Below are 144179 nucleotides of genomic sequence, written 5' to 3'. Positions count from 1 at the left end.
GACTGTGTGCTTATCATGATGATGATCACAGCACATCACATATGTTAGGGCTCTGGGTCGTGTCACATGGCTGTTGGGTGCTGACGTTGTTAACTTATGGCTGTATTACAGTACAGCCATAATTAAGTCAGTGCCCAACAGCCATGTGACACGACCCAGAGCCCGAACGTATGTGATGTGCTGTGATCATCATAATAAGCATGACATGCTAGTTTACACTTGTGTTTGGGGGGAAGCGGGGCAGTAAGTACTTGCAGTTGAGCCATGTTTTTATCCTCTCCCTTCCCCCTGTGGACTTGTGTCCATAGACACCTGCCTACCTCTAGGTCTGTGCAGGTCTAGAAAATAAAAGGGCGGTGCGGGAGCAGTGTATACACCGCTCCTCTACCACCCTTGCCCATTGGAATGCATTAGCAGCACTGCCAATATAAAATTATCAGGCAATTTTTTTTTTTAAAAGATCATTTGTCTGATAATCGCAGGCTAGTCAGGTGGGCACAGTTAAGGATGGGGTCGAGGGCGAGGGTGAGGTTGGGGGGCCCCGTTAGGTAGGCTGTACGGGGCCCCATGATTTCTAACAGCGGCCCTGGCTGCAGGAACTTATACGTCGACAGAATGGCACGGCTGGGCAAATGGGCGTATATATATGTCCCCTTTAATTTGCCACCGCGTGGTCGCGAGCTCCATGACCGTACATTGCTGGTCCTTGTTGGACATATATTTTAATGTTCTTTTATTTCATGCAGCCTGTGGGCTGAAATAGAAAAAGAACAGAACAGATTCCTCCATTCACATCAATCAATGTGGATGAAGAAATCTCTACCAGAAAAATTATGTGGTATGCCCACCATTAGAATTAGCAAATTATAAAAAAAAATCATTCAGCCCATGCGTTTGATGTGGATGAAGAAATCTCTGCCAAGAAAAGTGAAAAAAATATATAATATGCCAAAGCATAGGGGCAATCCGCCCTCTGACCACCCCAGCCCCATGCTTTGGCATATATGCTCTTTTTTTTATCTGCAGTGGTGAAATCACCTCCTACAGCGCTGTAGTCACACTATACTAATGACACTGTGACAGGGCAGTGAAAGGGTTAACTGGGGAGGCTATCAGGGGATTAAAACTTTATTAGGGAATATATAGCGGGTACCCTGATGCTGTCTTGGACTGACACTAACTCAGTAGCGTAGCATGGGTTGTCAAAGCCCGGGGCAGGGCAAGACATTTGCGCCCCCTAACCTGTGAATTTTTTAGCCCTCCCTTCCACTAGTAGAGTAGTACTGACCAACCTAATTCCTACACCGACCTACCTGATCACTATACTAACCTACCTGATTCCTACACTGACCACTAAACTGACCTATCTGATTGCTATACTGACCACTACACTGACCTACCTGATTCCTATACTAACCTGCCCTCCTCCTTCCGCACGGTCACAATCCCTGGGATCATCATGGATGGTCTTCAGTGTACATTTACTCACTGTTGTGTCAGTGTCACCGCTGGAGCCTAAGCCGGGACTGCACTGCAACTTAATTCTCATAGCGAAGCGGAAGAGCTCACAGTCTCCTAGACTGCACAGCGCAACAGAAGCACTGCAGGTAACCTGCCGCCTGCCGCCCCTCTAAGTTTGGCCCCCGGGGCAACCACCCCGGGGGCTCTCACCTAAATCCTTCCTTCCTGTACCTTGACCAGGCCATAGAGCTCTGTGTCACTAGTCTGTTTTCCGATTGCCATGGGAAACTAATTCCTAGGGCAGGAGCCAGAACACTGACCCCCTCACTACCGGAGACCGTACGAGAATTTTCGTTCATCGGCCTCTGATCAGCTCTATGGTCAGCTTGTAAAAGCAGTCTAAAGGCTAATTAGCCGCTAGGATTTTTTTTACACGAAAGCCGACCGATGGCTGAAAAGAATGTTGCCAAGATGATATCCTCATTCGATCCAGCGCCGTGCATGCTGGCTGCTCTTCTCTCCCCTCAATTCTCGCTGGCTTTGCTGTGCCCTTGGCTTCCAGTGCTGTCAATCTATACCCGTGACGAGGGAGCGATGGGCAGACTCTGATGCAAGCACGTACGAGTGCCCCCATGGGAAGCGGCTTCTTATGGGGGCACTGGACAGAGAGGAGGGGCCAGGAGCGCTGACAGGGACCCAAAAAGAGGAGGTTCACCAGCGCTTTGTGCAATTCCGTTGCACAGAGCAGGTAAGTATAGAGATGTTTGTTATTAAATAATAATAAATAAACATTTACAATTACTTTAATGCCGCGTACACACCATCACTTTATGTGATGAAAAAAAACGACACTTTCTGTGAAGTAAAAAACGACGTTTTTGAAACTTCAATTTTCAAAGACGAAGTTGCCTACACACCATCGTTTTCTCACAATGATCTTGCAAAGTGAGGTTACGTTCACCACGTTTTACCATTGAAGCTTGCTTCTGGGCATGCGTGGATGAAAAAACGTCTTAGAAAACGACGTTTTTTGCTACACACGGTCAATTTCTGTGAAGTAAAAAGTGCACTTTTGAAAAACGACACATAAAATTGAAGCATGCTTCAATTTTTTTTGGTCGTTTTTTACAAGACATAAAACGACGTTTTCCCCCACACACAGTCAATTAAAGTGACGTTTTTAAAAACGTCATTTTTTTTCATCACATAAAGTGATGGTGTGTACGCGGCATTAGACTTTAGAACCACTTTAAGGAAAAGCTTAGTTCAGAACCCCATTTAGTCACACCACAGATGCTAGCCAGGATGGAGAAGTCCCTTCCAGCGGCGGCTGGTGCTCAAAATTTTTGGGGGGGGCGCAAACGAAAAAAAAAAAAATTGTCTGCCCACCTGAATAGACCAGCGGCAGCTGGCAACAATAACATATATTCATGCAATGCATGAATGTATGTTATTTTCAGTGGCGGTGTGGAGCCAGAGGGGGTGGCGCTCCAGCGCCCTCTATGGACGGACCGCCGCTGGTCCCTTCTAATAAAGAACGGTGATCTGGGAAAGTCAAGCCTAACAGAAATATTTCTGATGCTTCTGTGTGAAAGCAGTAAATGCTCAGCCCTGGCAAATAGAAAACATATTTCTGGCTGTAATGCTTGGCTCCTCTCTGGTAAAAGAGTTTTTTTTTTTAAAAGAAAGTACATTAAGGTAAAAACCTTTTAAAAGTGCCCAGCCCTCCCTTAATACTCAACTGAGCCCGATTTAGATCCAGCGATATGCACATCTGAAGCTAATCACAGGCTTGAATTAGAGCATTAGAGCATTAGAGCATTAGAGCAGGGCCTAGTCCCACTGTCATTCTGTCATTGTCAATTAAGCTTTTCATATCCATGTAACAATTTAAAAGAGACAGCGCACCCAACCGGCTATAGTGACATTTCTTTGGGTGTTAATGTAACACACGCACATATATGTCGACACAATGGCACGGGAAGGCAAATGGGCGTACCTGTACGTCCCTTTAAATTTGCCACCCAGCGTGCCTCGTGAGTGTGCTTGCAGGTCCCGGGAACTCAATGTTCTCGGGCGGCCTGCGATTGCGGCCGGGTTCGCACCTATGCAAATTGGTTGCGGCTTAACCGCATCCAATTCGCATAACATTAAAAAATACATTGATTTCAATAAGGCTGGTTCACATATGTGCGATGCATTCGCACTGCGCATTGCCGAAAAAACGTGTATGTTTTCTAGGCATTACGGTGCGGCTCAGGTGGGAATTCAGGCCCATTATCTTCTATGGGCACACATCTGATTCACAGATGTGTTCATTTCTCTTCAGGATTTTTCTCATTCACCTCAATACACTTCTCCCCTCCCCCTCCCCTCTTCCCAGGTCTCCAAATTCGCAGCTAAAACGGAGATGATCTGCTGAACAGTTCTCTTATCTCTCTGCAGAGATAAGAGAGCTGAATTTCGCTAGTGTGAATCCGGCCTAAACAAGACATTCCCCTGTTCTGCCTAGTGACATGTCACTGATCTACTGTTCCCTGTGATCGGGAACAGTGATGTGTCACTGGTAGCTCCTCCCGCCTAACAGTGAGAATCACTCCCTAGGACACACTTAACCGCTTCAGTGCCACCTAGTGGTTAACCCCTTCACTGCCACGACACTTGCACAACAGTTCACACTGCCATATGCAAACTGCTGGGGAGTGTCATTAAATGTTAACGACACCCCCATTTCAGCTTGCGTATCGCACTGCAAAATGACTGTTCGGACATGATTCGGATCACATATGTGTGAACACCCATGTGACCCGATTCTGGCCTGAACAGAAAAAAGGGTCCTGTGCGCGTTTGGACCAAATGCGGTGCGATATCAGCCATACTATCTGTATGGCTGAAATTGCATCACACAGACATCGCATGTAATGTGAACAGCAGTGCGCTGCGAATCACATGCGATGTCTGGCATCGCACAAGTGTGAACCGGGCCTCACGGTCACTTTTTAAAATTGAGAATTTTACAATTATTTTGGAGACTAGAGAAAGGCTTATGCCCTGTACACACGGGGGTAGATTCAGATACAATGGCGCATCTTTACGCTGGCGTAGCGCATCTTTTTTCCGCTACGCCGGACCAGCGCGGACAGGCATGTACTGTATTCAGAAAGATATTACTCACCAAGATGCACCAGCGGGTCGTATTTTAGATGGCGTAAGGCGGCGTAACTGTAAGTGGGTGTCACCCCATGCAAATGATGCTCCGACCGTGTCGCAGAGAGATACGTCGGGCGTATCTTAAACGGCGCATGCGCAGTGACGTCGCCGGGCTGTCTGCCCCCATCTGCGCATGCGCACAACTGCGCCCGGCATAACCCCTAAGATACGCCGGCCCACTGCCTACGCCCAGTGCATAAATACGCCCAGACATGCGCCCGACAAGTGCAAAAGTACCCAAGCATTTTTTGTTCCTTTTGCATCTTGATTTTTGGGTGAAGTATGGCTGCAGCAGAGTCTTCAGGTGACCAGAGGATGATAAATTTCAGCCCAGAGGAGAAGGCTGTTATTATAGATGGGCTCTCCCAACATGGTGCCCGCCTCTATGGGCCACAGAGTGGCCATCTTCTTTCTGGTGTGTAGCATGTGTGGGGGGGGGGGGGGGGAACATGTGACAAGTGTGTGGGTCCACCAACATGTGAATGTTTTGTGTCATCCACAGATGTGCAGGTTGGAGCTGGGCCGTCATCGGCTGCAGGGCGACCCACCCCATCCATGGTGGAGAGTGCCCCTACCTCAGTGCTTGAGGAAGTGGAGGAGGAGCACGTCGGGGTAGAGGAGGATGCAGTGTATCTGTTGGAGGAGACCCTCATTCCTGGCCCCTCCCAAACCTCCCCCCTCATGAGAGTTACCCCCTCACGGGTCTCAATCCCTATCAGGGATAGCCCCTCACGGGACACCATCCCCTCCAGGGATAGCCCCTCACGGGACACCATCCCCTCCAGGGATAGCCCCTCACGGGACACCATCCCCTCCAGGGATAGCCCCTCACGGGACACCATCCCCTCCAGGGATTCCCCATCAAGGGACACCATCCCCTCCAGGGATTCCCCATCAAGGGACACCATCCCCTCCAGGGATACCCCCTCACGGGACACCATCCCATCCAGCCGGCCTCAAGCCTCTCCGGCCCCTAGGAAGGCTACCAAAAAAACGCGTGGAGTGCCTGAGGAGTTTGAGGACCATCTGGCAAGGGACCAGACAAGGCAGACCGCCATATTGGGTATCTTACGGGGGATCTGCATCGGGTCACAGATAGCCTGGCCTCCTCGGCCGAGAGCCAGGCTGCCTGCACTGTGGCAGTGCAGGAGGCCATCACCCAGCAGGCTGGCCAGAGTCGGGACATTAATGAAAGCCTGCAGGACGTGGTTGGGAACGGGGCAGCCCTTCTGGCCTGTCTGGTGGACCTGCAGGACACAACATCTGGCCTGGTCTCAGAGGTCCGGAGCCTGGCAGCTGCTGTCCGAGAGGAGGGGAGGCTGACACAGCGCCAGCAGCGCAGCAATACAAACCGCCGACTGCGGATGCAGGCTGCGACAAATTCCTACCTCCACCGGCTAGCCGTGGCAATGGAGGGTAGCCAGGGAGAGACTGGGGGAGGTTCCACCACCATCCCCCCCAGCCCCCCCACCTGAGGCTCGCCCCAGGCAATTGCGCACCAGGAGCCTTGGGACAAGACGCAGCCAACGACAGGGCCGTTGATTTTTTCTTTTTTTTGATACTCAGATTATGAGTTTATGTTATTTTTATATCCCTGCACACAGTCAATAGTGCAGGCTACAGTGTGAATGGTGTGTGAATGTGGGGGGGGTGACACTCCTGCCATTAAGGTTTGTCACCCTCAGTCGTTGTGGAGAAGTGAGTCCCACGACCCCTGTGAATGGTGTATGAATGTACAGCGACATAATTGGATCCTTGGCGTGGCGTTGCTGCTCCCTAGTACCGTGCGGTGTACTTTGGTCTAATCCAATTTGATGAGGATGTGGGGTGTGTGTGCTAGGGACCACAGTGGTGTGCATGCATGCATTCTCCTTGTGACATGATGAATGTGTGTGTTTAACGTGAAAAGAAGCCTACCACGAGGCATCTCCTGACTGGTTTTCCCTCAGCAGACGGGGTAGCCTCGGGCAGGGGGGGATTGTCTGGTTCGGGGGTCAGGTCATCACGTAGGTCAATCTGCAGGCCCCTTCTCACGGCAAAGTTGTGCAGAATGCAACATGCACCGATGATCTGGCACACAAAGTTTGGGGAATACAACAGGGTCCCCCCGGACTTATCCAGGCATCGGAAACGGGAATTCAGGAGGCCAAAGGTGCGTTCCACCACTCCATGGGTACGTGCGTGTGCTTCATTGTATGTTTGCTCTCCTGGGGTTTGGGGGTTCCGGAATGGAGTCAGGAGATGGGGTCCAAGTGCATATGCCGCGTCACCTGGAAGGGAAAAGACAGGAGGATGTTAGTCGTGCCTGACTCCCATGTCACTCACCAACCAGTCAGCTGTCCCTGTACACGTTCTGTTCAAATTCTGTTGGGATGTTGCTTTGACGGTATATGAAGCTGTCATGGCTGGACCCGGGGTGTTTGGCACGGACGTGCCATATGAGGCATTGGGCATCGGCTATCACCTGTAGGTTGATGGAATGCCAATGCTTCTGATTGCAGTATATGTGCTCTGTGTCACGGGGGGCCGTAGTGCCACATGTGTGCAATCAATGGCCCCCACAGTGCGTGGAAATCTGGCAATTCTGTAGAAATCTGCCATTGCCTTCTGCCGCAGATGCTCCTGGGAGGGTTTGATGAAGTGGTGGGACATGCGTCTGAGGATTGCGGGGATAACCTGGTGCACGCATCTGCTCATGGTGGATTGTGACAAACCAGCCACCACTCCACTTGTTCTTTGAAAAGATCCACTGGAGAGGAAATGCAGTGTTGCCAGGACCTTGACCAGTGGCTTCACTGCATGTACGCGGTGTGTCTTGCTGGTGATGTCATCCTGCAGGGTCTGGCTAATTCCAGGATGGCTTCAGGGCTGAATCTGAAGATGCGATACACCTCCAAATCACCCATGCCAAAGACGTCAATGCGCGTGCGGAATATCCTCTCCCGTGCCCTCCTACGTGCCGTCGACGCAGTAGTGCTATGACCACGACTGCCCCTGGCATGTTGGCATACAGATGTGTTGTCCTGCAAGTGGGGTTGCTGAGGTCGTCTGTAACGGTGCTGCTGTAGCTGCTCTCCAGCTGACCTGTGCAACTCTGGTGCAAAGTTACCCCTGCTTTATGAGGGGTAACTTTGCGCCGGAATTTCCAGTTACGCGCACCGGGCGTAGCCTGCGCCGGCCAAACGTACTTTTCTGAATTGGCGTATCTCCCTCATTTGCATATTTGAATACAAAATCCATGGGCGCGCCAGATCCGTCCAGCGTAAATAGAAAAGTTACGCCGGTAGGAAAAAGTCTATTTTGAGGCGTATCTGGTTCTGTGGGTACGGCGCATAGATACGACGGCGCACATTTACACTTATGCCGCGCATCTCGAGATACGCCCGCGTAAGTGCTATCTGAATCCGGGCCACAATCACTTTTTGTGATGAAAAATTTTTTAATTTTTTATCATGAAAAAAAATGTCATTTTTCCAACTTCATCATTAAAATTGATGTTGCCCACACACCATTGTTTTTGAAAAATTATGAACAAAGCGACGGCACTCTAAAGGGGAAGTCATATTCGCATTGAGGCTGCTTTTAGCTGGTTACTTGTTAGTAAAAGACGATTCGTGCTTTTTTGTCTGTTACAGCGTGATGAATGTGCTTACTCCATTAAGAATGGTAGTTTTACCTCCCATCTAATAACTTGCTTCTGGGCATGTGGGGGTTTAAAACGTTGTTTTTGCCCACACACGATCATTTTTTAGGACATAAAAAATGACATTTTAAAAAATTACATAAAAAATTGAAGCATGTTCTAATTTTTTTTTGGTCGTTTTTCAGAAGACAAAAAACGATGTTTTGCCCACACACGATCATTTTAAATGACATTTTTAAAAATGTCATTTTATTTCATCACAAAAAGTGATCGTGTGTACAGGGCATTAGATTGCCTAAAGTCTAAAGTATAGATTGAGAGGGCAGAAAAACACATTTTCTGAATAGAGCAGATCCTCTAGCCCTGGATAACAGGAAATAATTCCCTATATATTTTGTGAGTGGAATGTGTAGGAATATAAAATTAATAAAAACATAATATAAAATTCCCTGAGAACGTGATATATTTTCCTAGTAAAGGGGAATGTTTCATTACAGGATTTAATTGTATATCCTGTTCTTGGGGTGAAGCTAGAAGACCCCTGATGTCTCCATTGAGAGGACCTTGTCACTACTGTCACATAGGGGGCTTGTCAGTACATACATATATACATGGTTAGGACACATGTTAATTCATAAACACCTATTACACATCCCTATACACACCAGAAGTGGAAGAAGTAGCCATAGAGCCCCTTCCAGCCTTGCAAATGTGGGCCTGTGCATCCAAGTGGTAATGACCCCCGGTCATGAAACGAATAAATAAAAGAGGAAGCAATTCAAATGTAAATATACCAAATTTTTATTGTGTGTTTATGAAATTATAATTATGGACCTATACAGGCACGGACTGGCCATTGGGACTACCGGGAGTTTCCCGGTGGGCCGATGGCTCAGTGGGCTGGTGAGGTGCAGTCCTCGAGCCGCTCCTATCTGACAGTGAGTGATCACGATTTCACTCCTGTCAAGAGAAGCAGCAGCCGTCACTTACTGGAGTGAGTATTAGCCTTTCTGCTTCCTCCTGCCCTATAGGGGGAGATAGACAGCCGGCAGACTTTCCTTCCTCTCTCCCCTTCTCACTTGTCACTTATCACATGATTGGAGAGAGAAACAATGCTGCCTTTCTGGAGAGCTGTGAATGAGTACATGTGGGAGGGGGGAGAGGGGGGCACTCTGATTCAAGGGGGGGACACACTGATGGGGGGACACCCTGGTGCAATGGGGGACACTCTGATACAAGGGGGAAACTCTGATGAGGGACACTCTAATGCAATGGGGGACACTCTGATGCAAGGAGGGCTCTCTGATGCAATGGGGGACACGCTGATGTAAGGGGGGACACTCTAATGCAAAGGGGGCTCTCTGGTACAAGGGGGGACACTCTACTGCAAGGGGGGCACTCTGATGCAAGGGGAGACACTCTAATGCAAAGGGGGCTCTCTGGTACAAGGGGGGACACTGATGCAAGGGAGGACACTCTGATGCAAGGGGGCACTCTGAGGCAAGGGGGGACACTCTGATGCAAGGGGGTGAGACTCTGATGTAAGGGGGACTGTGCATCCAAGTGGTAATGAGCCCCGGTCATGAAAGGAATACATAAAAGAGGAAGCAATTCAAATGTAAATATACCAAATTTTTATTGTGTGTTCATGAAATTATAATTATGGACCTATACAGGCACGGACTGGCCATTGGGACTACCGGGAGTTTCCCAGTGGGCCAATGGCTCAGTGGGCCGGTCAGGTGCAGTCCTTGAGCCGCTCCTCTCTGACAGTGAGTAATCATGATTTCACTCCTGTCAAGAGAAGAAGCAGCCGTCACTTGCTGGAGTGAGTATTAGCCTTTCTGCTCCCTCCTGCCCTATAGGGCGAGATAAACAGCCGGAAGACTTTCCTTCCTCTCTCCCCTTATCACTTGTCACTTATCACATGACTGGAAAGAGGAACAATGCTGTCTTTCTGGAGAGCTGTGAATGAGTACATGTGGGAGGGGGAGGAGAGGGGGGCACTCTGATTCAAGGGGGGGGGGACACACTGATGGGGGACACCCTGGTGCAATGGGGGACACTCTGATGCAAGGGGGAAACTCTGATGAGGGACACTCTAATGCAATGGGGGACACTCTGATGCAAGGGGAGCTCTCTGATGCAATGGGGGACACGGTGATGTAAGGGGGGACACTCTCTTGCAAAGGGGGCTCTCTGGTACAAGGGGGGACACTGATGCAAGGGGGGACACTCTAATGCAAGGGAGGCACTCTGATGCAAGGGGGAACACTCTGATGTAGGGGGGGGAGACTCTAATGCAAAGGAGGCTCTCTGGTACAGGGGGGACACTCTAATGCAAGGGGGGCACTCTGATGCAAGGGGGAACACTCTGATGTAAGGAGGGACACTATAATGGAAAGGGGGCTCTCTGGTACAAGGGGGGACACTGATGCAAGGGGGGACACTCTGATGCAAGGGGGGCACTCTGATGCAAGGGGGAACACTCTGATGTAAGGAGGGACACTCTAATGCAAATGGGGGCTCTCTGGTGCAAGGGGGGATACTCTGATGCAAGGGGGGCACTCTGATGTAAGGGGGACTCTCTGATGCAAGGGGGAACACTGAAGGGGAACACTGATGCAAGGGAGACTCTCTGCAAGGGGGATCTCTGATGCAAGGGGGACTCTGATGGGGGACACTCTGATGCAAGAAAAACTCTGATGGGGGACACTCTGATGCAAGGGAGACTCTGATGGGGGATACTCTGATACAAGGGGGGCTCTGATGCAAGGGGGCTCTGATGGGGGGACACTGATGTAAGGGGGACTCTGATGCAAGGGGGACACTTAAAATTAAAGTGGGCCGGTCTGGATGAAGTCCAGGGACAAATTTCTGTCCCAGTCCAGCCCTGGACCTATACACATTTTTCCTTTTCCAACTATATATACTCTGATTAAACCAAGAGTCCTTTGGTCAAATCAATTGGCCAAAAGTGAAGATCCAGTGATCCTCTCGCCCGTTTGCTGGCACACTGTTGACCAAGAGATTCCAAGCCTGCCCACCACGGCAAGGTAGACTCTTTTAGGGCAGGACCTACACTAACTACACTAAGCTACCCTACTGGATGCTAGTCATCCTTTTTCTAATGTTGGATGTATGTTTGTAGTAGGCCTAATCCTATAATCTGTGTGTGCAATCTACTCTCTCCTAATTTGGTTGTCTGTCTGTGTGCATCTATCTAAAGCATGGAGCGGTCAGTTTATGTAAATCTGGACATCGTCTGTTAGGCCCCATACTCACGAGCAAACATGTCTGCTGAAACTGGCCCGCAGGCCAGTTTCAGCAGACATGTTTGGTCGTGTGTGGGCGCGAGCGGGCCGAATTCCAGCAAACATTTGCCCGCCGGGCCTTTTCCCAGCAGACAAATATTCCTGGACTTGTTTTAAAACAGTCCGCTGGAATTCAGCCCGCTCGGACATGTACGGTCGTCAGTACAGACCTACCGTACATGTCCAGGCGCCCGCCGTCCCTCGCATGCGTCGAATGACTTCGACGCATGCGTGGAAGCATTTTAAAGGCGGGCCGCCCACGTCGCCGCGTCATTGTCGCGGCGACACCGCGTCATCGACGCGGCGACACCGCGGACACGCCCCGCGTATTGTTTACGCGCGGACTTCTGTACGATGGTGTGTACAACCATCGTACAGAAGCCCTCTGGCAGACATGTATGGTGGAAACGGTCCGACGGACCGCTTTCACCATACATGTTTGTCCGTGTGTACCCGGCCTCAGTGTAGGTCAGTGCATGCCAGTCATTGTATGTGTTAGTGTGTTAGTAAATAAATGTTAGTCCTGTTTTTACCTGGTCATGTAGCCCAACTTATCTGCAAGGCACCCCATTTTCTCTGGACCCTCTTGGTGGTAGATGAGGGCATATAGGTGGGGCCAGGGGGTAGTACCATTACGCTGGGCGTGGGGGAGTGTGGACAGATGAAACTTGGGGGTAAGTTTCACTGGCCACACTCACCCTGTACTCAGGGTGGTAGCGTACCCTCTTGGTGGTAGATGAGTGCATATAGGTGAGGGCAGGTGGTATTACCAGTATGCTGGGTGTGGGGGAGTGAGGGCAGATGAAACTTGGGGGGAAGTTCCACTGGCCACACTCACCCTATACTCAGGGTGGTAGCGTCCCCTCTTGGTGGTAGATAAGTGCATATAGGTGGGGTCAGGGGGTAGTACCATTACGCTGGGCGTGGGGGAGTGTGGACAGATGAAACTTGGGGGGAAGTTCCACTGGCCACACTCACCCCATACCCAGGGTGGTAGCGTCCCTTCTTGGTGGTAGATGAGTGGGTGTATTGGGTTGTGAGGCAGTTGATCCAGAGGAAGGCGAAAAACCCCAGCAAAGCATGATCAATGTGCTCCAGCTGGGGAAAAAATTCCTTCCTGATCACCAGAGAGGCAATCGAATATATCCTGGATCAACTTTACCTATAAATGTTAGTACCCAGTTATATTATGTACTGTATGTTTGGAATGGCATTTAAAAAAATGCATGGGGAACACCCCAAACCATGACTCATCTGCTGTCAGTGGGATTCCCATCTGACAGCTGAATATACACAAACCAGTGCTGCCGGCATTTAATTTTTTGGTGGTATGTATTTTAAGGGGAACCACCACACCGATATAATAAAAAAAAGTGTGGGGCACTCAAATCCATACTAGACCCTTATCCGAACATGCAGCCTGGCAGATCATGAAAGGGGGGGGACAAGCGAGCGATCCCCACCCCTCCTGAACCATACCAGGACAGATACCCTTAACATTGGGAAGGTGCCTTGGGGCAGGGGGGCTACCCCAAAGCACCCTGTCCCCATGTTGAGAGCATGTGACCTGGTATGGTTCAGGAGGGGTGAGAGATCACTTGCTTGTCCCCCCCCTTTCTTGACCTGCCAGGCTGCATGTTCAGATAAGGGTCAAGCAGTTTTTAGTTGATCCAGAGGAAGGCAAAAAACCCCAGCAGAGCATGATCCAATTTGCTACAGCAGGGGGAAAAATTCCATCCTGATCCCCCGAGAGGCAATCGGATTTTCCCCGGATCAACTTTACCTTTAAATGTTAGTACCCAGTTATATTATGTACATTGTAATTAAATCCCAATATACAAAATGAATGCCGAAGATACAAAACTAATTTCAGAATTTGTTCCATGTCTTTGGAATTTTTTCTGTACGTTTGAAATGGCATTTAAAAAAAATGCATGGGGATCCCCCCAAACCATGACTCATCTACTGTTAGTGGGATTCCCATCTGACAGCTGAATATAAACAAACCAGTGCTGCCGGCATTTAATTTTTTTTTTAAAACAGCTTGGGGGTGGTATGTATTTTAAGGGGAACCCCACACCAATATAATAAAAAAAAGTGTGGGGCCCCCAAATCCATACCAGACCCTTATCCAAACATGCAGCCTGGCAGATCAAGAAAGGGTGGGGATAAGCGAGCGATCCCCACCCCTCCTGAACCATACCAGGACAGATACCCTTAACATTGGGAAGGTGCCTTGGAGCAGGGGGGCTACTCCAAAGCACCCTGTCCCCATGTTGAGGGCATGTGACCTGGTATGGTTCAGGAGGGGTGAGAGATCGCTTGCTTGTCCCCCCCTTTCTTGACCTGCCAGGCTGCATGTTCAGATACGGGTCAACCAGTTTTTAGTTGATCCAGAGGAAGGCGAAAAACCCCAGCAGAGCATGATCAAATTTGCTACAGCAGGGGGAAATATTCCTTCCTGATCCCCCGAGAGGCAATCGGATTTTCTCTGGATCAACTTTACCTATAAATGTTAGTACCCAGTTATATTATGTACATTGTAATTCAATCCCAATATACAAAATGAATGCCGAAGATACAAAACGACCTTCAGAATTTGTTCCATATCTTTGGCATTTGTTCTGTATGTTTGAAATGGCATTTAAAAAAAATGCATGGGGATCCCCCCAAACCATGACTCATCTACTGTCAGTGGGATTCCCATCTGACAGCTGAATATAAACAAACCAGTGCTGCCGGCATTTACATTTTTTTTAAAACAGCTTGGGGGTGGTATGTATTTTAAGGGGAACCCCGCACCAATATAATAAAAAAAGTGTGGGCCCCTCAAATCCATACCAGACCCTTATCCGAACATGCAGCCTGGCAGATCAAGAAAGGGGGGGGGGAACAAGCGAGCGATCCCCACCCCTCCTGAACCATACAAGGACAGATACCCTTAACATTGGGAAGGTGCCTTGGGGCAGGGGGGGCTACCCCAAAGCACCCTGGCCCCATGTTGAGGGCATGTGACCTGGTATGGTTCAGGAGGGGTGAGAGATCGCTTGCTTGTCCCCCCCTTTCTTGACCTGCCAAGCTGCATGTTCAGATAAGGGTCAAGCAGTTTTAGTTGATCCAGAGGAAGGCGAAAAACCCGAGCAGAGCATGATCCAATTTGCTACAGCAGGGGGAAAAATTCCTTCCTGATCCCCCGAGAGGCAATCGAATTTTTCCCGGATCAACTTTACCTATAAATGTTAGTACCCAGTTATATTATGTACATTGTAATTCAATCCCAATATACAAAATGAATGCCGAAGATACAAAACTAATTTCAGAATTTGTTCCATATCTTTGGCATTTGTTCTGCATGTTTGAAATGGCATTTAAAAAAATGCATGGGGATCCCCCCCAAACCATGACTCATCTACTGTCAGTGGGATTCCCATCTGACAGCTGAATATACACAAACCAGTGCTGCCGGCATTTAATTTTTTTAAAAAACAGCTTGGGGGTGGTATGTATTTTAAGGGGAACCCCACACCAATATAATAAAAAAAGTGTGGGCCCCCCAAATCCATACCAGACCCTTATCCGAACATGCAACCTGGCAGATCATGAAGGGGGGAGGGACAAGCGAGCGATCCCCACCCCTCCTGAACCATACCAGGACAGATACCCTTAACATTGGGAAGGTGCCTTGGGGCAGGGGGGGGCTACCCCAAAGCACCCTATCCCCATGTTGAGAGCATGTGACCTGGTATGGTTCAGGAGGGGTGAGAGATCGCTTGCTTGTCCCCCCCTTTCTTAACCTGCCAGGCTGCATGTTCAGATAAGGGCCAAGCAGTTTGTAATTGATCCAGAGGAAGGCGAAAAACCCCAGCAGAGCATGATCCAATTTGCTACAGCAGGGGGAAAAATTCCTTCCTGATCCCCCGAGAGGCAATCGGATTTTCCCCGGATCAACTTTACCTATAAATGTTAGTACCCAGTTATATTATGTACATTGTAATTCAATCCCAATATACAAAATGAATGCCGAAGATACAAAACTAATTTCAGAATTTGTTCCATATCTTTGGCATTTGTTCTGTATGTTTGGAATGGCATTTAACCACTTACCCCCCGGACCATATTGCTGCCCAAAGACCAGAGTACTTTTTGTGATTCTGGACTGCGTCGCTTTAACTGACAATTGCGCGGTCGTGCGACGTGGCTCCCAAACAAAATTGGTGTCTTTTTTTCCCACAAATTGAGCTTTCTTTTGGTGGTATTTGATCACCTCTGCGGTTTTTATTTTTTGCGCTATAAACAAAAATAGAGCGACAATTTTGAAAAAAAAAAAATTTTTTACTTTTTGCTGTAATAAATATCCCCCAAAAATATATAAAAAAACATTTTTTTTCCTCAGTTTAGGCCGATACGTATTCTTCTACCTATTTTTCGTAAAAAAAATCGCAATAAGCGTTTATTGATTGGTTTGCGCAAAAGTTATAGCGTTTACAAAATAGGGGGTATTTTTATGTAATTTTTCTTAATATATTTTTTTTACTAGTAATGGCGGCGATCAGCGATTTTTTTTCGGTACTGCGACATCATGGCGGACACTTCGGACACTTTTGACACATTTTTGGGGCCATTGGCATAGCGATCAGTGCTATAAAAATGCATTGGATTACTATAAAAATGCCACTGGCAGGGAAGGGGTTAACACTAGGGGGCGGGGAAGGGGTTAAGTATGTTCCCTCTGTGTGTTCTTACTGTGGGGGGGGTGGCCTCACTAGGGGAAACACTGATCCTCGGTTCATACATTGTATGAACGGAAGATCAGCATTTCCCCCGCTGACAGGACCGGGAGCTGTGTGTTTACACACACAGCTCCCGTTCCCTGCTCTGTACCGAGCGATCGCATGTGCCCGGCGGCGATCGCGCCCGCCGGGCACACACACGGGAGTCGGGGGCGAGCGGGGGGCGCGCGCGCGCCTCAGGCGGCGCGCACGCGCCCCCTAGTGGCGGCTAAAAGAGAGGACGTATAGCTACGGGCTCTCGCCTAGGAGAGCCGACCTGCCGCCGTATAATGACGGTGGCTGGTCGGCTAGTAGTTAAAAAAATGCATGGGGAACCATGACTCATCTGCTGTCAGTGGGATTCCCATCTGACAGCTGAATATACACAAACCAGTGCTGCCGGCATTAAATTTTTTTTTTAAAACAGCTTGGGGGTGGTATGTATTTTAAGGGGAACCTCGCACCAATAAAATAAAAAAAGTGTGGGCCCCTCAAATCCATACCGGACCCTTATCCGAACATGCAGCCTGGCAGATCAAGAAAGGGGGGGGACAAGCGAGCGATCCCCACCCCTCCTGAACCATACCAGGACAGATACCCTTAACATTGGGAAGGTGCCTTGGGGCAGGGGGGGCTACCCCAAAGCACCCTGTCCCCATGTTGAGGGCATGTGACCTGGTATGGTTCAGGAGGGGTGAGAGATCGCTTGCTTGTCCCCCCCTTTCTTGACCTGCCAGGCTGCATGTTCAGATAAGGGTCAAGCAGTTTTTTGTTGATCCAGAGGAAGGCGAAAAACCCCAGCAGAGCAAGATCCAATTTGCTACAGCAGGGGGAAAAATTCCTTCCTGATCCCCCGAGAGGCAATCGGATTTTCCCCGGATCAACTTTACCTATAAATGTTAGTACCCAGTTATATTATGTACATTGTAATTCAATCCCAATATACAAAATGAATGCCGAAGATACAAAACTAATTTCAGAATTTGTTCCATATCTTTGGCATTTGTTCTGTATGTTGGGAATGGCATTTTAAAAAATGCATGGGGAACCATGACTCATCTGCTGTCAGTGGGATTCCCATCTGACAGCTGAATATACACAAACCAGTGCTGCCGGCATTTAATTTTTTTTTAAAAACAGCTTGGGGGTGGTATGTATTTTAAGGGGAACCCCGCACCAATATAATAAAAAAAGTGTGGGCCCCCCAAATCCATACCAGACCCTTATCCGAACATGCAACCTGGCAGATCATGAAGGGGAGGGACAAGCGAGCGATCCCCACCCCTCCTGAACCATACCAGGACAGATACCCTTAACATTGGGAAGGTGCCTTGGGGCAGGGGGGCTACCCCAAAGCACCCTGTCCCCATGTTGAGGGCATGTGACCTGTTATGGTTCCGGAGGGGTGAGAGATCGCTTGCTTGTCCCCCCCTTTCTTGACCTGCCAAGCTGCATGTTCAGATAAGGGTCAAGCAGTTTTAGTTGATCCAGAGGAAGGCGAAAAACCCCAGCAGAGCATGATCCAATTTGCTACAGCAGGGGGAAAAATTCCTTCCTGATCCCCCGAGAGGCAATCAAATTTTTCCCGGATCAACTTTACCTATAAATGTTAGTACCCAGTTATATTATGTACATTGTAATTCAATCCCAATATACAAAATGAATGCCGAAGATACAAAACTAATTTCAGAATTTGTTCCATATCTTTGGCATTTGTTCTGCATGTTTGAAATGGCATTTAAAAAAAATGCATGGGGATCCCCCCAAACCATGACTCATCTACTGTCAGTGGGATTCCCATCTGACAGCTGAATATACACAAACCAGTGCTGCCGGCATTTAATTTTTTTTAAAAACAGCTTGGGGGTGGTATATATTTTAAGGGGAACCCCACACCAATATAATAAAAAAGGTGTGGGCCCCCCAAATCCATACCAGACCCTTATCCGAACATGCAACCTGGCAGATCATGAAGGGGGGAGGGACAAGCGAGCGATCCCCACCCCTCCTGAACCATACAAGGACAGATACCCTTAACATTGGGAAGGTGCCTTGGGGCAGGGGGGGGCTACCCCAAAGCACCCTATCCCCATGTTGAGAGCATGTGACCTGGTATGGTTCAGGAGGGGTGAGAGATCGCTTGCTTGTCCCCCCCTTTCTTAACCTGCCAGGCTGCATGTTCAGATAAGGGCCAAGCAGTTTGTAATTGATCCAGAGGAAGGCGAAAAACCCCAGCAGAGCATGATCCAATTTGCTACAGCAGGGGGAAAAATTCCTTCCTGATCCCCCGAGAGGCAATTGGATTTTCCCCGGATCAACTTTACCTATAAATGTTAGTACCCAGTTATATTATGTACATTGTAATTCAATCCCAATATACAAAATGAATGCCGAAGATACAAAACTAATTTCAGAATTTGTTCCATATCTTTGGCATTTGTTCTGTATGTTTGGAATGGCATTTAAAAAAATGCATGGGGAACCATGACTCATCTGCTGTCAGTGGGATTCCCATCTGACAGCTGAATATACACAAACCAGTGCTGCCGGCATTAATTTTTTTTTTAAAAACAGCTTGGGGGTGGTATGTATTTTAAGGGGAACCCCGCACCAATATAATAAAAAAAAGTGTGGGCCCCTCAAATCAATACCAGACCCTTATCCGAACATGCAGCCTGGCAGATCAAGAAAGGGGGGGGGGTGAACAAGCGAGCGATCCCCACCCCTCCTGAACCATACAAGGACAGATACCCTTAACATTGGGAAGGTGCCTTGGGGCAGGGGGGGCTACCCCAAAGCACCCTGTCCCCATGTTGAGGGCATGTGACCTGGTATGGTTCAGGAGGGGTGAGAGATCGCTTGCTTGTCCCCCCCTTTCTTGACCTGCCAGGCTGCATGTTCAGATAAGGGTCAAGCAGTTTTTAGTTGATCCAGAGGAAGGCGAAAAACCCCAGCAGAGCATGATCCAATTTGCTACAGCAGGGGGAAAAATTCCTTCCTGATCGCCCGAGAGGCAATCGGATTTTCCCTGGATCAACTTTACCTATAAATGTTAGTACCCAGTTATATTATGTACATTGTAATTCAATCCCAATATACACAATGAATGCCGAAGATACAAAACTAATTTCAGAATTTGTTCCATATCTTTGGCATTTGTTCTGTATGTTTGGAATGGCATTTTAAAAAATGCATGGGGAACCATGACTCATCTGCTGTCAGTGGGATTCCCATCTGACAGCTGAATATACACAAACCAGTGCTGCCGGCATTTAATTTTTTTTTTAAAACAGCTTGGGGGTGGTATGTATTTTAAGGGGAACCCCGCACCAATATAATAAAAAAAGTGTGGGCCCCCCAAATCCATACCAGACCCTTATCCGAACATGCAACCTGGCAGATCATGAAGGGGGGAGGGACAAGCGAGCGATCCCCACCCCTCCTGAACCATACCAGGACAGATACCCTTAACATTGGGAAGGTGCCTTGGGGCAGGGGGGGCTACCCCAAAGCACCCTGTCCCCATGTTGAGGGCATGTGACCTGGTATGGTTCAGGAGGGGTGAGAGATCGCTTGCTTGTCCCCCCCTTTCTTGACCTGCCAAGCTGCATGTTCAGATAAGGGTCAAGCAGTTTTAGTTGATCCAGAGGAAGGCGGAAAACCCCAGCAGAGCATGATCCAATTTGCTACAGCAGGGGGAAAAATTCCTTCCTGATCCCCCGAGAGGCAATGGGATTTTCCCCGGATCAACTTTACCTATAAATGTTAGTACCCAGTTATATTATGTACATTGTATTTCAATCCCAATATACAAAATGAATGCCGAAGATACAAAACTAATTTCAGAATTTGTTCCATATCTTTGGCATTTGTTCTGCATGTTTGAAATGGCATTTAAAAAAAATGCATGGGGATCCCCCCAAACCATGACTCATCTACTGTCAGTGGGATTCCCATCTGACAGCTGAATATACACAAACCAGTGCTGCCGGCATTTAATTTTTTTTAAAAACAGCTTGGGGGTGGTATGTATTTTAAGGGGAACCCCACACCAATATAATAAAAAAGTGTGGGCCCCCCAAATCCATACCAGACCCTTATCCGAACATGCAACCTGGCAGATCATGAAGGGGGGAGGGACAAGCGAGCGATCCCCACCCCTCCTGAACCATACCAGGACAGATACCCTTAACATTGGGAAGGTGCCTTGGGGCAGGGGGGGCTACCCCAAAGCACCCTATCCCCATTTTGAGAGCATGTGACCTGGTATGGTTCAGGAGGGGTGAGAGATCGCTTGCTTGTCCCCCCCTTTCTTGACCTGCCAAGCTGCATGTTCAGATAAGGGTCAAGCAGTTTTAGTTGATCCAGAGGAAGGCGGAAAACCCCAGCAGAGCATGATCCAATTTGCTACAGCAGGGGGAAAAATTCCTTCCTGATCCCCCGAGAGGCAATGGGATTTTCCCCGGATCAACTTTACCTATAAATGTTAGTACCCAGTTATATTATGTACATTGTAATTCAATCCCAATATACAAAATGAATGCCGAAGATACAAAACTAATTTCAGAATTTGTTCCATATCTTTGGCATTTGTTCTGCATGTTTGAAATGGCATTTAAAAAAAATGCATGGGGATCCCCCCAAACCATGACTCATCTACTGTCAGTGGGATTCCCATCTGACAGCTGAATATACACAAACCAGTGCTGCCGGCATTTACTTTTTTTTTTTTAAAACAGCTTGGGGGTGGTATGTATTTTAAGGGGAACCCCACACCAATATAATAAAAAAAGTGTGGGCCACCCAAATCCATACCAGACCCTTATCCGAACATGCAGCCTGGCAGATCAAGAAAGGGGGGGGATAAGCGAGCGATCCCCACCCCTCCTGAACCATACCAGGACAGATACCCTTAACATTGGGAAGGTGCCTTGGGGCAGGGGGGGGCTACCCCAAAGCACCCTATCCCCATGTTAAGAGCATGTGACCTGGTATGGTTCAGGAGGGGTGAGAGATCGCTTGCTTGTCCCCCCCTTTCTTGACCTGCCAGGCTGCATGTTCAGATACGGGTCAACCAGTTTTTAGTTGATTCAGAGGAAGGCGAAAACCCCAGCAGAGCATGATCCAATTTGCTACAGCAGGGGGAAATATTCCTTCCTGATCCCCCGAGAGGCAATCGGATTTTCTCCGGATCAACTTTACCTATAAATGTTAGTACCCAGTTATATTATGTACATTGTAATTCAATCCCAATATACAAAATGAATGCCGAAGATACAAAACGACCTTCAGAATTTGTTCCATATCTTTGGCATTTGTTCTGTATGTTTGGAATGGCATTTAAAAAAATGCATGGGGAACCATGACTCATCTGCTGTCAGTGGGATTCCCATCTGACAGCTGAATATAAACAAACCAGTGCTGCCGGCATTTACATTTTTTTTTAAAACAGCTTGGGGGTGGTATGTATTTTAAGGGGAACCCCGCACTAATATAATAAAAAAAGTGTGGGCCCCTCAAATCCATACCAGACCCTTATCTGAACATGCAGCCTGGCAAATCAAGAAAGGGGGGGGGACAAGCGAGCGATCCCCACCCCTCCTGAACCATACCAGGACAGATACCCTTAACATTGGGAAGGTGCCTTGGGGCAGGGGGGGCTACCCCAAAGCACCCTGTCCCCATGTTGAGGGCATGTGACCTGGTATGGTTCAGGAGGGGTGAGAGATCGCTTGCTTGTCCCCCCCTTTCTTGACCTGCCAGGCTGCATGTTCAGATAAGGGTCAAGCAGTTTTTAGTTGATCCAGAGGAAGGCGAAAAACCCCAGCAGAGCATGATCCAATTTGCTACAGCAGGGGGAAATATTCCTTCCTGATCCCCCGAGAGGCAATCGGATTTTCCCCGGATCAACTTTACCTATAAATGTTAGTACCTAGTTATGTTATGTACATTGTAATTCAATCCCAATATACAAAATGAATGCCGAAGATACAAAACTAATTTCAGAATTTGTTCCATATCTTTGGCATTTGTTCTGTATGTTTGAAATGGCATTTAAAAAAAATGCATGGGGATCCCCCCAAACCATGACTCATCTACTGTCAGTGGGATTCCCATCTGACAGCTGAATATAAACAAACCAGTGCTGCCGGCATTTACTTTTTTTTTTTAAAACAGCTTGGGGGTGGTATGTATTTTAAGGGGAACCCCACACCAATATAATAAAAAAAGTGTGGGCCCCCCAAATCCATACCAGACCCTTATCCGAACATGCAACCTGGCAGATCATGAAGGGGGGAGGGATAAGCGAGCGATCCCCACCCCTCCTGAACCATACCAGGACAGATACCCTTAACATTGGGAAGGTGCCTTGGGGCAGGGGGGGCTACCCCAAAGCACCCTGTCCCCATGTTGAGGGCATGTGACCTGGTATGGTTCAGGAGGGGTGAGAGATCGCTTGCTTGTCCCCCCCTTTCTTGACCTGCCAGGCTGCATGTTCAGATAAGGGTCAAGCATTTTTTAGTTGATCCAGAGGAAGGCGAAAAACCCCAGCAGAGCATGATCCAATTTGCTACAGCAGGGGGAAAAATTCCTTCCTGATCGCCCGAGAGGCAATCGGATTTTCCCCGGATCAACTTTACCTATAAATGTTAGTACCCAGTTATATTATGTACATTGTAATTCAATCCCAATATACAAAATGAATGCCGAAGATACAAAACTAATTTCAGAATTTGTTCCATATCTTTGGCATTTGTTCTGCATGTTTGAAATGGCATTTAAAAAAATGCATGGGGATCCCCCCAAACTAGGGTTGTCCCGATACCACTTTTTTGAGACCGAGTACAAGTACCGATACTTTTTTTCAAGTACTCGCCGATACCAAATACCGATACTTTTTTTAAATGTCATGTGACAGTGGCAGTATTTTTTTTTTTTTTTTTTTTACAGTGATTTTTTTATTTATTTATTTTTTAGGGGGGGGGGGGTGAATTGTCAGTGTGTTTTTTTTTATTATTTATTTTTTTACATTTTATTTTTATTTATTTTTTAATATTTATTGCAAATGTTTTTTTTTTTAATCAGCCCTGTTGGGGGGCTTTGGTGAGATTTCAGGGGTCTTAACAGACCTCTGGCATCTCCCCTTTAAGACAGAGAAAGGGACTAGGGAAACAGATTCCCCAGTCCCTTTCTCAGCAGCTTCAGCTGAAATGAATGGAGGGAAGCTCCTCCATTCATAAACTGAAGCATCGTAAACACAGGAGGTTACGATGCTCAGTTATATGAATGAACAGAGTCGGTGACCACCGACTCTGTTCATTCGGAAAAAGTAGGAGCCGGGCTTAGCGGCTCCTACCTCCGCTCTCCCCCCTGACAGATTGAGGGGGGAGAGCGGCACTGCAAAACAAACTGCACGGACTGACGGAGAGATGCACGGACGGACGGACGGGGGGGGGGGAAGGAGGAAAGAACTGCACGGACGGACGGGGGGGGGGGGAAGGAGGAAAGAACTGCACGGACGGGGGGGGGGAAGGAGGAAAGAACTGCACGGACGGACGGGGGGGGGGAAGGAGGAAAGAACTGCACGGACGCACAGACGGACGGGGGGGGGGGAAGGAGGAAAGAACTGCACGGACGGACGGACGGGGGGGGCGGAAGGAGGAAAGAACTGCACGGACGGGGGAAGGGAAGGAGAGAGAGCGGCACGGACGGACGGGGGGAGGAGAGAGAACGGCACTAACGGACAGGGGGAGGTAAGAGAGCAGCACGGACAGGGGAAGTCAACAGCAGGGGGGGAGAGAAGATTTGCAACTCCCCTGCCTGCCCGCCCAAGTATCGGGTGAAGCATCGGGAGCATTTCCCCGAGTACAAGTACTCGGGGAAATGCTTGGTATCGGTCCCGATACCGATACTAGTATCGGTATCGGGACATCCCTACCCCAAACCATGACTCATCTACTGTCAGTGGGATTCCCATCTGACAGCTGAATATACACAAACCAGTGCTGCCGGCATTTACTTTTTTTTTTTAAAACAGCTTGGGGGTGGTATGTATTTTAAGGGGAACCCCACACCAATATAATAAAAAAAGTGTGGGCCACCCAAATCCATACCAGACCCTTATCCGAACATGCAGCCTGGCAGATCATGAAGGGGGGGGGGATAAGCGAGCGATCCCCACCCCTCCTGAACCATACCAGGACAGATACCCTTAACATTGGGAAGGTGCCTTGGGGCAGGGGGGGGCTACCCCAAAGCACCCTATCCCCATGTTAAGAGCATGTGACCTGGTATGGTTCAGGAGGGGTGAGAGATCGCTTGCTTGTCCCCCCCTTTCTTGACCTGCCAGGCTGCATGTTCAGATACGGGTCAACCAGTTTTTAGTTGATCCAGAGGAAGGCGAAAACCCCAGCAGAGCATGATCCAATTTGCTACAGCAGGGGGAAATATTCCTTCCTGATCCCCCGAGAGGCAATCGGATTTTCTCCGGATCAACTTTACCTATAAATGTTAGTACCCAGTTATATTATGTACATTGTAATTCAATCCCAATATACAAAATGAATGCCGAAGATACAAAACTAATTTCAGAATTTGTTCCATATCTTTGGCATTTGTTCTGTATGTTTGGAATGGCATTTAAAAAAATGCATGGGGAACCATGACTCATCTGCTGTCAGTGGGATTCCCATCTGACAGCTGAATATACACAAACCAGTGCTGCCGGCAGGCCCGGACTGGCCATAGGGCACACCGGGCATATTTTGTGCCTGATTTTGCAGCTGTTTGAGCCGGCCCTGCTCACCCGCTGCCGGCCTCTCCGTGGCCGGCTCGGCGGGAAGAGCCGCATCCATGTCCTTCTGGCCAGGGGGCCCCATCCCTTATCAAAAGGCTGCGTCATCTGGGCTGCTCCGTGGGTCGGGGGCGGGGCCGCTCAGCCGGCCTCACCGCGGTCAGCTCCGCGGCCGTCCGACCGACTGACTATTCAGCTGAGCTCAGGGGGGGCGGAAGTGAAGAGGTCAGGTGACCATGAAGGGGGAGAAGCTGCCTGGAGGAGTCCCCTTATGCCTGATGTCGGAAATGTGCATCTGGAGCGCTGTGAGTAGAACGAGGAAAACTTTGTGGGAGGAGAGTCTTGCCTTGGAGGGGAGTTGAATGTGGAGCTCTGACTGTACTGGAATCGGGGGAGGAGAGCACCCACCTCACCCTCTGCACCCACCCATCTCACCCTCTGAACCCACCACCCCACCCTCTGCACTCTACACCCATCCCACCCACCTCACCCTCTGCACCCTACACCCATCCCACCCACCTCACCCTCTGCACTCTGCACCCACCTACCTCACCCTCTGCACTCTGCACCCATCCCACCCACGTCACCCTCTGCACTCTGCACCCATCCCACCTACCTCACCCTCTGCACTCTGCACCCATCCCACCCACCTCACCCTCTGCACCTACCCCACCCATCTCACCCTCTGAACCCACCTCACCCTCTGCACCCACCCCACCCACCTCACCCTCTGCACTCTGCACCCATCCCACCTACCTCACCCTCTGCACTCTGCAGCCATCCCACCCACCTCACCCTCTGCACTCTGCACCCATCCCAGATCCCACCCACCTCACCCTCTGCACCCACCCCACCCATCTCACCCTCTGAACCCACCTCACCCTCTGCACCCACCCCACCCACCTCACCCTCTGCACCCACCCTACCCATCTCACCCTCTGAACCCACCTCACCCTCTGCACCCACCCCACCCATCTCACCCTCTGAACCCACCTCACCCTCTGCATTCTGCACCCATCCCACCCACCTCACCCTCTGCACTCTACACCCATCCCACCCACCTCACCCTCTGCACTCTGCACCCATCCCACCTACCTCACCCTCTGCACTCTGCACCCATCCCACCCACCTCACCCTCTGCACCCACCCCACCCATCTCACCCTCTGAACGCACCTCACCCTCTGCACCCACCCCACCCACCTCACCCTCTGCACCCATCCCACCTACCTCACCCTCTGCACTCTGCAGCCATCCCACCCACCTCACCCTCTGCACTCTGCACCCATCCCAGATCCCACCCACCTCACCCTCTGCACCCACCCCACCCATCTCACCCTCTGAACCCACCTCACCCTCTGCACCCACCCCACCCACCTCACACTCTGCACCCACCCTACCCATCTCACCCTCTGAACCCACCTCACCCTCTGCACCCACCCCACCCATCTCACCCTCTGAACCCACCTCACCCTCTGCATTCTGCACCCATCCCACCCACCTCACCCTCTGCACTCTGCACCCATCCCACCCACCTCACCCTCTGCACCCACCCCACCCACCTCACCCTCTGCACCCACCCCACCCATCTCACCCTCTGAACCCACCTCACCCTCTGCACTCTGCACCCATCCCACCCACCTCACCCTCTGCACCCACCCTACCCATCTCACCCTCTGAACCCACCTCACCCTCTGCACCCACCCCACCCATCTCACCCTCTGAACCCACCTCACCCTCTGAACCCACCTCACCCTCTGCACTCTGCACCCATCCCACCCACCCACCTCACCCTCTGCACCCATCCCACCCACCCCACCCACCTGACTCTCTGAACCCACCTCACCCTCTGCACCCACCCCACCCACCTCACCCTCAGCACCCACCCCACCCATCTCACCCTCTGAACCCACCTCACCCTCTGCACTCTGCACCCATCCCACCCACCTCACCCTCTGCACTCTGCACCCATCCCACCTACCTCACCCTCTGCACCCACCCCACCCATCTCACCCTCTGAACCCACCTCACCCTCTGCACCCACCTCACCCTCTGCACCCACCCTACCCATCTCACCCTCTGAACCCACCTCACCCTCTGCACCCACCCCACCCATCTCACCCTCTGAACCCACCTCACCCTCTGCACTCTGCACCCATCCCACCCACCTCACCCTCTGCACTCTGCACCCATCCCAACCACCTCACCCTCTGCACCCACCCCACCCATCTCACCCTCTGAACCCACCTCACACTCTGCACCCATCCCACCCACCTCACCCTCTGCACCCACCCCACCCATCTCACCCTCTGAACCCACCTCACCCTCTGCACCCATCCCACCCACCTCACCCTCTTCACCCACCCCACCCATCTCACCCTCTGAACCCACCTCACACTCTGCACCCACCCCACCCACCTCACCCTCTGCACCCACCCTATCCATCTCACCCTCTGAACCCACCTCACCCTCTGCACCCACCCATCTCACCCTCTGAACCCACCTCACCCTCTGCACCCATCCCACCCACCTCACCCTCTGCACCCACCCCTCCCACCTCACCCTCTGCACCCACCCTACCCATCTCACCCTCTGAACCCACCTCACCCTCTGCACCCACCCCACCCATCTCACCCTCTGAACCCACCTTACCCTCTGCACTCTGCACCCATCCCACCCACCTCACCCTCTGCACCCAAACCAGTGCTGCCGGCATTTAATTTTTTTTTTTAAAACAGCTTGGGGGTGGTATGTATTTTAAGGGGAACCCCACACCAATATAATAAAAAAAGTGTGGGCCCCCCAAATCCATACCAGATCCTTATCCGAACATGCAACCTGGCAGATCATGAAGGGGGGAGGGACAAGCGAGCGATCCCCACCCCTCCTGAACCATACCAGGACAGATACCCTTAACATTGGGAAGGTGCCTTGGGGCAGGGGGGGCTACCCCAAAGCACCCTGTCCCCATGTTGAGGGCATGTGACCTGGTATGGTTCAGGAGGGGTGAGAGATCGCTTGCTTGTCCCCCCCTTTCTTGACCTGCCAGGCTGCATGTTCAGATAAGGGTCAAGCAGTTTTTAGTTGATCCAGAGGAAGGCGAAAAACCCCAGCAGAGCATGATCCAATTTGCTACAGCAGGGGGAAAAATCCCTTCCTGATCGCCCGAGAGGCAATCGGATTTTCCCCGGATCAACTTTACCTATAAATGTTAGTACCCAGTTATATTATGTACATTGTATTTCAATCCCAATATACAAAATGAATGCCGAAGATACAAAACTAATTTCAGAATCTGTTCCATATCTTTGGCATTTGTTCTGTATGTTTGGAATGGCATTTAAAAAAAATGCATGGGGATCCCCCCCAAACCATGACTCATCTGCTGTCACTGGGATTCCCATCTGACAGCTGAATATAAACAAACCAGTGGTGCCAGCATTTAAAAATGTTTTTAAAACAGCTTGGGGGTGGTATGTATTTTAAGGGGAAACCCACACCAATATAATAAAAAAAAGTGTGGGCCCCTCAAATCCATACCAGACCCTTATCCGAACATACAGTCTGGCAGATCAAGAAAGGGGGTGGGGACAAGCGAGCGATCCCCACCACTCCTGAACCATACCAGGACAGATACCCTTAACATTGGGAAGGTGCCTTGGGGCAGGGGGGGGCTACTCCAAAGCACCCTGTCCCCATGTTGAGGGCATGTGACCTGCAATGGTTCAGGAGGGGTGAGGGATCGCTTGCTTGTCCCCCCCTTTCTTGACTTGCCAGGCTGCATGTTCAGATAAGGGTCAAGCTGTTTTTATTTTTTTTTGTAAATGCCAGCACTGGTTTGTTAATATACTACTGTCAGCTGCAAACCCCACTGACAGCAGATGAGTCATGGTTATGTGAAGGATGTCTCCCCCAATTTGCCCTCCTAGTACAAACCCTTCCTGCTTCAGTTTAGTTTCTGAATGGCTTTCCATTTGTCGCTAACAAAAGAAAAGCCTTTGAAGAGCTTCTGTTTTTTGGCTGGAATTGGTGTTCCTCGTTTGATTAACTCTTCCAGTGCCATTGTAGTCCTTGTTATTTTTCTGAGGCTCTGTAAAAGTAAAAACAAAAGAGAACAATTAGATCGATAAATCAATAGAAGAAATCCCTCTATGACCTCTGGGACCATCTTCGCCTCTATGGGCCATCCAAGTCTATAGGACTGTGGAATGTTGGAAACCAGTGACCATTGTGGATAAACAAGAATATGGATCTTCACTATTAGAGGTGTGCAAACTCACTTCTGAAAAGATTATATATTTGTCCCCTTATTTCACTTTACTGACTTCTCCTCAGTCTTCAGATTGAAAGTCAGGGTGAGAGGTCATCTGAGGTCTGCCAGTTAGTGCCCCCCCCCCCAGGCTCTCAAACTGATGAGATTCAAAGTAAGCTAAGGTGGCAAATAACAATGCTGCACGACTTTAATAAGTGAGGAAGGAATGTTCAGATCCTTTCATAAATCTGGTCAAAATTGTATTTACCTTTCGTTGAACAAAAAATGGGGGGCGTGTATATCCCATCTCCAGCTCCTCCCAATTTATTCCTCTTAAAAACGGGTCGTCTCGAATGTTGGTCATGGCCTCTTTTCGTTTTTGCAGATCTTTGCACAGGAACTATCGGGGAAAAAAGAAAATAGACAAACATAAGATGACAGTAACGGCACCAAAATGCTAAGAGACCTATTTATAAAGACTTGCGGCTTAATACTCCACATTCCACGTGTCAGTGGCAATTTACGTCCTATTAATAAATAGCATAGTGCAATGTGGAGTCTGCAGTATGTTCTATACATAATGTTGCAAATAATGTTTGCTCATAGGAGGAGAGTGCTGTCACATGACCTATGTCAAGGTCATGTGACATGTTTCCTTCACCTCCTAGCACATTTTTTTTTTTTACAATTATTAGAATGAATGGCGCTTCACTTAAAACAAGCAAAGTGCAAACCACACTTATAAAGTTCATTGGCTGAGCCTATGTTTCTATTTTCCTAGTTATAGTAACACTACTTACCTTGTCTATAAAGGCCACGAGATCAGGATCCGCATCCTCTGGATAATCCGGCAAATCATTCAATATGGAATTGCTCACATCAGAGTCATTGAATGGGTGATCGAAGAAGGCCATCTCGAATAGTATGATGCCCAACGAGAAATAGTCCACGGTTTTGCCATATGGCATACGCTTAATAACCTGTAGGAAAATCAGAGAAAGAAGGATAAGAATAATAAGTCATCTGGAAAGCAGCATTAACATTTACAATATTGCTTCACCCAAAAGTTTTATTTTTACATTTTTAATTATAATTAATTTAAAAACATCCTACTTTAATATGTAATAGACAATGGGGCTCATTTGCTAAAAATTGGGATGCAGCAGTGTATGGTAACCAATCGGCTTCCAGGTTTCTTTTGTCAAAGCTTAATTGAACAAACTGAAGTTAGGAGCTGATTGGCTACCAGGCACAGCTGCACTAGATTTTGCACTCCCTTGTTTTAGTATATCAACCCCCACTGTGTAAGGGATACAAACTAGCCATTACAAACTGTCCAGACCCCCCTGTGCACCGAGCTGTAAGTGCAACGCTCAACTCCTGCTACGCTCAATAACAAAAGAGAAAAACGAATTGGCAAATTAATTGGCATTAAGAAGACCGATTGTCAGGGATAAATACTACATGAATTTCAAACAATCATCAGCAAATCCAAGGTTGGATGGTAGCTAGATGGGATCCCGGGACTGGATGGGACCCCTAGGACCATATGGCAGCTGGATGAAACCCCCAGTACTGCACGGGACCCCCAGGGCCATATGATAGCTAGACTGGACCCCCAGGACTGGATGGGACTCCCAGGGCCATATGTTAGCTGGATGGGACCCCCAGGGCCATATGGTAACTGGACAGGACCTCCAGAATTGTATGGGACCCTCAGGACCATATAATAGCTGGTCAGGACCCTCCAATTCCACGATACAATAGAATGTAGGATTTCCAGAGTCAAATCAGGGCACAAATAAGATTTGCTCAAATGTCACTCAGATATCAGCTCATTTGTATTATTATACAGGATTTATATAGCGGCAACAGTTTGTGCAGCGCTTTGCAACATGGGGGCAGACAGTACAATTACAATACAATTCAATACAGGTGGAATCTGAGGGCCCTGTCAGTTGGACTTTAAAGAGAACCTGTCACCGTGGCTAATAAACCTGCCATAGGTGAGACTTCCTTTTCTGTTCAACCTTGGTAATGGCGCTAGTTCCAGTGCAGACCACAGCCCTAGGTGAAACCACACCTCCTCCGGGTCATACACATAGGGACCTGCCAACCATAGAACTAGCACTGCTTCTAGGAGTCAGTGGATGCCTTCAGTGCCAGATAGGACCCTTGGCTGTGACTGGTAAAGGCCAGACTGACAGGTTCTCTTTAATCTGGTCAATATTTGCCCAGTGTATACAGGTTCTCTATAATCCAGGCCTAATCTGCTTGATAAATCTCTATATACAGGTTATTTTTAATTCAGGCTTAATTTGGTTCTCTTTAAGGCTTCTTGCACATGAACACCCCTTTAAAGCGGAACTTTACCTATAACAACTTGATAAAAAAGAATGTTCGTAAAGCAAGGAACATACATTCCACTTAACCACTTCCCGCCCAAGGTACGTCTATGGACGTCCTTGACTTTGAGCGGGGATATCTGAATGATGCCTGCAGCTGCAGGCATCATTCAGATATCATCTTTTCTGTGCACCATCAGAATGATCATAGCGGCTGTTCCGCCGCTTGATCGTTCTTACGGGCACCATGAGGGGACGTCCCCCCCTCCCGCCGCCCTCTGGTGCCTCTACCGACTCACGGATGCGATCAGTGAATCGGAGAACAGATCCGCCGGCCCCGGATGCCTACCATAGAGATTTCCGGCTGACCAGATGGTCACCAGAGTCTCTATGATCGGTCAGAGGCCAGGAGCGATGTTATGACGTCACGCCCGGCCTCTGCATTCAAATAACGTCACCGCCTTGGCTGGGAAGCTGAGATGTTTTTTTTTTAAAGTATCCCTGTCCCCGATAGCTCGCACGCAGAAGCAAACGCATACGTAAGTCCCGCCCACATATGAAAACGGTGTTCAGACCACACATCTGAGGTATCGCCGCGAATGTTAGTGCGAGAGCAATGAATCTAGCCCTAGACCTCCTCTGTAACTCAAAACATGTAACCAGTAAAAAAAATTAAAGCGTCGCCCATGAGGATTCTTAAGTACCGAAGTTTGGCGCCATTCCATGAGCGTGTGCAATTTTGAATGGTGACATGTTAGGTATCTATTTACTCGGCGTAACATCATCTTTCACATTATGCAAAAAGATCGGGCTAACTTTACTATTTTTTATTTTAAAGCAAAAAAAACAACGTGATGGAAAAATTGCTGCGCAAATACCATGCAAGGTAAAAAGTTGCAATGACCGCCATTGTATTCTCTAGGTATGTAATTTTCTAGCAAAAAAAATATGATTTTTACATATAGGAGCAAAGTGCCAGAGTTGTCCCGGATGGGAAGTAGTTAATAATTATGCTACCAAAATAAGCGTGCGCTTTAAATTGTCTCCAGCATTGCTCCTGTTTCTTCCTGCTGGAGACTGCCATTTGCTGAAGCCCAGATCCCCTGAGCATCAGTAAATATTCAGGCTGTCAGCAGATCAGCCTCTACATTTTCAGTACAGCGTCGAAATATAGAGAGCAACCGAGCATGTACACAGCAGGGTGAGACAGCGTATTACTGAATTTTAAACAGTTTTACATAGCTATAAATGCAAAAGGGGTCACCCAAGTGATCTAGCAGGAATTTTCAGACTAACTTTTTTTTTTTACTTATGGTAAATGCAGCCTATTGTTTTTAATGGTCCCATACACACAGGAGCATAAACTTGCGCTGCACATAGATCAGTAAAAAAAAATACAAATATCGACATTGCAGGGAAGTATCTTACAGACACATACATGCGTATGACACAACCCAAGAAAAGACAGAAGAATTTCTGAGTGCAAGTATGCATACGTGCAAAAACATGCAAATTACAAGTTAATTTACTACACAGCCCACCCTCACATTTTTACACAAAAATCTTCTACCAGGAATTTGAAGTTTATACACCTGTACCCTGTGCAAGTACCCTCATTCTGCCCAGACCTAATTTGGTATTTTATTGTCCAATGTATACATGTTTTCTTTAATTCTGGACAGACCTAACCTGGTGTATTTTTACCTTGTTTTACCCTATATGCTTTCTTTGATTAAAGCCTAATCTGGTTGATAATTGCCCTGTGTATGGGCATATTGGACCAACAGATAATTGGTCTTTTACTTACGTTCGGTGCCTGGTACAGCTTTGTACCAACATTTTCTGTCGAGGTCTTCGATTCACACATGTCAGTTTCTGCCAATCCAAAGTCGGCATATTTCACATGCCCAGCGCAATCCAGTAGAATATTATCAGGCTTCAGGTCCCTATAGAGAAAAAGAGTGTCAGCTCTGTGGTTCAGACAATTATCCCCCAATATCCCCATATTACTGATCTATAGAGGGATCAGCATTCACAAGGCTCCTTTCCCTAGTGCTACCCCTACATAGAATGATATAAGCCAGAAAAAAATTGTATCTTTCATTAACTGATTGCCCTACATGAGTGTTATGATCAAAAATCCCTTAGAGACCATCAAATGGACCGCAGAACAGCCGTTTATAAAGACTATAGAAATAGCCAACTGTGTACTGAGCTGTCATTGGATGGTTCAGTATGCAGACAATGTACAGGGCTGATCTGAGCCACTCGGTGCCTTGTGATCATTGTGATCCCCAATCATAGCAATTACATGTTTTTTCCCTCCCCCTCCTCCTATAACAAAGGAGAATAATTGTATTGAATGAATTTATAAATAAATGGATGGATCTGCAGCAGCAGCTGATCCATTTATTCACTTGAATTTATTTTTCAATATATTTCTTCATTCCAAAAAAATGTGTAAACCAATCCCCTTGGGGTGTCTACTTTCTAGAAATGTGGCCCATATCAGGGGGATATAAAATTCATTTAGGTACAGTACATGACAGAGTAATTGTCAATCAAAGTATCAAAGCACTTAAAAAATGGCCTAGTAATGAAAGGGTATTTCCTTACACATGTAAAATTGAATTAAAGCGGAGCTCCGCCGTTAAAAACATATTAAAAGCCAGCAGGTACAAATACTGCAGCTGCTGACTTTTAATATATGGACACTTACCTGTCCTGGAGTCCAGCGACGTCTGCAGCAAAAGACGAGCAATTGCTTGTCTACCTGCTGCCCCCACCGCCATCCTCGGTGAGGGAATCAGGAAGTGAAGCGTTCCGGCTTCACTGCCCGATTCCTTACGGCACATGCGCGAGTCACGCAGCGCCGTCCTCACTGGTCCCCGCTGTGTTCTAGGAGCCGTGTGTTTCCCAGAACACAATGGGCGGGGGCGGGAAGTGACGCACTACTCGCAGAATCCCCACAGAGAGGACTCCCGGAAGTGGGTGCAAATACCTGTCTTAGACAGGTATCTGCACCCCCCTCCCCCTGAAAGGTGTCAAATGTGACACCGGAGGGGGGAGGGTTCCGATGAGCGGAAGTTCCATTTTAGGGTGGAGCTCCGCTTTAAATGTGACTAAATTAATGATTTTCAGTAGACACTGGATCCTCTCAACAAATGGGGTTTAGTAACGGTTCAGGCGTTGGGCGGCGGGAGGGGTGGATTGTAATATGATTGACGTTTATATTAAAGCGACGGTTCGCTGATTTTTTTTCTTTTAAAAGTCAGCAGCTACAAATACAGTAGCTGATGACTTTTAAAAGAAGGACGCTTACTTGTCCAGCGCAACCGTGATGTCGGGAACCGAAGCCGAGCTATTGCTCGGCTCTCAGTTGCTGCCGTCACCATCTTCGGTAAGGGAATCAAGAAGTGAAGCCTTGCGGCTTCACTTTTTGGTTCTCTACTGTGCATGCGCGAGTCGCGCTACGCCATCTGAATGGTCCCTGCTGTCTTCTGGTACCTGTGTGTCTCCCAGAAGACAGTGAAGGGGCGCCGGACATGGTGTAGATACCCACAGATAATGCGGCTATCTATGCCCGAAAGTGGGTGCAAATACCTGACACCGAAGGGGGGGGGGGTGGGGGTGGGATCCGGACAGCGTACGTTTTCCACATTTTTGTGTGGACATCTGCTTTAAGCTTACTTACCTATGAGCTACATGTCTAGAATGTAGGAACTGAAGACCGCACAGGAGTTCCGCTGCCAGAAATCTGAGGGAGTCAAGGTCACATGTACCCTCAGCGTTTAACCAATCCCAAAGATCTCCTCCATTTAGAAACTCCATTACGTAGAATAAATGATCCTAGAGAAGGGAAAAGACAGACAGGTTAGAAGGTCCAAATAAAAATAACAAGTTCTAATTCTCTACCAGAAAACGCTGCATGACATCTACCTTTATCTACCTTTCTATTTATCTCCATCCATCCAAACATATATATATCTACAGCTACCTATCTATATCTATATAAATCAATCCATCCATCTATACAAACTACCTATCTATCTATCTATCTATCTATCTATCTATCTATCTATCTATCTGTCTGTCTGTCTGTCTGTCTATCTATCTATCTATCTATCTATCTATCTATCTATCTATCTATCTATCTATCTATCCATCTATCTCTATCCATCCTTGTACAGATATAAGTTCAGGCAGTTGCTGCAAATATGCAAAACATATACTGAACATATAAGTCCATGTTTCCTCTGTCGTGCGTACATCGAATTAATCTAATCCAATGATCTATGAACTCCAGGCAGATATACTGTAAATCATTACATGGTCCCAGTGATATATTCAGTAAATCGATTTCTTAAATACTGCTGGTAAAATTACCCAAAGCTGCTTCTATATTACTGTCCCCTTCCTTGCAACAGGATTCAGTCTAGGAAAGGGATAGACATATAGGTGTGCGCAGCCTATCGCATTAGGGTGCGCACCCCAAAGCCAAACACACACTACCGATCACTCGCAGTGTTCATTCAGAAAGGGAAGGGGCCGGTAAATTACATATTTACTGGCCCCTTCTCCACTCCTAAAACATCCCAGCAGCAATAACCAATAGGAGAGGAGGGATGCTGGCAGCGCTGCAGGAGGAAAGATGGGAGCCAGGGCAGTAGGGGGAATCGGTGCTGCACAGGGTGATTAGGGTGTGCCTGGGCACACCTGGCACACCCAAGCGCCCAGAGGCGATTCAGTTTGCATGTGTTGCGCTATATAAGTTTCTCACTCACTCACTCACTCACTCACACCCTGTTCGCACGCCTATGGACAGATATCAGTGCGAGTCAGTCAGTCTACAGTTACACTGCATTGTAGAACACTGCCTAATGCAGTATGACAGTTTTCATGTGGTCCAGCACCGTCCTATCAGGTGGTTAGGGAAAGGGCAGGTGACCAAGCTCAATTCTTTGACTCCAGCAGAGAAAAAGTGAGGTCACCGACTCAGCATCATCGGTTTGCCTTCACAAGAGTTCACCTTTAAAAGTGAACATGCAAATGCCATAAAGCAATGTTGGGGATGCTATATACAGTAAAACCTTGCTTTGCGAGCAGAAACATGCTTGTAATCCAAAGCACTTGTATATAAAAGCATTTTTTTTTTACAGGGTATAAAAGAGAAGAGAGGCACCTCTAAGGCCGCGTACACACGATAGGATCGCCAGAGGAGAACGGTCTGAAGGACCGTTTTCCTCAGTCCAAACCGATCGTGTGTAGGCCCCATAGGTTATTTATCCTTCGGTCAAAAAAATGAGAACTTGCTTTAAAATTGACCGTTGTCATCGGATGGACTGATCGTGTGTACATGGCCTAAGTGTAGCAATAAGTTGCTAAATGTTGTACCTTCATTAAATGTAACCATATTGCTACACTTAGAGGCTCCTCTCTTTTTTTTATTCTCAGTTATATCAAGACATCGCTTGTATATCAAGGCAAAATTTAATAAAACATTTTGCTTGTGTTGCAAAACGCTCTCAAACCAAGTTACTCTGAAACCAGGGTTTTACTGTATTACATTTTATATATGCCATTCATTTGATATTTCTGTATAACTTTTAAAACACACTTACTTCTGTCTGGAACGTGGCATAGGTGTGGGTGAAGAAACGGTTATTTCCAACTATCTCCATGACTTGACGTTCGGTGAGGATGGAAGGCGAGTATGAAATCACAAAATCCTTTCTGACAATCTTAATTGCCACCAGTATGTTGGTAACACGATGGGTCGCCAGCGCCACCTATAGGAGAGACACAATTAGTACATAATCTTTTCCATGTGCACTAGCTTTAACATCCATACCAGATATTCCCAATGTTCTCAATTATCTTTATTTTCTTCCTTTCTTCTGTCCTGCTGGCTTTGCCATTTATTAATATATAACCGACTACCTGAAGGCAGGCCGTATATTATGCAATTTTTTTTGCCAAAAAAATAGCTTGATTCTCCCCATCAATACAATCCGTGTTGATGGGGAATCCCTCCTGCTGCGCTATTGTGTTCTACTGACAAGTAGACTTCCCCACCGGCAGAACACAATGATTAGTGTTGCCGTTTACAGCCGACTGCACTAATTGTTCAATAAAAACCCAAAAGGCTGGTTGTACTTAAGTCAGTTGATAGATTGACTTATGTACAACCAGCCGGCCCATACATACAGTGGATCAAAATTCAGCCGGTCCCTCCTGAACTGGCTGAATTTTGATCCATCAAAAATGTCAAAAATAGCTACCCTCTGCCTTACTCAACACAGCAGGCACTATAACCGAGAGTGACCAATCAGAGTTCACTTGTACAAGGTGGATTCTGATTGGTTGCTGTACTGGCGGGCACAATCTGACACTGCATTAAAGCTGGACAATGCAGTCCCCCTCCTCAATGCAAGGGTTATCTGCTCATTGTGCCTAGGGGATGATTAATAGGGTAATATACTTACCTTATTCCTTACTACCCATAGGCTTTCTCCACGCTGCATGTCTGCTCATCCTGAGGCCTCTTCCTTTCACTGCCTGACCGGTCATAGCTTTCCAGCATCATACCATATAGTGCAGAATCAGCAGCCCTGCATTGTATGGAAGGATGCAGAGGGTCATTGGACAGCAGAGCAGAGTGCCGGCTGCCTAAGATAGGCTAAGGATATTGCCCAATTCATCATCCCCCAATAGGAACAATTTGTACTTAACCCTTCTATTGTAGTGGGGGACCCACTACAAATGTATAGTTTTCTTATATCCCAGAGTTCAGCTTTAAACTGTGAGTTGTATAAAAAGTGTACAGCCCTACTTGCTATGTACTTCATCCCCCCTTCCTCTAGAAGCTGAGCTGAGTGTACATGTTTATGCTGCACCCGTCACGTAGTCTTCCTTAAAGTGGTTGTAAACCCTTTTTTACGACCTTATGCTACAAGTAAGCCTATATTAAGGCTTACCTATAGCTTACCTGGATATCCCCTAAACCTACACGGTTTAGGAGATACCCCCCTGTGTCTGCATGTGCCAATGCCAGCGGCACATGCGCACTGGGGAAAACTAAAGCAATGGCACCTATGTGCCGTTGCTGAAATCTCTGTGCTGTTACCGGCGGCTCCCACGTGCATGCGGGGGAGGGACGTCATCGCGGAGAGGGAGACGAGGACCGCTGCGGGGGCTTCAATCTGAGGTACGTAATACATAATGAGCTAGTATGCTATGCACATGCGCACTAGGGCAAACTGAAGCAATGGCACCTATGTGCCATTGCTGTAGTCTCCGGGCCGTTACCGGTGGCTCCTGCATGCATGCTATGCATACTAGCTCATTATGCCTTTTTCTTGCAGGGATTTTTTGTTGTTTTTTTAACAAGGGTTTACTTCCTCTTTAAGGATGGTCATATTGTATGTGCCCCCCCCCCCCCCTTGTGTTTATGGGGTCTAAGCACTAATCTTTGGTTACTTACCGTCCCATATCCTCCTTCTCCAACAACTTTATGGAAGATGAAGCTCTCTGGACTCAGGGAACCTGGCGCATGTTCTGTTGAGAAAGATACTGAAAGAGAAAAAGAAAACAATTTTATTACCTCATTTCCATACAAGTCATATTCCTCTACTTATTTCTATTGACACTAAAACCTTTAGAACAGAGAGAACTGCTAAACTGGAGTGCAGTGGACATAACAGGAATGATTCCACCTAGAACTGATCATTTGATTTTGGTTGTATACAGGTAAACTTCAGCTTAATGATGAACTCCAAATTAGAGCAAGTCTCTTGGTCACTCTGTTCTAAAAAAAATGCTGAGAAAAACTCCTTAAAAAGTCTACTGATTTCAGATAGAACAGACTTGACCCATAGACTTGCTCTGAAGCTCACCACACGTTACAATCTGATCGATTAGGTCCATCAACAATAATATAGTTTCAGGGCCTCCCTGATTGGATACAAAATAATTGGATAGATAAGCTAGTTCATTACATTATAGACTTTTGGTAACCCTAAATTGTACAAAGATTGTAGGGCTAGATTGGTGGTGACCCTTGGAGAGCAGTAGTGCAGCTCAGTCATTACAGAGAATTAGTAAGCAGGAAGCAGAGCCTCCGTATGTAATGAGCAAACAGGGCTAACCCCATGTCCTAATATATGTACCAAATAGGGTTGTCCCGATACCACTTTTTTATGACCGAGTACAAGTACCGATACTTTTTTTCATGTACTCGCCGATACCGATTACCAATACTTTTTTTTAATGCCATGTGACAGTTTGACTGATGAGCACTGATAGGTGGCACTGACTGATGGTGACTGATAGATGACACTGATAGATGGCACTGACTGATGGGCACTGATAGGTGGCACCTATGGGCAATGACAGGTGCCTGGCACTGATGGGCAGCACTGATAGGTGGCACTTATGGGCACTGACAGGTGGCTGGCACTGATAGGTGGAAGTTATGGGCACTGATAGCACTGACAGGTGGCTGGCACTGATAGGCGGCAGTTATGGGCACTGATAGGCAGCACTTATGGGCACTGACAGGTGGCTGGCACTGAAATGCAGCAATAAATGACATGAGGAAATGCTATGCTGCAGCGCCCATCTTGGTACACCCTGCACTCGGCATCAGTAAGTATTAGCAGACATCTTGTTACACCCAGCTGCTGGCTTACTGTGGCCAAGTGCAGGGTGTGCCAAGATGACGGTGACCGCTCTGCCCACTGAGGCTGCCCACTCCACCCGATCCGCCTACTGACAAGAGGCCCGCCCTACCCACAAGAGGCCCGCCCACTGAATCTGTTTGCCCGCTCCACCCATTGAGGTGGCCCGATCCGCCCACTGATGCCGCCCACCCTCTCCGTCCAGAGTCCACTCGCCACCGACCAAGTATCGGGTCAGGCATCGGGAGCATTTGTGCGTGTACAAGTACTCGCACGAATGCTCGGTATCGGGACAACCCTAGTACCAAACATACACACAAAGAGGGATTCTCCAACATTGGGACCAACTGATCATATATAGTTCCATGTCAATTAGCCTTTCTCAACATTTTTACCTTAGAGGAACCCCTAAAAAAATCTTCAAATCTTGTGAAAGCCCTACTAAAACCTATTATTTGCAAATTACAATTATGTCCTTTACAGTAATGACATCACTAGATTTCCACCTATGTACTATATGACAATCCACCATATTTTCTTACATGCTTCACTGCTTCCGTTTTCCTCCTCCTCACTTAGAAGCTCTTCCATATTCTCGAAAAGATTCCATGCTTCCTCGTCATCCTCCATAAAATAATGTATATTCTCTGCAAAGCTGTCTGAGAACTCCTCTCTGCTTCTCTTTTTTGAAACCACATCGATCCACTCTTCAGAATTATCTGCTTCCTCTTTGCGTCTCTTACTCAGAACCATGCTTCGTTTTGGAGAGTTAATTTCACTCTCCTCTCTGCTACTCTTCCTCAGAACTGCTCCTCTCTCTGGAGAGATCATTTCATCTTCTTCTCTGCTGCTCTTCCTCAGAACCTCTCGTCTCTCTGATGATGTCTTTGCTTCCTCCACTCTGTGCCTCTTCCTCTGAACCTCTCCTCTCTCTGGAGAGTTAATATCATCCTCCTCTCTTTTTCTCTTCCTCAGAACTGCTCCTCTCTCTGGAGAGTTCATTTCATCTTCTTCTCTGCTGCTCTTCTTCAGAACCTCTCGTCTCTCTGACGATGTCTTTGCTTCCTCCACTCTGCGCCTCTTCCTCTGAACCTCTCCTCTCTCTGGAGAGTTAATATCATCCTCCTCTCTTCTTCTCTTCTTCAGAACTGCTCCTCTCTCTGGAGAGTTCATTTCATCTTCTTCTCTGCTGCTCTTCCTCAGAACCTCTCGTCTCTCTGAAGATGTCTTTGCTTCCTCCACTCTGCGCCTCTTCCTCTGAACCTCTCCTCTCTCTGGAGAGTTAATATCATCCTCCTCTCTTTTTCTCTTCTTCAGAACTGCTCCTCTCTCTGGAGAGTTCATTTCATCTTCTTCTCTGCTGCTCTTCCTCAGAACCTCTTGTCTCTCTGAAGATGTCTTTGCTTCCTCCACTCTGCGCCTCTTCCTCTGAACCTCTCCTCTCTCTGGAGAGTTAATATCATCCTCCTCTCTTCTTCTCTTCCTCAGAACTGCTCCTCTCTCTGGAGAGTTCATTTCATCCTCCTCTCTGCTTCTCTTCCTCTGAACCTCTCCTCGCTTTGGAGAGTTCATTGCTTGCTCCTCTCTGCTTCTCTCCCTCTGAACCTCTCCTCTCTTTGGAGAGTTCATTGCTTCCCCCTCTCTGCTTCCCTTCCTCTGAATCTCTCCTCTTTCTGGAGAGTTAATATCATCCTCCTCTCTGCTTCTCTCCCTCTGAACCTCTCCTCTCTTTGGAGAGTTCATTGCTTCCCCCTCTCTGCTTCCCTTCCTCTGAATCTCTCCTCTTTCTGGAGAGTTAATATCATCCTCCTCTCTGCTTCTCTTCCTCTGAACCTCTCCTCTCTTTGGAGAGTTCATTGCTTGCTCCTCTCTGCTTCTCTTCCTCTGAATCTCTCCTCTCTCTGGAGAGTTCATTTCATCTTCCTCTCTGCTTCTCTTCCTCTGAATCTCTCCTCTCTCTGGAGAGTTAATATCATCCTCCTCTCTGCTTCTCTTCCTCTGAACCTCTCCTCTCTTTGGAGAGTTCATTGCTTGCTCCTCTCTGCTTCTCTTCCTCTGAACCCCTCCTCTCTCTGGAGAGTTCATTTCATCTTCCTCTCTGCGCCTGTTTCGCAGACATTTTCCTCCCCTGTCTGCAACCTTCTCTCTCCTCCAGGTCATTGTATTTATTATAATATATATATATAATACAATGAAAAATAAACTTCAGAATTATTAGTAAAACCTCTTCTCTTCGGAAAAGTTGTTTTCACAATCAGTAATACAATCGTATCCTATAATTTAGTGTAAAAAGGTGGGAGCTCAGAAATATGCGTCTGCACTCTTCACACTTCTGCTGAACACTGACTGACTTCACCCTGCGTTTCTCTTATATTCAAGAAAAAAAAAAAACGGCTGCATTGTGACACGTCACAGTGCAGCAGGAGAGCTTCTGTTGCTATGGAGACAGGAAAGTTCCAGGCGGAGCCTGATCACGTGACTAAGCCTCTGACTGACATCCTGCATCTCCGTACAATCAAACACATCGGTCATTTATTATGACACATAGAAATGAAAATACACGTTGGATAAATAACTTTACAAAAATTGTGTGAAATAAAAAAAGTCACTTTTTTTTTTTCAGGGCATTTTATTTCAGAAACGATATCACGTGTGTGGATTGTAAGTCATTTTAGCAAACAAATGCTGATTTTTTACCGGATCGGGGATAAATTGTTGGATTTGTAACGGATAACGGTCAAGGGCAGTAATTGGTTAATAACAAAGGAAAGAAATCTTCTTCCGGACCTCCTATAACGGCAGCCGCGAGGACGGGGACTTATTCTGGTTACTCCTTAGGAACGGGCACCGGGTTACCCCTAACGAAGATGGCCGGCCGGGCTTCAGCGGCTCCGGGAGACTACCCAGCAGGCCGTGCGTTTCCCGGAAGGTCGTACGGGCTGTGTACAGTATGGCGGAGGCTGGAGCTGAGTGTGCAGGAAGGAGGAAGTGTCATTCATGTTAGGAAAGCCGGGGTGTGTGCGGCCAGCGGGGGTCGGTGAGCGGGTCCCCGGCATCCCGTGTGCTGGAAGGAGGGAGCCGGGGCGCCCAGCAATGTGCTGACTGAATGCCACACGTCCGCCCGGCGCCATGTCCTTCTTCCGCAGGAAAGGTAAGCTGGGAACCCCCCATCCCCGGGGACCGGCACTGTCATGGTTTAACCCTCCTCTATGGAGGAAGAGGACCTGTCCCGTGTCCCCGGTGTACTCCTATAACACCGAGGTGTGAGGTGGGCCCCGCTCCTGTCATCGCATCCTATGCTGGAGAGAGAGAGAGAGGAGCTTTCTATGGGTGGGGGTGGCAGTACAGAACCCCCCATCATTGCTCTCCTACCCCCTCCTCTATCACCATGGCACACTTATTTCTCATTTGTTGTGTTTTCATATATATATATAATGATAAACTGCTGGTCCCATTATGTACAAATATCCCCCAATGGTCACATGACTATAAAATAATCACACTTCTTTATTTTTTATTTGTTTTATTTTATAATTAACTCCAAGTAGCTTCATGTGCATATTCCTCAATAGTCACATGGATATAAAATAAATATTAATCACACTTAGTGTGTGTGTGTGTGTGTATATATATATATATATATATATATATATATATATATATATATATATATATATAATTATGATAAACTCCAGGTACCTTCATGTACAAATATTCCTCAATAGTCAGCATGGATATTAAAAAAAATCACACTTATTTTTTATTATTTTGTTTTATTTTATTGTATTTTTCCCCATTATTTTGTATTTGTTTTATTTTATAATTAACTTCAAGTAGGTTCATGCACACATATTCCTCAATAGTCACATGGATATAAAATAAACATTAATCACACTTTTTTTTATATATATATATATATATATATATATATATATATATATATATATATATATATATATATATTTATATTTATATTTATATTTTATGATAAACTCCAGGTACCTTCATGTACACATATTCCTCAATAGTCAGCATGGATATTGAAAACTATTATAATTATTAAAAATATCACACTTATTTTTTTAATTATATACATTTTTATTCTTTGTTTTTTGATAAACTCAGATACCTTTTATACACAAATATTCCCCAATAGTTACCATGGATATATATCTACTTTGTGTAGAATGCCTGAGCAAACCCAGATATTGCTTTGTTAAAGTAGCATGGACATCTATATAGCCTGCGCTGTGGGCAGCGCCAAGGGAGGGACCCAGCAGACCCCGCCCATTACATAAAAACTACAAGAGGGGGCAGAGATGAGACCAGAGCGCAGCAGTGACCGGTTCTTATTGGAGGAGGCAAAGGGGGAGATTTATTCCAACCAGAGCACTCAGAATCTGGTGCAGCCGTGCATGGTGGCCAATCGGCTTCTAGCTTCAGCTTGTTCCATTAATCTTTGACAATAAGCCCTGGTTCACATTGATGATACTTTGAAATTGCGCTACAAGTGAAAGCGGCAGGGTCGGCGCCATTTCAGGTGCTACTTGATACACCCCTGTGCGGTTTCATACACAGATGTCTATTGAAGTCGCACCTGAAATCGGCAAAAGTAGTGCAGGAACTACTTTTTCAAATCGGTGCTGCACCGCAAAATCGGCGTTGCACCGATTGGAACAGTGCCATTGCTGCCAATAGGCTGCGACTTGTCATGCGATTTGATCTCTCATATCGCATGACGAATCGCTCCAATGTGAACCTAGTCGAAAAACCTGGAAGCTGATTGGTTACTAGGCACAGCTGCACCTGATTTTGCACTCTCCAGTTTTAGTACATAAGCCCCAAAGTTATCACACGGGATGACTGCGCAGATCTGGGAGAAATACACGAAGCACACTGAGATTCAGGAAGATCACACGTGGCGGATGGATTGAGAGAATATTTTTGCTGATCAGAGTTCAGATATCAAGCAGGACTTTTTACTTGGAAAGGAGCTCCAGGCTGCTTCTGAAAAAAATGTAATTCAGCAGCTACAAATCCTGTAGCTGCTGACTTTTTTATTATTAGGACACTTGCCTGTCCAGGGATCCCGCAGTGTTCTCACCTGAGCTGATTTTGTTTAATCAGCTCTTGGGTGCTGCCTCTTCCATCTTGGGTATGGGAAACCGGCAGTGAAGCCTTGCGACTTTACAGCTTTGTGGATGGCCCGCCAGCGGGGAAGGAGGAGGGGCGCCAAACTTCTGGGTGAGTTCACCGAGGTGGGAGCGGGTACCTGTCAAAACTAGATACCCACTCTCTTCCCAGAAAGGTGCCAAATGTGGCAGCGGGGGAGGCAAATAAGCACAGCTACCCCTCTTGGGTGGAACTCTGCTTTAAGGCTCAGTTCACATATACCTGGTGCAGGAAATGCAGCAAATCCTGTACTGCAATGAAATCGCACAGCGTTCATGCTAACCGCAGTGGATGTGGTGCGATTTGACCCATACTAATGAATGCGATGTGCCACAGTGAATATATGCGAACCGCGCCTTAGATAAACCCCACTTATCCTCCTCCGTTTTTCTAGGATACCCATCTGCTAGAATCACCTACAGTGGGGATCGAAAGTTTGGGCACCCCAGGTAAAAATGTGTATTAATGTGCATAACGAAGCCAAGGAAAGATGGAAAAATCTCCAAAAGGCATCAAATTAGATTAGACATTCTTAACCTCATCGGTCCACAGAACTTGTTTTCAAAATGCATCAGGCTTGTCTATATGTTCATTTGCAAATTTCAAACGCTGATTTTTGTGGTGAGGATGTAGAAGAGACAGGTTTCCGCCCCCCCCCCCCTCCGAAAGGTGCCGAATATGGCACCGGAGCGGGTGGAGCAGACAAATCGGCATAAGTTCCACTTTTGGGTGGAACTCCGCTTTTAAATTCCATTTTCAATAACCTCCACCTCATTTACACTTATGCCTGGGGCAGCCGTAAAACTCCACAGTTGAGCCACGTTTTTATCCGCCTTTCAACTGCTCCTTATTTAGCTGGGAAGGCAGTGGTGTGGTCATGGTGCTTTGCTTTGTGTACACAGCAGTAATTATACCCCCGGCACTACTGCCCACTGAACCTGACCCATTCAAGTCAATAGGGCTGCCCTGCACACAATGCATGTGGTTGTGGCAGAGTAGTCTGACATTTAGGGGGTTAACAGGCATAGGGGAGACAGTAGAACCCCTCCTCACCACCTGTCAAATGCTCTCTGAAGAGGAATCTGAACACTGATCGCTCTTCAGAGAGTAAAGCTTGTATAAACTTGGCAATCCCCACCCTGCAGCTGTACATATACACGCTCCTTGTACACGTGTGGGAGTGGGGAATACCCCCTAAGAATGGCGGTGTGCAGTGACCGCTTCCTGGTGGAGTTCTGACTAGAATGTGAATATGCCTGAGCTCATATGTTCTCCCAACTCATCTCTAACCCAAACGCCTGCTTTTTTGTGCTACAATAATCTGTGGGATGCGCCACCCCCCTCCCTGCAGCTCACACAAGGAGGGACACAACCCACAGCTCATTGGAGTCCAGTCCAAGACAACATGGTTCAGGTTAAGGATGAGTTTGGAGGTTACTGGAGATCATCTCTATGTCCTTTTTTTTTTTTTTTGTAATCAAATTAATTTTAATAAAATGCTTTTGGAGTAAAAATCTATCTAAAGATGTTTTTTTTATTTAAGATACATTAATAATTTAGTTTATTCTACATGAAATGGAGCTTAGTTATGTATCATGTATATTCTGAAATATTTACCTTCAATTAATGCATGCTGAGATAACATGCACTTCACAGTACCCATGAGATAAAACAAAGTTCAGGAATATTCCTTTTTTATCCCATTGTTTTGCAAAATTATGTACACTACAAACTGTATGAATAAATCAGTTTTGATATCGCTGTTTTAGTAACGTGACAGCTTATCATTCTAAATGGTAAACCTTCATTTTGTTTGTAAAGATTCTAACTACCAGCGAGATTTAAATTGCATCCACCTTGCTCTCAGGTGAGAGTTGGCAGCATGTTGTCTAGGTAGAGGAGATGGTGTGATTTATTTTTTTTTATTTTTTTTTTCTATAATTAATCATTGTTTAGCATCAATAAAGTGATTTTATAGAAAACATATTGATGACATCTACGATTCATGATTCTGTTGCCAGCTTTTGGTATGGCGTTCCTACTTTTCTTTGGTCAGGTGACCGCCTTTATGTCAGAGAAGGCGAGTGTGATGGCGCGTACACACGATAATTTTTCAGCATGTCCAAAAAACAACGGTTTCCCAACTTCATCATTAAAATGACGTTGCCCACACACCATCGTTTTTAAAAAATAATCTAGCAAAGCGCGGTGACGTACGACGGCACTATAAAGGGGAAGTTCCATGCTGATGACGCCACCCTTGGGCTGCTTTTAGCTGATTTTTTGTTGGTAAAAGACGATTCGCGCTTTTCTGTCTGTTACAGCGTAATGAATGTGCTTACTCCATTATGAACGCTAGTTTTACCAGAACGAGCGCTCCCGTCTCATAACTTGCTACTGAGCATGCGCAGATTTTTAACGTCGTTTTAGCCCACACACGATCATTTTCTACAAGCCGAAAAACGACCGTTTAAAATGACGTAAAAAAATGCAGCATGTTCAAAAAAAAAATTGTTGTTTTTCAGAACCTGAAAAATGTGTAGCCCACACACGATCATTTTAAATGACGTTTTTGAAAAACAACGTTTTTTTCATGCTGAAAAATGATCGTGTGTACGCGGCATGAGTGCTAGGTAGTTCTTGTTACTTCTTGCCCACAGCAGACTGTAGGGTGAAGTGGACACCTCCGATATCTACCCCAAGTGCATTACAAACATGGCTTATAGTATGGAACCCCCAACTATTTATTTGTTTCTTTCTAAATCCATTTTAATAGCTGCACTTTCAAGTGGTATATTTTTATTTTATTTTTTATAATCCTATTTTGCACTCATATTTCTTACTGTTTAAAAAGATATTTGTGCCGCTTTAACAAACTTCTGTTCAGGGAGCAGTGTGCTTATCACACAAAGGTAGCTGTCAGTCTAAGAACTGGTGGGCAGAACGGCACTGCAATTTACAGATGAGGCTAAGGCCCCATTCACACCTCAGCATTTTGAGCCTGAAGCTACAAAACGCTGGAGGTGAAAATCAATCAATTATTCTCTATGGAGATGGTTCAGAAGCCAAACGTCTGAAGCTCAATGTTCTGGAGCTTTTTTTGTAGCTTAATTCGGACAGGTTTGGGCACTTCTCTTCTTTATATATTGGTGACCTTTTGACCTGTACAAAAACGTGCGACTTTCTTCATGAAAACGCTACGCTCATGGGGGGGGGGGGGGGAATGCAGCCTTAATGTGTTTTAGGCCCCTTTCACACTGCCAGTACTTAAAAGCTGTGTGACTTTGCCATGTTTTTTCCACAATTTTAGGGGATCCCTGTGTAATCTTGAGGAGGTCGCACATATTCCATGTTTGTTTAAAGAAAAAGAAAAATCTTTCCTTTTTTTAGAATCATTTTATGTGAATGAACAAATGGCTAAAAAGATCAATGGTTTCAGTGGGAGCCTATCCGAGAGGCACAAATTGTTCATTGCTCAAGGGACCCCTATCGACCTCCGAGGAACCCTACAGTTCCATGGAATCCTGGTTGTGAAACCCTGATCTAAAGAATAACTCAGTGGTAGGTTTTTATTAGAGTGCCACTTTAATCAGAACCGATAATCCGTTCTGCTCTGTCTTCAACTTCCAACCCACCCCACAACTAAGGAAGTCTCCAGATCCTCCTGCTGCATTCTCCATGGGGTGAAATATATGAAAACTTCACTTGACATTTTAGTTTCCGAATCAAACCTGTCTGACTTCTTTGGCAGTTGTTTGTGAATGGAAAAAACACACTTTTCTTCGTAACACCCATTTAAAATCAGAACAATAAGTTGTTTAGTAGCGCAGGTCTTTCCGTGTTTCAGAAATGTGATACTTCAATGCTTTTCTTTCCATGACAATAGAATAGGGTCAGTGTGAGGGTTCTGCAGTGTTCTGCCTGTAAATGGGTGTGTGGGCAGTCACAAGATGACAATGTTACTTCTATTGTCAGAGTTTGTATCTGTCTAATAGTTTATATAGGTAAAACCCATCTAAGCACAAAAATGTTTTCTTCTGTCTTTTTCAAGGCAATATGGAATGTCATTTACCTCCTTTTTTCATATAGTAAATCAGGAAAACTCTGAATTGATAATGCTCCCTGCTAGACAATATTGGAGGGGGGTAGGAGAGATGGGACAGGGCTTTATTTCTTTTTCACATAGAGCAATGGTCTGTGAGCTAAGCATAGATGTTCACAGATAGGACCATCAATGGTGTTCATATCTAATCAGCTACAGCAGCAGCAAGGATGACATCGCTGCAGTGACATTCGGCAGACCATAGAATATGCAACTTTTTTTTCTTCAGCCACGGGTTTCTGCCGCTGGCAAGTTTACTTGGGGAAGCCGCTGTGACTTCTTGCGGCTTCACACTGCACATGCTTGAGCTGTGCGGCGCTTTGTGAATTGTCCCGCAGACACCTGTGATGTGTTCCATAAGGCTGCTGGCAAAGGGGGGGGGAGTACTAGGTTTTCCAAGCAGAAGAGAGGGCAGGTACCTATTAAAGCTCTAGGTACCTGTTCATTCCTGCCCTCCTCCCCCAACAAAACGTGTCCAAAAATAGGATAGGAGGAGAGAAGTGGCGGGAAAACGGATTTCTCCCTATTGGGTGAAGTTCCACTTAAAGTGGAAGATTCTTTAGTTTACAATTTAAGATATGCACTTAAACCTCTGAAACATGTTGGATACTTTTTGAGATGTATCACCCCTGTACTGTTCTTTAGAGCGGAGGGTCAGCTTTATTGTAATAACAACTGATGCGGCCCAGCAGCCTCTCGGCTGTTATTACAAGCAATGGGAGGGGACAAAAAAAACCGCCGCTCACCCGGACTCTCCCAACCCACCGGGAGGCCCGAGCAACCAGCTGATGCAACCGTCGGCTTCGTTCAGGTGTCAGATCTGGTAACCTGGAAGCAATGTCATGACATCACTTCCTGGATTACTGGCATCTTAAAGGCACCAGTTTTAAATCAAATAAGTATTCAAAAATTCCAATCTTGATGTTTTGAATGCATTGAAGTGCAGAGGAGGGGTTTGGGGTCTTGTAGACCCCTGATCTCCACAAAGAGTACCTCTCACATGCCTATTACTGTCACAAGGGATGTTTACATTCCTTGTGACAGCAATAACAGTGATTAAAAAATAATAACAAGACTGTAAAAAATAAAATAATAATGTTTTAAATCTACAAAATATTAGCAGGAGAGGTGGCCGAAATATCGATATCGTATCGGCACCGAAAAAACTATATTGGTCGATTCCTAATGGACCTGTTTCCAGACGACACCATTTCCCCACAAGATTTGGCTTCCAGATGCTGACACTAATAGGCATGTGAGAGTGCATTTGGAAACTGGTATAATAACTGGATAGCTAATCATGATTTTTACAAATGACTCTTGAGAGATTATTGAAGGTTAGGCTGCCATAGCTGAACTCTAAGGCCCCTTTCACACATGCAGACCGTTCGTTTGATCGGTTTAGTCACGTTTTTTTTTTTTTTTTTCAAAGAAAAAACAGATGAAGTTTACACGTCTGACCGCGGCGCCCAAGGGTCCTTAACCACGTGAGTCCTGGAGCAATTTTTTTATGCAAAAACAGACCGTTTGTTCGTTTAACATCCATTTTTTCAACAGAAGAAAAATAGGGGCTTTGACCTGTTCCAAAAATGTGATGTGCCCTGTACGTGTTGTGCCCCATGCCCCGATGTGCTGTGATGGGCCCTGATGTGATGTGCCCTGTACGTGTTGTGCCCCGTGCCCTGATGTGCTTTGCTCTGTACCCCGATGTGCTGTGCTCTTTACCGTGCCCTGATGTGTTGTGCCCTGTGACGGAAATGGATGTAAATGGATAATCGCCCATTTACATCAGTTATTCCCTTGAGATGCATTGATGTCCGATTTTCATCCATCAAAAGGTGGATGAAAAAGACAGTTGTTCCACATGTTTGAAAGGGGTCTGTTTTATATAAAAATAAAATGCCGCAAAAATTCGCACAGCTGTCTTAAATACTCACTATGATGTGTCCCACTGTGTTTGTTATGTATGATCATCCAGCCCATCTACTGTATGCATTCTGTATGTTCCTGAAATATCGCAATCGAGAAAATAATGAACCAAGGCCACTAGATGACGCTGACGATTATAGGTAATCATGTTGTATACATTATGGTAATTATTTGTGATGGCTGTAAAAATGCTTGAGGCATTTGCACCATAAGTAGTTCTGACACTAATTTACAGAATTCTTATTACAGGCCTCTGACTGAAACATTCTGACATTACTGATGCCCAGGCATCTAGCATTTTCAGAGGAAGGCGAGCAATGGAAGCTCCATGTGTTTCTCTCATGACATGTCACTTTAAACAGGCTGTTTGTTTTAAACCAGTTCTTGTTAGATGAGTGTGAACTTCAGACTCCTGATAGAAGATTGTGCATGCCTGCTAGATCACATTTCATTACCTAGTACAATCGCTGGGAACCAGGAAGAGGGTTTCACAAAGCACAGAACTGAATGTTTTTGAAACGAGTCGCACTAATCGATTTATTGTTTCACATTAGCAAATGAAAAAACGATTCGTATGCCCAGTAACTCAGGCTGGACATAGATGGTGCGATTTTCTTTCCTCAACTACGGATTGCAGGAAAGAAAATTGCTTTAAGTTTCCCCCATCAAGACAGCCAGCGTTGTCCCTCCCACAAAGCCATTAAGGCCCCTTTTACACATGCGGACCCTTTGTCAGTTTTTCATCTGTCCGTTGAATGAAAAATAGGCATCGATGCATCTCTATGGAAAAATTAATGTAAACAGATGTAATGTAATCATCCTTTATATATCCGCATCCGTCAACGCCTCCTTTTTTTTTTAAATGGATCGAAGCTATTTAGTAGGGTTGTCCCGATACCGATGCCAGTATCGGTATCGGGACCGATACCGAGTATTAGCGGGAGTACTCGTACTCCCGCTAATACCCCCGATACTAAAATAGAATACTTTCCCCCGCCGCCGCCGAAACCGCTGCCACGTTAATCGCGAGCAAGGGGGAGTGTCTATGCGCGGCGGGAAAAACGGCTGTTCAAACGAACGCTGTCTGTAATGTTCCCCGCGCCGCGGTGATTAACAGTAGGTACGGGGGACATGGCTGTTATACGGGGGACATGGCTGTTATACGGGGGACATGGCTGTTATACGGGGGACATGGCTGTTATACGGGGGACATGGCTGTTATACGGGGGACACATTTAAAAAAAGTATCGGTATTCGGTATCGGCGAGTACATAAAAAAAAAAGTATCGGTACTTGTACTCAGTCCTAAAAAAGTGGTATCGGGACAACCCTACTATTTAGTTCTGTTTAAAAAACAAATTGAACGAAAAACAGATGTAAACGGATAAGCGGTCAATTTTTGCATCTGTTTTTGCAGTGGTAGTGGATGTAAAAAAACTGATGTAAACTTCATCTGGAGGAGGAGCCAGGGGGAGTGCCTTGCCATCCTATGCTATGGGGCTGTGTGTTTATTAACCACTTGCTGACCACCCACCGCGGATATACTGCGGCAAGGTGGCTCAGCTGCGTGAACTAGCCTGTGTGGGCGCACGCGCCGATTGGCCAGTGGGGGAGCCAATCAGTAGGTCCGGTAGACGCGATGGCTCGCGATCATTCCCCGCAGAGACAGAACAGGGATCTGCCAAAGTAAACAAGGCAGATCTTTGTTCTGACAAGCGATGACACCTGCTGTGCAGAAAGACAGATCTCTGTCCCAGTCAGACCATCCCCCATACAGTCAGGGAACACAATCCCTTGATCATCCCTGATGTTACCCCCTTCCCTACCAGTGTCAACTCTACAGTGATCAGTGCAAATTTTTAGCAATGATCACTGGTCCCAAAAAAGTGTCCTATCTGCCCGCCGCAATCCCGCAAAAAATCGCTGATCACTGCCATTACTAGTATTTTGTATGCGCTTTTGCGCAAACCAATAAATGTATACGCTTATTGGGATTTTTATCACAAATATGTAGCAGAATACATATTGCCCTAAACTGATGAAGTTAGATTTTTTTTTTTTTTTAGTTTGCTTTATAGCAGAAAGTAATTTTATTTTTATTTTTTTTTTCCAAAATTGTCTGGCTTTTTTTTTGTTTATATTGCAAAAAATTTAAACCGCAGAGGTGTTCAAATATCATTAAATGAAAGCTCTATTTGTGGGAAATACAAGAGATTGATTTTGGTATGGCGTTGCACGACCGCGCAATTGTCAGTTAAAGTAACGCAGTGCTGTATCGCAAAAAAAGGCCTGGTCATTAAGGGTGCAAATCCTTTCGGTCCTTAAATTATTAAAGCCATTGTAAAGTCTTTTAAAAAAAAATAAAATAAAAAAAAAAATAAAAAATTACAAACATGTTATACCTGCCTCTTCTGTTCAGTTGGTTTTGCACGGAGCAGCCTGGATCCTCCACTTCTCTGGTCCTTCTTTGCTGCTCCTGGCCCCTTTCTCCTATCGAGTGCCCCCACAGTCAGCAGCTTCCTATGGGGGCACCATTTAGACACGGAGCCCCACCCCCTCTCTCCTGATTGGCTGACAGACTTTGTCAGCCACAGGAGTCAATGGTGCCACTGCTGTGGCTCAGCCAATCAGGAGGAGTGTCCCAGGTGGCTTAGACCTTAATGGACATCGCTGGAGAGAGATGGGCGCAGGTAATTAGGGGGGTGCTGGGGTGGCTGCTGCACACAAAAGGTTTCTTATCTTAATGCATAGAATGCCTTTACAACTCCTTTAATTAATGTGCACAGTGTTGGGAGACACAACTGTAGTCTCTGCATGTAAGGGTGGCTACAGAAGGGGCTGCAAGAAAAAGGAGCCACCCTTATACAGGAAACTTGGGGTAATGGTGACGGCACCAGCTTAACCACTTAAGGACCGCCTAACGCCGATATACGTCGGCAGGATGGCATGGCTGGGCACAATCACATACCTGTACGTGATTGTTAAATGCCCATCCGTGGGTTTTGTCCGAAGTGTCCGCCATAATGTCGCAGTCACGATAAAAATCGCTGATCGCCACCATTAGTAGTAAAAAAAAAAAAAATTATAAAAATGCAATAAAACTATCCCCTATTTTGTAAACGCTATAAATTTTGCGCAAACCAATCGATAAACGCTTATTGCAATATTTTTTTTTTTTTTACCAAAAATAGGTAGAATACGTATCGGCCCAAACTGAGGAAAAAAATCGTTTTTTATATATATTTTTGGGGGATATTATTATAGCAAAAAGTAAAAAATATTGCATTTTTTTTCAAAATTGTCACTCTATTTTTGTTTAAAGGCGCAAAAAATAAAAACCGCAGAGGTGATCAAATACCACCAAAAGAAAGCTCTATTTGTGGGAAAAAAGGGACGCCAATTTTGTTTGGGGAGCCACGTCGCACGACCGCGCAATTGTTAGTTAAAGCGACGCAGTGCCGAATCGCAAAAAGGGGCCTGGTCCTTTACCTGCATTTTGGTCCGGGTCCTACCACAGGACTACTGGCTGGGAAGCCAACAGTCTACTGTATTGCACAGTTTAAGCAAAAGACAAACACAATGAAAACAAAGTTTTATAAAAAAAAAATGATTAATCAATCAAGTGGCTGGATAGTAGCAGCAGGCATAAACATCAGGAACAGGATCTTTACCAGTTCAAAAATACAAACCACATTATTTGGTTGTTTTAGAACAAAAACAAAGCTTATCTATAATGAACCAAAAACAAAATCTGTAAAACCTAGAAATGGTTTATATTAATCTTGAAATGTAGTTATAGGCTTAGCAAATGCAAATCAATTCAATGTAGAGTTCTAAGGACGAGAATTGCCTCTGCCAGATCCTCTTTCATAGAGGCTCTTAAGTCCGACTTTATTATTTTTAGGGCTGAAAATAATCTTTCGACACTGACTTGGGTGGGTGGCATTGCAGTAACTATTCTGGCCACATCACTAACGATCTCTGGATAAACAAGGATGGCTTCTTCAACAGTAAGTTTTGATGAGCGATCATACTTTTCAACTTCTTTTAGTGCTTTATAAAACTCCTGTTGGAATTTTTTTTTTAATTCCAATCTAAATTTAGTAGGAGTCGGAGTCGGTGCATTGTTTGCCGACTCCGACTCCAGGTACCCAAAATTTCCCCCGACTCCGACTCCTCGACTCCGACTCCACAGCCCTGGTCGCAACACCATCCCCCTACACTACCAACCACATCAATAGATCTGGACCAGCAGTCAGCTCGTGTTTTTAATTTACCTGATCAGAAAGACCTGTACATGATACAGTTTATTCAGCTAATAATGTGTGACTCTCCAGTACACCCCTGAAGAAAGAGACATCTCTCAGAAACGTCGGGACAGTTCAGAGAACCACACTGTGCAACGCAATGCTATAACTTTGTATTTACGTGTACAAATATCTCATGTCTACCTCCGATCATGTTGATTTTTATTGAAATAATTGTTTTGATTTTTCTAATAAATACTGTATAAAGATATACTTCTTCTTACACACAATTTGTTTACCACAAGTGCCTTAAAAGTCCAGTTAGGGGTTCCAGTTCTCCTTTTTCTTTAAGAGAAACAGGAAGGGAGGCCTCACGGCTTCACAGCCTGTTTTCTACTGCACATGCGCGAGTCATGCTGCGCTTTCTGAATGGTTTTGCGGTCTTCTGGGTCGTGTGTGTGTGTGTGTCCCAGAAGGCATCGGAGGGGAGGAGGGGGCGCAAATGACAGACGTGGGAGTGGATATCTGTTTTTGACAGGTATCAGCTAATTTTTCATGAGCAGTTGAAGCTCTGTTAAGGATTTATATAGCAGCAAGAAGTTTTGTGCAGCACTTTATAAAATAAAGGGAGGCAATACAGTTCAAGACAAGATTAGGAGAGGCTTCTAAATTATACTAAACTGTAAAATCAGTGTAGCGCAAATGGGTAAAACTGAAAAAAAATAAACCATACAGATTAAAATTGTAACCATATATAAAGTGAAAATGAACAGAACTCACTAATCGGACCCCACTTGGCAGGAATAGTTTTCCTCAAACACTTGATAAAATTCAACTTGTATTGTCCAATACACAGTGAGAATCTTCATGCAATAAAACGGTGACAGTCTGATATGCTATAAGTGTGAAACCACTATATGGTGGAATAGTGACAGTTCATAGGTCTTCACAGTGCTTCTGGTGACCCACCACCTTTATGTGAAATGCTCACCTCAAATCCCTGATCAGTACAGACTGTCCGAACTATATGCCTCTGATCAATTCCTCCTAGGGGAGGTGCAGCAAAACACTCCCCTTCCCCTCAGGTATAATAACTGCTAATTCATTATTGTTCCTCAGTCATTAACATAATATAGAACAAAGCGGAAACATCATAGCGTTAGTGTTTTTTTTTTGTTTTTTTTTTTGCATTTATTGAAAAATCAAAAACAATAAATACACTCACAAGGGTATCAGAAAAGACTAGCGTATAATCATCAGCTCACCACGCTAACCAAACATCTATGACGTCAGGGGGCAGCGGCTTTTTCCACCTACCATAGGTGGAAGAAGCCATTGCCCGTGAAATTAGGTGGGAAGGGCCGTTGCCATCCAAAGAAGGCTCTATTTGTGTGAAAAAAATATTTAAAATGTTCATTTTGGGTACAGTGTAGCATGACTGCGCAATTGTCATTCAATGGGTGACAGCGCTAAAAGCTGAAAATTGGTCTCGGCAGCAAGGGGGTTTTAAGTGCCCAGTAAGAAAATGGTTAATTTGCTGATCTGGTCGTCTTTTTTGTTTCAATGTCTTTGAGTTGATTTCAAATTGAACAATGGCAAAGTTTTTAAGATAACTCCACACAAGATTTTTATAGAAATGTTTTAGTTTGGCACCAGCCTATGTGTCCCATCTACAGAACTAGAAGGCCTCTTGCACACTGCAACTTGAAAACGCTCAGTACAGCTTATTTTTTTTATTTTTTTTTACTGAGCTAAAATACAGCCCATTCCTTGTAATGTGCCTATGCACACAGGTGCGTAAACAGGCGGCGTGTATTCTCCAGAAAAAAAATAGAAAGAATAGGATTTTTTTATAACTGCTTACCTGCAAAATAATTTTTTTGAGAGTACATCATGGGACACAGAGCACTATAGTAATTACTATAGGGGTTATATGCCATATAGTAATTACTATAGGGGTTATATGCCGTATAGTAATTACTATAGTGTTCTGTGTCCCGTGATAAAGAAACCCGCTTTTTTGGTCAGTAATTTTATGCCTCATGCACATAAAAGCGCTCGTGTGTATGCGCACATTTGTGTGCAATTATCTATTAACATTAATTGTGAACGCAAGAATAAGTGCGCACATGCATATGTGTGAAAATACGCACAAATACTTACCAAAAGAAGGCTGAAAAAATAGATGTTCAAAGAGGAGTGTCGCGCCTAAGGAGGATACCAGTCTTTTTCCATTAACATTATAGACCGTCCATAGGGGAATGCAGGAAAGGGAAATGTTGGTTTTGTTGTAGATGCAGCATTGGGAAGGACCTGGAGATTGTGGTGTGGATGTGGCTGATCCCTTGAGCCCCCAAGAATTAAAATATCACTATATAGGTTGCTTTACTAAAAACCTTTCAGAACTGAAATATTTGCTATCAATCGCTATTTGGGGTTTCAAGTTGTTTTGTTAAAGTCTCTGAAGTATATACACCGGTCATTTTTTTTTTTCCACAAGAAATATACACAGGTCATTTAAATCTCCATCATCTAATATCAAAATATTATTTTGAATGATGTGGCTGAGACTCCCATACTGTAAGTGGCTCCTCATTCTGTTTCCTGATTTGGGAGAATGATGACATCATAGGTGCGGCGTCTGGTACACTGTCCCCCCAGAGTGTGCCGCTTGTTGGTCCTACATCTTTCCATCCATAATATTTAGCTCAACTGGAGCAATTTGCTGACTGCATTTCATATTATTGTGTGATCTAGATAAAAGGCACAAATCATTCTGAAGTTTTATAATGTAAAACATAAAAAGGACATGTATTAGTCCTGCTGTGTTTTTTATTATCCTCCAGGCATTTGTAGTATTTGGCCATTAATCTTTAGCTTGTGCACATAGAAGCTCACTATTGTTTCTTGTGTGCCATTGAAGAAGGATAGAAGAAAGCTGAAAGATTGGAAAATGTTAGTGGCATGCTGAAACACAGATCCCTTTGTTCATGTGTTCACAATGCTTTATTTCTTAAGAGTTAGTGGGTTAGCCTTACATGAACATGTCCAGACTCTGAGGACTAATGGCACAGAACGCCGAAAAAATGGGGCAGACACGATGGATCACTTGACCTTCTTCTTTTTTTTTTTTTTTTTTTTGCCATCACTGTTTCTTTGAAACTGGATTGTTATTAAATACGATATGTTCAGGTTAACAAAGGCAGTTTAGCTACAATAAAGCACGTATGAAAAGTACTATAGAGGCTGCCATCAGTGACCTCCTCCTAAGCATATTAGTTACCTGGCAGTCCTTCTTTCTTTTTTTTCTTTTTTATGTTCTGAACGAGTGACCTGTAACAAGTGCACAGCAAGTGAAGTGTAATCACCTGACCTGCTCACTTCTTTAGGATGATTTAGAAAGTCACTACGATTACATGACAGCCAAGCAAGAAACATTTTCAGGAGGTATTTCCTTTAAAAAAAAAAAAAAGTTTGTTAAATCTCGCTTGCTGTAAAGTCCAGTAAAAAAAAAAGAAGTCATTTAGTGGCCCATTTCACTTTTTGAGGCCCATCAAGGATGTGGGAAATGGGATCGAAAATATTTTAATGTAAATGGTTTGTCGTCCTTGATGACGGGATCATTTTATTTTGCTGTAACTTTAGATTGTTTGCTTTAAAAGACTTTGTATAAAACCTCATAGGCCTTGTTCACACAGGGGGGGGGGAATAGTATGGTATGCCCGTGCAGGGCCGTGTTTACCTGCAGGTGTTCTTTGCATCCCCCTGCAGGCAGTCCCAATGAGGTCTATTGGACACATCGTCTGCACGGACACTGGGGGCTATTTACAAAAGGCAAATACACTTTGCACTACAATGCAGAGTGCACTTGAAATTGCACTGAAAGTGCACTTGGAAGTGCAGTCGCTGTAAATCTGAGGGGTAGATCTAAAATGAGGGGAAGCTCTGCTGATTTTATCATCCAATCATTGCAAGCTAAAATGCTGTTTTTTTACTTTCCTTGCATGTCCCCCTCGAATCTACAGCGACTGAACTTCCAAGTGCACTTGTAGTGCAAAGTGGATTTGCCTTTCTTAAATAACCCCCACTGTGTCCCAATATGATATCCTTGCGGGTGCGGATCCCTGAACTTACACTTTCTGTGTTGAGGGATTGGGACCTTCACCCACACAGATGTCATATTGGGATAGAGAGGCTGTGTCCGTGCAGACGAGGCGTCCCAATAGACATGAATGGGACTGCTTGCAGGGAGGTGCACAGAACACCTGTACAGGGAAACATGGCCCTGCATGGATGTGCTGTATTGTACTATGTAGTATGAATGAGGCCAAGGAGGTGGCTGAGTGACACAATTTGGAAGCATCTATGTCCATTACCTGGCTGTTGTGTGCCCTGTATCATACTGTAGTAGCGTGTCTTACAATACAGCATGTGGTGCTGTGCTTCACATCAGTATGGACGACTTGCCATCTGTCCCAAAACAAATAGTCGTCCTGATTGCTTTTCAGCCATACAACAGAAGCCTTGTATTTTTTATCAATGAATAAAAGGCTTCCTCTAAACGCCTGAGGTGTAGAGACTGGTGGATGATGTCATAATCTCTACCTCGGCCAATTAGAGTAAGCCTTCTGTTTTATAGATAAAATATACAAGGCTTCTCCTGAATGGCTGAGAAGAATTTGGGCCTACTTGATTTATGTTCTGGTAGTAGACAGGAAGTCATCTATTCTGCTGGGGATCACGGCACTGATTACTGTGTAGCTGATTCCACTACTACAGTATAACATCACACACAGTGACTGAATCACTTCGTAATAGAAACTAAGCTTGGCCAACATCTAAAATGACAGGAGACCTGGCATTCATATTTAATTAAAAGCTGTGCCCTGGGAAGGCATGCAGAGGGAAAGGGCTGGTCACCAGTATTGCCTGTAGGCCTCCTGCAGCGGATCTCTTCCACATTACTGACTTACCAATACTTGCGCTGCTTAGTGACCTTGTGTGGAGGCAGCCATCTTTGTGGTCGGGCAGGACTTTGCTACAGGGTGATTTTGATTTAAATCAAGTCCATTTAAATCATGATTTAAATTCATTAGTAAAAGGCTTGATTTAAATCATTATTTTTTTTTTTTTTAATCCGAAAAGGTATTTATTGAGAAAAGAACCATACAAGATTACAAACATACACATTACATTGTGCAGCATAAAAATTGCCGGGTACAAGCTATATCCTAACGCATTTCTCTTCTCGCACAAAAGGTATTCTGTACCCAAACAAAATTATTGACATTGTCATACATAGTGCTGTACCATACCACAACCAATTCTTTTCTCCCGTCTTTCCTCAACTCAGGGAACCTTATTGAGAAGAGACAAAGTAAACAAAAAAGAAAAAAAAAATACAAAACCGACAGTCGGAACATATAAGAAGTAAAACAAAAGAAAAAAGGAAATAACTGATATCACAGGGAAAAGTTTCACAGCTCCTATACAGGTCACACATCCAGGCAGTCAACACAATCTGCACTGCAAGAGGGGTACGGTGACGGTACTACTAGCACCTATCGCCACATAGAAAACACAAAGACAGGTCTCACTTTCACTGGGGATATTCATTGCATAGGCCCGCCCCACAATAAGTCACGTACACCACAAGAGGGTCACCTTCTCCGCACACCCATTGCTCACATCTCTCACCCACCCTCTACCCCAACAGTCGATCCATCACCAGATCCACCGGGGACAGGCCAGCCAAGGCGCCCACAGTCTGTCGAACTTCCCCGGCCGACCCCTATGCCGATATATACATTTTTCCAAGCGAATGGTTTCACCCATTTGGGTAATCTATTCCCTCACCGTTGGTGGCTCAGTAGCCTTCCAATGCCTCAGAATTAGCTTGCGGGCCTGAAACAGGGCCCTGAAATCATCATTTTTAAAGAGCAATTGTCATCTGTTCCGCAGTGGCTCCTCCTCTGACCTGCTGTTGACTCACCGACAGTCCCATTCACTTTAACGGGACGGCTGGTGATGTGGCAGTGACACAACAAGGTAAGGGACATGGAGGCAGCAGGTGAGTGGATGCCCGCTAACAGGCGCTGCCATGATGGATTTGAAATGACAGGTGCTCCTTTAAATGTAAGGACTTATTCTTGCTGGTAGTTAGAATCTTTAATATTTGAAAACAAAATGAAGGTTTCATATTTAGAATAAGCTGTCATGTTAGTAAAACAGCGATATCAGAACCAATTCAGTCATACAGTTTGTTGTGTACATAGATTTGCAAAACAATGGGATAAAGGAATGCTCCTGAACTTTGTATTATCTCAGGGTTACTGCGAAATTGTATGAATGCATCAATGCAGTGCATGTTATCTCAGCTTGCAAAGCTTGGATTCATTGAATGAGTTTACCTAAAATGTAAATATTGCAGAATATGCAGCCTTATACCACATAACTAAGCTCCATTTCATGCTGAATAAACCAAATTATATTGTATCTTAAATGGAAAACTATCTTTAGATTTCTTACTCTAGAAGCATTTGTTAACAGTAATTTGATAAAAAGAAACAGATTTAAAAAAAAAAAAAAAAAAATTTTTTTATTTCTTGCAGTAGTGACATCGCCAAAACTCACACAGCAGCTATGAGACTCTAGGCATCCTCCCACACCAGGAAGTGCACAGCTATTTTTGGGGAAAGAATTCTAGTCTTTCAGAGAACTGCTTGGGCCAAACTAATATTACTAGATGTTTCCTATGAGCTATATGAGTTCCGAACTGCTTTAACATTTTATATACTAATGCAACAGAATTAATTGTGTAGGCCAAGTTAGAAGAAGCCTTGGTTCAGCGATCTTATTACTGATGTTCCAGAGAGAAGTACCGTAAAAACTTACTTAATGTCTTCTTGGCATCCACCACCTTTAAAGGGGTTGTAAAGGTACAATTTTTTCCCCCCTAAATAGCTTCCTTTACCTTAGTGCAGTCCTTTTAAATGTCCTTGTTTCTTCTGAGAAATCCTCACTTCCTGTTCTTCTGTCTGTAACTCCACACAGTAATGCAAGGCTTTCTCCCTGGTGTGGAGTGTCGTGCTCGCCCCCTTCCTTGGACTACAGGAGAGTCAGGACGCTCTCTACGTTGCAGATAGAGAAAGGAGCCGTGTGTTAGTGGGCGTCCTGACTCTCCTGTAGTCTAAGGGAGGGGGCGAGCACGACACTCCACACCAGGGAGAAAGCCTTGCATTACTGCGTGGAGTTACAGACAGAAGAACAGGAAGTGAGGATTTCTCAGAAGAAATAAGGGCATTTAAAAGCAAAATGGAAGGATGAGGTAAGTGAAGGAGGACTGCACTAAGGTAAAGGAAGCTATTTAGGAAAAAAATTACCTTTTACAACCCCATTAAATATTCGCATTGGGTGGGATTGTCTTCTAAAGTATCTTGTATGAGGATTCTGGCCAAAGCCACCCTACCTTATTCATATTGTTTTTTTTTTTATATACAAATTTCCTAGTAGAAGCATTGTTTTTTTCTTTTTAATATTGTTGTTTTAACTAACAAATGCCTTTTTCTTCTTTTTTTTTCTAGTTAAAGGAAAAGACCAGGGGAAACCTGATGTCAAAGCCGTTAGAGGTTGTATCTTTTTTTTTTATGAATGACCTTTACAGTTTTTGATCTATACAGTTTAAGGCCTCGTTCACACAGGGTGTACTTAAAGCAGTGTCCCGCCCAAAAAATATAAAAAATTTAAAACCAGCAGCTACTCATACTGCAGCTGCTGGCTTTTAATAAATGGATACTTGCCCGTCCTGGAGTCCAGCAATGTCGGCACCCACAGCTGTCGGGTGCTGCCACCGCCATTGTGGTTAAGGGTACCCAGGGGTGTAGCCTTTCGGCTTCACGCTATGAACCGTACTGCGCATGCGCAAGGCCCGCTCCTCTCTCCTACTGGCCTGGCGACTGGGGGGGAGGAGGAGGAAGCCCTACACTGATGTCACGGGCCGCGGCCTGGACACCTGGAAGTGGGAAAGGACACCTGTCCCCAGCACCCCCCCCCCCCCCCCCCCCCCCGAAAGGTGCCCGTAGAAAGGCTGTGTTTACCTGCACAGAGATCCACAGATATTCAGTGCATCCCAGGGCCAACAGTCCTATTGATGTCAATTGGGACACAGCTGCTGACTGCATGGGGATGCATGGAACACCTGTGCGGGTAAACACAGCCCTCCACAGGCTGTATGTCCAATGGGAATGGGGGCCTAAGATTGATAACATTTAATGTAGAAAAATCGATTTTAAGGACAGCACAAAAATTTAGGTTGGAATCCTGATCTCTGGAACCCTCAAGGTTTTATCTCTTTTCAGGGTAAATACCAGTTTGAAAGTGAAAGGCGACTCCCCCACTTTTCTGGTCACAGCAGCTTGTAATGTACATGAAGAGCAGCTTAGGACCTTAATGGACTTCAGCAGGCACCTGCACTATATTTTCTAAAATATAAGGACACCTGCCTTTACACACACGTGAACTTTATTGGCATCCCAGTCTTAGTCCGTAGGGTTCAATATTGAGTTGGCCCACTCTTTGCAGCTATAACAGCTTCAACTCTTCTGGGAAGGCCGTCCACAAGGTTTATTAGCGTGTCTATGAGAATGTTTGACCTTTTTATAATCCCTTTTCCACCAAATGATTTAAAAAATCCCTCAATGACCCCCAGTTTTCAACAGGATATTTGACGCATAGGAAGACATTTGCATTTACTGTTTATGCCTGTGTATAGTAAAGACGGCTAAATATGTTTTTATGTTCCAGTTCCAGCACCTGTACCAGTACATTCCCCATCAAGGAGTCCCAAAAACCATGCTTTACTGGAGGCAGCTGGACCAAGCCATGTGGCTATTAATGCCATATCGGCCAACATGGACTCCTACTCAAGTAGTAGAACGGCTGCACTTAAAAAGCAGCCAATCCACATGGCAGCAGAACACTTTGGAGACCTAGGTAAGAATAATCTGAGTATAACTTTACTAGCCTTTGTTTTGAATTTATCACATTTTTGTTTTGTATTCTTTGTATGGAAGGCAGTTTTGAAGTGGGAGTAGACTTCCATGTATGATTTTTACCTATAGGCAAGTCTATAGAAAGGCTTACCTATAGGTACTCTAAATTTCTCCTAAATGTGCACCATTTAGGAGATATTTATTTTTAGAGGCAGCCGTTGACATCACCGGTATATAAGCTATACCCGTGTCCTTCCTACAGAGCCAAGCTGTAAACAACAAGTCACGTCATCGCAGAAGCCCGTGAACCCGGAAAGCAGGCCGGGTGAAGATGGACGCGCTTGCAGCGGTGACAGTGCGCCGCTGGAGGGCTTCGTTTTTAGGTAACACTGTCATAATGTGCTAGTATGAGATGCATACTAGCACATTATGACTTGTACTGCCTGGGGCCCAATTGTTTTATTTTGTTTTTATTTTTATTGCAGTTTACTACTACTTTAATAAATTCAGGTCTCTTTGTGCTCTATTTTGTTCATTTTGATGTTATTTGGGGCAGTTGGTACCTGTTGGTGCTGTCTGCTCTCTTAAACTTTTATATCAGTCATTCCACCCAAAACGGATATATCGTTTAGATACTTGTAAGCTTAGTTGCAAATATATTATGTGTGTGTAATATAAAAGTGATTCTAAAGGTTGTAGTTTTGAAAAACAAAACTAACAAACATGTTATACTAACCCGCTCTGTGCAGTGTTTATGCACAGAGTAGCCCCAATCCTCTTTTTGGGCCCCCCCTCGGCAGTCCTGGCCCCTCCCCCCTGAAGAGTGCCCCCAATAGCAAGCCTCTTACTATGGGGGCACTTGCGCAGGCTCGCTCCTGAGTTGTGCTCCTGTGAATGGAGATTGTTCATTCACACATGGGGAGCGTGGCTTGGCCCCGTCCCCCACCTGCTCTGCATTTGCTCACTTTTTGTGATTGACAGCAGTAGGAGCCAATGGCTCCTGCTGCTGTGTGAGCCAGTGAGGAGACAGAGACCCCTGAAGAGTTGCCGCTTTCATTCACATTCTTGCATCGAGATGGGGCTTAGCCAAGTATAAGGGCGGGCTGGGGGGGGAGTTGCACCCAGAAGGTTTTTTTTTTTTTTTTTTTTACTTTAATGCATTGAAGTAAAAAAAAAAAAAACTTCTGCCTTTTGAGACCACTTTAATTGGGCTAATGGCTTCAGTCTTTTTTGGGCTTTTTTATTTATTTTTTATAAATCGTACTTTTTTTTTGTAGGTCGATCGTGTCTGAATTATGAATCCCAGGATACAAAGTCTAGCCTTTCAAAGACTCTAGCACAGGTGCTACAAGACAATGTGGCGCTCCCTTATTTTATCCAATTTATGGAACTCCGCAGAATGGAACATTTAGTAAAGTTCTGGCTGGAGTCCAAGAGTTTTAATTCCACAACCTGGTCCCGAATAAGAGCATACAGTTTAAACACAGTCAAGCACAGCTCCCTGGCAGAACCAGTATCTCCGGCTCCTAAACGGCCAGACTTGTCTGCAGTGTCATCACTAGCATCAGCTAAACAGCTGGCTCAAGATTCTTCTAAAGTTCCACAGCACACGTCTAGGTTAAAAGGATTGGATTCTCCTGCAAAGCAACACAGCACTTCAAATCACTTGCAGGCAAAACAGAAGATTGGACGAGTGCCAGCCATCCAGCTAGAACTCTGCACAGATCAAACATTACCCTCGCATGAGCAGTCTTCCATGCTTAATGCATCAAGGAGAGACAGCCCAACAGATGAAGGACTGAAAGACATGTCACAGAAACTGATGAAGAGTAAGTTACCTATTTACAGATTTGTAAATGGTTTCTCTGGGGAAAACCTAAACATTGCACCAGCAGAATTTTCTGAAGCGTTTGTGCCTAGACTAAAGCAGCACATAGATGATTTGTTTTGTTTTTCTTCCACCTTGCGGGGAGACTTATTGGCTGGCAGAACATAATGGTTACTGCTAGAGGCTAAAGCTGTAACAATAATCACATGTAAAATATCTGACAGGCTGGTTGTACCCAAGTCAAACGATGGGTCATCTTGGGTACAACCAGCTTGCCCATAAACAGATTGAATATCAGCCGTGCCCTGCTGCACTGGCTGAATTTCGATCTATGTATGGCCGGCTCTACTTCGGTAGCAGTCTTTGGGGCTAATTTACCAAAGAATTAGGTTCACTTTGCAGATTTAATGTTTGAGCTTTAGTAAAAAGGTGCGGCCATGTTTGTGTTAAATACCCAACCATGCTCAGGGGAAGTTGGAAAACGGTATTTGTTTTTTTGAATATTATTGATTGAAGTGAACACAGCTTCACATTGTTTATTAGGCTCAGTGAACGTTCCCTTTGCGAAGTCAACAGTATTTCCTCTCTTGGCAGATCAACCCCTAAGGCCTCGTACACATGATAGGATAGCCAGAGGACAACGGTCTAAAGGACCGTTTTCATCGGTCAAAACCGATCGTGTGTGGGCCCCATAGGTTATTTAACCTTTGGTTAAAAAAATAGGAACTTGCTTTAAAATTTAACCGATGGATGCCTAACCGATAGGTCAAAAGTACGCACGACCATCGGTTAAAAATCCACGCATGCTCCGAATAAATGAGGGGACGGGAGCACTCGTTCTTGTAAAACTAGCGTTCGTTTTGGAGATAGCACATTCATCACGCTGTAACAGACAGAAAAGCGCGAATCGTCTTTTACTAACACAAAATCGGCTAAAGCGGGGGTGGCGCCATTGGATTTGAACTTCCCCTTTTATAGTGCCGTCGTACGTGGTTTACGTGTCCGCGTTCTGACACGATCGGTTAATTAACCGATGGTGTGTAGGCGCGACGGACCATCAGCCAGCTTCATCGGTTAACCGATGAACGGTCCTTCAGACCGTTCTCATCGGATGGACTGATCGTGTGTACGCGGCCTAAGTCTTCTCTTATCTCTGGTGTGGATTTTGGCATGAAGACCACGATGCTCTTTATAGATAGCCTTGTCTAAGCCATAGACCCCATTTATACCTACATGTTTAGGGGACATGCCAAAAAAAGCGCAACGCTCATTACCTGAAAAGGTGTAGGAGCTTCTTTGTCACACATTGGACAGCCCATTCAAATGAAGAAACAAAGTGGGTGGGAATGTGATTTCCAAGTTATGCTTCATGGGAATGGGGCTTTACTCTAGGGAGTTGAGTCAATAGCCAATGACTGAGAGCGCTGTCCGACGCCTTCTGGCAGGGGGGCCTTCACCCTGTCAGCACACGACCATCGGGGGGAGGGGAGATCGCTGTAGTAACATCGCATGGTTAGTACAGCAGCTCCCCCGGAGCTCTCGGATTATAATTTTTTTTGTTCTGCTCTGCTGGGTTGAACGAAAAAAAAAACAAATGCATGATTTGGTGTTTTGGGATGTTGAGCTGAATTGCTGCAATGCTGCTCCAATCCTAATTCTGACTTTACAACTCGTAGGATGACTTCACACCTGAGCGTAGCGTTTTCAGGCAGAAAAGTCGCAAGATTTTTGTTGCGTTTTTTTACAGGTCAACAAAAGGTCACCAATATAAAAAAAATAAAAACGCCCGAATGGTGCTACAAAAAAGCTCCAGAACTTTTTTGACCTTCAGGCTTTGGCTTCTGGCGTTTTGGAGTGGAGTTGTGAACCATCTCCATAGATAATTATAATAAAAATTTCCCCTGCAGCCTTTTGTAGCTACAAAACACTCAGGTGTGAATGAGGCCTAAATCGGCACCTACACTTTGTAGCTGCTGACTTTTAATAAACCCAAAAATGACTGGAACTTTGCACTAATGTCTGCTGTACACGTTGCATGAAGATGAATTTTATATTTGCCATAATATCCTTTTAATGGTAACCCAGAGAGCTTTACTCCCGGAGGCTTTTTAAGCAACATAATGTGACTTACTAAAGGTATAACGGAGGAGGTCATCTTTTCATTGTCTTCTATGGTGTGAACTAAAAAAGGTCCCCCCCCCCCCGTGTTGATTACAGAAATATTACAATGAAAAGAATCGCTACTAATCATGTAAGATAAAACCGTTTCTGAAGTATAACTAAAGGCAAAACTTTCATGTTTGGATAGAGTGGTGTGGGATTAGACCCCCTGTCCGTTTTTATTGCTGTCTGTGCCCCTGTTAGTGAGATCCTCTCTATTTGTCCTGTTTACCATTATCATTGAAAGCGAACGTAAAAGAAAAACTCACATATTTGGGTTGTCCCCAGAAAAAGTAAGAGGGAAAATCTTCCAATGGGGCATTGGAATTATTTGAATTTGCAGGAATTTCCTCTCACTTCCTGTTTGGTTATAGGACAAAAAGTTTTGCATATAGTTCTACTTGTATATGGTGTGTGTATGTATGTGTTCTACTTTATCATCATTCAGACATCTGAAACTTTTTAGACTCTCAAATTCTAATTTAAATGAGTATTACTTCTTCCCTTGCTCTCTTATTTAGAGTAACCTTAGATTTTGTCTTTGATGTGCAGCCATTGACTTGTGTGTATTGTTAGTGGAGATCTTCCCAGTGTAATGTTTAGGAATACTAGATTTTCTCTTTCGTTCATAGACGGACACAGCCTTCATTGACCTTAGGGTTATGCTTCCTCCTACCAGGAGATTTAGGCAGAATTCTACAGCACTTAAGGTGTTAAAAACTTTCCTTCATGCCGCTCCTCCCAGGGGGCGTGGCTCCCCCAGGCATAACCCCCACTCTGCTCTAGCAGCTTCAGTTTGTTTCTGCCTAACCGTCAGGAGAGTCAGGCTCTCTCTGGAGTCCTGGACTCTGGAGTTTTTTCTTGCAAATTTTTTTGCTTTTTGCGAGTTTTTTTCCTCGCTTTTTTATTTTATTTTTATTTTTGAATCCTGCGATTCTTCTATCAACAGCCGACTGGGTGACAGGCTGGGTCCTCGACCCTTGTAGTCCCCCCAGGTTCGGCCTTCGAGCGTGTGCCGGCCCTCAGCTCCGCTTTGGGACGTCCATGACAGGCCCCATTGCTCCAGGGGCGGCCGGGGAACTTCGGTTCTAGGGCACACATATGACCGGTCTCTATGGCCTTGTCACAGTGTGTCTGGCTGACAACCATGCCGTTCGCGGACGTTGGTTCTGTCTGGGATACCTCCAGCCGGGTAGTCGCAGGACAGGTAAGTAGTGGCCCCTTACTCAGGTAAGTGGTCTGGCTGCAATGTTTTCCCTTGGGAGGTCGACTGAGGGTTTTCCCCTGCTTTCCTCTCTCCCTTATTCCTCTCCCTCCTTCCCCCTTTGGGTGACGGCTGTGCAGGGTTTTTTTTTCTCTGGGGCTCATTTTTTTCACTCGTGGTATGGCTGGGGCTGTTCTGTGTCACTGCAGGGGACTGTGGTGGACATTCTGGGCATTTTTGTGTGTGCTGTGTGCTGTTTTGGTGTACTGTAATTTTTGGGTACACTGTCTTTTTAAAACTGCGCAACGGCGGCCATTTTGCCGGAGCCGCGCTTGTATTATTCGGCGGCCATTTTCTTGTGGCCGGCGCCGTTTTCAGCACTAGTTCGGCCTCTAGTGGCCGTTTCGGCGGGGAAAAAAGACCGCGAATCCTCTGAGGGGACAGACGCAGCGCTGCAGCTTCTCCTCAGCACACACTTGTCCTTCACAGACCGCGCTGTACAGAGGGTGGTGAGTCTCAGGGGGCCCCATACTGTGCTCTAGCGGCCGGGAGGTGACCTGTGGGGGACTTTTTTCCTGCCCTTGGCAGTAGGGGTGAAATGGCAACGGCAATATGGAGCCTGAATCAGGCCCCTCATTCCTTACAATGCCGGAATTAACCCTTAGCGCCCCTTCCCCTGCCACATCTGTTGAGTCGGTGTCGGCTGTCCTGGAGTCTTTCTCACCAGGTTTGAAGCAGCCAGTGCTCGGTTGGGGGGTAAAAAAGCGCCCCCCCCGGAGGCTGTTTCTGGGGATATCTCTGACGCAGAATCTGATGCTTCTGGTTCTGTCATGTCAGAGGATGCGGGCTTAACCCACATGGACAGCGAGGATGACTCTGCTGCGGAGTCTGCTGATAAGGAATTTGTTGGAGCTCTTATTACTGCGGTGCGTGAGACTCTTCATTTAGAGGATGTGGCGGAGACACCAGCGGTGTCAGTCCCTTTTGGATTCCGCAAACCACCGCGTACCGCTAAGGTATTCCCCTGTGTTCCTTATTTAGACAATATGTTGTATAAGGAATGGGATACACCGCAAAAGGCTTTTACGGTCCCTAAAAGCTTTGCTACCGTTACCCCCTGGAGGAGGACTTTTTTAAAAAAGTGGGTCACTCCTCCGTCGGTGGACCCTCCTGTGTCCAGACTGAGTAAGGCTACTACGTTGCCTGTGGAGGGGGCTCCTGCTTTCAAGGACCCCGCTGATAGGAGAGTGGAGGCCGTGGCCCGCTCCCTGTTCTCGGTGGTGGGTTCGGTGGTAAGGCCGGCTCTGGCCGGAGCCCTGGTAGCTCAGACGCTGACTGAAAGGGCGAAGCTCCTGCTGCAGGACCTGGAGGTCCAGGGGGCTTCCGAGTCCTCTAGGGACCTGGCTGAACAGTTGATTCAGGGTCAGAAGTTTCTCTGCGAGGCGGATATGGATTCGATTCCTTTGCTTTCCAGGGCTTCTGTCTACGCAGTGGTTCTGCGCCGCCTTATATGGCTGAAGTGCTGGTCGGCTGACCAGTCCTCAAAAAAGGCCTTGTAGATTTGCCCTTTAAGGGCGGACGGCTTTTGGGGGCATCCCTGGATGACATCATTAAGGATGCCACTGGAGGTAAGAGCACCTTGCTCCCTCAGTCGGGGAAGGGTAGGGAACCTCGCCGCAAGCAAGGTCCTACTTTTACTACCCCCTAAGCGTTTTTTTCGTGCGCCAGCGCGGCTGGAAAAGGTCCAAGGTGCAAAAGCCCTTGCTGCCGGGCGTAAGCGCCCCTGGTTCAAAAAACCGAACAAGCCTGCGGACAAGCCTGCTTCCGCATGAAGGTCTGCCCCCGCCCGGGTCTCGGGTGGGGGGACGGCTTCACGACTTGGGTTTGCGAGGTGGTCGCCTCGGGGTACAAGATAGAGTTCCTTTCTTGTCCCCCAAACAGATTTTTTCCATCCAACCTCCAGCTTCCTCCGGATCGTCGGCTAGCCCTGTCCGGGGCTGTCCAGGATCTTCTGGACAGGGGGGTGGTTGTGCCGGTCCCCTCGCTGGAACGGTTTCGGGGGTTCTACTCCAATCTGTTCGTGGTCCCCAAGAAGGGAGGGGTTCGCCCTATCCTGGACCTAAAGGCCCTCAACTCCTTTGTCAAGGTGCAGCGATTCAGGATGGAGTCGGTCCGTTCTATCATAGCGTCCCTCCACCAGGGGGACTTCATGGCGTCCTTAGACATCATGGACGCATACCTGCATGTTCCCGTTTGCACAAGCCACCAAAGGTATCTGCGCTTTGCGATCGGGGAGGACCACTATCAATTCGTGGCCCTCCCGTTCGGGCTGGCGTCGGCACCACGGGTGTTCACCAAGGTGCTCGCCCCGATCCTGGCCTTGCTACGGCAGCGAGGGATCGCTATCGTGGGATACCTGGACGACCTTCTCCTGAGAGCTTCTTCAGGCTCAGAGTTAGAGGAGGACGTGTCCATCACGTGTCGGACTCTGCAGGAGTTCGGCTGGTTTCTGAATCTCAGAAAATCAGTGTTGGTTCCGTCCCAGAGGCTGGAACACCTGGGGCTGGTTTTGGATTCGGGGGAGACGAAAGTGTTCCTCCCATCGAAAAAACTGCTGACCCTGCAATCTGCAGTGAGACAGTTGTTGACCCAGAAGTGGTCATCTCTTCGCTTCTGCATGCGGGTTCTGGGTCTGATGGTGGCCTCCTTCGAGGCGGTTCCGTATGCCCAATTCCACACAAGGGTACTACAGAAGGAGATTCTGTCACGATGGGACAGGGTCCCATCTTCTCTGGATCGCCAGATTCGGTTGAGCCATCTGGCCAAGTCTTCCCTGGCATGGTGGCTGACGTCTCCGGTGCTTCGGTCTGGGAAGTCTTTTTTCTTCCGTGCCGCTGGACAGTGGTCACGACGGATGCCAGCCTCTTCGGCTGGGGGGGCGTCTGGGGCACCCAGTCAGCCCAGGGGCGCTGGACTCGGGAGGAGTCCCGCCTGCCGATCAATATCCTGGAGCTCCGAGCAATCAAGCTGTGCCTTGTCAGGTGGTCCCTGGAGCTACAGGGTCGTCCTGTCAGGATCCAGTCCGACAACGCCACGGCCGCGGCGTACTTCAATCATCAGGGCGGCACAAGGAGCTCGGCCGCGGCGACGGAGGTCGCTCACATACTTCGGTGGGCCGAAAGGTCCGTTCCGGCCCTGTCGGCGGTATACATTCCGGGAGTTCTGAATTGGCAAGCCGACTTCCTAAGTCGCATGACTCTGGATCAAGGGGAGTGGTCTCTCCACCCGGAGGTGTTTCAGGTCCTGTGCCAAAAATGGGGCACTCCAGACGTGGACCTTCTGGCGTCCCGTCTCAATCGGAAGGTACCACGGTTTGTGGCCAGGTCAAAGGACCCGTGGGCAGATGCGTCAGACGCGTTAGTGGCTCCCTGGGGTCAATATCACCTGATTTACGCCTTCCCTCCTCTAAGGCTCCTACCCCGCCTTCTGCGCAGGGTGGAAGCCGAAGGTATTCCAACGATCCTGATCGCCCCAGATTGGCCGCGTCGCTCTTGGTACGCGGACCTGGTACGTCTGGTGGCAGACGCCCCCTGGCGTCTGCCTCTGAGGGAAGATCTCCTGTCTCAGGGCCCGATCTTCCATCCTGCTTTACGGTCACTGGCTTTAACGGCGTGGCTGTTGAGAACCAGGTACTGAAGGACCGGGGCCTGTCGGGCCCGGTAATCTCTACCATGCTGCGTGCACGGAAGTCCACTTCTCGAAAAATTTACCATCGTACATGGAAAGCATACATCTCTAGGTGTGAGGAGATGAAGTGGCACCCCCGTACTTACGTGGTGTCCCGGATCCTGCTGTTCCTACAGCGGGGAGTGGACCAGGCTCTTGCCTTGAGCATGATCAAGAGTCAGATTTCTGCTCTGGCTGTTTATTTTTAGCGTCCCTTGGCAGCGAATTCTTTGGTTCGCACGTTTGTGCAGGGGGTCCGGCATGTGGCCCCCCCAGTGCGCCCTCCGCTACCTTCTTGGGACTTGAATTTGGTCCTCTCGGCGCTTCAGCGTGCCCCCTTTGAGGACATTCGGGAGATCCCTTTGCTGACCTTGTCGCAGAAGGTGGTCTTTCTGGTAGCTATTACCTCTATCAGACGAGTGTCTGAACTGGCGGCCTTGTCTTGCAAGGCCCCCTACTTGGTCATCCATCAGGATAAGGCGGTGCTGCGCCCGCAGCCCTCTTTTCTTCCGAAGGTCGTTTCGGCCTTTCACATTAACGAGGGCATTGTTGTTCCATCATTATGTCCTCAGCCGAAGAACCCGAAGGAAGCCATTTTACATTCTCTGGATGTGGTTCGGGCCCTTCGAGTTTACTTGTCGGCGACAGCTCCGTTCCGGAAGTCGGACTCGCTGTTCGTGTCTGTGTCCGGTCCCAGTAAGGGCCTGGCAGTCTCGTCGGCCACCATTTCCAGGTGGATCCGACAGGTTGTGCTTCAGGCCTACGCCCTGAAGGGGCGGGCGCCTCCCTTTCGGGTCACGGCGCATTCGACCAGGACGATCGGGGCCTCCTGGGCTTTCCGTCATCAAGCCTCTGTGTTACAGGTGTGTAAGGCTGCGACCTGGTCGTCGGTCCACACTTTTTCAAAGTTTTATAAGGTGGATGTGAGTGCATCTTCTGATGCCTCCTTCGGCCGCAGGGTGTTACAGGCGGCAGTTTACGGTTGGAGTTCCTCCGTTGAGTAACTCCGGTTTTGTTTGGGGTGTAACCTGTTTTTGCTGTGTTATTTTCCCGAAAGAAAATAAAGAGAAAAAAGGATTTTTGTACTCACCGTAAAATCCATTTCTCTGAGTTCATAGACGGACACAGCACCCACCCCTCCTTGGTTTGTACTGCTTGTTACGAACTGAAGCTGCTAGAGCAGAGTGGGGGTTATGCCTGGGGGAGCCACGCCCCCTGGGAGGAGCGGCATGAAGGAAAGTTTTTAACACCTTAAGTGCTGTAGAATTCTGCCTAAATCTCCTGGTAGGAAGAAGCATAACCCTAAGGTCAATGAAGGCTGTGTCCGTCTATGAACTCAGAGAAATGGATTTTACGGTGAGTACAAAAATCCTTTTTTTTTAGTCTCTGTTGGCCTGTATAATAATAAAAGATGAATATTCACAGTACAGATGCCTTTATCCACCCCAAGGTAATTTTTTTTCTCATATGGATTTGTTGAATCTTTATTGTAGCTGTTCAGCATCTGTGCTGTTTCCTATTTATGCTGAGACAGAGAATACTATAATGCCGCATACACATGATCGGTTCGTCTGATGGACCGTTTTTATCAGACAAACCGATCGTGTGTGGGCCCCATCGTTTTTTTTATCCGTCGGTGAAAAAAATAGGAACTTGTTTTAAAATTATCTGATGGTTAAAAAAACGATTAGTTTTTTTCTATCGTCTGTGGGCACGTCCATCGGTTTAAAAATCCATGCATGCTCAGAATCAAGTCGACGCATGCTCGGAAGCATTGAACTTCATTTTTCTCAGCACGTCGTAGTGTTTTACGTCACCGCGTTCTGACACAATCGTTGTTTTAACTGATAGTGTGTAGGCACGACTGATGAAAGTCAGCTTCATCGGATATCTGATGAAAAAATCCATCAGACCGTTTTCATCGGATGAACCGATCGTGTGTACAGGGCATTAGTGCAAGCTGAACCTTCCTCTTGCTCTGGTATTGCAGATTCAGACAGACTGCTTTTGGTAGAATATAAAATAAATATATTTTTTACAATGGGGGTACAGGTTTCTTCTGTCTAGGGCATGTGGAAAAAAGTCACCTTTTGTTTGTGAAGGCAGGTTCCTCTCATGTCTTGCCCAAGGGGATGTTGGTAAAATGTGGGTTCTTCCATTGGGTTATTGTTATCCTGACCCACTGGCTTCATTACTTTGAGTCACTGACCTGGAACAAGGATGCAGATCAGGAAAGTCAGAAAACCTTACATGCATACCTGTTACTAGTCAGCAGTTCAAATATATTGAAACAAAAGGGTCACCAACAGGTAGGCACTAGTCCAAAAAAGTTAGCAGGTACAGTCCCCATTTGGCTTTCATGGCAGGTTTCCTTTGTATAACAAAAAAATTATATATTTTTAAAATGAAACCTTGCCCATTCCACCGCCTATAACAAAAGTCTTGGAACACTGATCTTCAATGGGGCTCCTGAACTGCAGCTGGTCATGAGTCTGACCTCTACTGAAGAGTGAAGGATCAGAAACGTTCAATTCTATTGGTCTCCTGCTGTACAGATCATGTGACCAAATACCATGCCATGGGATCCTGGAGATGTGTGTGTGTGTGTGTGTGTGTGTGTGTGTGTGTGTGTGTGTGTGTGTGTGTGTGTGTGTGTGTGTGTGTGTGTGTGTGTGTGTGTTTGTTTTTTTTTTTTTTTTTCTTCTTCAGTGAAGATGTTGCCTGAGCTAGGTAAAATTTCAGACAGTCTGGGCTGTAATTATGTGTGTAGCATTGAAAAAATCTGGTGACAATAATAGCCAATTTTATTTCATCATCAATGTTTTTTTTTGTAGTAGGTCACTTTTGATTTAATAATTTACTAGCTTGCTAGTTTTTAACTTCTATGTTCTATATTAAAATTTGTTTTCTTGTTAGGTATAGAGCGAGATGCTGTAAATACGTTCACCAAATACATTTCTCCGGATGCTGCTAAACCAATACCGATCAGTGAGGAGATCAGAAGTGATATTGTAGGTATGTGATTCAATACTGCTAGTTCTGTGATAAAGTGATTACTTTATATATTTTTTATATATATATATATATATATATATATATATATATATATTACAGTGTGTATATATATGTGTGTGTGTGTGTGTGTGTGTGTGTATATATTAAATTACACTGTATATTGTGTGTTTCCAACTATCTATATAGACTGCAGAACATCTCCCCCCTATGTTGCAGAGGAGATGGGGGGGGTTGATCGTCTGTAGTTCTGTTCTAGGGTCCTTTTTATAGCTGAAGTAAGGCAAGTGAACAATGTTACCTTAGGACAGGAAATAAGAAAATCAAAACAGCCACCGCATCTAAGGTCCGGTAAGCTGCACTATATTATATTTTTCTTGGGTTTAGGGTCTGTTTAGACTAAACCTCTATGCCAGGGTTTAATATGAACAGGACAGAAATCATTAGGCCCCTTCCACACGGGTCGGACTCTTTTGGAGTCTGCCTGCTCAGCGTGGAATCTGTCCACTGATCCCTGCTGAACAGGCGAATGGCTAGTCTCTGTCCGATCTTGCTAATCCCAGAGCGGACACGCACACTTTCCGTTTTCCTCTGTGGACACTCGGATGTAAACGGACCACCTGTCTGTTTATACCAGACTACCATCTTATTCGATTTGCCAGATGAATGGCGAGCAGATCCCTATCTGCAGGGTCTTATCCGGTCTGCCTGAAAAACTGACAGGTGAACCAGATCAGTCCACTAGTGTGAAAAGGGGCCTTCTATGTACACATTGTAGTAATTTACTTATTTTGCTTGCATCCTGGGAATTGGTGTAGGCTTCACTGCTGATAAGCAATTGTCAATGTCCAATTTCATAATATTATATTCTATCAGACAGGGGGCTTGTCTAGTAGGGCAGAGCCTGCATATGCAATGTACAGATATTGGTACATATATAGAGAAACAATGTTTTTAGCGCTCGGGTGGCTTCCATATTTTTCTGTCCGCTTCTTTTAAAACTTAATACAGGAAAATCCCAGAGTAGTAGTTACTGAACTACCATTCTTGTTTTATGGACCACATTACCTTATCCTTGTTTTTATGTGGGTTCAGTAAAGACCCTTTCAGAGATCTTAAACAAATTTCTTACAAAACCATATTGTGTTTTGTAGTTTCTGGTCAGTAATCTGTTGATCCTTGCTCTATGATTTTCCAGGTTTACACTATAGGGCAGCTAAACTTCATCTTGCATTTTACTGGCAGCTGTCTGAGCATGATGGCAATTATTTCTCGAACTATTGTAATTTTTAACAGAGAAAGTCCATTCATTCCAAAATCAAATGTTAAAAGGAAATTAAATCTTTTACACGACATGCGAATGTTGGAAGACTATTTTGTATGAATTTTCTTAACTTTACCTAAAATGTTGTTATTTCTATCCATCTATAGCCACTTTAGGGCTTCATTGACACCTAGGCATTTTTGAGCATTTTTATGCTCTAAGCCTCGGCTCTAAAAACACCCAACAAGACAAATCCCATTCATTTCAGTGGCCCCATTCACATATGAGCCTTCTGTTGCTTTAAGCGAAGCGCCCGTCGCTCAAAAAAAGTACATGAGCTTTTTTTGGCAGATTACAGGCGTTTTACTGCTTTTACATTGGTGACCTTTTGAACTTCAAAACGCCTGTACAAAAATGCCTGTAAACACCTAGATGTGAACGGAGCCTTGGGTCCTTTTCGCAGGGGCTTGTCCATGTACGGACTCCGCTTTGTTCAGTAGGGATCGATCTGCTGATCCCTGCTGAGCAGGCGGGTGACGGGTTTGTCTCTGCTCACTGTGCGGAGATGGACCTGTTCAAGCCATGCTATCCTCTATAGATCAGATGAAAACGGACTGCCTGTTCGTTTTCATCCAATCCAATTCTCCAGATTGATGGAAAATGGGGGTTCCATCCGTCTGGATTTATTGGATCGGATATAGGCGAATGTCAGCGGACATGTCACTGCTGACATCCACCGCTCCATAGGGCAGAATGGAGTGTCTGATCAGGTCCGCCTGAAAAACTGTCAGGCAGACATTGATTGGAAAGCCTGTGTGAAAGGGGCAAAACTCTGTAGAATGCAACATTTTCTGTAGCTTTTCCCTTCAACGCTGTGTTTACGTGGAGTGTTTGCGGACTAGTAGCATGCGAGATTGTCTGTCTTTTTATGAAAAGCTGTAATAGTGTAATGATGAGTGAAACCCATCTGGTTATGTTTACCCAAATCATCTTGTAGGTAAATATTTAACAGCCAAATATTTGGGAGAAATCCTGACGTGATTCAGTGCAGCTTCTTCATGTGGATGTGTTCATAGATCTTCCCTATTAGCGTGAAGACCACATGACTGTGTAATAGGGTTTCATGCCTCTGTCTTGTGACAAGGGAGAGACCAAGTCTGGCTTTTGTTCATGCTCTCCGCTGGGATGAACAATACAGAAACTTTAATCCAAACATTGCATTTCAAGCATTCACTTTTTTTATAGAGAAACATTCACAACTGGGCTTATGCAAGTACTGCTACCTTTTGAAATTGCTGAACCCAAGATACTCTTTCATCCTTAGTCTGCAAGGGGCGTTGGGGTCCATTCTGAAAGAAAATGGTACCACAATTTAAATCGCATTACCACAATGCAGTAGTGTGGTTGGGCCCTATGTGTGTGTTAATGAAGATGCAGCTGCATTATTTCGTGTTCTACATTTGCCTGGAGTTTGTCTCGGTATAAAAAATGTTGGTTTTCAACATGAGGGAAGACATCACAGTTACAAATCAATTCAATATACTGTATACCAACGCGATCTTTCAGCCCTACTGTAGTTCTTTACCTACATTTCACTGTAAAACATCAGAGCGCTCAAAAACTTTCTTTCTTGTCCAGAAGAAAAGTTTACAGTGATATAGAAACAAAAAAACAATTGCCGTTATTGTGTAAAATACAAGGAAGATTGTAAATAAGGGGCAGTAAGCCTTAGCGCATCAGGGGGGTCAAGGCCCATACACACGATCGGACTTTTTGACAACAACGGTCCGACGGACGTGTTTTATCGGACAATCTGGCCGTCTGTATGCTCCATCGGACAATTGTTTTCAGTTTTTATACGGAAAAATGTTCGCTGTGCATGCTCTCAAATTTTCCAACAACAAATGTCTGATGGAGGATCATCCGATCGTGTGTACACAAGTCCATTGAACAAAAGTCCAAAGTACAAACACGCATGCTCCGAACCAATGCTGAACTTCAGACAACAATAGCAGAAGTTGCCCAAAGGGTGGCGGCAAAGAGCAGAAAAAACACGTGATTTGGTGAATGTTGGAAAAGTTCTGCCGTGTGTATGCATACCAAGTTCACAGCCAACGCCCCTTCGGACAACAATCCACAGAGAAGTCTGATGGAAGTCCGATCGTGTGTATGAGGCTTTAAACATTTTGGTTGATGATAGAAATTGTTTAGCTCAGCTTTAGCCCATTCTTTTCAATTGCACCTATTCAAACTGGTGCGACTTAAAGTGAAAAGATGCCTGCACTACTTTGGTTTGACTTCTGGTCCAGAGAATGTAAAGTCCGATCAAATTTGGTTCCATCTTGCACTCAAAATCGTGTCACTTTAGAGACCCGCTAATGTAAACGGAGCCTAAGTAACGTCTTTGTTCTACTGGATGCATCCTTAATGAAAAAAAATGTGATCTTTACTCTCTCCAGCACCAACTTTTCAACAGTTACACAGAGAACAGGTGTTTGCAGCTCTGCCTGTTGGGAATGATCTGATGGCATGTTTTTTTTGTTTTTTCTTTTATTTGCAGCCAAGATCTGTGGCGAAGATGGACAAGTGGACCCCAACTGCTTTGTTACAGCACAGGCCATAGTCTTTAATGCCATGGAACAAGAGTACGTTTTTACCACTGTATGTATGGTGGCGGGATACTAATCAATAGGGCATGTTTACACTAACACAAAATAATTTTTAAGAATCGGTGCCAACAAATTAATACATATATCAAAAGTTAGACATACTCCATCTTTATGAACATGTTTCATGTTGCACCCAATTTTAGGGTGTGACCTGAAACATGGTTGCATTCCCCAACAACCCACCCTTCCTTACCTGAAGAAATGTTTTATGGGCCTAATGGCTAAAACTAGAGGAAGGTTAAGGCATGGTTCGACAATTCCCGGGTGCCAGGTCGCAATTGCGACTAGAATTAGCGAGCTGGGGTAACCGGCGTCTCTGTGCACCGTGCGGTGTGATCGCGGAGCGATGCTGCGGCCTACCGCAGGCCTATGATTCTTTCTGTAGTCTGGCGCCATCTTGTGGTCGCCGCTGGTATGACAAGAGACAACCAGCAATACTAATGGGGATTTCTGCCTGTATTTACTGCCTGCCCATCTCCTTCCCAAAGTAGAGAAGAGAAGGAAGTGATTGTAGCATCATCTGGCGCCTTTTGCCTAATGGTGAGTGTGGGGGGGAGCTGGTTTAAATGGCTTCATATAGCCTTTTTTTTTTTTTAATGCCTCCATTTTTTAATAAAAAAAAAAAAAATTTTTTTCCTTTTTAAAATGATTTCATTATTTGTCATCTCCCTGCTTGGCCTCTTTCACACGGGCTGTCTGATCAGGTTCGCCTGATCAGTTTTTCAGGCGGACCTGATCAGACCCTTGTGCTCCTTTCACATGGTTGGGACCGTTCAGGTCCGCCTGTCAGTTTTTCTGGCGGACCTGAACGGGCGCTCAATGCTTCTATATAGAGGAGAGCTGCTGCTGCTGCTACTGTCTAGTTGATCAGCGAGCGGGGAACATCCCAGGATTGGACGGGTGATCTGTCTATCAAAGTGCACGGACAAGGGGGTGGGGCTATATATGACGACACGTGGCTGGGAACACACAGCTATTGAAATGAAAGCTGTTATGTTCCCCGCACGCTGAATAACTAGACGGCAGGGGGGCTTTCTTTTCCTACACAGGTAGGCCACTGGGGACCTACACAAGGCTGCATTTGGGGACACTTGGCTGCATTTGGGGACACAAGGCTACACATGGCTGCATTTGGGGACACAGGGCTACACATGGCTGCATTTGGGGACACATGGACACATTTAAAAAAAAAGTATCAGTATCGGCGAGTACATGGAAAAAAAGTATCGGTACTTGTACTCGGTTCTAAAAAAGTGGTATCGGGACAACCCTATATCTTATTATCACTGAACACTCTATTAGTGTCACTTGAGATGTCAGCAGTTAGTTCCGACCCAGTGTCAGATTGTATGCCACACTATCACAGTCCCACTCTAAGTTGCTGATTGCCACCATTACTAATATTAAAAAATAAAATAAAGAAAAACTCCAGTATATATACCATAATCAGCTTTGTCGGTCGTTAAAAAAAAAACCGGCTCCTAACTTTAGCTGGCTCCTAGATTCCAAGCAAATTTGTCAAGCCCTGGGTTAAGGGTTAACAAAAATATACTTCCAAAATCGTACTTTTGTTTTGAAACTTATCTTTTGGATAAAGAATATTGTGCTTTTTGATAAAAATTGGACTGATTAGCTATGTTTGTTTATGATCAATATCCGAGAGTTACTAATTGTTTCCTCCCTGTTGTACAGGCACTTTCCTGAATTTTTGCGCAGTCAGCATTTCTGTAAATATCAGATTGAAGTGTTGACCAGTGGAGTAGTTTACCTGTCAGATATATTGTTCTGCGAATCAGCACTCTTTTACTTTTCAGAGGTAAGAGTACAATTTGTTTCTGGTTTCATCACTCGTTATCATTTATGTTGCTCATTGTCAATTATGTAAAGAAAAACTGTTTTAAAAGAGAAGTATGTTTTTTTTTTTTCCAGTATCCTACTTACCTAGGTGGATGCAGCATCGGTCCCCCTGCGCCTTTACACTGAGCGATCGAACACCGCCAATCGCTTAGTTTGTGACGATTGATGAGTAGAATGCTGCAGACTGTCAGTCACAGCTGCTCTCTGCTCCCTCCTCGCTCACTGGAGCGCTGGGCTGTGGAGGGGGCGGAGTGGCCGGCTCACACACTCAGCGGCTCGCTGGGTGACTGAGCCTCGTGTCAGTCCAGGGACCTGGCAGATCCTGACTTCCATTGTTGTGATGATGTTGCCCCCGGTTTGACTTCTGTGACATCAGCAGAGAGTGGACTTCAGCCCGATCTCTGCTGAAAACTGGTCGCAGACGTGTAAAACGAGTTGTACTCCTGTGATCCACAGGAGAAGTACAGCCAAACAAGCTTTGGCTATACTTCTCCTTTTTTTAATTTTTGGCATGTAATGTTTTCATCTTTTCTTAGTTTGTTAAAAGATGCAGTATGGCAGATCAGATAATTGTAGTGAAAGCAGCCTGTGGGTTTGGTTTGGACACCATAAAACAAACCTGTATGCTCACCAGCCAGTTGAGTATCACTATTACTGGTTTATTACCAGAACATTTTCCAGTTATCAGTGCTTTGATAATTTCAGTTACTCTATCATGCACCTCTGTATTCACATTAATTTATGTTGCTTTCTTAAAGATGGAGTTTTTTGGCAGTATTTAAAAGCCACTGAGTTTTTTTATTTTATATATCTATTGCTATTTCGCGGATGCGATTTTGATGCAATTTAGGGGAGACTTGAGGTCTTTGAATCTGAACTTGTATCAAAGTCTGACCAAAAGTAGTGCAGGGACTACTTTGAAGTCGGCAAGACTTGAAGTCATGCTAATATGAATGGTTGTCATTGGAAATCATGGGGAACGACTTGTCATGCTACTTTGAAGTTCCAAATCGTGGGACAAGTCGTACAAGTATGAAAGGGGCCTAAGGCAAAAATCGCGTGACTTTAAAGTCGCAGTAGTGTGAAAGGGGCCTTAACTGTAGGTAGATCCCAATTTTGTGACTTTATCAATTGCAGAGTAGTTGCTGGGATTTGCTAGAAGCTTGAAATGAGGGTTCTCGTTCGGTATCTTTTAATGAATTAAATCACTTTTCATTAAAGCGTAACTCGACTTTTTTGTTGAAGAAACATTCCCCTCTGGGTAATCTATGTACATTACAAAGGATTATAACAACCTTTGTTGCCAATTCCTACATTTTGTTATTCTGAAGAAATTACTGTTTGTTCTTCTGTGCTAAGTGGGTCTAATGGGTGTGGTTTCATAATTATCAGCTGTGCAGCTGCAGAGCACAAATGAGGAAATCTGCTGGGTCTGCATCCCTTTAGAGGTGTTCCTATTGGAAAGATCTCAACAAAAATGTAATTTTTGTTCCAAGGGATGCCTGAAATCTGACTTGTATCTTAGGCAGACTTCTGGGAAAATTGTTGAGCCAAATCCCACAAGCAAATGTTTCTGGGAGACGTTCTGTACACATTCTGTGTATAAAACAACTCCAGGTAGCCATACTGCATTGTATTTTCTGAAAATTACAGTGGCTCCAGATTGAAAAGGAAAGGTAATTTTTTAATAACATTTCAATTACAATATGACTTGTGAAGCAATTGTATACACTATATTTTTTTCTTTGTTAACCCCCCCCCATGAAAGTGGAGTTACCCTTTTAAATGCAAAGAGTGATTGCACCAAATCAGATATCATCTCTTTACTGACTTGTTGGCATTCTCAAAGCTTATTTTGGTTACTGCACTTTGCACAACATCTCTGCAGTTTTGCATGGTCTGTTTGTGTAAGTTCATATGACTTTAGTTTAGAAATTATGCCACACAAATGACCAGTCATTAATGCATTATAAAGTATTTCACAATAGCTGATTGCTTGGAGAGGTTCCCATACATGAATAAAGAGTTACTTTCTGTATCTCTTGACCTTCTTCCTCAAGTGTTTCTTTGCATTTTTTTATTATCCACTCTAAAAAAGCCATTGGGTTCAGTGAAGTAATAAAGTATTGTTTTTCACAGTACATGGAGAAGGAGGATGCAGTAAACATATTGCAGTTCTGGTTGGCTGCTGACAACTTCCAGTCTCAGCTTGCAGCTAAAAATGGCCAGTATGATGGGCAGGAGGCGCAAAATGATGCCATGATCCTCTATGATAAGTAAGTATTAGTTGTTTAGGATGCAGTTTCAATTTCTTAAAGTCTAGAATGGATGTTATTTTATATTCTAGAATGGATGATATGCTATATCCTATCAGCATGTTCATGAAATGTTTTACAAACTGGAGGTCTGTAAATCTAAGTGATTTGATACTTTTTTTATACTCTTTAGGTATTTTTCTCTGCAAGCAACACACCCTTTAGGTTTTGATGACTCTGTACGTCTGGAAATTGAGTCCAACATCTGCCGAGAGGGTGGCCCACTCCCAAACTGCTTCACCACCCCCTTGCGTCAGGCTTGGACCACTATGGAGAAGGTGAGATCATGACATTCTGACCATAAACTTTTGTTTGCACAGTGAAGCATGTGTCTTTCTGCCAGTATAAAAAGAAGTCTGTTTTAAGTTTTCATACATGTGCTGTCACAAGTAATCTGATTATGTTGTGTTTAGATTGGTTTATTGGGAGGTCAATTGAAAAGCTGTTCTCAAGCTTGTGAGTGCGAATCAATTGGGATTTATCTGAGGGAGGTTTGCTCAGATGAATGTTGGGAGACTCTTTCTGAACCTTCAGGCTAGACACGACAATTCTGAGACATGGGTGGTGGCTTCCTTAGACACAAAGAAGGCTTTTGACTCAGTGGAGTGGCCTTACCTGTTTCGGCTTCTGGACTCCTATGGGTTTGGCCCCGTTTTTATCTCCTGGGTGAAACTATTATACACTGAACCATTGATGAGATTACGGTTAATGGTTAAGGATGAGCTCCGGCATGTTCACACAGTCCACGTGCAGAGCCCACCAGCAAGTCGGCGCTGGGCTAATCACTGCAGCTGCGCATCGGGGCAATGTCTCGCTGTCTGTGATTAGCGCAGCGCTGACTTCCTGGCGGGCTCTCCACGTGGACTGTGCGAACACGCTGGAGCTCATCCTTATTAATGTTATTATGTCTAAGCCTTTTCCTATTTTTCGTGGTACTAGACAGGGTTGCCCATTGTCTCCACTCCTGTTTGCCCTGGCCACAGAGTCCCTAGCGACTAAGTTGAGGTCTAGTGATACCTTCTCTGATCTTCGAGTGGGGTAGTTGGACGAACGCGTGTTATTGTATGCAGATGACATGCCGCTATATTTGCAGGATCCAGGTCCCTCGCTTTCAGCAGACTTTTTGTGCTTATTCAGGAGTTTGGGGACTTCTCTGGCTTCAGGAGTAACTTGGCCAAGTCGTCTCTATTTCCCATTGATGAAAATGTAGTGGTCCCCGCCGATTGTCTGGTTCCTCTGTCTGGATCTTTTAAATATCTCTAGGTTTTTGGAACTAAATTTGGCACAGAGTATAGGTGCCAATAAGTTCGGTGTCTTTTTACAAGAGCGCTGTTGAAAATGTCATAATTGTAGAAGAGATTACAACAGCTCTCTCCAGGTAATTGTATGTGCTTCCCCCCCCCCCCCCATATTGTCTTTCAGGACAGCAACCTTTTGAGAGACCTCGGCTTCTCCCTTCTTAGGAAACGCCGCCCAGCCTAAATTTAAAAGGCATGCTTCCCCGTCAGCTCATTAGTTTCGGGGTTTCCTCCGGCAAGGAGACCTTGTTGGGGGTCGTGGCTAAAGACAGCCAGGAAGGCTGAAGCCTGTATGTCCAGGAAGGGGACAGAGGTCTCTGGGGACTAGTAGCGGTGCGATGTCTTGGAGAGATGTTGCACATTTTATTTTTCTGTCGCCCCAGCTCCCCGAGAGTGTGTCATGGAATGCTTTGGGGGCCCGCTTTCAGGTTCTCAGTGGAGACTCAGGAGGAGGTGCTCTCGCATTTTTGTTTGCGAGTTGCATTGGAGCTCACAGCGGGGGCCGTGTGGCGGGTGACGTCACTTCCGGCAGCAGTTGTGCACCTCTCCTTGATCCACGGCTTCCGGCTCCAGCTGCTGATGCTGGAAGCGGGCGGGGCTTTGGCTGATGGGGAGCCGGAAAGGTCGCACGGGCGGCTGGGGGCTCCAGAGGCCAGACCATCCCTTTTCACGACAGGAGTGTTTCAGTGTCAGGGGCCATCCTGGTGACTCCTGGCGCAGCCGACATTAGCCACCATAAGGTAAGGAGGACCAGGGGATTGCATACCTTGCCTGTCTGTCACTTGTAGCTCCACAGGTGGGGTTCCCTCTTGGTGGTCGGAGGGGAGGAGGCTCATGGGACCCAGGGGTTGGTGGTTCTATGTTCTCTTTTGGGGGGTGGTCCCTACGTGTCTGGCTGGTGGAGGGGGGAAGGTCCCAGGGTTTGGACTGCCTCATAGAAAACAGGGGACGGGTGGTAAAATCCCACAGCCCCAGACTGTACCTCACCAGCGGTAGTAGGGTACTATACCCTTTTCTTCTGGTCACCCCTTCCTGTGGTGGTTTCCATTTTTGGTTGCCCCATTTAGCACGATCGCATAGGCGGCATATTTTACCCTTCCGACAGCATGGCTGGTATGTCTAGGGAAAAGAAAGTAGCCACAGCTCGCAAGGGGGTGGATCTATTGCGCTCCAAGCTGGCCCACAGGAAGCATCCAGCGGTGTCACTTCCGGGGCGTATGATGTCATCAGCGGGCGCCAGACGCTGGTTACGGCGCAAACAGGGAGCATGGATGATGGCTCAGAGGCTAAGGGCTCTGATTGGTCTGCTGGGACCTGGGTTCAAAACCTAATGAGGGAAAGCCATTCGTATCCTAGGTACTGCACAGCACCTGTATGTGGCATCTCTGTGGCCTAGAGGTGAGAACTTGGCATCCCTGCTGGTCTGGTTTTCAAAAGGGAAAGACCCAGCAGCAACTGCAGACCACGAAAGTGGTGGGATGGACTCTTCTGTGACATCTGCACAGGCAGCGGAAGCAGGCACCAGCACCTCACAGGTAAGCCTGTGCTTGTACTTCCATGCACATCCTTTTGAGTGTTTTTTTTTTTTTTTTTTTTTCTCCTTGTAACCAATAGGGACTTTTTTTTTTTTTCTGCACAAGGTGTATGGAGTGGGTACGGCTGTGTGGTAAAACACGAGGCTGGCCGCTGAAAGGCAAGTCATGGCTCACAATCGATGCAGCAATGGGAATCTGCCTAGAGACATAGGATCATGTCCTCGTGTAGGCTACTTCTGACCTTTGACAAGTCCACTTTATGAAGTGACTCAGCGGTTAACACTTCAGCTCTGGGTCATTGATTTGATGGGGCTGAGAGTCGGTTCCCTGAGCGGTCTCCTGGGGACTCTGGCGTGTCTAGCCAGGGGCTAAGGCCAGTGTGGCTGACACTTCTACTTGGCAACACTCGGGTGGCAAGTTCAGATCCCCCAACATTCTAGTACTTGAAGTCAAATATGTCTCATTGATATTAATAAAACATTAACAGCGCTTGAAGAATCAAAATTCATCAGAACTGAATAGTTCTTAATCTGCAGTGATATATGATAGACAAATGAAATTCCAGACACCATTCGTGTGAACCTTGTCAAGTCCTTATCGCCAAGTCCAAGTATGTAACCAACAATTTTAAGATGTCATTTGTCAGCTTTAAAACTTCACTTTTCTGGTGTTGGTACTATAAACTGACTATCCTGCTCTGGTATATACAAAGGTATTCCGTCACTCACGTGCCCCTTCAGATATTCTACTCACCAGACCACAGCAAAAATGCAGCATTGAAAGATTCTCTCATCCAGAGATCACCGGCAGCTTTCCCCCAGGTGTGTGTTGATTCCAGTCAATGGGTGCATGCATGAGTCAAAGCGAACATGGAAGTAAACAGAGAAGCTCCATATAGTGTACAAACCCTTTTATTAAAAATAATCACTCCCTCGCATTCCGCATATGCTTACAAGATAAAAATTGTTTAAAAAGCGCATCACTTAGAGAGACATCTGCTCACTCAGATAGAAGTTCCTCCGAACGATCTAGCAGCTGGGTGAGTCCCGGGTAGAGGTTTCCTCCTGTGAGAACGATACGTTGCGTAGTATTCTAGTACTTGCATCAAGTTGTGGGTTCTCCCTGTGTTTGTGTGAGGTATCTTGCATGCCCCAAACTCAGGCTGGCGTTTTATATACCTGACATATTGGCTGGGTAGAGTGCACTCATGACCAGAGGGGTCAGCTCACACGGTCTGCACTATAGGCACTGCAGTGAAAACTTTGCCTGTGTAGGAACAGCAAACCAGCTTGCCTAAAATTTTCAGGCCGGGATGTTCAGGTTCTCCTGGTCGACTCCCAAACAGTCAAGAAAAAGAGCTTGCATTGAAGGTGTTGCACCTATACTGTGCCTTAAATACTAAGGTCATCAGTTTGAATCCTAACCAAGCTAGCACCCTGCATGTTTCACTAGTGTTTTGATGTTATAGGGTTGCCATCTGGATGGTGCCTGATCGCCACATGACCTGTAAGCACCTATACACATATAGACAACTAAAAATCTCTGGTGACCAGGGCCCGATATCAGGGGGTGGCCCCCTGTATGGCATCACGGAGGGTTAAAGGCCTTCAGGTGACCAGACCCTAGCAAGATGCTCAGGTTTCTAGAACACTTGTTAAGTGGGAGAAGGCCTGTATAGTGAATCCAGTAAACCCCCTCATTACAAAATTTCTCTGGAGGAGGTGGTTGCAGGAGGAAAAGAAAACGCTCCCACTCCACGACCAGGGATAGAGCAATGGAAAAGGGCATCTCAGAATATTGTTGGACACAATTGCAGACACACATTAATGCATGGTCAGTAAGAGGACGGGCAGCCCCCCAAATGGTGTGTGGCGAACGGCTTGTCCAAGACTGTGTGATATCCCTCCCACGGGGGGGGGGGGGGGGGGGGGGACCTGTTCTTTGTCCTGGGAAGCGATTCTTGAATCGCATAGCAGACAAGACCAGAGCTCTTCCTGTGAAATTAAAGGGTGACCCATGTAGGAAGGCTGGGCTATGGCCACAGCACCCTGAATGCACCCGATCTCATCTGATGACGGAAGTTATGACTAAACTCGGTGCAGTCATCTTCTTGCAGTTGGAGGCACTTCCATATTAACCATCTATAGGGGGGTTAACCCTGGAATTTCTAGTTTTCTCAGTAAAGGGTTGGCGCTCTTGGGTAGATGCCGTCACTCAGAGCTGGCATTTTCCCCAGGTGCTATGCCATCTTGCCCACTTAAAGGACTCCGGTTCTCTGTCCTAAAGGTTTTGGGAACCGAGTGGTCTTGCTACCAAGTGGGATCCCTTAAGATTATATTTTATGCTCCACTTACCTGAGATTGGGAGGCATTACGGCAGCTGGACCAGTGTTAGGTCTGCAGTTTCCCAAGTAGGACCAAACTTTACTCATTGTTGGCCCTTGTGGGATCTTCCTTTTTTAACTTTTGGTTCATCTGTCAATAAGGGGTTTCCTTCCTAAAAAAAAAAAGGGGGGTCAAAATCTCTAGCAGTACCTGGGCAAGATGACCTTGGCGAACAATCAGACAAGCCTATATGTAGGGAGATCCGAGAGAAGCTGAGGCTACTCCGTGCCAGATCTGTGCAGCCGCAACGTGATTCAGCTCTCCTACCTTTTACCTGACACTAGAGGCTGATCTTGTCAGCAAAGGGATCAGGCTCTTTGAACACAGAGTTCTGAAAGCCGTAGTCCCACCCTAAGGGTAAGTGCTCGCTTTTGCTCTCATAGGTTGCTGTCCTGAAAGACGATATAGGAAAATTAGAGTTACTTACTGGTAACGTCTTTTCCGGGAGTCTTTTAGGACAGCATTGTGTACCCACCCTTGTTGGTTTTTCCTTTTTGGGTTCCTGACTCGAACCATCAAAAAATTAATTTATGTATGTGTATGATGCGTTCTTGTCTCCCCAGCTGGCTGACGTTGCTCTTGAAGAACTGAGGAGCTGGCGGGGTAGCATGGCTTTTAAATCTAGGCTGGGCGGTGTTTCCTAAGAAGGGAGGAGCCGAGGTCTCTCATAGGTTGCTGTCCTGAAAGACTCCCGGAAAAGACGTTACCAGTAAGTAACTAATTTTTTATGAATATAACTGTAACGGTCACCACCGTTTACGACCTTCCATCCCAGTCACGACAGCTTATCTGACACACAGACAAACCAGCAGGCCTCCCATTTCCCAGAATAACGAGACTTGCTCCGTGTTCTCTGGTTTCAAATGAAGACAATTTTAATGGTTTCTTCTCAGTCTTATATACAGTACAACCATGTGACAGTATTCAAAGGGACAATGAGATTTCCACCCCCCTAATCACACACTAAGGCTAATTACTTAAACATTCTTTAATCAACAACAAAACACCTTCACCCACTCCGTCTCCGCACACAGCTTGACACCTCTGAGCATCAATAGGCTAGGCTCTAGACAGTGTTATCACACGTAAGCAGTATTTAGTATGCATAATTAGAGTTCTGGGAGCAGACCTGGGATTAACACCTGTCCGTTACAACACCTTTACACAAGGACAATGGAATGTCTTCCAAGCCCTGATGCAATTAGCATGTCACTAGAAATGAGTCACTATTGACTGGTTGGGCCCACATCTTGCAATCTCTCAAGATCCTGCAATATGAATTATTATTGATGTCCTATCTCATGTAATACATGAATTATGATTCCCTTGCCACCCCATGCCCAAAAGGCACAGGGTGGACTCAGACCCAAGAGTTATCAGTGACACTGACACAGGAGTATCCCCCATCCTCACAAAGTCTCTGGATGTCCCGGGTCATTCCGTTACAATAACTAACTTTCAGTATTAATATTTTATATTAGTATCATTATTACAAATTAATATAATTTTTTTTTATTTCAGGTCTTCTTGCCTGGTTTTCTCTCCAGCAATCTATATTACAAATACTTGAATGATCTCATCCACTCAGTTCGAGGGGAAGACTACAGTTGGAGTGCAGCAGGCAATGCAGGTCAAGGGAATCAAGGCACACCCAACCATGAGCTGTATTCTGGCTCTTCTGAGAACTCAAGCTCTCAGGTGCTGCTCAACAGTAATATCGTTTTCTGTTTAATGGGATTCTTCTATGTCTTTATACATTTAAAACCAATACGGTTTAGGAGCAGTGAACACAAATTTTTTTTATGCAATTTTTTTTTTTCCTTTACTGATGTGCACTGATACGGCTGCACTGATAATGATCAGTGCTGATGTCCCCTTTCACACTAGCTGGTTATCAGCTCTCTCCTCACACTATGATAGCGTGAGGAAAGGAATGCCGATGACTGGCAAGTGTGTTTACATCATGATCAGCTGTGATTGGACACGTGGTAAAGAACCGCTGTGATTGTCCCTTTTCCCCCGATCTGTGATCAGCTGTGTTCAAAGGAAACAGCGATCACAGAGCATGCCAGATGCATTCCACTGTGGGGGCACAATCACGGTAGGACGTCATATGGCGTCCTCCCAGAAATGGCTAACTGTGCTGTAGCCTTCATTTTGCTATAACGCAGTCGGCTACTGGGTAAAACGGCACTTTTACTTATAGCTTATGTGACTAGTTTTGCTTAAATCTTTATCCAATCTTCTTTTTTTTTTTTTTCCTACATGCTTACTGGCATTTCTACTTTATTTAGATAAAACATAAAGATTTACAGAATATTTCACAGTCTGTGTTTCAGTCTTTTTTAGTGGAGAACAATACATAAGCAGCAAACTTGTAATATTGTAAGTCCTGGTTCACACTGGTGCTACACGACTGTTGTTGTACGACTATCATCCTACTTTGCCGTGAGACTTCGGGCCTACTTCCATCTGACTTGGATGAAGAGGATACGATTTTGCTCCGACTTTAAGATAGTCTGACTTGTCCTTTGACCAATCAAAACAATCCCAGTGTGACATAAATTCATTTTCCTGCTCTTGTGATCACCATGTCAGATGTCACAAGTCGGTTGGTTAGGCGAGGATCCAACTTTGATATTGAATGGGCTGAAAACGGACCAAATTTGGACCAAAGTAGTGCATGAACCTTTTTTTAAAGTCGTACCAACTTGTGTCGGATCAGTTAAGACAGCTCTCATAGGGAACCATTAATCTGTACACGTCATGCGACACATGCTCCTAAAGTCTGAGTGTATGTTGTACCCGTGTGAACTGGGCCTTAATCATGGAATGAGAGACTAAGTAAAAGTGATTGTGTTAAAACTTAGTTTAACCACTTAGGCTGCTGCTGTCATACTGCGGCAGGTCGGATCGTTCCCGGGGACCGTCGTAGCTGTATGTCGGTCCCTTTTAAGAGGGATGGCGCTTGCACTGCACAGTGGGGGTGCCGATGCTCATGACCGGCGGTCGCGAGCGATCGTGGGCAAGAGAGGAAGAACAGGGGCGTGTGCTTTATAAATGCCAATGGTCCCAAAAATTTGTCAAGTGTCCGATATGTCCACCATAATGTCACAGTCCCATTAAAAAATCGCAGATCACCACCATTAGTAATAAAAAAAAGAATTTAAAATGCCATAAGTCTATTCCATATTTTGTAGATGCTATAACTTTTCAATATACGCTTTTTGCGTTTTTGCCAATAAAAAAAAAAAACATGAAGAATACATATCGGCTTAAACTGAGGAAAACAATTGGGGCAATTTATTACAGACAAAAATACAAAATCTATATATATTGTTTTCAAAATTTACGCTTTTTTTTTTCTTTATAGCGCAAAAAAATAAACTGCAGAGGTGATCAAATACCACCAAATGAAAGCTCTATTTGTGGGAAATACAGGGCATCAATTTTATTTGGGTATGGCGTTGCACGTCATTGCGCAGCCAATTCTTACGGGGCTGATGTGGTTAATATGTTTCTTATTCCCTAACAGAAAACTCTATAAATGTATGCTTCACTGCTCTAAGATGGAATCTCTATTCCAGAATTGTTACATATCATACCTGAGCATGTGAATAAGACTACCGTAGGGGGTAATGTATTGCAGGGAGTAGCCGAGACAGCTGCCGTGGGACCCCAGAAGAGGACGATCGGGGCCACTCTGTGCAAAACGAACTGCACAGTGGAGGTAAGTATGACATGTTTAAAAAAAAATAAAAAATACCTGAACCTATAGTGTCACTTTAAGGGGGAAACCTTATTAAAGCGGGATTCCACCCGCAATTTTTTTTTTTTTTAAAGTCAGCAGCTACTAACAGTGTAGCTGCTGACTTTTAATAAGGACACTTACCTGTCCTACTTGCCCGCGCTGATGGCCCCCCGATGCCGATCCCACGATCGATGTAGGTCCCGCGCCGCCATTCACACTAGGGGGAAACAGGCAGTAAAGCCTTACGGCTTCAATGCCCATTTCCTACTGCGCATGCGCTAGTCTCGCGCCGACTTGTGAATGGGCGGCTGCTCTCTGAGAACACACACAGTTCCCAGAAAGCAGCGCACCCCATTCACTAGGAGAAGATGAAGAAGACGGACCGCGGCTACGGAAGAGGCAGATTACGAACTTCCGCATAGCAACAGGTATTTCGGGTAAGTATCATTTTATTTTTATTTTTTTTTATGATTTTTGGGCAAATGTTTTTTTCCTGGGTGGAACTCCACTTTAAGGAGATCTCCAAAATTAAGCAAGCATCAAAAAATGGGAAAATACATTATGCAGGTAGTAAGAACGGCAGAAGAAGCATTTATAATGAATCCATCAGAGATTACTTAGACAGCATGGCAGGAGACGCAGAAAATGTATCGATATTTGTCCTTAAAAGCAGATTTTTTTTTATTATTATTAAAACTGAGATCTTTTGAGGAAGGAGAATAGATGGGTCACTTTTTGGTAACAATAGCTCAAGCTCAGCAGGACCCTACTATTCTGCAATTCGAAATTCTGAGGGTGAAATTGTATATGACACGCCTTCTATAGTGCAAATGTTTGAGAATTATTAAATCTTATTATATAGATGTAAAGGGACTGCGATATCAAACTTATCTACTCATTTTTTAGCGACACTTAAGTTCCCAAAATTAAAACCTACTGATGGACTAATGTTGGGTGCCCGTCTGTCTTTGGAAGAGTTCGACTTGGCAGTCTCACAAATACATAATAGAGTGCTTTGACTGCTCTGTTATACAGGTGGATCGAGGGGCTACTTCAGTATAGCTATGCTTGCAAATCTTTCAACTGCTCAGGAGCTTAAGTTTGAGGGCCCCTTCAGGCCTTTAGTCCAATAAAAGTCACGTCACTTTTTTTTTTAGGCAGAGCATGCTTTGTACATTGTGGTGTGCTTCAGCATGCATGGGTGTGGATGCCATTTTAAATGAGTGGTAGTGCAATGTGGTATGCAAGGGGCACTAAGGGTATTTCTACACCTATACATATGCAGCAATGTGCATTTTAGGTTAATGTTGCCTTGTGGTAAAGTGTTTGGTTTTTTTTTATTAATGCTTTATGCAAATTGAGCATTAACCATTCAAAATAGAGATTTTCCCTATATTTTTTACTTTTCTAAAATATAACTTTTTTTTTGTACAATTATTTTTTTTTTTTTTTTTTTTTTCAACTGACCAGCTTATTTTATGTGAAAATGCACAAGAAGGTAGCTATACCCCTTCATGTGATCTAGCCTTAAAGTAATGAATAGGATTTCTGAAAAAGCATCTTCATGGAGTAAACCGTGCAGGAAAGCAGAAGTGTGAATGGGCCTCTGTTATCTACATCTAAACAAATGTGCAAGAACTGTATTTTTAGTCGGTTCAGCACTTTTTATGGATGATGCTAACCTATTTGTTGTTCCAGGTTAATGTCAAAAAAAGCAATGTAAAGATTTTGAAAAATTTTGATGAAGCAATAACTGTTGATGCTGCAAGCCTGGATCCCGAGTCACTTTATCAACGAGCGTATGCAGGGTAAGAATGCCTGAACACCAGTATTGGAAGAAGAAAATTATTTCTTCCTGGTAAACTGAATACATTGCAAATAGATTGGTAAACAAGACAGTTTTTTTTATTTAATTTATATTTTCCATGTATCTTTTTAATTGCAGAAAAATGACTTTTGGCACAGTTAGTGACCTGGGTCAGTTCATCCGAGAGTCTGAACCTGAGCCTGATGTGAAAAAATCCAAAGGTGAATGTCTGCCACTTTCTTAAATCTTGTCTTTGTAATTCCTATGAAATGCAAGAAGTTGGCAAGTGGCTCAACCTACCATTGAAATATCACTTTTTGGGTCCACTGGTCCTTTAAAATTGTGTACAAATAAAGGATGCCCTTACTGGAGGCTGCCATTCTTCTAGTTATGCTAGTTTCTGTCACCATTGAGTCCAGTATGTTTGTTACTGACCTTGAACAAGCGTGCACGTCAGAACATGCTAAATTGAAATGACCGAGTCAATGTAACAGCCAAGAACATAGCATTTTAGATGATGATAATGGTAACGTTGCGTCTCTTTTCTAGGTTCAATGTTCTCACAAGCTATGAAGAAATGGGTACAGGGAAGTACAGATGAGGTGAATATTCCCATGCATTGAATACAAGCTTGATACTTGATTTGTATTTCAGTGCAGGTTTCTGTGGAAATTGTTGAACCATCAGCTTTCTACATTGAATTTATTTTGGTCTCCTCGAAGCAGCCGGAGTATTTTGGGAATGGGGGTGGGGGGACCTGCCTGTCACGTTTAGTCACTATTCATTCTTTCTATCTTGTTTTTACATACTGCATTTGTGTAATCGTTTCCCACATACAGTGAGGGAAAAAAATATTTGTTCCCCTGCTGATTTTGTACATTTGCCCATTTACAAATGATCAGCTTGTAATTTTAATAGTAGGTTTAACTTAAAGCGGTGGTTCCCCTAAAAATAAAATGTTGACATCGCATTTAGCAAATAAATTACAGTTAGAATCGGCTTGTTTTATTTAAAAAATACCTCCGTACGTATCGTTTCCATTATTCGGTCCCACCGCCACTTCCGGGTACGATGCAGGCGGTGGGCGTTCCTAATTGATTGACAGGCATCCGAACGACGCATCCATCGCGTCACGAGATGCCGAAAAAAGCCGAACGTCGGTGCGGCTCTATACGGCGCATGCGCACCGACGTTCGGCTTTTTTCGGCATCTCGTGACGCGATGGATGCGTCGTTCGGATGCCTGTCAATCAATTAGGAACGCCCACCGCCTGCATCGTACCCGGAAGTGGCGGTGGGACCGAATAATGGAAACGATACGTACGGAGGTATTTTTTAAATAAAACAAGCCGATTCTAACTGTAATTTATTTGCTAAATGCGATGTCAACATTTTATTTTTAGGGGAACCACCGCTTTAACGGTGAGAAACCGAATAACAAAAATCCAGAAAATGCATTTCAAAAATGTTATAAATTGATTTGCAATTTAATGGGTAAAATAAGTATTTGATACCTTTTTGTGAAACTTCACAAGGTGCGATCTTGCATTGAGCCCCAGACCGAGGGAGATTCACAGTTCTTTTGTGTTTCTTCCATTTGCGAATAATCGCACCAACTGTTGTCACTCTCTCACCAGGCTGCTTGGTGATGGTCTTGTAGCCCATTCCAGACTTGTGTAGGTTTACAGTCTTGTCCCTGACATCCTCGGGCAGCTCTTTGGTCTTGGCCATGGTGGAGAGATTAGAATCTGATTGATTTGCTTCTGTGGACAGGTGTCTTTTATACAGGTAACAATCTAAGATTAGAAGGAGTCCCTGTGAGAGTGCTCCTATTCTCAGCTCTTTACCTTTATATGGAAAAATGGAAAGAAACTGCGCTAAAATATCAGAAAAAGAAGAGAGAAAAGAACATGCAATGTAGTCAGTGTATTCACTCCGAGAGCTGTGATTACCATGTAAACAATAGATACAAGAAAAAGATGTGAGAAGAATATAAATTGCGCTACCTCTAAAGCAGAAAACACTTATTGAAAACACAAAATTATGAATTTACAAATAGGTGATGTATATAGAACTCACTACTATATCAAAAACATTGGAGTTTGATGGCCACTAGGGTGCACTATACAGCAATCTCAAAACCCCTCAGTAATAATGAAAAAGTGATATTATGGTGACTAATACAAGAAGAAAAAATATTACATTTCGATCAAGAAATATATATATGCCATGTCTTTCCCCCCCCCCCCCATCCAGCCATGTCTCCCCCCCCCATCCAGCCATGTACCCCCCCATCCAGCCATGTCTCCCCCCCCCCCATCCAGCCATGTCTCCCCCCCCATCCAGCCATGTCTCCCCCCCCCATCCAGCCATGTCTCCCCCCCCCATCCAGCCATGTCTCCCCCCCCCCATCCAGCCATGTCCCCCCCCCCCATCCAGCCATGTCTCCCCCCCCCCATCCAGCCATGTCTCCCCCCCCCCATCCAGCCATGTCTCCCCCCCCCATCCAGCCATGTCTCCCCCCCCATCCAGCCATGTCTCCCCCCCCATCCAGCCATGTCTCCCCCCCCATATCCAGCCATGTCTCCCCCCCCCCCCATATCCAGCCATGTCTCTCCCCCCCCCCCCCCCCCCATATCCAGCCATGTCTCCCCCCCCCCCATATCCAGCCATGTCTCCCCCCCCCATATCCAGCCATGTCTCCCCCCCCCATATCCAGCCATGTCTCCTCCCCCCCCCCCATATCCAGCCATGTCTCCCCCCCCCCATATCCAGCCATGTCTCCCCCCCCCCCCCATATCCAGCCATGTCTCCCCCCCCCCCCATATCCAGCCATGTCTCCCCCCCCCCCCATATCCAGCCATGTCTCCCCCCCCCCCCCATATCCAGCCATGTCTTCCCCCCCCCCCCATATCCAGCCATGTCTTCCCCCCCCCCCCCATATCCAGCCATGTCTCCCTTACCTGCATCCCCGCTGCCGCCGACTGGTTAATACGCGCGGGGAACATTACAGCTTTGAATAGCTGTAATGATTCGCGCTGTGTATAGACACTCCCCCTCGCTCGGGATTGGACAGTTCACCCGAGCAAGGGGGAGTGTCTATACGCGGCGCGAATCATTACAGCTATTCAAATGAAAGCTGCAATGTTCCCCGCCCGTATTACCCAGTCGGCGGTAGCGGGGATGCGGCGTAACGGTGGCGGGATGCGAAAGCTGTAATGTTCCCCGCACGCTGGTTAACGGCGGCACGTGCGGCATCATCAAGGTATGTAGGACATGGCTGCAATATGTGGGGGACATGGCTGCAATATGTGGGGGACATGGCTGCAATATGTGGGGGACATGGCTGCATTTGGGGACACATTTAAAAAAAGTTTCGGTATCGGCGAGTACATAAAAAAAAGTATCGGTACTTGTACTCGGTCCTAAAAAAGTGGTATCGGGACAACCCTAATATCACCTATTTGTAAATTCATAATTTGTGTTTTCTTTACCTGTATATAGACACCTGGGAGCCATAAATCTTAGTTATTGATAGGAGGTCAAATACATATTTCATGCATTAAAATGCAAATACATTTTTAACTTTTTTGAAATGCGTTTTTCTGGATATTCTCTTACTGGTAAAATAAATCTACCATTAAAGTTAGACTGATTATTTCTTTGTCAGTGGGCAAACGTACAAAATCATCAGGGGATCAAATACTTTTTTCCCTCACTGCATGTCATTGGGACAATTAATTAATAAACCCATATTTTCTGTAAAAAGTACTCTAAAGTTAACTTTGGTACATACAAACTAGGGGTGTAACGGATCAAAAAACTCACGGATCGGATCGATCCTCGGATCGGGAGTCACGGATCGGATCATTTTCGGATCAGTAAAAAAAAAAAAAAAAACACAAGACAAACAAAAGTTTTGTCTTTTTGTTTATTAACACTCTTAAATTACTTTGAAATTATATAAAATCAAGTTACGGTGCACAAGGCATAATATCTTCTGTTTAACATAATGAAAAACAACTTTAAGTGCAACATAAAGGCATGTCTTCTTCCTTGAGACATGGGCCAATGGGCAAAGAGCCAAAAATAACTTAAAGTGCAACATAAAGGCATGTCTTCTTCCTTGAGACATGGGCCAATGGGCAAAGAGCCAAAAATAACTTAAAGTGCAACATAAAGGCATGTCTTCTTCCTTGAGACATGGGCCAATGGGCAAAGAGCCAAAAATAACTTTAAGTGCAACATAAAGGCATGTCTTCTTCCTTGAGACATGGGCCAATGGGCAAAGAGCCAAAAATAACTTAAAGTGCAACATAAAGGCATGTCTTCTTCCTTGAGACATGGGCCAATGGGCAAAGAGCCAAAAATAACTTAAAGTGCAACATAAAGGCATGTCTTCTTCCTTGAGACATGGGCCAATGGGCAAAGAGCCAAAAATAACTTAAAGTGCAACATAAAGGCATGTCTTCTTCCTTGAGACATGGGCCGATGGGCAAAGAGCCAAAAACAACTAAAAGTGCAACATATCTTCTTTCTTGAAACATGGATAGTGAAAGCCTAATATGTCCACATCAAAGAAGAATAAAAGAAAGAAAGCAAAGCATTCCTGAGCTTATAATTTCAAATTCTTTTTCAAAAAGACAAGGATGTCTACATGCTCTGGGGAGAGTGTGGACCTCTGTGCAGTAACTATGTCCCCTGCTGTTGAGAACACCCTCTCAGAAGGAACTGAAGAGCCTGGCACAGCGAGATAGCATCTTGCCATCTTGGCAACATGAGGGTATTTACACTCATTGCTTTTCCACCATGTCATCGGATCACCATCCACTGTAATGCCGCTTGCTGCCAGCAGATAGGATTCCACCTCCTCTTTGATGATGTCAGCAGAAGTCTTGTTGTCTTTGCTGGCAAAGGTCTCTCCAAAAAGCTCTGCCATCGCCGACTTCTTTTGTGGAGGAGATGATGAGTCCAAGTTTGCTCCTGTTGGCTCTGCAGCTTGAGCTTGACCCTGCACAAAAAAATTGTTGATTAATTAAACCTATTATTTATTTTCATGTTTCATAGACATGAAAAATGTGGAAATATTATTGCCACATTTTTCATGTCTATGAAACATGAAAACAACAACATTTAATAAAAGCCATTATTAAAAAAAAAAAAAAATGTATTTAGATTAAAATTTATCATTTTTAAAGAATATTCTTTATTTACCTCATCACAGTCTTTAGTGCCCAGACTGCTCACAATCTCGGTGGTGAGGTCACTGTATGTCCTCTGGCGTAGGGCAGGGTCCATGTGAGACAGGGACTTGAACCTTGGATCCAGGGCAGTAGATCTGTGAAGGTAGTCCTGTAGAGTAGGGGGTGAAGTGTATCTGGGCTGCAGGTCCTCTCTAATGGCAGTCTTGACATCTTGTGTGATGGTGCTGTCTTCCACACCTGGAGCCATGGATTGTAGAATCCTTGTTTTTAGGGGCATGATCATCGATACAGATGGTGAACTTTCAGTGCTCAGAAGAGATGTTACCATCTTGAGGGGTTGAAGCACCTGGAGGACCTCCTCTGCCACTCTCACATCATCATCAGACAGGGTAATGATGTCCTTGACAATTTTCTTTAGGGTCTTGTCAGTCAGTGCAGAGTATATAGCTGCCTGCTGCTCCAGATAACGCTCCAGCATATCATAAGTGGAGTTCCACCTGGTTGGCACATCATTTATGAGCTTGTGTTTAGGCAGCTTTAGCATTTCTTGCTTTGTTTTAAGCACATGGGCAGCTGTTGTGCTTCGGTGGAAATAGGAAACCACCTTCCTGATCCTCCCAAGGAGGCGGTCCATCCTACTGACAGAGATTCCCTTTTGAGATGCCAAATTTACGACATGTGCAAAACACCCTATCTGTGGGCCCAGTCCTGCCTCAATCACGGCATTAACTTGGTTTTTGGCATTGTCAGTTGTGACTGGGATATTGGTACTGGGCCTCTTTAGCTTCCATTCGTCCACCGCTTCTGTCAGCACCTGCGCAAGATGAGCGCTTGTGTGACTCTCGTAGAGGGGGCGTGTCTGCAGCACCGGACTTCTCATCTCCCAGTCTGCCGTGATGAAGTGAGCGGTTATTGTTATATAGCTCTCTGTTCCCCTGGACGTCCACCCGTCTGTCGTGAGCGCAACAGACGATGCTTGGGATAGTTCATCCACGACTTTTTTCTTCTCCTGTTCATAAAGTTCTGGCACAACCTTTTCGCTGAAGTGGATGCGCGACGGGATGTTGTAACGTGGCTCAAGCACGTTAAGCATGTGCTTAAAGCCCTCGTTCTGCACAATGGAATATGGCCTCATATCTGCACCCATAAACACGCCGATCGCTTTTGTAATGGCTTTAGCCCGGTCCGATTGTGGAATAAGGGGCTGTTTAAATGCTGCGGTGATGAGTGGTTGCTGAACAGCTTTTTTCACTCCTGTGACTGTCAGTGGAACACCGGGGTGATGACGCTTCAAATGCGTGGCCATACTTGACGTGTTTCCACTATCGTATGGCTTTCTTGTGCCACAGTGCCTACACGCCGTCATGGTTTTATCTACCATCCTCTTTCCCTCATGATCATATTTCACAGGGAAGCCAAAATGATCCCATACAGGAGATTTAAACGACGCGGGGCGTTCAAGCTCCTCCGTTCCTCCGCTCGCCATGACCACACTATGTGTGTGTGTGGACTGATTCCTTCCTTGCCAAAGTAGAGGCAGGATGTGGAGGTGCTTCGGTAGCCTGGAGGAGCAGAACACTGGGCACAGTGGGCAGTCAGTCGCTCGACTCGCCAGTCAGGGAAGCTCACCTGGAAAAAAGGAAAGAAACTGCGCTAAGACCTAGAAGCAATCTTGTGCAGCCGGCGGCTGTCCACAAAAATTACCTAAAACTCAGTGGAAGCAGCAATCCTTCTGCAAAACCCCAATACAGTGAATAAAATATAGAAAAAAAATAGGATTGCGCTAAACGTAATATTACAATAGTGAACGACCGACGTAAACGCATGAATTGACAAGAACACCATAAATACAAAAAATTAGAAAAAAAAAAAATATGGATAACCTAAAAGTCAATTTGAATAAACGTACAAAACGCCGCAGTTATTTGAATTTGCATGAACCTGTGAAAATTCCACCATCATATAGTCCCCACTCCCCACTGTAATAGCCACATTCTCCCCCACCACTAATGTAATATCCACAATCTCCCCCGCCACTACTGTAATATAGATGTCGTCTCCCCACTGTAATATCCAGACATCTCCCCACTGCTGTAATATCCACGTCATCTCCCCCACTGTAATAATATCCACCATTGCCCCACCTCACTATAACATCATCCACCATTGCCGCCACCTCACTGTAACATCCACCATGGATCCACCATGGCGGTGGCGACAATGGTGGATGATGTTACAGTGAGGTGGCGGCAATGGTGGATGATGTCAGGGGTGGATGATGTTACAGTGAGGCGGTGGCGGCAATGGTGGATGATGTCAGGGGTGGATGATGTTACAGTGAGGCGGTGGCGGCAATGGTGGATGATGTCAGGGGTGGATGATGTTACAGTGAGGCGGTGGCGGCAATGGTGGATGATGTCAGGGGTGGATGATGTTACAGTGAGGCGGTGGCGGCAATGGTGGATGACGTTACAGTGAAGTGGCGGCAATGGTGGATGATGTTACAACATCCACCATTGCCCCCACCTCACTGTAACATCATCCACCATTGCCGCCACCTCACTGTAACATCCACCATGGATCCACCATGGCGGTGGCGACAATGGTGGATGATGTTACAGTGAGGTGGCGGCAATGGTGGATTATGTCAGGGGTGGATGATGTTACAGTGAGGCGGTGGCGGCAATGGTGGATGATGTCAGGGGTGGATGATGTTACAGTGAGGCGGTGGCGGCAATGGTGGATGACGTTACAGTGAAGTGGCGGCAATGGTGGATGATGTTACAACATCCACCATTGCCCCCACCTCACTGTAACATCATCCACCATTGCCGCCACCTCACTGTAACATCCACCATGGATCCACCATGGCGGTGGCGACAATGGTGGATGATGTTACAGTGAGGTGGCGGCAATGGTGGATGATGTCAGGGGTGGATGATGTTACAGTGAGGCGGTGGCGGCAATGGTGGATGATGTCAGGGGTGGATGATGTTACAGTGAGGCGGTGGCGGCAATGGTGGATGATGTCAGGGGTGGATGATGTTACAGTGAGGCGGTGGCGGCAATGGTGGATGATGTCAGGGGTGGATGATGTTACAGTGAGGCGGTGGCGGCAATGGTGGATGACGTTACAGTGAAGTGGCGGCAATGGTGGATGATGTTACAACATCCACCATTGCCCCCACCTCACTGTAACATCATCCACCATTGCCGCCACCTCACTGTAACATCCACCATGGATCCACCATGGCGGTGGCGACAATGGTGGATGATGTTACAGTGAGGTGGCGGCAATGGTGGATGATGTCAGGGGTGGATGATGTTACAGTGAGGCGGTGGCGGCAATGGTGGATGATGTCAGGGGTGGATGATGTTACAGTGAGGCGGTGGCGGCAATGGTGGATGATGTCAGGGGTGGATGATGTTACAGTGAGGCGGTGGCGGCAATGGTGGATGACGTTACAGTGAAGTGGCGGCAATGATGGATGATGTTACAACATCCACCATTGCCCCCACCTCACTGTAACATCCACCATTGCCCCCACCTCACTGTAACATCCAGTCAGACTCATCCACTAATTTTTCCCACTAATAATGATAGCCAACATTGCCCCCACACTAGTAGTAACACTGTAATAAAAATAATAGCCATTTTTCCCACTAGTAATAATAATAATATAGCCAACATTTCCCCCAGTACACACTGAAATTAATAGCCATTTTCCCACTAGTAATTAGTAGTAAATAATAATAGCCAACATTGCCCCCAGTACACACTGAAAATTATAGCCATTTTCCCACTAGTAATAATAATAATAGCCAACATTTCCCCCAGTACACACTGAAATTAATAGCCATTTTCCCACTAGTAAATAATAAATAGCATAATAGCCAACATTGCCCCCAGTACACTACACACTGAAAATTATAGCCATTTTTTATGAGAATCAACTCAGAATCAATCAACTGTACTTACTACTACTGTACTCTGGTCTCTCACTGTACCTCTCACTGTACTTGCAGACTGCGCGCTCTGGAAGAATACACGTGCAGACTGCAGAGGGAGGGGTGATGACATCAGCGCGCACCGCCGCCGGAGCTAGGCCGAAGCCGCGGCCTTTCCTAAGGACACGGCGGCGGTGCGCTCCGCGGATCGGATGCTGTGCCGATCCGTACAGGTCGGCCCGTTCGGATCGCGGATCGGACATGATCCGTTACACCCCTAATACAAACACAAGACAATACCCAAATATTTTGTAAAATTTTAAAAGATGAGATGGTGTTTGAATAAATGGATACCAAATATGTCAAGCCTTAGAATTGTGCACAGCCGTGAAACTTCAAAGTATGGCACCTAAAATTGTCCATAGGCAATGCTTTGAAAGCTTTTACAAGTCATAAATTAGTTGGCAGTTATAAAGATTTGCTACAGTGAGTGTACTGCTTGTTTAACAGTGTAAATTTGCTGTCCCCTCAAAATAACTCAACACACAGCCATTAATGTCTAAACCGCTGGCAACAAAAGTGAGTACACCCCTAAGTGAAAATGTCCAAATTGGGCCGAATTTGCCATTTTTCCTCCCTGGTGTCATGTAACTCGGTGTTACAAGGTTTCAGGTGTGAATGGGTGGCAGGTGTGTTAATGTTGGTATTATCACTCTCACTCCCTCATACTGGTCACCACCTCATGTCAAAGAACTCTCTGGGGATCTGAAAATAGAATTGTTGCTCTACACAGTGGCCAAGACCATACAGTGGTTTAACAGGACAGGTTCCACTCAGAACAGGCCTCACCATGGTCGACGACCAAAGAAGTTGAGTGCACGTGCTCAGCATATCTAGATCTTGTCTTTGGGAATGGCTGCCAACATTGCTGCAGAGGTTGAAGGGGTGGGGGGGGTCAGCCTGTCAGTGCTCAGACCATACTACGCACACTGCATCAAATTGTTCTGCATGGCTGTTGTCCCAGAAGGAACCCTCTTCTAAAGATGCACAAAGCCCGCAAACCGTTTGCTGAAGACAAGCAGAATAAGGACATGGATTACTGGAACCATGTTTTGTGGTCTGATGAGACCAAGATAAACTTATTTGGTTCAGAAGTTGTCAAGCGTGTGTGGCGGCAACCAGGTGAGGAGTACAAAGACAAGTGTCTTGCCTACAGTCGAGCATGGTGGTCGGGGTGGCATGGTCTGGTGATGCATGAGTGCTGCCGACACTGGGGAGCTACAGCTCATTGAGGGAACCATGAATGCTAACATTTACTTTGATGTACTGAAGCAGAGCATGATCCCCTTCCTTTTGGAGACTGCACCTCCAAGACAACCACTGCCTTGCTAAAAAAATCTGAGGGGAAAGGTAATGGACTGGCCAAGCATGTCTCCAGACCTAAACCTTTATTGAGCATCTGTGGGGCATCCTTAAATTGAAGGTGGAGGAGTGCAAGGTCTCTAACATCCACCAGCTCTGTGATGTCGTCATGGAGGAATGGAACAGGACTCCAGTGGCAATCTGTGAAGCTCTGGTGAACTCCATACGCAGGAGAGTTAAGGCAGTGCTGGAGAATAATGGTGGCAACACAAGATATTGACACTTTGGGCCCAATTTGGACATTTTCACTTAGGGGCTTACTCACTTTTGTTGCCAGTGGTTTAGACAGTAATGGCTGTGTGTTGTTGTTTTGAGGGGACAGCAAATTTACACTGTTGGACAAGCTGTACACTCACTACTTTACATTGTAGCAAAGTGTAATTTCTTCAGTGTTGTCACATAAAAAGATAGAATAAAATGATTTACAAAAATGTGAGCAGTGGCAGCGAAAGGGTCAATGACGCATTTAACAGACCACAAAGTGAACAAATGAGAGAATTCATGGTTTAAAATTACACATACTTTAAGTTGGGAGAGAGCTTGCAGAAAATTACTAGACAAGATGGTGCAGCCATGTCCAGAGGCACCATAAATGTCTCATTCTGGCCAAAATGTCATATAGTCAGAACTAAGACAAATATAGTAAGTTCTTTACTGCAAGGGCAGAGTTTATCTGTCCCTGATGGGGATTGTCACGGTGGGCTTTCTAATGGCTTTTTTTTTTGTTTTGTTTTTTTATATAATTGGGGCATACATGTACCAATTACTTCCCTATTTTCTCTTTTTAGGCCCAAGAAGAAATGGCCTGGAAAATAGCAAAAATGATTGTTAATGATGTCATGCAGCAGGCACAGTGGAATCCGCCACCTGACAAACATACCAAGGTCAGTACAGGTCAGTTTTTTTTTGCAGACTTAGATAGATTGCTGAAGAAGGCAATGACTTCTTAGGCTGGGTTCACACTATACTACACGACTTTCATCCTACTTTGCTCTGCGACATTGGTCCTACATCCATCCGACTTTCATGAACCAGATACTACTTCATCCGACTATGTGATAGTCTGAATTATTCTTTGACCAATCAAAACAATCCCAGAGAGAGATAAATTCCTTTTACTGCTGCTGTAATCACAATGTAGGATGTCAAAAGTCGGATGGTTAGGACAAGGATCCTACTTTGATCTGACTTCAATGATATTTAATGGGCTGAAGTAGGATCAGTCGGACCAAAGTAGTACAGGGAGCATTTTCAAAGTCGGACCGACTTGTGTCGGACCAGTTAAGACGGCTCTCATAGGGAAACATTAATTTTCATCCGTCATGCGACATGAGCTCCCAATGTCGGAGCGTTTGTCGGACAAGTGTGAACCCGGCCTTAAGGGGAAAAAAAGGTGCAAACACACAGCTTTTTGCAATTTTATACATACAGGTGGACTTTTATTGCTTAACTGATTGTGAGGCATTATTATATTATTTATACACAAGCCTTCCATTCACCTTTATGCTGGTTATGATCGAAAGGTGTCAGAACACACAATGCATTCCAGTTTATTGCCTTATGAGGCTGTGTAGCAACAGACCAGTCAGGGTGCCCATGCTGACCAGTGTCCACAATCAAAAGCACTTGCAATGGGCACGTGAGCAATCAGAAATGGACCACAGAGCAATGGAAGAAGGTGACTTGGTTTGCTGAATCACGGTCCCGTTTACATCATGTAGGCCAGTGCATGTGCGTTGCTTGCCTGGGGAAGAGATGACACCAGGATGCAGTAGCCAGTGCAGTCAGTGACCTCTTATTGATGTCTTGGTGCCAGATTCCACAGCATTCCTTCAGAGGTCTAGTGGTGTCTATTCCTAGATGGGTCAGGGCAACAAAAGGGGGAACTACTCAACATTGGGTGCTCATATTGTTATGGCTTATCGATGTTCATCTGTATATATCGGGCAATATATACTGAAGGGCGCATTAACAAATCTGTATATGGAAAAAGTGTAATCAAAATCACTAGTAAATAGAAAATAAGTATACAAGGTTTGTTCTAATGTGCTGTAGTCAAAGGGAGTAAACAGGTTGAAGTTAGATTTAATGTGGTCCAAGTCACTGACCTGGAACAAGTATACAAATAATTCTGACCTAGCATGCATTGTTTCAGGTCTGTGACCCAAACATACTTGTCAGATATAGAACAGCCAGGAAATGGCATTTTCAGAGGTGGCCATTGATGGCATGCCCTTACTTTACACATGATGGAGTCACGTAAACCATATCTGTGTATTACTGCTGCGCAGGTAAAATACACAATAGAATGTGCAGACCCGTAAAAAAACAAGCAATTGAGTACCCGAAAAAAGGGAGAGGGTGTTATAATTTTGGAGTTAATTCACAAAGCCCCAAACCAGTAACGGCGTATATGATGAAACGGCACACCAGAAATTTCTAGTTCATTTCACATGTAGTATTTCATTTCCAACATTAAATATTAGTATAAAGCCATACCAAACAATTCTATACACGGATGTGTAAACAAAGCATAAGGAATCTAAGCTAGACAACATGGCGTTAAACCCAACAGCTAGGCAGAGCATATTCAAATATGACAAGATGCAGAGGAATGTATTGTGCTATAAATGCTAAACACGTATAGTAAAATACAAAAAGCTAAATATAGAGTAACCAAGTGACTGATGGCAGAAAGAGGTGGGGGGTGCAGAAAACATTTTGGGGTAAAAAACCCTTAGCTAAGTCCAGGTGGAAATTGGATTTGATAAAGGTTTTTTACCCCAAAACTATTGAAAAGTTTGCTATATTTTTTCTTTTTTTATTTCGCTATACTTGTTTGCCATTTATATCACGATAATGTGTCTGCACCTTACTATGTTTGAATATGCTCTGCCTAGCTCTTGGGTTTACCTTGGTGCTGTCACTTAGTTCCTCATTGTGCTGTGATCCTTTATGCAAACTTTTTCATTTTCAAAATTAATTATTGTGAATTGAACTAGAACTTTCTGGTGTGCTGACTCTTTAATATTGTATACAGTACATGGTTACTGCTGTGCAGGCTTGCTCTCACTTGTATAATGTGTCACACATTTATTGGCTGACCTTGATGCTGCTTTTTTTTTTTTACTTTTCTTTTGTTCTCTTTTTCCCACCTCAGCTCTGAGATCAAATACCTGGCTTTTCCTGAGTTCCTCTCTGTAGTGAATCTTTTTCCTGCACTTAAGACACTATATTCTACTTGCGGAAATCATACAAAGCAATGAAACAAATATCGGAGAAGGTGCAGCCTTCTGGAGCAAGACGGATGGGAAGGAAGATGAATTGTCTTTGTAACCTGACTTTAGTGGAAAGAAATCTGCTGCACTTTGAAAGTTATGTGTGGAGCACTTACCGATATGAAGGCGACATTTGTGTGACTACTGACCTCCCTGATTATTAGTCCATGCAGACTTCAGGATTCAACATAAAATATCAATCTGTTACTACAACTAGTTCATTTTTCATAATCTCAGTAGTACTCATCGAAACACAGTGAAGGTGTTCCCCCACTGTAACTGTTAAGATTCCATCTGTTTTTCTGCGGAAGGTTTATATATATATATATACACACACACACACGTGTGTATAAGGGTTTGTTCACACCACATGAGTTGGGGCTATGCTGGCAGCTTTTTCCAGTGCAGCTCAAGCCCATATACCAAGCAAAATACCTTGTTTCCATCTGTGTCCACTCACAGCTGAAAAAAAGTACTGCTTGCAATACGATCCACCACATTGCAGCACTGCAGTAAAAAGAACTGTTTAAATGTCACTTTTGACCGTTCTGTAAAACATAAAACCGTACAATGCTTTGGGATTGGCACATAACCTCTGTTTCCCAGCAGTTGTACAAACGATGCGGTTTGCTGGCGGAGACAGACCCTAAAAATATCTGAAATTAAAGATCTGTGTTGTCAATGGCATTAACTCCATTCACATTAGTGAGACTGGAGCGTGACTTTGATCCGACTTTACCTTCTCTGGACCAAAGTTACATCAAAAGTCACACCAAAGTAGTGTAGGCACTTTTTCAAAGTCACGACTTTAAGTCATACCGATTTGAATGGGTGCCCTTGATGTCCAAAGTCGCATTACAAGTCTCTTTACTGTCATTTTACGGTTCATTGAAGCAAGAACTGTCTGATTCCAAAGAGAATTTGAATATTTTTGTGTTGCTAATATGTGTGGTAAATGAAGAATAGTTAACAGCATGTTATAAGACCAATTCCACTCAGATTTTTTTTTTTTTTTTTTTTTTTGTGGTTAGGCACTCCTATCAGTGATGGCTGCCTTACCAAGTCTGTTTGGCAGAACAATCCGTGACCTTTATTTTAACCTGTTTCACACAGCCAGAAAAAAATATATTTTTTGGGGGTAGCCATTGTGTCATTGAACCCATATATACAGCTTGGTACCATATTGATGTCCCCACTGGCTAATAGACTGCTGTCTCTATGGGGTTGATCCACTAAAACTGGAGTGTGCAAAATCTGGTGCAGCTTGTGCATGGTAGCTAAGCTGAAGTTAGAAGCCTATTGGCTACCATGCCTAACTGCATCAGATTTTGCACTCTCCCTTTGTCTGCACTCTGAGACACAGCCACCATTGTGTGTGTGACATGGTAACTTTAAAGCAAATCTGTATTAAAATATATGACCCAAAGGTGTCTGCACAATAACGATAGTTTAATATTACAGTAACACCCTGTCACACACCTAGTTTCCTACTGACATTCATCCCTTCAAAGTCTTGGTGCTTGTGAAATGCTCAGTCTGTTAAGGAAGCCTTGCATCCTGTACTTCAAAATCTGCCTCATTTTTTAATCTTTTTAAATAATCCCTGTAAAAAAAAAAAAAAAAATTTTTTTTCTGCTTTGCATAGTACAAACATTATGCCACATTCATGGCACACAAGGCACAATAACCGTTGCTACCAGCCAGTAGGTACTTTTTTTTTTTTATAGGGATGAATTAAAATGAACAAAAAGAATGTAAGATGATGAAACTCTCTAAGGAGTGTCAACAAATTAAAACAGCGCTATCAAATAACTGTGTATATTTGACTATATAAAATACATTACTACAACCCATATGTAATGATATACAGTGATAATAAACAAAATATATCCAGTTTAAGAAATAAACACTAAACTGTGACTGTAATAATAAACACCCGTGATTGACTTAAACGTGAAATGAACGCACTGAAAGTGCAAGAGACAGTCTTTAAAAATCATTTAGAACGTGGCCAAACAAAGCAAAGTTCATGTGTATAAGGATCCTGCGATCTTCAAATATTTCCGAAAACTTCCACCACACCCGACAGTGCTCAGTGACTCCTCCCCCATCAAATGGACACTCACCGGATAGGTATGCCTCACACTCTCGTGTTTTGGCACAAAAAACCTTATCAGATGTAGTTGTTCCCGTCAGTATAGATGTAATCCAAATATGACATCCAATCAGTTCCACAACTGGCCGGTCGTGTGATGCTGTAACCAAACAAAATTGACGTCCTTTTTTTCCCCACAAATAGAGCTTTCTTTTGGTGGTATCTGATCAACTCTGTGGTTTTTATTTTTTGCGCTCTCCTGGATTCAATCTCCTCCGCCCATCACTGTAAAGGATCACCTTTCCAGCTTCACTCACCGGTGATCCTTAACAGTGACGGGCGGAGGAGATTGAATCCAGGAGAGCGCAAAAAATAAAAACCACAGAGTTGATCAGATACCACCAAAAGAAAGCTCTATTTGTGGGGAAAAAAAGGACGTCAATTTTGTTTGGTTACAGCATCACACGACCGGCCAGTTGTGGAACTGATTGGATGTCATATTTGGATTACATCTATACTGACGGGAACAACTACATCTGATAAGGTTTTTTGTGCCAAAACACGAGAGTGTGAGGCATACCTATCCGGTGAGTGTCCATTTGATGGGGGAGGAGTCACTGAGCACTGTCGGGTGTGGTGGAAGTTTTCGGAAATATTTGAAGATCGCAGGATTCTTATACACATGAACTTTGCTTTGTTTGGCCACGTTCTAAATTATTTTTAAAGACTGTCTCTTGCACTTTCAGTGCGTTCATTTCACGTTTAAGTCAATCACGGGTGTTTATTATTACAGTCACAGTTTAGTGTTTATTTCTTAAACTGGATATATTTTGTTTATTATCACTGTATATCATTACATATGGGTTGTAGTAATATATTTTATATAATCAAATATGCACAGTTATTTGATAGCGCTGTTTTAATTTGTTGACACTCCTTAGAGAGTTTCATCATCTTATATTCTTTTTGTTCACTTATTATCTTCTAAACAGCAGCTAGGCATCATCCACTCCTCCACAGGCGCAACGGTGGGCGGCTTTTTAGGGCGCATTCTATAGATCACCCATTGTTACTATCATGAATTAAAATGCATGTAAAAGGCATAACAAAATGCAGAACACTGGTAAACTCGGCTTTTATTTCCCTAAGCACATTCTGGCGTAGCCATATGTATACGTATGCCATAGTATGGGATACCCAGAGTGTCCTCTTAAGGAACAGGCAGGATTTGGATAGAAAGTGTCCCTCGATTTGGACAGTTCCTGTGGTGTGAAGGCATTGTAATACAAAACCGAAATATGTGCAGATATTTTTGGGTGTATTTTTATTTTTTTTTCTATATTGACCTAATGCAGTAAAAGCAAGATTAATGACATATTTACTTCACAAGCCTGACACATTTTAAAGGTAAAGCATAGCCAAAAAATATGTCAATTTGCACAGGAAAAAAGATTTGCTCCAACAGAAGTGCATTTCCCATCTCTGGCTGCTGCAGTGCTTGTGCGCTTTACTTTAAATTGACTCGCAGTCTCCTGTTGAACCTTGTAGTTCTGGCTGTAGTGCAGATATCACAGGAAGCAGCTGGCTTGACACCATATCTAGTCATAAAAAAAGTGTACTCTTTACACTGATTGCAAAATGTTCTGTGATTGGAGGAGAGAGATTGTGATGTTCATCTGCACCTCCTTGATTCACAGAACGCCTTGCATTCTGTGAAAAGAATGCAAGGATTTTTCTCAATAGTGGAGGTGCTTAGCAAGTGACTTTCTGCGACATCTGCACTGAATGACAAGATTCATTGCTGGATGTTTGGTACCAAACAGGAGACTACAGGCTGAAAAAAAGTTAAAGCTTTAACAAAGACAGCAATAGCCAGAAGTGGGGCACGCTTCCTTAGAGGCAACTTATTTTTCTTGTGCAAATATACAAAATTGTTTTGGGACATATTTCAGCTTTAAAGGGTTAGTTGATCTTTACAGGAAAACTGTAAACCTGTGACTGAACACCAGACCCCCCTCCCCCTGTTCCCTGCTGTATTTATCCCTGGTGATCCACTGGTGTGGGAATTTAATATCCCTGGTGCTTTCTCTGTCCTGCACTGCCAGGATGGACCATATGGAACCTAACTGTCAGTGCTATGTGGCTGCAAGAGCCATGACCGCTGAGGATCGTCGGTGATTAGTAAAGCAGGGATTGCGTGGGGAGGGGGGGGGGGGGTGCGGTGTTAAGTCACCTTTTACAGTTTTTCTGTAAAGGTAAAATAACTAACCTACATATTTCAAAGGATTTGTATATGTTCTTCTAATTTGGTGGTAACTGCTTGCACTTATCAGCCATCCACCTTTATCCTACACTAGTGGTAATGGCTACATCACAGGTCATAGATTATGCTAAGCACTCTTTCTGCATGCCAGTTTTATGTAGACTCACCCAAGACATTCAGTTACTTGGCAGCAGTTTTTTATAGTAGGCTCTGTCCCTCTTCTCTCCCCCTTCTTCTAGTTCCCATGTTAAAGGATTTACCCAGTTTGGTCAACCCCCTTCCCTTTTCAAGAGTCCCTGGCATCCAAATCTGTCTAGTACTCATTGATGATTCCAGGGTTAGTTAGGTTGAACTTGACAGCCGTTCTCTACTTTCAACTGTAAAGGTTCAGTCAACTGGTACCACAAGTTGGCCCGGAAAGCTTGCTTTGCGTGCCTCTCTTATTTAGTTTTTCTTTTGCTATGGAAGTCAAGCTTCTACTAACGCTTAATTCAACCCATGTGTATTGCAGCCAGGCTGACAGAAGCGGGCTGGTTTCTGTTGAAGGGGCATGGCTGAAAAAGGTCTGCTTACCAGGGTGTTCTGGCAGCGGGCTTTGCGCCTTTCAGAACACAATAGAACAGCAGGGCAGATCAATGTACTAACATTGGATTGTTAATACAGCGGCTATGACCTGAGATGGCAGGTTTTTTTCATTCAACCCTCTGGATTGAAAAAAAGAAAAACTAGTGGCCACTAAGGACAGGCTGTCGGATTAGCCAGCCCAGTACACACTGCTAAAGTGCAGTTGGCATGGCTTGTGCTTTTAAATGTTAGGGTGGCTGACAGGTGCACTGGAGGGGGGGAATGTTTTAAAATGCAGCCATGGCTGATCTGCATTGTACTCCTGTTGGTGCAGTTGGCTGCATAAAGGCTTCAGTAAGATGCAGAAGGTGAAGGGTCCCCTAACAATGCTGTAAGTGAGGCCTCCTTTAAACAATACCAGTCATTTTCACAACAGTTGGCACAGAGATTTCAAGTTTAAGCAGACCTGGCCTATTAATGACATGTTTCATTCATGCATCTCATTGTGCAAAATATCCCTTTATCCCAAGTATCCTGTGTGTAGGTGAAATTACTCTTGTGGCCTGCAAACAGGATCTAGACCTTCCAGCAACTTTTAAGTTGCATTGCTATTTTATCAACTTCTGGGAACCTTTTCTTTTGTTAAAGCCTAATAAACAGGGTGGACCTACAGCCCTGGGGCGGCACAATTCATTGTGTCTGTTTTACAGCATTTTTCTCTTCTTTTGATAAAACGTTCATAGCAATCACTGAAGGTGAGTTGGACCTTTCTTTAAACTACTGAAGGTATTGTCTAGGGTGGATATGTGATGATTGCACGTACTCGGATTGTTTGAGAAATCTAGTAATAAAACATTGAAGATTGCTTAAGGAATTATTTGTTTATAGGTATTTTTATATTTAAATTGCAATTCCATTTTTGGAAAACTGCTTTTTGGAGGAGGGGCTTGTAATGCTCGTAGGAACTTTTGTGGATGCACACTGACCCAGGTGGCTTGAATGCCATTGTTTGACATCTTAAAGATAGAAGTGCTATAGAAGACCTCTTCAAACTATGTAGAGCGCACGGCACACCAAAAGACTCCATACGGATTCAGGACATGAGCAATGCTCTTGATGCAACACTCCGTTTATATGCTGTAGTTTTAGTAGTGAGAATACACTCTCCAGAGAAGAGGCACCTTGGGGAGATTGTTTCTTGTTTGTATGTTTTTTTTTTAAATATGCTTTCTTTTTCCCCTTTTCCCCTATGAATCACTTTATGTAATATTAATGTTTCCAGAAATGGAGGCATCGTTGATTTATCTAGATAACATCCTTGAGCTGCGATTTGTTAAAACTACCTTATGTATTGTCCGGTAATATACAAAACAAGGAGGCTGTGTAATAGCTGTTTTGGTACTATGTACCTCTTCCATGACCTTCTCATGCCCAAGTATTCCTGTACTTAATCATTCATCTATTTAAATGTGTTAAATTGAGAATATATAAGAGAAAAATATTAAAAGTGTTGTCTATCCTTTTCATTGTGTTTTGTATGTGTGCTCTCCAAGACCATTATCTAATGTGGTTTCAGGCCAAGCCACCTGAATTGAAAGTGTATCAAAACCTAAAAGCAGAATTGCATTATTGATTTATTTTTTATTTTTGTATTGCTCATTTATTATTAATATAATGCGGATTACCAGTCTGTAGCTATGGTGGTTGTGGCAGCAGTTTTTCCAGCCAGTAACACACTTATTGCTGTAGGGTGACTGCATTCACTAACCATACTGTATCTATTCGGAGGGGGGGGCAGTGTTGTCATCTTAGGGCAGGATAATAGAGCAAACCCATCTACTTCTCCTTAAAGCGGAACCAAAGTCATTTTTTTTTTTTTTTATCTTTCCATCTGTTAAATCCTTTGCCCTTGTTTTAACTTTTGGATAGTAAAACATTTTTTTTTTCTTCCAGTAAATAGCTTATACAGCCCACTTCCTGTTTCTTGTCTGGTAAAAAGCCTAGGCTTATGACATCGTGCACAGCTCTCTCACTCTTGTGAAAATTTGCCAAGACGGGAGGGGGGATTATTCATAAGAGGGTCAATGAGAGCTGCAGAGCTGGAGGTGTGCCTTTTGTAAATTTAGGAAGTGAACAGGCAGTAGCTTCAGCTGCCCACAGTTAAATTGGATGCAGTAAGACTCAGTGGAAGGAGATTTCTGCATCATATTTGGCATGTACAGAATCGCAGTATATAGAAAATATGCAAAGTGGTTGGAGGGAAGCTTTAGAATGGCAAAAATGTTTTTATTACAAATTGTGTGAGCAGACTGCAGTTCCTCTTTAATATGGAAGGTAGGTGATCTGCATTTCACAGAGCTGAACCAGACAGAGCTAATAACTTTTATGCTTGATATAAGTGCACAGGCAGCACTGAGCATCTGGAGGGATCAACAGTTTTTTTTTTTTGTTTTTTCTCTTTTACACTTATTGTACACATACAGTATAACAAAACATTTTCAATTTTATATAGTTACCAGACTTAAAGTGATTGTAAAGTCTGGTAAAGGCCCTGCCCCCTTTTCAGTCCTCATTGGCTTACTGACAGCAGTGGAGCCAATGATGCTGTGCTGCTGCCTCGGCCAATGAGGAGGGGTGTCCCAGGCAGCCGAGACATTCCTACAACATCTCTGGGTCTAGACTAGAGGGTTCACTTAAAATAAAAAAAAATTGAAGTAGCCACAAGGAAAAATGTTGGCTGAACAAGGGCTACATTCAAATGGCTACACTTAAGCTTCTGGCGGCTGTCAGAACAGGGCGACAGGGGGACTCCTCCTTCCCCACTCTAAAGTGCAAAAGGAGGAATCTATTAGTGTTTTATTGATTTTTATTTATTTTTTTCTTCAATTGGCCTGAAAGCTGAAAAATAGTGTATAGCTAGCCTAAAGCTAATGTCACACAAGCACATGTGTCTCTCCCATATGCAGCCTTGTGTAGGTCTCCCCCTGCCGTCTAGTTGTTCGGCGCTCGGGGAACATATCAGCTTTCATTTGAATAGCTGTGTGTTCCCCGCCACGTATTGTCATATATAGCCCCTCCCCCTTGTCCGGGCACTTTGATAGACCGATCACCCGTCCAATCTTGGGATGGATGATCTGTCTATCAAAGTGCCTGGACAAGGGGGAGGGGCTATATATGACAATGCACGGCGGGGAACACACAGCTATTCAAATGAAAGCTGATATGTTCCCCGAGCGCCGAACAACTATATGGCGGCAGCGGCAGAAGCTCTCCTCCCAGTGGCATGTTTTACATACCCGAGGACAGCTCTCCTCTCCGCCCCCTCTCAGAGTAAGAAAAAAAAAAGTATCGGAGAAGCATCGGGAGCATTTGCGCAAGTACAAGTACTCGCGCAAATGCTCAGTATCGGTCCAGATATCGATACTAGTATCGGGACAACCATATCATTAAACATAACCTTAGAGAATTGCCGCTGTTCAAAGTTTACTTTTCACATAATTGGATAATTTAACTGAATCTTCACTCATTTTATTGAGTGAAAATGTCCAACTATGCAAATGTCCAACTATGCAAATGTCCAACTATCCAAATATGCTGTGCACAGTACCATGTGCACAGCATATTTGTATATTATGGCAGATTTACTTGCCCTACATACCCCTCCAGCACCATGACAACTATAATATCCCTAACATATGAGTTTAGTCCTACTAAGATTCATTTCTTGGATTTGGAGATAACCATAGTTGATAAGAAGTTCCACTTCCAAACCTATTTTAAACCAACCGACCGTAATGGTTATATCCCTACGGGGAGTTGCCACCACCCATCTTGGCTCCGGTCGGTTCCCCGCAGTCAATTCCTTAGACTGCGTCGGAATTGTACGGACGATAACTCCTATCTTGCCCAAGCAGAGATTTTAAAATCTAGGTTTCTAGAAAAGGGGTACCCCATTAGTGATGTAGATTCAGAATTACAGCGAGTCCTTTCAGTCACTAATATCTGTTAAGTCCAAGCGTCCTACGGATGAGGGTTTCAAATTTGCTATGCTGACTACATATTCCACTCAATATAAACAAATTAAGAGTATTTTCAACAGGCATTGGAACATCCTTAGAGGGGATAGAATTTTAGGTCCACTGCTTCCTGAACAGGCTAAAGTGGTCTTTAAAGGCGTACCTTCCTTACAGAGCAAAATCACTCCAAATATAATAAACCCTCCTGTCAAAAGCTCTTTTTTTCATAATTTAGTAGGCTTCTTCCCCTGCAGGAAATGCAAGGTATGTCAACATAATGCTCTAACCACAAGAAAAATCTTGGAGTTTTCCTCCACGGTTACCAACAAGCAGTATACTATAAAAACATTTTGTACATGTGCGACTAAGTACATTGTATACTTACTAACGTGTCCTTGCGGCATGCAATATGTCGGTCGCACCATCCGCACTTTCTCGATCAGAGTGAGTGAACATATTGCACTCATAATAGGCGGGGACACCAAACATCCAGTCCCCCGACATTACAGGGAATTCCATCATAGAAACCCCAAAGGGACACAATTTGTTGTCATCGATAAATATACTCCTCCATGGAGAGGTGGAGCCATGACTAGGGGGGTCTCCCGCCTAGAGACATTCTGGATATACGAACTTCAGACATATACCCCGTTCGGAATGAACGTCGAATGGGATATAAATTCTTTTATTAATATGTCATGAGCTATTCATATTATTTGTTCTATTTTCTGGGTCTTTGGAAATTCAATATATACGCGCAATAATCATATACGCGCTTAATGTTTTATTCTGGATTCTGTTATATTTACAATCATTTATGCTATGAGAGTCAATGTATATGGTGATCTGACTCACACTAAACATGAGGCATTTTTTTGATCACATGAGGTAGTAGGGATATATTTTGTGTTTTTTTTATATATGCGATTCTAACACATTTGTTTTTAGCGATAATCTATATATACATTTATTTATACAAGATCGCAATTTTAACATATTAAATACATGTTCTAAATAAACTCTTTTTTTAACACTAATTGTTTCTGATCTGGAGTGGATGTCAATTTCCATCTCCAGCGCAGAATCGATATTTTTATAAGTTTTTATTTTTATTTAATTTTTATGACTGGCCCTTATAGTTGATGTGCCGCTGATGGGAGTATTAACACTACCCATTTATACTGCGCTTTGCAATAGACATTATTTTTGTGATTCTCCGTTTATTTTTGTGCCCCATTTTTTCATTTGTTTGATTGGACATGCGACTCTTCTCTACGGGCGCCGCTCTGACCAATCACGGATGACCTCTCTCATAATGAGGCTTGGCGCGCACGCATGCGCACTTTAGCTATCAGACATCCGGGTTCCTCAGAGCGAGGCCTGGTCTGCAGGCGCGCTCTCACTGGACACTACACGGCAGGTTACTATGCTCTGCCGTGCTTGTTAGCACATGCAAACGAGGCTTGGCTCTGGCGCACGCGCGGTCGCATCTGTCGTCCGTGGCATGGTAAATTTTCACAGTTTGCCTCAACTATTATTTATTTTATACATTTCAAGTATTTTAATGGCCAGTGCATTTAATTTTGTTTCATTTTACTCAGTATGTCCATGTCACACTCCTAATGACTACATTCCAAATGTAACAGCCACGTTAAAGACACTATACCCATATTCTCTGTGAGGTTCCTGTTTCATATAGAGGCTTGGAGTGCAAACTGCAGGTTCCTGTTTCATATAGAGGCTTGGAGTGCAAACTACAGGTTCCTGTTTCATATAGAGGCTTGGAGTGCAAACTGCAGCGCCATCTTGGATAGGTGATGTGCTGTCTGTGATTGCTGATTGTTTGGGGTGAGTCAGATCTTCATTTGATTGGATGTGATTACATGGACTACACATATATTGGAGTGGGCTGCAGTGGAGAGACACCCCAGACGATGTGCTTTTGACCACGAAACGCGTCGGGAGGACTCCACTGTCGCCCCATTTACATGCAAGAGCTCTTTTACTTCCAGCCAAATGTAAGTTTGTTAGCTGTGAATAAACACGTATTTTTTCTTTTATACGGAGTTACGCTATGTGGCCACTTCTCTTTATTTTTCTCTATGCACCACTAACACACTGAGCCAATTGGTTTTGGGATACCAACATCAGTATAGCTTCCGGCTTACTCCTGGGGACCTATTCCATATAAGGACCTACCCACCAGTTGGACCTACGCTTCCTGCCAAGGATTGCTGTTTGACAACCGTCATATAAAGCCTTGACTGACCTCTTTTGGCATATGCCACCAGTGGTCAACAAGTTCCGGTAAGCCTGCACTTTTTCCGGTGATGGGATTGTCACGTTAAAGGAGTCACGCTTTTTCTATTTATTCACCTTTTCACTTGAATGACTTGTGGATGTTGATGAACTTTGCTACATACCTCGGATCATCACACTTAGGAGTTTTTGTTGGACTTTGTTTTTATGTTTGATACCACCTTAGGTGTATCAGTTCACGTGCCAGTTGGCACTGTTGTCACCCCTCGCTACAGAGGAATCTCACATGTTTCACAATTTGTGTCTAACATTTATTAATGTTATATGTGTTTTATTTTTTACTATACACATTTTTTGGTATTTTGATATTCAATTATTAATTTTAGCGCTACACATACGTATTTTTTTGGTTGTTTTGCTTTTTTGAATAAGCCGTGTCAGCAGCTACCATTTACGCACACCTGGCAGCGCAGGGTATCCACTCTCCCTCATCAGTCACTGCCCTTAATGTGTTCATCTGATTTGACAACTTCAGTTATCTTGGTTGGCTGGCACAGGATTATGTAACTTGTGCAAGTGTGGCCCATTGTGCAATCATAAATATTGCTAATAGGCAGAAGAGGAGCTTTTATTGCCAAAGAGACATACAGCATATTTTCTGCAATGCAAGACTGCCTGCCAGCAAAGTTTAGTTAAAGCAGTTGTAAACCCTTCATTTTTGTAAAAAAAAAAAAAAACATGTTAAACTATTTTTACCTGCAATAGCATTGCACAGAGCAACCTGAACCGCCTATTCTGGGGTCACCCAACGGTGCTCTTGGCTCCTCCTCTTAAGTGTCTGACGCCATTCTAAGCTGTTTGCTATGGGGCCAGACTTGTGGGCTCGCTTCCGAGCTGGGCTGTGTTTTTGTTCATTAACACACAGGCTCAGCTCTGCCATAAGTACCCTTCATCACAGGACTTGACTGTGCCTGTGAGAAAAGAGAGAAAACAAGTGCTGATGGGTACATTGATAGATCTATTTACAGGACACAAGTAAATATTTGGGGTGCCGGGGCTAGGAACAGCAACTGAAAGTTGTAATTTTTTTTTTTTAATATATATATATATATATATATATACACACACACACACACAGTGGGACAAAAAAGTATTTAGTCAGCCACCAATTGTGCAAGTTCTCCCACTTTAAAAAGATGAGAGAGACCTGTAATTGTCATCATAGGTATACCTCAACTATGAGAGACAAAATGTGGAAACAAATCCAGACCATCACATTGTCTGACTTGGAAAGAATTTATTTGCGAATTATGGTGGAAAATAAGTATTTGGTCAATATCAAAAGTTCATCTCAATACTCAATCTCAATACTCAATCTGAATACTTTGTTATATATCCTTTGTTGGCAATGACAGAGGTCAAATGTTTTCTGTAAGTCTTCACAAGGTTGTCGCACACTGTTGCTGGTATGTTGGCCCATTCCTCCATCCAGATCTCCTCTTGAGCAGTGATGTTTTGGGGCTGTCGCTGGGCAACACAGACTTTTAACTCCCTCCATGGGGTTGAGATCTGGAGACTGGCTAGGCCACTCCAGGACCTTGAAATGCTTTCTACGAAGCCACTCCTTTGTTGCCCGGGCGGTGTGTTTGGGATCATTTTCATGCTGAAAGACCCAGCCATGTTTCATCTTCAATGCCCTTGCTGATGGGAGGAGGTTTGCACTCAAAATCTCACGATACATGGCCCCATTCATTCTTTCATGTACACTGATGAGTCGTCCTGTTCCCTTTGCAGAGAACCGTCCCCAAAGCATGATGTTGCCACCCCCATGCTTCACAGTAGGTATGGTGTTCGTTGGTTGCAACACGGCATTCTCTTTCCTCCAAACACGACGAGTTTTGTTTCTCCCAAACAGTTCTACTTTGGTTTTATCTGACCATATGACATTCTCCCAAACCTCTTCTGGATCATCCAAATGCTTTCTAGCAAACCTCAGATGGGCCCGGACATGTACTGGCTTAAGCAGGGGGACATGTCTGGCACTGCAGGATCTGAGTCCCTGGCGGCATAGTGCGTTTCTGATGGTAGCCTTTATACTTTGGTCCCAGCTCTTTGTAGGTCATTCACTAGGTCCCCCCTTCTGGTTCTGGGATTTTTTCTCACCGTTCTTGTGATCATTTTGACCCCAGGGTGTGAGATCTTGCGTGGAGCCCCAGATCGAGGGAGATCATCAGTGGTCTTGTATGTCTTCTATTTTCTAATTATTGCTACCACAGTTGATTTCTTTACACCAAGCTGCTTGCCTATTGCAGATTCAGTCTTCCCAGCCTGGTGCAGGTCTACAATTTTGTTTCTGGTGCCCTTTTGACAGCTCTTTGGTCTTCACCATAGAGGAGTTTGGAGTGTGACTGTTTGAGGTTGTGGACAGGTGCCTTTTATACTAATAATAAGTTCAAACAGGTGCCATTAATACAGGTGATGAGTGGAGGACAGAGAAGCCTCTTAACCACTTAAGCCCCGGACCAATATGCTGCCTAAAGACCCAAGGGGTTTTTACAGTTCGGGACTGTGTCGCTTTAACAGACAATTGCGCGGTCGTGCGACGTGGCTCCCAAACAAAATTGGCGTCCTTTTTTCCCCACAAATAGAGCTTTCTTTTTTCCCCACAAATAGAGCTTTTTTTTGGTGGTATTTGATCACCTCTGCGTTTTTTATTTTTTGCGCTATAAACAAAAATAGAGCGACAATTTTGAAAAAAATGCAATATTTTTTACTTTTTGCTATAATAAATATCCCCCAAAAACATATATAAAATGTATTTTTTTCCTCAGTTTAGGCCGATACGTATTCTTCTACCTATTTTTGGTAAAAAAAATTGCAATAATCGTTTATCGGTTGGTTTGCGCAAAATTTATAGCGTTTACAAAATAGGGGATAGTTTTATTGCATTTTTATTTTTTTTACTACTAATGACGGCAATCAGCGATTTTTTTTTTCGTAACTGCGACATTATGGCGGACACTTCGGACAATTTTGACACATTTTTGGGACCATTGTCATTTTCACAGCAAAAAATGCATTTAAATTGCATTCTTTATTGTGAAAATGACAGTTGCAGTTTGGGAGTTAAACACAGGGGGCGCTGTAACATTTAGGGTTCACTTTGTGTGTGTTTACAACTGTAGGGGGGGTGTGGCTGTAGGACTGACATCATCGATCGAGTCTCCCTAATAAAAGGGATCACTCGATCGATGCGCCGCCATAGTGAAGCACGGGGAAGCCGTGTCTACATACGGCTCTCCCCGTTCTTCAGCTCCGGGGAGCGATCGCGACGGGGCGGCTATAAACGAATAGCCGTGCCGTCGTCCCGGATCGCTCCCCGAGGCTTACCGACCGCCGCATGTACCGGGGGGGGGGTCCCGATCGAACCCCCGACTCACGTCAAGCAGAGGACGTACAGGTACGTGCATGTGCCTGTCTGTGCCATTCTGCTGACGTATATTTACCTGAGGCGGTCCTTAAGTGGTTAAAGAAGAATATACAGGTCTGTGAGAGCCAGAAATCTTGCTTGTTTGAAGGTGACAAAATACTTATTTTCCACCATAATTTGCAAAGAAAAAAATCTTTAAAAAAAATCAGACAATGTGATTGTCTGGATTTTTTTCCACATTTTGTCTCTCATAGTTGAGGTATACCTATGATGATAATTACAGGCCTCTCATCTTTTTAAGTGGGAGAACTTGCACAATTGGTGGCTGACTAAATACTTTTTTGCCCCACTGTATATAGAATGCATTAGGCCCCTTTCAGACAGAGCAGAATCAGTCAATCGGATCTGCATGCTCAGCGGGGGATCTCTGCTGAGCAGATGGATGACAGGTTTGTGTCCGTCCCCCTATGCAGAATGGACACAGCCTGCTGTTCTCTATGGGGCAGTCAGATGGAAATGTCCATTTCCATCCAAATGTCAACTGATCTGATTTGCTGGACAAACAGGGACCAGAATGTATCGGATACTGGTGGGTGTCAGCGGACACCTGTCTGCTGACATCCACCGCTCCATAGGGAACAATGGGTGGTCCAATCGGGTCCACCTGAAAAGGCAAACCCGATTGGTCTGTTGGTGTGAAAGGGGCCTAACAGTTAAGAAAAACCTTTTGACTTTATACCTGCTGTAAAGCGCTTTTAGTTCTGCTTTAACTGTAGCAGACTGGATGTTGAACCCTCTTTGTACACCATAAAAGAACATCTGGTCTGAAGGTAATATGAATACTTCAGTAGGGGTTGACATTGTCTTTGGAGTCAGATGGGACCAAGAGCCAGCAGCTGGGGCAGTCAATTAGATTGGGCAGACTTTGGAATTGTTGGTCTCTCACCAGGGTAAACCTAGAGAGAGGTAGCCTCAGGAATCTGTATATTATTGCTGCTGGGATTTGTAGCGTCCATGCAAATGTAGCCTAAGCCTTTAACGGCATAGTTCAACTTCACCAAAAATCTTCCTGTGCAGATAAAGGTAATCTGTATATAAAAACAAACTAGCCAGCTTTCACTAAAGTTAAATAAACGCCTTGATATAGTTGTAGGCCATTTGCAGGCCTCATGAAGCCTGACTGGAAAACTTCCAGAGATTGTGAGTGAGCGCTGATTTGGACCCCCTCTTTTGCCCTTTCTCTATTGTGATGCAGTTTTTCTGAACTCAGTGTTTCAGAGCTCACTAGTGTGATGGTGATAATCAAGATAGAAAGAATGAGGAGACACAATCTTTGGGGGGTTTTTCAGTCAGGCTTCATGAGGTACATACATGGCCTACACCTGTAGCAAGGGCCTTATTCAACTTTACGCAAAGCTGCACAGTTTTTTTTTTTTATCTACAGCCCTTCCTTAAAGCGGAGTTCCAGGCTATTTTTAGTTTATTAAAAGTCAGCAGCTGCAAAGTTTAGCTGCTGACTTTTAATAAACAGCCACTCACCTGTCCCACAGTCCAGCGATGCAGCCATACGTAGGCCTCCTCCTCTTCTCAGGGCGCCTCCATTGGAACTGTGGGAAGCCGGCCGTGACGGCTTGTGGCTTCACGGCCAGGCGCACACTGTGCATGTGCGAGTCACACTGTGCTCTCTGAGTTGATAGGCGATCTTCTGGGACCTGTCACAAGTCCCAAGAGATTGCCTAGAGGGAGTGGTTGCCGAGGAGGCCCTCTAAACAGGAGATAGTGGGACAGGAAGTCCCCTTCAAAATAAAGAGCCCACCACCCCCCCCCCCCCCCCCAAAAAAAATTACATGCCAAATGTAGCATGTAAGGGGGCGAGGAGTACTTAAAGCGTAAGTTCCACTTTTGAGTGGAACTCCGCGTTAAAATGATTGCAAAGCCTTTGTTATTTAAAAAAAAAAAACACAAAAAAAACATGTTAGGCCAGGTTTACACCTATGTGAATTAAATGCGCGTTTCACTGCATTCAATTTGCATAGCAGGAGAATGTGACTGGCTCTCTATGAAGCCGGTTCACATATCTCTCCAGCGGGTCCGATGCGGTGTGCCGGAAAAACGCGTGCTTTTTTGGTGCGTTTCAGGTTTGATTTCAGCCCAAAATCCAGGTTGAAATTAGACCTGAACCGGTGAACCAGCAAGCACCGGACCCCTGCTGTGCGCCGTATACGGCGACAGTGTGAACCCGGCCTTATACTCACCTGCGCTGTGCAAGGGTTTTGCACAAAGCAGCCCCAATCCTCTTTTTCTAGGGTGCCCTGGAGGCACTAGCAGCCCCAATCCTCTTTTTCTAGGGTGCCCTGGAGGCACTTCTGGATCCTCCTCCTCTTCATCAGGTACCCCCCACGGAGAGCCACAATCCCTGGGGGGCGCCTGTGTGCGCACGCTCACAAGTCCCGCTGCTGCATCCATTGACGCAGACAGCAACACCCGGCCTGCCCCCGTGTCACTGGATTTGATTGACAGCAGTGGGAGCCAATGGAGATTGAGAAAGTGGCTTGAGCTGCTGGGCTTGTGCTTGTTGCTGGAGCAGATGGGTTCAGGTAAGAAAAAATTTGAATACATTAAGGAGAAAAACCTTGAGACTGTACAACCCCCTTTAACTACATAGGCATTTTTATTATATTTTTTGTGAAAAGGTGAACTATGCTTTTTAAGTTGCTGGCCATGCTTGGTAATTCACAGCGTCATCAGGAACCAGCACTCAGATGGGAGACTGTCTCAGCAAATCCAGGATAGTTGGCACCTATGAGGAAGTCATGTGACGAAGCGTATCAGAGGTGGAGCCCTGTGACATCACACCCTGAAGTGGAAGAAGGACATTTTTATACACCTCTAAAGAGCCAATATGTTTCTCATTAAAAATGTGATAATACTATGTGCACTGGTGTTTAGTGTACCTGATTTGTGAGTGTCATTTCATTCTTTTCGTTTATTAAAGCGGTTGTTCACCTAAAAAGTAAAAGCCATAATGAGCTAGTATGCACCGCATATTAGCTCATTATGAAATACTTACCTCAAAACGAGGTGTAGGGAACTTACCTGGTCCACGCCGAGCGTCAATTAAAAAAAAAAAACACAATATTTTTTTCTTTTTGCTATAATAAATATCCCATTTAAAAAAAAAAAAAAAAAAAAAATTCTCAGTTTAGGCCGATACGTATTATTCTACATATTTTTGGTAAAAAAAAAAAATCGCAATAACATGGTTTGCGCAAAAGATATATTGCCTACAAAATAGGGGACATAATGATTTTTTTTTACTAGTAAAGGCGGCGATCTGCGTTTTTTTCGGGACTGCGACATTATAGCGGACACATCAGACACTTTTGACACATTTTTGGGACCATTCACATTTATACAGTGAACAGTGCTATAAATATGCATTGATTACTGTATAAATGTGACTGGCAGGGAAGGGGTTAAATGTGTATCCTGGGTGTGTTCTAACTGTAGGGGGAGGGGGGTGACTGGGGGAGGTGACCGATCTGTGTCCCTATGTACAAGAGACACAGATCAGTCTCCTCTCTCCCTGACAGGACGTGAAGCTGTGTTTACACACAGAGCTCCACGTCCCTGCTCAGTTACTGGGCACGCGCACTGTATTCCCAGTGATGCGACGGGTGCGCGCGCGCCCTAGAGGCTTTAAATGACAGGACGCCATATGAAGCCAACATGGCTTCTCCCAAACTGCAAATGGGACTTCTTATGGCTTTTTTCTTACCACTCTTCCATGAAGTTCAGATTTGTGGAGTGCACGACTAATAGTTGTCCTGCAGACATATTCTCCCACCTGAGCTGTGTATCTCTGCAGCTCCTCCAGAGTTACCATGGGTCTCTTAGCTGCTTCTCTGATTAATTCTCTCCTTGCCCGGCCTGTCAGTTTAGATGGACGGCCATGTCTTGGTAGGTTTGCAGTTGTGCCATACTCTTTCCATTTTTGGCTGATGGATTGAACAGTGCTGTGTGAGATGTTGAAGCTTGGGATATTTTTTTTATAACCTAACCCAGCTTTAAACTTCTCCACAACTTTATCCCTAACCTGTCAGGTGTGTTCCTTGGCCTCCATGATGCTGTTTGTTCACTAAGGTTCTCTAACAAACCTCTGAGGGCTTCACAGAACAGCTGTATTTATACTGAGATTAAATGACACACAGGTGGACTCTATTTAATAATTAGGTGACTTCTGAAGGCAATTGGTTGCACTAGATTTTACATTTTGATTTTTAGTTAGGACTATCCAGTGTAAAGGCCCGTACACATGATACGAAAATCGTAAGTAAAATTTTGTGAACGATCTGACGATTTTCGTATTGTTAGTATGGTGCTTTCGACAGCCGATTATGGTTTGTCGTCAAACAAAAGCTGGATGTGTAGACTAATACATTTTTGTCGTACGTGAACTCAATGTCCAATTTTCGTTGAATCAGTACAGTTTTCGTATGAAAAAAATCGTAAGAGCAAGACTACACATGCTCAGAAACGAAAGAACACATACAAAACTAGTCAACACATTACGTCACTGAAGTTGTACTCTGTCATATGAGAATTTTCGTATTGTGAGTAACCTCTTCACTTTTAACATGAGACTAGCATGCAACAGAAAATGGAGGAATGGTCGTCCGAACAATCTGTGTACAAGGCCTAAAGGGGGCTGAATACAAATGCACACCACACGTTTTACATATTTATTTGAAAATAAAATGTTGAAAACCATTTATCATTTTCCTTCCACTTCACAATTATGTGCCACTTTGTGCTGGTCTATCACATAAAATCCCAATAAAATACATTTACGTTTTTGGTTGTAAAATGACAACATGTGGAAAATTTTCAAGGGGTATGAATACTTTTTCAAGGCACTGTATTTGATGTTCCATAGGGCTGACGCTATTGCCCAGCTTTTGCCATGGCATGTTGCATCGGCCACATATCGCCCACTACAGATAGGGTTGCCACCTGTCCAGGATTCACCCGGACAGTTCAGGTTTGGGATCGTGTGTCCGGGTTTCAGTCTGCCTGAAACCCGGACACATTATTTGGACTGGGCTGTGGCTCCCCAAGTAACTGAGGTAGTCACACAAAAATCTGTTGCCATTCGGGAGATGCGGGCCGCTGTCTGGGGGCAGGTTTGGCATCACTGAGGGGGAGCCACGATGTCAGCAAGAGCAGTTTGGCCACACCCACTGTTTGCCGCAGCGCGCTGCATTACCACTGTCCTTGAGGCACCCAAAGGTGCCCCAGGTCTTTTATTATCCGATTGTGTATACTACGAAAAAAAACGTGCCCTGTGCCGCTAAAGTTTTCGGGTTTGGCTTGAAGAAAAGGTGGCAACCATAGGTGTGCGCAGCCCATTGCATTAGGGTGTGCACCCCAAAGCTCAAACACTGTGTGTATGTGTATATATACTGACGGTGTCATTAGAGCAGTGGACGGTGTCAGTAGGGTAGAAATTGGTGTCAGTAGGGAAGTGGATGGTGTCAGTAGTTTTTATTTGTATTATTTTATTTTATATTATTTTTTACAATTATATTTGTTAAATTTTTTTGTTTTTTTACATTTTTTCCAAAATAGGGGGAATGTGTGGCAAATGGGGTGATTAGGGTGTGCCCAGGCACACCCTGTGCGCACACCTATGGTAGGGTGACCACATTTCCAAACTGCCATACAGGGACACCCCCCCCCCCCTTTCTAAAAAAAAGATAACTTTTTATAAAAAAACATTGTGACCCCCCCCCCATGGTTTTTACCGGTTCATCCTGGGACCTGTAGTTCTTCACTAGTTGGGGGGGGGGGTCGCATCTTCAGCTCTGAGGGGTTCATGGTGGGACCTGTAGTCCTTCACTTTTGGGGGTCACATTCCCCCCAAAAGTGAAGGACTACGAGTCCCAGCATGAACTCCTAAAATACAAAGATGTGACCCCCCCCCCCAATTTGAAGGACTACAACACCCAGCATGAAACCCCTGAGATCTAAGGGTGTGATCTCATAGATTTCACAGGTGTATGCTGGAACCTGTAGTTCTTCACTCTTTGGGGGGCAGGGGGTCTCACATCTTCAGCTCTGGGGGGGGGGGGGTCATGCTAGGACCTGTAGTCCTTAACTTTGGGGAGGTCACACCCCCCTAAAGTAAAGGACTACAAATCCCAGCATGAACCGATGATATCTAAAGATGTGTCCCCATCCCCCCCAATTTTGAATCTCCCAGCATGAACCCATGAGATCTAAGGGTGTGACCCCATAGATTTCACAGATCTATGCTGGGACCTGTAGTTCTTCACTAGTTTGGGGGGGTGTTACATCTTAAGCTCTGAGGGGTTGATGCTGGGACCTGTGTCAGTTTCATTCCGGGACACTGTATTGTCCCAGAGTGAAGGTGCCCGGGACAGACCTGCAGAATGCGGGACTGTCCCGGGCAATCCGGGACACGTGGTCACCCTAGCAGAAGCACGAGGCGGTACCGGTGCCAGCGAAGAAGCGGTGCTTGCAGGGAGTAGCAGCAGATGACAGTAGCTTCTGTGGGACTGCAGCCGGAAACAGGAAACAACCGAAGACAAGTCAGAGATGCAGGTACGGATCTGGGTCAGGAGGCAGGCAAAGGAAGTTCCAAGACACCGGCCAAGATTCAAGGGACGGAGACAGCAGCCGATCCGGGTCACAAGCCAAAGTCCAAGGGCAGGAGAAAACACAAGTCCGGGTCACAAGCCAAAAGGTCAGGTCTGGAGAGTTCAGGTAGAATGGTGAGACAAGCCGGGTTCAAAGTTCCAGGGGAGAGCTGAGTCGGGAAGCAATTCCAAAGGTAAGGTTTCCAGGAAACAGGATACAGGTCACAAGCTGACGATAAACCAGCAACCTGTCTTCAGACAGGGGCTGGTTTAAATAGGGCGGTCAAGCCTGTGATTGGTCCCGAGCGGACCCGCGCTCGTGCACGCGCCTGGTCGCCGCGGTGTGCGCGCGCATGCGCACACGTCTGAAGTGTCCAGGGAAGCGTTGGGAGGTCAATCTGCCGCGCAGGCGCACTGTATGGGGGTCCACGGAGCTGGGACCCTGACAGTGCCCCCCCCCGAGTGGCGGACTCCAGACGCCTAGACTGGTCATCAACTCCGGATGTTCAAGGTGGAAGGCACGAATCAGCCGAGGGGCATGCAGATTTCTTGAAGGCTCCCAGCAGTTATCTTCCGGAGGGTAACCCCTCCATTTGATCAAATATTGAAGCTGCCTCCCCCTTTTTCTACAGCTCAGGATGGACTCGACCTCAAACTCCTCTTCTCCTTCCACCTCCACTGGTGGTGGTGGAAGGTCCGTCCTTCCTTGGAAAGGATCGGGGATGATGGGTTTTAGGAGAGAAGCATGGAAGACCGGGTGGATCCTATAGGAATTGGGTAGTGCAAGTTCAAAGGTCACTGCATTGATCCTTCGTTTGACCCTAAAGGGACCAATGAATCTCGGACCCAACTTCCGAGAAGGGACTGGCAGTTTTAGGTTAGCAGCAGAGAGCCAAACCTCCTCCACAATTTCAAAAGAGGGACAATCTTTCCTTCCCTTGTCGTAGAACCTTTTATAGTCCTCCTGGGCCTGTTGCATCATTCTTTGAAGTTTCAAAAAGTTGGACTGAATGGCCGTAATATGTTCTTGAGCAGCTGGGACGGGTATTTCCGGGAGGGAATCTGGACGGAAGGCCGGGTGAAAACCGAAATTGGCCCAAAAAGGCGTTTGATTGGTGGTAGCATGGACAGAGTTATTGTATGCGAACTCAGCAGAGGGCAGAAGAGATGATCAATCATCCTGAGAGGAGGAACAAAAACATCTGAGATACTGCTCGAGAGTCTGGTTCGTCCTTTCCGTTTGGCCGTTACTTTGTGGATGGTAGGCCGAGGACAGGCAAGTCTTAATTTCCAAGGACTTGCAGAGCTCCCTCCAAAATTTGGAGGTGAATTGAACCCCTCTATCTGAAACGATGGTCTTGGGGACCCCGTGAAGTCTGATGATCTCTTTGAAAAAGATTTTGGATGTTTCGACCGCGGATGGGGTTCCTACCATAGGTAAGAAATGAGCCATCTTTGATAGGCGATCCACAACAACTAATATTGTAGTGAAGCCTTCCGATGGGGGTAAATCCACGATAAAATCAAACGAGATGTCGGCCCATGGGCGTTCTGGGATCGGTAGCGGCTTAAGTAGTCCCCAGGTCTTGGTCTTAGGGCCTTTATTATGTTGACATGTAGTACATGAAGAAACATAAATTTTACAGTCCTGCCTCCATTTTGGCCACCAAAAGTGCCGGGAAATCAATTCAGAAGTCTTCCGTGCCCCGAAATGGCCTGCTAGCTTTCGGTCATGGAAGGTGCTCAGGACCAATTGTCTGGTCTCAATTGGAACATATATCTTATCCTGAAGCCAGAACAAACCGTCACGTTCTTCCAGTGACGATAGCTCTGGGCTGGAAAGTTGTCTGGACGCTGCTTTGATGGAGTCTAACAGGTCAGGTTGAGAAATCAAAAGAAAATTCCGGGGAGGCAGAATGGTGCTTGATCAGCTGTGCAAGGGGTTTCGGGGAACATCCTGGAAAGTGCATCCGCTTTTCCATTTTTTGAACCGGGCCTATAAGTAATATGAAAATTAAATCGTGAAAAAAAAGAGCCCACCGAGCTTGCCTAGGTCTTAAACGTTTTGCAGAACGCAAATACTCGAGGTTCTTGTGGTCGGTAAAGATTATTATGGGGTGGATCGCTCCCTCCAGCAAATACCTCCACTCCTCGAGAGAAAACTTAATGGCGAGGAGTTTCCGGTCCCCCACGTCATAGTTCTTTTCGGGAACTGTCAGCTTCCGGGAGGCGAAAGCCACGGGGTATAGCAGAGACTTGATGCCTTGTCTTTGTGATAAGATAGCCCCTAAGGCTGTTTCAGAGGCGTCAACTTCCAAGGTAAAAGGCAACTTTGGGTCTGGGTGACGTAGGACAGGTGCGGAAGAAAAAACCTCTTTTAACTTCTCAAAAGCTTCCTGGGCCTCTTGTGACCAATGAAAGTGAATGCCTTGCCGGGTAAGTTGAGTGATCGGGGCTACGATAGCAGAAAACCCAACAATAAACCTCCGATAGAAGTTGGGCAATCCAACAAATCTTTGTACCGCCTTCTTGTCCACTGGAGATGGCCAGTCCTGGATGGCCTTGACCTTCTGAGGATCCATGGCGACCCCACCGGTGGAAACAATGAACCCCAAAAACTGTATCGTCGTTTTTTCAAAGTCGCATTTTTCGGCTTTTAGGTACAATTTATGTTTTCTGAGGATGGTGAGTACTTTTCTGACGTGGTGCCTATGAAGCTCAAGGGAAGTAGAAAAAATAAGGATGTCGTCCAGGTATACGACCAGAAAATCGTCTAAATGTTAACGGAATATGTCGTTAACCAAGTGTTCGAAAGTGGCCGGGGCGTTACAGAGTCCGAATGGCATAACGAGATATTCGAAGTGCCCGAAACGTGACCTGAAGGCAGTTTTCCATTCATCCCCGGCCCTGATTCTTACGAGGTTATAGGCGCCCCTTAAGTCCAATTTAGAAAACACCTGTGCAGATCGGAACCTCTGGAAGAGCTCAGGTATGAGAGGCAAGGGGTACCTGTTCTTGATGGTGACTTTGTTGAGTTCTGTGTAGTCGATGCAGGGCCTCAGAGAGCCATCCTTCTTCTGAACAAAAAAGATTCCGGCCCCTGCTGGAGAGGAAGAAGGACGGATGAAGTTTTTCTGTAGATTTTCGTCAATATACGCCTTGAGGGCTACAAGTTCAGTTTCGGACAGCGGGAAGATACGGCCGAAAGGGATCTCAGAGCCGGGCAGGAGATCGATCGGGCAATCATATGGCCGATGGGGCGGAAGACAGTCAGCCTGCTGTTTATCGAAGACATCTTTAAAATCTTGATAAACAGAGGGGACGTGAGACGGGAGTTCAGGTGAGGATGTCAGGGTTGAACAGGTCGCAATGGTGGTTATGAAGCAATGTTGGATACAGTGAGGAGATGAGAACTTAACCTCTTTCCTTGACCAATCTATGCAAGGTTGATGTGTCTGCAACCAGGGAAGTCCCAGAATGATGGGAAACAGTGGAGAGGGGATGAGGTCTAGTTGTAAAAGTTCACGATGGCCCGAATCAGTGGTGGCCTGGAGAGGCACGGTTTCCTGTGTGACTAGTCCTGATTCGGGAAGAGAGCCATCGGCCAAGTGAATCCGTAGATGTTGGTCCTTATTGCGGAGGGAGATGTGTAGTTCTTGGGCCAAAGTGGAGTCCAGAAAGCAACTGCATGCACCCGAATCAACGATTGCCGGCAGGCGGATAGTCTTTTCCGGCAACTGTAATGAAAGAAAAAGGACAAGATGAGCCATAGGAATGTTTGAAACATGGAAATTGCAAGCAGGTTGAATCAGAGGCTTACCCGGCCTTATAGGTGCGTAAGAAGTGGCCAGAGGCTCCGCAGTATAGGCATAGGTTGTTCTGGCGTCTGCGTAGTCTCTCCTCGCTAGTAAGGGGTGAGCGGACCAGCCCGAGTTGCATAGGTTCTGGATCGGGAAGGACAACACGTTGAGGAACCACAGGAGGAGGCGGAGCTAAAACGAGCCTAGGAGGAACCCAGGCGGGACGTGAAGTCTGAAAGCGCTCAGAGCGCCGTTCCCATAAGCGTTGGTCCAGTTGAGTGGCGGACTGGATCAGGGCTTCTAGAGAAGCGGGGGCTTCGGTTCTTGCCAACTCATCCTTAAAAATCTCTGAGAGTCCTAGGCGGAATTGATACTTTAATGCCGCGTCGTTCCAGCCGGTGTCGGTTGACCATTTACGGAACTCGGCGGTGTAATCTTCCACTGGTCTTTTTCCCTGCGCCAAGTTATGGAGAACGGTCTCGGCAGAAGCCATACGCTGAGGATCGTCATATAGTATGTTCGAAGAAAGAGTCCAGAGATTCTAGTATCGGGCTCTGTTTTTCCATAAGGCTGTGAGCCCATGCTTGGGGTTCTTCGGTTAGAAGCGATATCACAAACCCAACCTTTACAGATTCAGCAAAGAAAGTCCTGGGCTGGAGACCCAAGTAAAGGGTACAAGCGTTCTTGAAGGCCCGATATTTTCGGCGTTCGCCGGAGAACCGTTCTGGAGTGGGGACCCGGGGTTCCGGGTGAGGCATTGCTGCAACCGGATTGGCGGCAGCCTGTGGAGAAGAGGTCCCAGCAGAAGGTGCAGCCGGAGAAGAGGAGGGCCCAGGAGAACCGGTTATTTGCTGAAGGCGGCCGTCCACCTGTATGTATCCCTCCTGGAGCTTCTGTACCGCCTCGGTAAGCGCGGACACCTGCTGGCAAAGTGTCTCGGACATCTTTTTAGCTGGTTTATACTGTCAAAAAACAGGTACTTACCGAGACCGATATGCAGAGGGTGGCTCACCTTTACGACCAAGCGCGCCCGCCCCCTGAGGTTTGAGACAGGAGGCAGAAGCACGAGGCGGTACCGGTGCCAGCGAAGAAGCGGTGCTTGCAGGGAGTAGCAGCAGATGACAGTAGCTTCTGTGGGGCTGCAGCCGGAAACAGGAAACAACCGAAGACATGTCAGAGATGCAGGTACGGATCTGGGTCAGGAGGCAGGCAAAGGAAGTTCCAACACACGGGCCAAGATTCAAGGGACGGAGACAGCAGCAGATCCGGGTCACAAGCCAAAGTCCAAGGGCAGGAGAAAACACAAGTCCGGGTCACAAGCCAAAAGGTCAGGTCTGGAGAGTTCAGGTAGAATGGTGAGACAAGCCGAGTTCAAAGTTCCAGGGGAGAGCTGAGTCGGGAAGCAATTCCAAAGGTAAGGTTTCCAGGAAACAGGATACAGGTCACAAGCTGACAATAAACCAGCAACCTGTCTTCAGACAGGGGCTGGTTTAAATAGGGCGGTCAAGCCTGTGATTGGTCCCGAGCGGACCCGCGCTCGTGCACGCGCCTGGTCGCCGCGGCGTGCGCGCGCATGCGCACACGCCTGAAGTGTCCAGGGAAGCGTTGGGAGGTCAATCTGCCGCGCAGGGGCACTGTATGGGGGTCCACGGAGCTGGGACCCTGACATACAGTTTAATAAAAATGAGAATAGTTTAAAGTACATACCTGCAAGAATACACGAACAGGAAGATATATGACCATTCACCTTTATGACTAAAATGTGTTTCACTTAGTCACATGATGCCTGTGGCCTTATATAGACTCTGTTCGGGTACCCTCTCTGCCATCTACTGGTTGTTTTATAGAATAGCAGGATAGCAAAAAATAACAATAAAAATAAATGAATGTAGGCTATGGGGTGCCTGTTTTGTCCTTCATGTGATACCCCAGCCCGTCACATACGCTATCTCATCACTCCCCAGGGACAATGAGCTGTAAAAGCGATCTGATGGCCAATTATCTGTTAGGATATAGTTTACAAAAAAGAGCATTGTTGCCTGAAAAATAAGTTACCAGGGTGATGCCTGTAGCTGTAGGCATCATCCTGATATAACCACTTTAACCCCGTGATGCACCGGTTCTTTGGACCTAAAGTGGTTAAGAAAATGTAAAGCCTCAAAATCACTATAATATTTTAGCATTACTGAGTCCTGTCCCTAAACATTGGCCTATCTAATCCTTACAAGTGGTTCTGGCAATGCGCTGTGTGTGCGCATAGAAGCAATTACATGACCTCTGCTAATTTGCACATTTGCAAATCCGGGTAGCGGTCCATTTGCTCACCAGGTTGCTCTGAGCTAAAATTTTGGGGATTTAGACAGCCGAGAGTGCTCGGTGGGTGTGGGGAGGGATGTATACAAGGTAATAAAGAGAAATAAAAATATAAAATCCTGAGTTGGAGAGTTTTGTAGTTGGGGGGGACATATTTACAGATGTAGGTGTTAAAAAATTGAAGAGTTAGAGGTCCCATGGTGTAATGGTCAGCACTCTGGACTTTGAATCCAGCGATCTGAGTTCAAATCTCAGTGGGACCTTTTTTGGAGACTCACCATTCTTTTCTGTTCTGAGAATAAAGTTGTGTATGGCAGGATAAGGCCTCTCAAACTTTTGGCTAAGATCAAGTGTAGTATCTGTCCTTATTATTTTCCAGTAGGGGTGCTCCACCATTGTTATGGCTTGATGGTTTCTGTATAATACCCCTGCTGGTATGATAAGGGTCCTGAGGGATCTTCCCGTGACAAATTTAAACTGAGGCACTCACTGGGTGAGGTGGGACACAGGAGTAAATCCCTAATAGAGGAACCAGAGGGTCAGCTATTTGGTTCCTTCCTCCCCTACCTTGGGGGTCTCTCTTCATGAGAGCTTTCTCCCTAGTACACGGGGTCAGCTTAAAGGGGTTGTAAAGGATTTTTTTTTACCTAAATAGCTTCCTTTACCTGAGTGCAGTCCTCCTTCACTTACCTCATCCTTCCATTTTTCTTTCAAATGTCCTTATTTCTTCTGAAAAATCCTCACTTCCTGTTCTTATGTCTGTAACTACACACAGTAATGCAAGGCTTTCTTCCTGGTGTGAAGAAAGCCTTTTGAGGGGGAGGGGGCGAGCAGGAGTGTCAGGACGCCCACTAACACACAGCTTCTTTCTCTATCTGCAAAGTAGAGAGTGTCCTGACTTGCCTGCTCGCCCCCTCCCCCTCAAGAGGCTTTCTCCACACCAGGGAGAAAGCCTTGTATTACGGTGTGTAGTTACAGACAGAAGAACAGGAAGTGAGCATTTCTCAGAAGAAATAAGGACATTTAAAAGCAAAATCGAAGGATGAGGTAAGTAAAGGAGGACTGCACTAAGGTAAAGGAAGCTATTTAGGGAAAAAAATGTTTTCCTTTACCACCCCTTTAAGCTGATCATGAGGAGAGGGGTCCACAGGCAGAGAAGTATCTAGTGAAAATGGTGTGGTGACCGGGGAGGGTGAGCCCCACGGCCACACACATGCGCTTGATGGTTAGCTACTTGGTTCTTGGGGCTAGGAGCCCAGGGTCAGGTGGTATTAACCCTTAGTGAGGGCCAGATGGTATTAACCCTCTCTGTCACGTGACGCCACTGTAGTCTTGGAATACCCCGGGAAACTACAGCTCCGGGGGCCTCCGTATCCCCGCTAGTTAGGATGGTAATAACACAGTCCACAACAGGGGTTAAAACAACGAAGGCTTTACTGGCATGAAGGCAGGTGTCAAAATCTTCACAGCTTTAAACAGTGTCACAAAATATTCTGCAGGCAGTCTCTAGAGCGGGCATCACTAAATGGCGGCCCGCGGTCCGCGTCCGGCCCGAGCTGCTGCTCTTCACGGACCGCGGCGATCGCGCCATCTAGTCGGCGCTTTTGTCCCCAGCCTCCTCCGCTATCATTAGCAGAGTAGAGGAGCGGGAGGCGGGACAATTCTGGACTGGGGGCGAGACCAGAGAGGTAGCCGCCTGTCACGTTAATCAGGATTTGATTGGCTGCTAGGAGGCAGTCCTAGCAGCCAATCACCAGTTCACTGAAAATTCAACCCGGCAGCTCCCGCGCCCCTCCCAGTGCTGCTGTGCCTTCAGTTCGCGATTGTCCCGCCTCCTGCTCTCCGCTCTGTGAAAGGTAGGGGTGGAGAGGGAAGGGAGGAAAATATATCTAAATGTGATGGATGGATGGGGGGGGCAGTGCTGTGTGTGTGGGGGGGGCAGTGCTGTGTGTGTGGGGGCAGTGCTGTGTGTGTGGGGGCAGTGCTGTGTGTGGGGGGGGCAGTGCTGTGTGTGTGTGGGGGCAGTGCTGTGTGTGTGGGGGCAGTGCTGTGTGGGGGGGGGCAGTGCTGTGTGTGTGGGGGCAGTGCTGTGTGTGCGGGGGCAGTGCTGTGTGTGCGGGGGCAGTGCTGTGTGTGTGGGGGCAGTGCTGTGTGTGTGGGGGGGGGGAGTGCTGTGTGTGCGGGGGCCGTGCTGTGTGGGGGGACAGTGCTGTGTGTGGGGGGACAGTGCTGTGTGTGTGGGGGCAGTGCTGTGTGTGCGGGGGCAGTGCTGTGTGTGCGGGGGCAGTGCTGTGTGTGTGGGGGCAGTGCTGTGTGTGTGTGGGGGCAGTGCTGTGTGTGTGGGGGGGGCAGTGCTGTGTGTGTGGGGGCAGTGCTGTGTGTGCGGGGGCAGTGCTGTGTGTGCGGGGGCAGTGCTGTGTGTGCGGGGGCAGTGCTGTGTGTGTGGGGGGGGGCAGTGCTGTGTGTGCGGGGGCCGTGCTGTGTGGGGGGACAGTGCTGTGTGTGTGGGGGCAGTGCTGTGTGTGTGTGGGGGCAGTGCTGTGTGTGTGTGGGGGCAGTGCTGTGTGTGTGTGGGGGCAGTGCTGTGTGTGTGGGGGCAGTGCTGTGTGTGTGGGGGCAGTGCTGTGTGTGTGGGGGCAGTGCTGTGTGTGCGGGGGCAGTGCTGTGTGTGTGGGGGGGGGGGGCAGTGCTGTGTGTGTGTGGGGGCAGTGCTGTGTGTGCGGGGGCCGTGCTGTGTGGGGGGACAGTGCTGTGTGTGGGGGGACAGTGCTGTGTGTGTGGGGGCAGTGCTGTGTGTGGGGGGGGCAGTGCTGTGTGGGGGGGGGGCAGTGCTGTGTGTGTGGGGGCAGTGCTGTGTGTGTGGGGGCAGTGCTGTGTGTGCGGGGGCAGTGCTGTGTGTGCGGGGGCAGTGCTGTGTGTGGGGGGACAGTGCTGTGTGTGGGGGGACAGTGCTGTGTGTGGGGGGACAGTGCTGTGTGTGGGGGGACAGTGCTGTGGGGGGGACAGTGCTGTGTGTGGGGGGGCAGTGCTGTGTGTGTGTGGGGGCAGTGCTGTGTGTGTGGGGGCAGTGCTGTGGGGGGTAGTTCTGTGGGGGGGGCAGTGCTGTGTGTGGGGGGGGCAGTGCTGTGTGTGGGGGGGGGCAGTGCTGTGTGTGGGGGCAGTGCTGTGTGTGTGGGGGCAGTGCTGTGTGTGTGGGGGCAGTGCTGTGTGTGGGGGGGCAGTGCTGTGTGTGTGGGGGCAGTGCTGTGGGGGGTAGTGCTGTGGGGGGGACAGTGCTGTGTGTGTGTGGAGGCAGTGCTGTGTGTGTGCGGGGGCAGTGCTGTGTGTGCGGGGGCAGTGCTGTGGGGGGGACAGTGCTGTGTGTGTGGGGGCAGTGCTGTGTGTGTGGGGGCAGTGCTGTGTGTGTGGGGGCAGTGCTGTGGGGGGGACAGTGCTGTGTGTGTGGGGGCAGTGCTGTGTGTGTGTGGGGGCAGTGCTGTGTGTGTGTGGAGGCAGTGCTGTGTGTGTGTGGGGGCAGTGCTGTGTGTGCGGGGGCAGTGCTGTGTGTGTGGGGGCAGTGCTGTGTGTGTGGGGGCAGTGCTGTGTGTGTGGGGGACAGTGCTGTGTGTGTGGGGGCAGTGCTGTGTGTGTGTGGGGACAGTGCTGTGTGTGTGGGGGCAGTGCTGTGTGTGCGGGGGCAGTGCTGTGGGGGGTAGTGCTGTGGGGGGGACAGTGCTGTGTGTGTGGGGGCAATGCTGTGTGTGGGGGCAGTGCTGTGTGTGGGGGGGGGGGTAGTGCTGTGTGTGGGGGGGCAGTTCTGTGTGTGGGGGGATGTGTGATAGGACAATACTGTGTGGGGTGATATGTGAAGGGGGTAATACTGTGTGGGGGGATATGTGAAGGGGGGCAGGGCTGTGGTGGGGAAGATGTGAAGGGGACAAGCAGCTGTGCACAAAATGTGGTGCTGCACAGTAAACGTGAAGGGGTACCATTGACTCCTAAATGCACTGAAATGCAAGGTGCAATTTCCCGCACATAAACGCAGCATGCAGTTTCCATGCGGCTGCATTTTTAAAAAAGATGCCAGGACCTTTTTCCAGCAGAAAACTCAGGCACAGCAACCCATTCAAACGAATTGTGTGTCGCGTCTGCACCCCTGGGCTGTGATGTAAAGAATCAGAGTAATTGCACAAAACTGCGATTCGGACCTCCGCTTGAAGAAAATTTTACTAATCGGACCTCAGTAAATTTTAATTCAATACCCCTGCTCTAGAGGATCACACGGCTGATAATGCTTGAGCTTAGTTGATCATATATATACTCGGCTGCAAAAGCGCCGGATTAGTAATTCAGGGCCTATGCTTAACTAGGCTGAAAAATAGGTACACTTACTGAAGTGTCTGTAGACTTGAGGCTGTTCGCCGGAATAACGGATTGATCCGATAAATGAGCTGAAGTACTGGTTCTGTAATGTTTAGGGATACTCCACTCTTTGTTGTATTTTCTCCTGAACTGGAGGCTTCTGGCCTACACTGCTTCTCTGACTGTGTTTTGCTCTGCCAGGAACTCTGTGTAGTCTAGACTGGCTTAAACAGGAAGTACAATCCCTTATAAGGGCCTGTTTAGACTGAAGCCTATTGGTTGAGAGCTGTGGATCATAGAGACTGACCTGTAGTATAACACAACACAATAAGGTATTGTCTAGCATTTAGTCCTCCCGACTCTAATACACTCTGACTGAACATGAGATGGTAATACACTCTGACTGAACATGAGATGGTTGACTAAACCCCTTAAAGCTATACACACCTAATAAACGTATTATCAACCATAACAGTATAAATCACATCATAACTAGCTGAGTCCCTGCAGGGGAGACCCCACAAGCCGAGGGCCTCAATCTGACAGGGCCTACAGCAAATACCTGTACTGGGACACCACAATGGTGCCTATGGAAAGCACTAAAACTGCGCCCCTGTCAAAACATTTGAAACCCATCTTTCAGATAACCTTAACAAAGAAAAAACAGCTAACAAAACTACAAGTCAAGCGCTTTAATTACCCCTTTCACCAGAGTCAATAGCGTTACATCTTATATCACAGTTCCCCCCTTAGAGTTCCCAGAGAGCCCCCCTTACATCAGAATCCACAGAGTTCCCCTTCACACTGGGAAATCTGATCTAAAGAATGCTGTGGACTCTGGGGTCATCTTTATATACACTGTATTGGGGGGGGGGGGGGGTGGACTCTGACACAAAGGGGATCTCTGCCGACTGGGATGTAGGGGGGCCTCTGATGTGAGGGGGTATCTGGTTATCACAGAGTCCAGAGATGCCACTTACATCAGCGTTCCCCTTTACCCCATATTCTGCAGAGTTCCCCCTTAAAGCAGTGTGCCAGACAATAAGTATTTTTAGACAGGGGTCAGGTCAGCCATGGCAGCCCTGTAACAGCACAGAGCCTTTTACTTTATATGACCAGCCTCCCTCCACAGTATGTGTGAGAATTTCCCCACCTCCATGGGACTACAAATTCCAGCATAGTAGGCTGTGCTCTTATTTCTCTGCTACTCCCCAGTCCCCCACACACAGTGTGACTGAGAATGATGACTGCACTGATATACAAGAGGATACCCTCTCTCACTGCCTGCTGCAGTGCATACTTGCCAACTGTCCCGTTTTTAAAGGGACAGTCCCGTCATTTGGGACCTAGTCCCTGCTAATTTAGCCTGCCGGGACTTGTCCCGGCTAGTGGAGAAAGCAGGTGCGGCTTTCAGAGTTGTAAAACAACAGTCAGAGCGGCCTGCTGGTGTCTGTCGTCCGATTGGCTAATTCGGATGGTGGGCGGCGCTGTCTGTGTGACATCACCAGCTCTGCCCCCTAGCCTCCTGTTGATTTCCTCCCTTCTCTGGACAATGTGGAGGTGACCCCTCCCCTCCTGTGCTCTTTCCCTCGGGTCCCCTCCTCTCCAGTTCTACTGCAAAGTTAGTGGCGTCTGTGCTGCTGAGGCTTCCACTACTCAGCTAACAGGTAACCTTTCAGGCATGATTACACAGTTCTAGCTGTGAAGACAACTGTTCTTCCTGATTCTTTTTTTTATTAAGGACTTCTTAAGATGAGGCACAGACATCTGTGGCTCCCATGCAGGGCTATCTTATCAGCATGGGGATGCATGAGCATTGTGTACATCCCTGTGCCAGCACCCCATTCATTTCTACTGGGACATGAGGTTGCATTCACATAGCCTCTGTATTCTAATATGACATGCAGGTTTGGGTCCCAAAAGAAATGAATAGAACACTGGCACAGGGATGCACACAATGCACAACAGAGCCTTGCACATGGGCACACATGTCTGAATGGGCCTAAACAACTCCTGTGCATGGAGGCTTAATGGGTTCCCCAGCTCCCCAGGCATCAGAAAACAGGGATTTTACACATGAGCTACTAAGTCTGGACATGAATGGAAATCCAGCTGGTTCACCAAGGACTGGATGAGTTTCAATCCATCTATGGCCATTCCTGCTAAAGAGAAGTCACTATAATACGATCATTTTCTCTCAAACCAGCTTGTTGGAAATGTTTCCTTTGATCTCCAGCGCTAATCAATGTATTCTAACCACCATCAAAATGCAATGTCTCTGTGGAGAGGATTCCTTCATCCACCTTGCTTGTGTGGATGAGAAGATCTGCTCAGTTTTTTTCAATCAGACACTAACTGATCAAAAAAAATCCATCTATGGCCAGCTTACCATTCACTATACAATCTGATTGTATAGTATCATTTGGATCTACCACAAACTATGTTGTACAAGGGCTTACCTGATTGGATACTACCAATTGGATAATGAATTGTTTAGGTTTGTCCTCATATTACAAAGTTTTGGTAAATTGAAGCGAGATTGTACAATTTCTGCACAATCAGATTGTAAAGTGTATGCTCACCTTTACTGTTCATGTGGAGGAGCACTAAGAATGACAAATGTTTTCGCTGACACATTGTCTAAAGCTGGGTACACACTATTATTTTTTTTTTTTTTTTGTTCAGCCTGCTGGAAGAAAAAACGAATAGATCCCTGCATGCACAAAAACAAGGTGGATTCAGAAACCCCCCTCTCCACTCTGTGCTATTGTACTCTGACAGCAGGACTCCTCCACTGATCAGAATACAATGATCAGCGCTGCAGCCCGCTGATCAAAAGAGGATTTCCAGCCGGACCATTTGACAGAAGCCAAG

The 144179-nt window shown here is 45.7% G+C and overlaps 2 protein-coding genes and 1 non-coding gene across 4 annotated transcripts; 2 read left to right on the top strand and 1 right to left on the bottom strand.

The window, feature by feature from the left end:
• Window positions 1-43297: 43297 nt before the first annotated feature.
• On the top strand, window positions 43298-109778 carry AKAP10 (A-kinase anchoring protein 10). 2 transcript variants are annotated; one of them, XM_040338651.1, is made up of 15 exons: window positions 43298-43615; window positions 63498-63542; window positions 64717-64905; window positions 66182-66733; window positions 76739-76837; window positions 80659-80743; window positions 82460-82583; window positions 84764-84900; window positions 85073-85217; window positions 91678-91854; window positions 95606-95715; window positions 95853-95935; window positions 96264-96316; window positions 107076-107181; window positions 109448-109778. In XM_040338651.1, the coding sequence occupies exons 1-15, from the start codon at window positions 43594-43596 to the stop codon at window positions 109489-109491; spliced, it is 1971 nt and encodes a 656-aa protein (XP_040194585.1). In that variant the 5' UTR covers window positions 43298-43593; the 3' UTR covers window positions 109492-109778. The 2 variants fall into 2 exon arrangements, with proteins under 2 accessions (XP_040194585.1, XP_040194586.1); XM_040338652.1 differs by having other exon boundaries at window positions 43299-43615; window positions 107076-107171.
• On the bottom strand, window positions 99603-102875 carry LOC120927757 (E3 SUMO-protein ligase ZBED1-like). The gene is made up of 2 exons (XM_040338653.1): window positions 100928-102875; window positions 99603-100724 (listed from the first exon to the last, which is right to left on the bottom strand). The coding sequence occupies exons 1-2, from the start codon at window positions 102401-102403 to the stop codon at window positions 100329-100331; spliced, it is 1872 nt and encodes a 623-aa protein (XP_040194587.1). The 5' UTR covers window positions 102404-102875; the 3' UTR covers window positions 99603-100328.
• A 27377-nt stretch (window positions 109779-137155) lies between the features above and the next one.
• TRNAQ-UUG lies at window positions 137156-137227 on the top strand. The gene has a single exon. It is a non-coding gene; the product is annotated as a tRNA-Gln (tRNA).
• The last annotated feature ends 6952 nt before the right edge of the window (window positions 137228-144179 follow it).

The sequence above is a fragment of the Rana temporaria genome, chromosome 2 (assembly GCF_905171775.1).
Source record: "Rana temporaria chromosome 2, aRanTem1.1, whole genome shotgun sequence".
In the NCBI taxonomy this organism is placed as follows: domain Eukaryota; kingdom Metazoa; phylum Chordata; class Amphibia; order Anura; family Ranidae; genus Rana; species Rana temporaria.
This window is presented reverse-complemented; position numbering and strand designations above follow the sequence as displayed.

What these genes read in the sequence shown, in the direction of transcription:
- LOC120927757 (XM_040338653.1), bottom strand. Translation starts at nt 102,403, where the DNA reads ATGGCGAGCGGAGGAACGGAGGAGCTTGAACGCCCCGCGTCGTTTAAA. An exon ending in GCACTAAAGACTGTGATGAG is followed by an intron (nt 100,725 to 100,927) that starts GTAAATAAAGAA and finishes TTTTTTGTGCAG; the next exon opens with GGTCAAGCTCAAGCTGCAGA.
- AKAP10 (XM_040338651.1), top strand. Translation starts at nt 43,594, where the DNA reads ATGTCCTTCTTCCGCAGGAAAG. An exon ending in TGATGTGAAAAAATCCAAAG is followed by an intron (nt 95,936 to 96,263) that starts GTGAATGTCTGC and finishes TCTCTTTTCTAG; the next exon opens with GTTCAATGTTCTCACAAGCT. An exon ending in TACAGGGAAGTACAGATGAG is followed by an intron (nt 96,317 to 107,075) that starts GTGAATATTCCC and finishes TTCTCTTTTTAG; the next exon opens with GCCCAAGAAGAAATGGCCTG.